Raw genomic sequence first — 139,520 nt, forward strand, 5'->3', positions numbered from 1 at the left:
AAAGAATCCTCATGGAATCACCTCGGAGGAGAAGAATAGAGGCCTCAGCCAGAGTAACTTTCTTGGGATCGCTGCCCGAAGAAGAATGGGAAGTACATCACCGAGACCACGAGAGTAGGACGGGAAGCAAACTGGACAGAGTGACGTTTATGGAAGAAGTCTGGACCGTGGTTCAAAGCTATGGGACCCAGTCCATTCTGACAACGGGTCTCAACCAACCCTTGATGAGAGAAGTACTTGACAAGCTTGATGATTGTGAAGGGAGACTGAGTGAGTTGTTGATCGACTCGGCCACTGATGAAAGTGAAGCGAATTCTCCCATCAAGATGACACCGCAGTATGATAAAGGAGAGGTGGTGTATCTGTCAAGAACCAGGAGAGGGACGATGCGATCAAAGTTAGTGATTGATAAAATCAATGCAATGAAAATGAAGTTAGGCAGCAGAGTGATGCCAAGGAGAGTCGGAAAGACGAAGGTGGATTCAGAAATATCGATGAAATCTGGTAATTCAGCGAAAAGGAAACGAGTTGAGGAGGTCATGGATTTGGGGCAAGGTGATTATCAACTGTCTGGCACAGATAAAATGTTAACTGATATAGCGATGGTGCCACCCATTCTCATGGCGGGAATAAAGTTAACAGGTTATAAATCCAAAAGGAGTGACCGCACTCTGACTGGAGCAACCTTAGAAATGAAAATACTCAGCCAATGTGGAGAGAGCACAATGAAAGACTTCAAGCCATCTCCCATGAATCATGGAAAGGGAAGTGTCGCAGAACAACTAATACCAGTGGAATATAACCGACTAAAAGTGTCGGAGACTGTGTCGATAGATGAACCCATCGGTGGATACATGGAGATGTTAGAATACCGAAACTCGGCTAGAGGGTATGTGATGGCCCTGGAAGACGGAAAAGCCATGGAGGGTTATCTGGAAACGATGTTGCAAGGCACCACCCTCAAGCAGAAGGCGTAAGGGACTTTAGCGTCGTCCGACATACAAGCAGAAACGATAGAGCAGTTGGTGAGCCTTCCATGGAAAGCAGTAGTATTAAGGTATTTCGAAGAAGAAATGAGGACTACGCCAAGAATACATGCTCTCGTGGCAGTACCTTACGTAAGAACAGAGTTGCAACTCAGGTTCGCCTGGTGCATGATGGGACTGACTCGCGAAGAATATGATTCAGAAGAAAGGAAGAGATCAAAAGAGGAGAAGGTTTTCCTTATGACGAACCTGAGGGATCTGATAGTCCAGGAGGGAGCAGCAGTAGCGTGTGCGAAGCGGAGAGACGCTCTCTGTTTCATTCGATTCCTGATAGAGCAGATTTCAGTACCTGCATTAAACACCTGTGTTAAAATGTTGAAGGAAGGCGATGAGCGAACGAAAGCCTTATTCTTGCTAGCACTGCTGGATATGCAGCAAAGTAAACCGATGATGGTGAACATGAAAGAACCTGAGGAATTGGAACCCATGAAAAAGATAGACGAAATCAGGAGATTCTCAAACAAGGAGCTGAGACTCACTAAAGAATCTATGGGAGCATTGCCGAAATCCAGTGAATACTGTGGACCGATCAAGAGGAAATCGTATGGCTATGTAACCGGGATCATAGGGATCGCGTACAACCCTTTCCTGAGTGAAGACATACGCGATTGCTTCTTCGATTATGAGCAGGCGGTGTTGCTAAGATTCTGGACGTCCAGAATTGTAACGATTAAAAGCGTTAACAATCCACAGGCCAAATTGGGACTGGTCTTGGAAGAAGAGGTGACTGCACCTTCAGTACCAAAATCTGATAAAAGAGTGGAGTTTGGGTTGGGATTCTCAGATGAATTACTGAGGACGAGCTTGATGGCAGTGTGGGAATTGATGAGGCCATCATGGTGTCCTAGTCCCAACGCTGACTCGATATTGCGAGCGACACAAGACGTGCAGAGGGAACTGAATGCAGACTGTAACCTGCGTGATCTCAATATCATATATAATGTGATGATAACGGCCTCTAAAAGCAACGGAGAAGATAAAGTGGAGTTGCCTGGCTGGGGACCAGAAGACTGGGTCAAACCTGGTAGCTGTCTGGCGGAAGTCTGTGGACTGGAGGGTCACGTTTGTGGAGGTGTGGACTGTGTGAAGACCCTGGAAAAACAACACAAGCAATTGACGGTATTGTTTGGAAATGTAGTGATGAAGGCAAGAACAGAAACGGAACTGATAGCAGATTGCCATGGAGGAACCGATGTGAATCTAGTGACTGCACTAGGATTCTACAGCATGTTTGGTTCTTTAGAGTCAGTATTGAATCTAGAACAGAAACATGAGATGGTCACAGCCATCAGTGTAGAAGTATTCCCAGGACTTCTGCAGACTGAGCAGAAATACATAGGATAATGGAGGGAAGCAATCGAGACGGAAATGAACATCAGACACAGTGAGACTTATTGTAGATCATCAGGAGCACGATATTTGGTGGGTTCAACATTGGCTCCAATGTGCAAGAGCAGATACCCTGTACATTTCGTAGCTGTGGACGTGAAGAGTACGAGAACGATTGTGGATCAAGCCTTCTCAGTGCCGAAGTGTGTGAGACTGGCGAGAATGTCCGAGAAGTCATACGAGTTGCTATGTAAGATGTTCTCAGCAGTTCCAGAGAGAACCAAAGAAGAATTGGAGTCAATACTAGGAAAGAAGTTCATGGGATATGTGAGCGGGAACTTCAGTGACTTTGAGAAGCAGAAACAGAGAGGATCAACTGTCACAGATTACAATGCAGTAGATGAGAATGATGAAGTCCACCGAGTGATGATGGAAGTGGAACCATTGCTGGAAGCTTCGGAAAAACGTAATTGGAGGAGCATCATGTTGACGCATGACGAGTTTCCTTGCCACTGCTTGCTGCAGACCTGGTGGTATCCCAAGCGTAGTAATCTGATGTTGATCTGGGACTCTGGAGAGCTGCTCTCCATGGGTTTACCAGATTCATCACAGCCCGTAACAATAGTGATAGTGGGAGTTATGATGGCGATACGATGGCTGGAAGCTCATGTGAGAGAAAATAACAGACAGGAGGCACCGACGAGAGAACAGTTGCAGAAGTTAGATTGTCTGAAAGATTTAGATCTTTTTGAGACAATGTGCAAAGTTCTAAACATTCCGATGGAAGTGAAGAAGATATGGGCAAGAAAACGATTGATGCCATGGTTCAGAGCTAACATGACTGCATCGTTGTACGAATATGCGAAAAAGAGTGTACAGTGAATATCAGCTGGACATTGGAGCAGGAGCTTTTAAGCGAGCTCTCGTGACTCATCGGAATGCAGTGACCACCGCTGTGAAAAGAATTTCCAGGACGAGTGAACGTAGTGGAAAGGAGAAGGCAGAGATGTTAATGGAAGATTTGGAGAGAAACGTGACGTTGTGTCTCCACAACAGCTTCTGCAGGAACAAAGAATCTAACGTGGATCCCCTACCTTGTTGTAAACAGAGGGTAGAAGAGCAGAAGTGTTGGAGGACGGCTTCCAGCAGCGTCAGGATAGCTAACGACGTGTTACAAGATACGGAGACTGAGAGTGCAGAGTCAGTATCACAGGAGGAAAAAATGGAGTATTGACGGCTGACCGAAAAGCAAGATGGAAAAAGAGACAAAAATTAGAAGAATTTAGAAGTTTTAGAACTTCTAAACGACGAAAGAAGAAGAGAACAAACGAGTAATGAAGAAAAAGCTTAAACTCAGAATTGTTTTATGTGTGTGAAAAAACTCAAGTGAGAAACCAAGCAACCAAGTTGTAATTGAAAACTTGAAATATTTAGTTGAGTTTTGTAAATGTTGCATTTATAAATTTGCATTTTGATTTTAGTCGAGTGGCTTTAGAGACACTCACTTACTATTTATTTAGAAAGGCTCAAGTGAAGGAGTATATTTAAATATTCCAGCCTGCATGACTGTTTTTAATCAGCTAGGAGAACTGATCACTTTGTGGTGACATGGAAGGCTTGAGTAATCTCTCGAAGAGGGAGATTGTTTCATTGTTCTTGCTAACCACCGAGTTTCTTAGTTTTAGTATTCAGGGCAATAACAAGCAAGATTTCCGAAGGGAGAAGCATAGTAGGATAATTTTAGTGTAACAATCGCCCAAATACTACACAGCGACGGAGCGTAGAAAAAGTACCTATTAACGACTGGCAGGCGTCAGTTACCTTAATCCTACTCGTTTTTCACCGTCTCGACCTTGCCAGTTGATTTTCTGGTCTGTTTCGGGCTAAGTAAAAAGTTACTATTTTTAGGCCATCAGTCAAACGACTTTTGATCAGCTTTCGTTTACATGCGAACACAACCACATAGCTGAGTCTCGGATCCTCAGACTACGTGATTGCCATTAAAAACACGGCTCGAACAATCTATTTTCATATGTTTTTGTGTGACAGTTCTATATTAAATCCATTGGAGATGGATTGACCCTTTCCTTTTCTAGCTACTCATATTCTAAAATATCAAATTATACCGGTGTTAATTTAAAGTTTCACGACATCCAAGTAGCTAAACAGTCATTTTTATATAGTCCCTTCACATAAAACAATCTCTGGGGGACCAAGCCTCCGCTCCCGTAATATTCCTGCGATAACGCTCTTATCTCTTCCAATTTGTGTCCCGGGAGGGTTCCGTGGTATATTCCTTCCCCACTGAAGCTTCCTTCTCCACTAATATCCGCTGATAAGGGTCTTATCGTGCTTTGTTGCCACGATAAGAGGCTTCGTGTTTTTCGTCTCTTGTGCGGTTGTTTTTCACACTATTTGGCGTTGTTCTGATTTTTTGTCGTTTTTCGTCAAAATGGCCGTCTTTTTTGTATTTCTCAGAAATATTCACTTTTCAATCGAAATTTTGAAAATAAAAATTCCAGAATATTCCTACCCTCCTTCGCAATACTTTTTCGTTAATAAGGCCTTTATTCGTTTTTTCTCGTGTCGCCGGAAGGTTGCGCTGTGTCATCTGGCAGAATGGCACATACTCCCCGGACAAGTCCCCATCAATGTCCCTATTGATCGCATAACACCGGGTTATCGTCAAGTAGTGTTCCAGTTTTCTGTAATCAATCTTACAAATCGCATAAGAAAATGAAATTTATCTACTCCACCTCAACTCACTACGTGTTCACAAATGGCATCGTACTACATCTCACTGCCTTTCAACATTTTCACAAAATTTGCACCATGAGGAGTGTCCTAGATAAAATTTCTTTTCTGACTACTTACGTCGTCTTGCCATAAAATTTCTTTTCGCTCTTTGTGATTAAAAAGTGGGACGTGGCACGGCCACGCACCCGTTAAAATTAACTTAACTTCACTCACCAAGTATAATCAGTTATTTATGCAGTCCTTTCAATATTAAAACTAAGAAACTCTGTGGCTAGGAAAGTTATTGAGTTACCCACCCTTCTCGAGCGAGTTTACTCAAACGTACCATGTCGCCACACAGTGAAATTGTATCTTACACAGGTTAAAAACTTCAATCGTGTTTAAATAGGTAAACATACTCACCTATGTTCTATATATACATACATAAATCGTCATAACTAAAATTTCTTTTTCAACAATTTAACAATTGTAACACACCAAAATCAAACTAAATCAAAACAAAAAGTTTAACAAGTTCAATTATCAAAACTTGGTTGATTGGTTCAAGTTTTAGCACACAAAGACAATCAAGTTTTTTCTTTTCTCCTTCTCTTCTCTTCTTTGTTCGTCTTCACTCCATCGCTTCTCCATCCTGATCTTCAGCTTCGCTGTCTTCCAATACTTTTTCCAGCATGTCCATGGAGTTGCGGGCCGTGCCCCAACTCTCCTGTTCCAACAGCCTCGGTTTGCAACAAGGTAGCAAGTCAACATTAACCTTTTGATCCCGGTTCCTGCAAAAGCTGTTGTGAAGACATAGGCTCACATTTCGTTCTAGGTCAGCTCTTAAGACCTCTTTCTTCTCATCTTCAGTTACACAAGGCGCCCCAGCTACCCGCTTCACCGCCGTGGTGACCGCGTTTCTGTGCGTCAGGGATGCTCTCTTATAGGCTCCTGGTCCTATATCTAGCTGGAAAGATTGATAGGCTTCCGTGTTCCTCGACATGTGACGCTTCGCGCGTTCATACATCCACGATGTCATCACTGCACGGAACCAAGGCATCAATCTTTGCCTTGACCATATTCTTTCAATGGCTTTAGGTATTCTCAGAACCTTGCAGGTGGTCCTGAAAAGATCCAATTCACGACTCATCTTCACGTTGCTCAGCTGCTCAGGAGTCGGCACGGCCGTCTCCTGTTCACTTGTGTCCGCGTTAGCCTCCAGCCATCTCACTGCCAGCATGGCACTAACCACCACGATTGACACCTGTTGATTCTGATCGGGCAACCCCGTAGAGTACAAATCTTCCACGTCCCATACTAGCATCAGATTCCCGCGTTTGGGGTACCACAACGTCTGCGCCAGGCAGTGGCAAGGATACTCCCCATGGGTTCTCACTATGTTCCTTCGGGTCCGATACCCTGAGGCTCCCAGCAACGGTTCCACCCCCATCAGAATTCTGTGTAAGTCGTCTTTCTCTTCTATGGTGGGGAATTCAGTGGGTAACGCTCCACTCGCTTTCTGTTTCTGGAACTCACTCACATTGCCTTCGTTTAATCTCAGAAACTCTTCACCCACTACGTCTTGCAACTCGCCTTCAGATCTCTTCGGGACTGCCCGAAAGATCTTTGCCAACAAATCATATGACCTCTCCGACATTCTGGCCAACCTCACGCACTTTGGCACAGAGAAAAGTTGGTCAATCAACACCTGCTGTGTTCTCGCATCCATCACCACCATGTGTGTAGGATATCTACTACTGCAATATGGTGGGGAGCTTGAACCCACCAGATACTTTGAACCAGTAGGTTTATGATAGGCTTCACTATCTTTCAGATTCATTTCGTTATCCAGAGCTTCTCGCCAGCCTCCGATCTTCTGTTCTGTCTGCAATGCTCCAGGGAATACTTCCACGCTGAGGGATGTCACTAGCTCATGGGCACGCTCCAGTCGCTCAAGGGATTCAATCGAACTCATGCTACAAAATCCCAAGGCTGTGATCAAATTTACATCCGTCACCCCATGACAGTCCGCGACCAACTCCATACCACTCTCATCCGACATGCTCAATCTTCCATACAATCGTGCCAGTTGCCGATGCTGCTCGCTCAGCGTAACCAGGCAGTGTCCCAGGTTACAAACATGTCCTTCCATCCCACTATGTTGAGCCAAGCATGTGCCTTGCTTTAACCAATTGCTCGATGGACCTTCCTCGGACAGCTCCGTGGATGGGTTGCTCTTCCGCTTCGTCAACCTCATGGCCAGCAGATGATGTATCATGGCCAGATCATGCAAACTCGCGTCATCATCCAGGTCTAACGTGATATCCGCCGTCATGTCCCAGATTAAACCGGCGTTAGGATGAGGACACCAAGAAGGCTTCATGAGTTCCCACATCGTCACTAGACTGGTTTTTAAGGGACCGTCCCAAGAACCTTAATCAAAACTCACTTGCCCCTTTAGCTCGGGAACCGAGGGTTCGACCACTCGTTCTTCCAAGATAATTCCCAGCTTGGGTTGTTCCACCATCAGCATTCCAGTTTCTTTAATACGTTCAACCCAGAAATTGAGTACTATGACTTGCTCATAGTCGAAGTACGCTTCCCTGGCTTCTTCATTCACGAAGGGATTATACTCCATCCCCGGTATGCCAGACACATATTGGAACGACTTCAGTTTCCCTAGTGTTGCAAACTCTTTTTGTCCTTTGACTGCTTCAATCAACTTCCGGCTCACTTTCAATTCTTTGTTGGAATATCTTCTCACTTCTTCCAACTTGCGATAGCTCTCCATGTCATCCGACTCCTTATTTGGTACAGTCAACGGCATACCCTGATATAATTCCAGGAGTGCCCTAAGGAAGTTCCTTTCGCAATCAACTCCCTTTTGCCGAATGTTCTTTATACATTCTCCCAAAACAGGAGTGGGGATACGATCCACCACGAACCTGACAAAGCAATGGGCATCCTTACGCTTAGCCCACGCTATCGCAGAATCGTCTTTTGAAATCTACGCTCGCAGAGCTTCCATCAACTCCAGCTCCTGTTCCCGTGATTTCGAATCATTACTGGCTTCATATTCCGCCTTCTTGATGCCCATCAAGCACCAAGCCAACCGTACTTGCAGATCGGTTCTCATGCAAGGATGAGCCAGGTATGCTGCCACCGTAGCAGGTGCATGCATCGACTCGTCGAAGTATCTCTGGAGGGCCGCCCTCCAAGAAATTTCTAGTAGTTTTTCCAGTCCGATTTCGTTCGCTTCAGAGGACATTACCGTGCCGTATTCTTTCCGATTTAAGTTTGAATTCTCCGTAAGCTCTTTCAGATATTCCTGCATGGCTCGCTTCTCGCTCCAAGCCATCAGGTGCCCTCTTGCGGAGTTTCTCGCTTTCAACATCTCCACATAACCTCCTGCTGGATCTCCCATGTGGACCGATTCCGGCACAGTGACTCGACTGTACTCGACCACGTCGAGTTGTCCTTCCAGTTTCAATTTGGCCATGTTGGTCCGCGAGGGCCTGTAATCTGCAAGTCCTCCAGATCCACATTGACTGATGATCTCCATCTCTAATTTAGTGTCTGCCAGGTTTCGTGCTGTTTTCTTTGATCTCACGGCTGTCGTGGTCAGACCTGCCAAGAGCATAGGGGTATCAGATTCTCTTTTTCTCCCCCTGTCAGCGTTGCACCATCTCCTTGCCCGCTCTCGCCTGAACGACCTGCGCTCGTTAGAGAGGTCACCACTGCGCTGGCTCTCGACTTCACCACTCTCGGGTTCATGGCTCGACTTCCTGTTTTCCCTTTTAGTCGCTTCAGCCCCTTCCTGGCTCGTCTGATAGGTAATTTCTTTGCAACCTGCTGATCATCGGCACTGTCTTCTGTTACTGACTCGGTCAGAACATCCGACTCCATGGAGTTCACTATTTTCTCCAGGACCTCACGCATGATGGGTTGGTTCAATCCCACCTTCATTATGGACTGCGTCCCATATCGCTTTATCACGTCCCATGATCTTTCCATGAAATTCACTCGGCTCCAGGTTGACCCTGTCTTGCCTTCTAATTCACTTTGATATCTCTCCCATTCCTCTTCCGGCAGCGTGCTCAGGAAGGATACCCTCATTGATTCTTCGATTTTTCTCCTCCTCGGTGACTCATGGAGCAATCTCTGCGGATCCCTGCCTCGGCATTCTCTCGCCTGGCTTATTGGGTCCATCGGTGATAAGTCGGCCGACGCCTCGTTTGTAGGGGACATGAAAGACGATGGCGTCATTAGCAACAGACTCCCATCGACTTCCCCATCGTCGTCTTCACTAAACCGGTATTCTAACAAGTCTCTCTCCAACGCTCCCAGATCTGTCTCACCCGGTTTTCCCGTCTTTCCCTCGATGTCGTCGTCGTCATCGTCCTGATCCATCAATTCATCATCACCTGCATCAGGTTTCGGCCTGGGTCCTGAAAGTCCTTGTCGTGAGTCTATGCCCGAGTCCGGCCGAGCCGGTACGGTCATGTCTCCTGCGTGATAAAACAATTCATCGTTCACCAGGAATTCTACGGACTCCTCGCCATGTGGTGCCAGATCCTCTATTGTTGTGTATGAGCCTCCTCTGCTCTCCTTTGCCACTTCCAGCATGACTCTTTTCACTTCTCCTGGCCACTTCAGTCTTGATAAATCATCTGTGGGAGAATAAACTTCGTTCCACATTTTGGCCGAGACCTCTGGTCTCCTGGAAGGTAGTGCCTTGATCTTTTTCCTACTCCAAGCATCAGGAAATGAGAAGTCAAACGTGTGCGCGGCTGCAACATTCCAGCCGATGAAGCGCGGCTCCATCCCTTCACTCCACTTCAACATTCTCTTCTCTGCGTCGCGAGCTTCTCCGATGCGAGGGGCAATGATGGGAGATGTGACTCCCAACAACGTCCTCCTTATCGGTGGATATCGAGGGCATTGGTCCGGCAGCGGCCTGGACCCAGAAAGCCACGCTTGCTGGTTCTCTTTAGCGTGTGCATAGGCCTCTGGTAAGAGTGGGACTCCCATAGCCGCTCCTGTGTCCTTCACTACTGGTCTCAAATTCCAAAGCTTCGGGTTAAACTGGATGTGAGAAAGTTCCTCACGGCCCATTCGGCACTTGAAGTGGTTGTTGAAATCCATCAACACCCAACCTGGCTCCGCAATTCTTCCGAACAGCCTATCGTCACTGGCCAGCCCCCTCAACTCCCTCTGCTCTACCCAGTTCAGCACGGAACAGTCCACGACTGAGACCAGGTTGACATACAACACAGAATTCCTGTATGCCTTGACTTGCACGTCCGGGAACGCGAAAGACATCACCGGTCCATACACCACCGTGACGAATTCCCGCAGTCCGTGAATCAGAGCCAACGGATCGATCCGCATCATGACAGCCAAGTCTGTCAGCAAGGGCATGCCACAATACTGCTTACATTCACTCGCATCCGTCGCCACCGTATCTTCTCCCGTGACGCTCCGGTTTTGTTGCAAGAGATATTGGAGCAGGAGAGTCATCCAGTTTTTCCTCTTCTTGAGCGAGGCGGTTTCCAACTGTGCATTGAACTCACGACTCGGTCCCTGTAGTTGTTCAGGGTAACGCAACAGCACAAGCAAATCACCCAGTCGACCGTAGGTCATGGCAATCAGAGTCAGGAGTCCATCCAATCTCAAATCTGTCAACGCTTGGGTGAAGAGATTCAACGGCCCCTTCACGAAATTTTCATGACCAAATGTCACGTATAAGGCTAATACCAGGCCAATCGACAACTTCCTGATGTCCTTGACAAAACTCGCGATCAAGTTCCGGGATGCCCTAGGATAGCACGTCGACAGGAAGGATGGCGTCCATCCCACTCCCATTCCACCCAAGATAGCATCCGATCGTTCGTACTGTGCCCTCGTGGCTAGCACGTCAGCTTGGAACTTGTCCAGCGACATCGTGTTTACGTCCTGCATCAATTTCAACATCATGCCCCCAGCTAACTCCCGGGCATCAAACAAGTTTTTCAGATACACGTGTATCTCTTTTATCACTGCCGGCGCATGCTCGAACGCGTCCTCACCCAAGGTGCACAGCCTTGGTGACAAATACAACCATACGTTATTGTGCGGCCTCGTGCGCAAAGCCATTGCCATGAGGTCTTCTTCCGCTGATGTCAAGTTCTTCCTGACTGTCCTGCCCTGCTCATTCTTGGCATGATCCATCTGTCTGAACCAGAGATCATCAGCCACCTGTTGTACCAACAGATGATCGTCATCCACCCCTGGTCTTAACTTCAGCAATCTGGCAAAGTTGGACAGCTCCAACCCCAGAACCTCATCCAGCACCAACCGAGTTGTGCTACAATCTTTGAGCCCCTGTATGGCATTGGAAACGTCAGCCCAAACGGCGGGAAGCTCAGATCGGGACGGGTAGTAATTGTCTGGGTCTACTACCCTGTTCGGGGCAGGAATTATCACGTTGAACCTCCCCTCTGCTATCGTTGTGACCATTGTGTACACGAACTGAAGGGGTTCTGGCAATGCAGCGTACCCTGGTGACAACACAAAGACCACCTTCACCACATTTTGGGTGAAACGTTGTCTTGCTGCTGCTTCTACCTCAGCCATCGCCGAGAGCAATGTCATTATCGCCTCCCCTATGACCTCGTTGCTCGGGATCGACCCATCCGTCAGACGTGACAACAAGCAGATGATCATTTGAGCCTGCAACCACTATCACCTGCGGCTCCATGCTGACCACTCTTCGTACACTTATCATCATGCCTATTGCCTGTCCCCAGTCCAATTTAGGCGCCGTCAAGAAAATCACGTCGGGCCAAAAGAGAGAACGGGGCGTATAGAGATAATCGGAACTGGCCACGATCAGATACTTTGCAGCTTTCATCTCTAAGGGATCGTAAGCTGCGAACAGGCCGTCGCCTATTGGGGCCTCCAGTTTCCCATATCTCCTGTCATCTCCATCCACCGTGGTCGTTCGGGGGTAGTCCCTTGAATACTCGCCAGGCGTCTGACCGGGTGGTTTAGCAAACTGCCTGTACATCTTGTGATGCTTGTTATTGGGCTTGTTCTCTGCCTGAAACTTGCCCTTGCGAGCAGGTGGCGTCAGTTCCCGGGCTCTCTGTCGGACATCCGTAAGAGACCGGGTGTTCAAAGGTCCAAAGGTATTGTCCTGAGGCAACCCATTCAAGTCTGCATGCCGGAGTGTAGTTGTAGAGCTAAACTGCTCCTGCTCTGCTAGCAGCCAATCCACGCCCGGTATCCGATATAGTCGCGACACTGTGGGACTTTCTCCGCCAATCATTCTCATCGCGTCCTCCCGACACGTCAGGGTATTCATGTTCAACTTCGTGGACATGTCCGTCTTGTACTGTCCCCAATGACTCGGGTCTGATTGGTTCCAAAGCAGCAGGCTGCCTGGTTCAACTCCCTCCGCAGGCACGGCGCTCGTAGACGGTCCTGCTGCTGAAGCAGGGTTTGCCGTGGCGGGCGGATCGTTCCTCCTAGACACGGTCTGGGAGTTATTCCTGTTCTGAACCACTGATCTGCCGAGTCGACTTTCAAGCGGTTGTGTTCTGGGAGGGGGAGCAGTCCCCAGCCTCTCTCTCACGTTTGAGCTCGGAGCGATGGGTGCGGCTACAGCCGTCTCCATTTCCAAGGCGGTTGACGAGGGATTCGGGCACGCGTGCCCTTATTCTATTTCCTCCGGTCGAACTGGTCCGAGCCAGAGAATTGGTCGCCCTCGACTCCTGCTCCATTTCCCTCAACTGCGTCTGAAATACATCATTCATCCAGTGTCTCCCTCGTTGGGTGTTGAAATGTATTCCATCTCTGGTAAGCGCGATGTGATCAATCATGCGCAGCGTGTTTTCAAGATCCAGAAGTCGCAACTCGCCAGGGTTGTTTCTCATCAGGTCACGGATCATTTCGTTCCACCGTGTCACGTTGCCATTCATGAAATCTGCCACTGTGGTGCCCACCAGCGGGTTTTGTGGTATCGTGCACAGCACCACAAACCTGGGCCTGTACTTCTCCTTCAGTTCATTCAGGAGGCATACCAGCAGAGGCTCCCACTTGCTCTCGGGAGTCACTGGGGCTCTCGAGACGTCGTTGGTTCCCAGCATTATCACCAGCGTATCCAGGTGATCCTCGCTCTGGAATTCCATCATCTTGATGACCTGAGCCACTGAGGCTCCTCCAAAGGACAAAGTGGTAGTCTGACCATAGACGAAGATATCATTCAGATCCCTCACCAAACTGTCTCCTATGATTAAATGGCGACTCCCTGGGGGAATTACCTGGTCGCTCGTAGCGGGGTTCCAGCTCATGTCATTCAGGCAGGCTCGAGGATGCTCCGCAGCTACTTGCGTGAATTGGTGACGTGTCATCAGATTCTTCCTAATATCTACCACGCGGGACTTTTGATAGGTTCTGACATGCGCAGTCCCCGAGGGCACTATCGTGTGGGGTGCTCGCTCCGAGCTATTAGATGACTGATCACGACGTTCGGTTGATCAGTGGTTCGGTTGATCTCATCCATTGTTGCTCTGGCCATTTGGTTGAACGATTCTTGCAACTGAGGAGCGAGGTAAGTGTCAGAAGGGTCTGGTATCGTGAACCTTTGACTAGAAGCAGACGTTCGTGTCTGCTGAGGAGTCTCGGGCCCTCTCAATGCACGTAAATCCAGAACCTCGGGCCCTCTCGATACACACAGCTCCTGGGCTGTTGTCCAGGGGCGTGTGTCGTTAGATCCCTCCGAGGATTTCATGCTCGCCAGAACTTCCGGTGACACTTGGCTCACCTTCGCCATATACAGCTCCTTCAGGTGCTTTATTTCATCCTCCTTATAAGCCACCTGCAGATCTTCATATTTCTTCTTCCATTCGTCTCTTTCTCGAGCTATTGCCCTATACTCCTGGAGTTTGGCACACAGCTCGCTCTGATCTTTCTCCTTCTTCTCCAGCGTCTCGATCGTCTCCGACGTCTGGATCTCTATTTCACTCACCCTCACTTTCTTCGACGGAGGGGCAGCTGTAGGAGAGTCGACCGAATGTGACGGGCCTGGCCCATCACGTTGTCTCTTCGCTCCGATGAGTGGCTGCGCCGGTTGGACTGGTAAGGGCATCTCACCTAGCCGGTGGTCCCTCTGTTCACCTAGTCCTGGCTCACGCCTCCATCTCATCAGTCGATTTCGACCTCTCTCGGCGGTCCCGGACTCACCGAAGGCCAACATTAAGACGACTTCCGTAGGGCGATTCCCTCGACCCTCTCGTCTTAATGCATTAAGGAGCGCAACCACAAACATCGCCAGCCCCGGGTCTTCTCGTGTAAAATCACAATCGATCAGCCGCTGATAGATCTCGTCCAGAGTCGCTCCTAGACTCGCTGAGAGGAATTCCATTTGTGTCTTTTGTGTCACCCTAGACAAAGTTCGTTTGTGTCACCCATTTCTTATCGTGTTGATTCTTACTGCCGTGTAATGTCTTCCTGTCTCGTTTCGATTCAATGGATTCACTAAACAATTTCTGATCAATCAAGATCTAAAAAACAAGACTTAAAACCATCATTTTTGGATCCAACATCATTCAACTCTTTAAAACTCTTCATTGAAATTCTCTTCTCAATTCTGATTTAAAAACTTAGCACCAAGGTGGATCGTCCACCTGCATCTACGTCAGGGTAGCACGAATGAGCGCTGTCACCTTGATGCCTGGAGTAGTCCAGGTCTTTTATGACACAAAACATAAAACATATCATAACAATAACATAACACATAAACACATAAACATCACACAACTACATTATCACATAAAAACATAATCCCCAATATTGTACCTAAAACCTAACCTAATCTAAAACCTGAAACTAATTCTCATCGAGTAACTTAATAAAAATCACTTATCGCCAAACGCAATTCCTAGCATATGCTCAGATAGTATTTTTTATGTAAGTAAACCTCTATGTCAGTTTCTGAAAATATCACATGTACAAGTGCGTACAACTCTCTCGGATGTAGCTTTCCCCTATTAGGATCATATACTGGTAACGAGAGAGAGGTCACTCCTCTCTCAACCAAAAAATCCCTAAATAGAGTCAAGGCCAATACCAAGCTCTTTGGATCTACGTGTTGCCTATCAGTGGCCTTGGTAACCAGGAAACACAAATATTTCCCTGGTATCTGTGATGCACCAGGGGGCAGCGCTATCATCCCTCCCACACCAGGCCTCTGTTTCCATAAAAACTCGATGTTCTTATACTCTCTTTTGAAATCAGCCGCTAGTGCTGTTTTGAAGCTTACGTCCGCGGTTATCGCTATAGCGCACGTGCGTTCCGTGAGTATGAAATCGCTGTCCGTTATGACGATCTTATTTGAATATTGGTTCGGTAGATCAAAATACGAATCAAAGATTCGTCCAAAAGGTGGTTGTTTAGCATTCTCGCCCTCTGTCTCTAGTTCGCCGGTTTCTCTTGCCGATTTCAATTTTTTTATTATCAGATTTTCGGTGTGGGTGAGTCCTACCCCCACTCCCCGGACAAAAATATCCATGGACGTCCCCGTCGATCGCCCAAAGTCTAGGAGATCGATGTTGGATTTTGGAACACGTAGAGGACCATCTGGGGCGACCCAGTTGGACTCGGTATTGTCATGACTGATGTATTTGATGCCGTCTTTATCGACGTCCTGAATCGTCAGGATCGTCTCTTTTGGATCTGTCGGCATCCAAAAGAGTTAGTTCTTGCTCATGAGTCTGTTCCGCTTCTGGTTCGAACTCCACTTCAGGTTCTGATCGATCGTCGATCCAATCCTGATCCATATCATTCACCAAGTCGATTTCTTCTAGCATCGCCACTTCGTCCAGTCCCACTAGCGAGTCCATGACATCACTTACAACTATCCTGTCTACAACGAAACCGTCGCCGTACGGATTTTATTTCTTCTTGTTTTTTCCTCTCTTGCTCTGGCGTGTTTTCATAGTGAGAGGAAAGTCAGGCTGTATTCCTTTGTCAATTTCGATTTGTTCCGGGCAGTCCCAGTCTTCTTCGGCATAAGGTAGAGTTTCATCGTCCACCTCTACTCGCTCGGTCAACTCGAGGTCCAGTGGTAGGTCGCAATCGTCCACCACCTCATTCCCGTCGTTTTTGTCGCGAGTACCCCTTTCATTCACTTCACAAGCAGGATCCACTATCAAGTAGTCTCCTTCTTGCATGTCCGCTGGGATGCACCAGTCCTCTGACGAGGCATTGTATGGTTTGATATTTTCGTAATGAGCTGCTCTTCCAGTGCTCAATCGATAAAAACGACCTCCTTGGTGCACCTCTGTTATCTGAAATGGACCACGCCATTTCTTTAGTAATTTCTTGGTTCCTTTTGGTGGAACCACTTCCTGGAACACCCAGACCCAGAGTAGGCTTTCGCATCGGCTGTCCTTTTGTCAAGCCTCCTTTTTTGTCTAATTTGCGCCTGTTGCGTGTTCCTCCTGCAAAAGTCATTGAGGTCCTGCTGTCTTCTAATAACATCCCGCACGTACGTTTGCGGTGCTGTCCTCTTCCCCTCATATTCAGGGTAGAAAAACGTCAACGGGAGCGCTTTTTCATGACCCGTTAACATCATGTGTGGACTTATTCCCGTGGTGGAATGCTCCGTGCTGTTGTAAGCACCCATCACTTGCGGCAAGTGCTTGTCCCAGTCATCCATGTAACGCGAGCAATAGACTCTCAGCATGGATACCAGTGTGCGATTTTGCCTCTCGACTAGGCCATTTGTTTGTGGGTGATAAGTGGTCGAGTGGGCCTGCGCTACTTGCGACCTTTTCATTAACTCCTTCGTGAGATCACCCACGAATGCTTTGCCATTGCCCGATTGGAACGTGATAGGGCAGCCATGCCTCGCTATCCACACATTTATCAAATGATCACATGTTTCTTCCGCCGATGCTATCATGCAGGGTGCTGCTTCCGCATGCTTCGTAAAATGGTCGATCATTACCAGCACCTGATTATAGCCCGTTGCTGTCATGCAGATTTTCTGATGATCAATTTGCACCACTTCGTTGAAACCTGAAGACTCTATTGACTGTAGGGGGAACCTTAGTTTCCTGAGATCCTTCGCCTGCTGACATGACAGGCATGCGGCGATCCACTTCTCACAAGCCTTCTTCAATCCCGGCCATTCGAATCGTTTCTGTATCCTGTTATACACTTTGTCCACGCCTTGATGGCCCATCTGATCATGTGAGCGAAAGAGCAATTCGGTCTGGTACAACTGTGGTAACACTATTGAATTGTATTTATAGAGGACCTTGTCCTCCTCTTTTCGTTTGCAGGCTACGATTCCGTCCTTGTTCAGGCACAACAAGTCGTTTCGCTTCAGGTAGAATTGCTTCAAGATCTTGTAGCTGTCTTCTTCCAAGTCTCCCTTGTCAGGTGCTCCATTCTCGATCCATCTCTTCAGACTGCTCGTCATTCTATCATTTCGTTGAGCCCTTAGGAGATCCGACAGCCTGTACCTGGCTTTCAAATACGTCTTTACCACGTTCATTTGCCCACTCATTATCTCCGGAGCATGGGCATCGTCCATCAACTTGACACACCATATCTTTTTCAAAGGCGTCGCTTCCTGCACAGATGGTTCCAGATTGGTACGGACGACCGTACCATGTGGCAGCAATATGGTTGGGCGTTTCGAAACTGCTATCAGCTCGAGCTCGTCTGCGGCATTATCTAACACAGTGCCCTCTTCATCTGAGGTGTATCTGTCCCTGTCTGGATCCTGATGCGTTTCTCGGTCCAGCCCACGCTGCTTCCAGTCTACCAATAAGGAGTGGATTGCGATCTCTGACATATCGGAATTGGAAGTTGTTTCAGATGTGTTGTCCCAGGACTGGGGCCTCGAGTCAACACTTGAGTCGACTGATTCCCCAACATCATATTCCAAGTTGTCTGAGATGTTTCTCGACTCCCCGGACAAAACTCTGTCCATCGGTCGCTTCGAACCCGACTCCCCGAACAAAATTCTGCCCCTAGGTTGTCTAGTCAACCTCTCCCCGGACAAAACGTCCTGCACGGGCTGAAAGGTGTCTGACTCCTCAGACGAGTCGTCTTTGACTGGCTCGAAGGTATCAGACTCCCCGGACATTGTCTCGTCCACGGACGAACAATCTGGGCTCGGCTCATATTCTTCTTTTGCTTCCGTGAAGTGCACTCTCCTCGTGAAGCTAGATTTCGACTTAATCCTGACTTCCTCAGTGGTTTGGTTCTGATTCAGTGTTCCATATTCAGTGAACAAAGTTCTCAATAAGACCTCCTTAGGCATCGAGCTCACCAGTTGGTTGACTATCGACCTGCAATCCCGTTCAACGCCTCGGCTGCGAATGGACAATGGCCTCTTCTCTGTTCTCTCGGTGACAGTCAACCGCTGCATGGTCTCCATCCACTCACGATCATGCCTATCCACTTCCCTATCCAACAAGTCACGGAGCTTTCCCATGACGTCCGGCGCCACGTTCACCGTCCTGTTCAATAGAGCCATACTGTTTATACCTAGTCTGGTAAGTTCCTGCTTTACCAAGTTGGATCGGACTAGCAGATCCAGCGTAACGGGCTCGCCTCTGGCTAAAAGCTTTATCTCCGCGACCGTCTCCACTGGAAGGTCAGGGTGTCCGGGTATAGGATGCCCTGATCTGTCTAACCACCTAGTAAGTGGCAGTTTGTCGTAGGTTTCTTTGTCCAGAAAGGAAAACCCGTCTTTGATTTCTGATTGGTTAGCCTGTTTCTCCTCGAGGCGCTCATAAAATTCTGTCTTTTTACTGAGGCTATCTGCGTTCTGGTGCTTGTCAAGGTTACGGTGCTCTATGATCATGTGGTATCCATCTAGGCGCACGATCCAACGACCAATATAACTTTGGTCCATCGAATAGGTTTTCAGCCAGGCAAGAGCACGATTATCCACACGTAACTTGAAGGGAGCACTCCCCAAGTAGGCTCTGTATTTTTCCACGAAAGTGATCACCGCAAACATCTCCGCTTTTGGTGCGCCGTACTTCATTTCAGTATCACTCAGGATTTTACTCCCGTAGGCTATCGGACGAAGAACCGTTCTCCCGTTCCACTCCTGCTCCTAGTGAAGTATGCCCGATATCGCAACCACTGATGCATCCGTGTCCAGCACGAACATCCCCTTCTCTGTTGGCATGCCGAGGACCGGTGCCTCACAAAGTTCACGTTTGATGTTTTCAAATGAAACTTGTGCCTCATCAGTCCAAGTGAACTTTTTGCCCTTGTTTCTCATCAACCTCTGCATGGGGTATATTTAGTCAGCATACCCCTTGATGAACTCTCGATAATAATTAGCGAATCCCAAAAAACTCATCAGCTGTGTATCTGTTTTAGGTGCCTTCCAGGTCAGCACCGCTTCAACCGCTTCGGGATCTGGTCTCACTCCATGTTTGTCAACAAGGCGGCCCAGATACTTTATGAAATCCCTGAGAATTTCACACTTAGAGGGTTTACATTTCAGACCCGCCTGCTTCATGCAAGAAAACACCTCCTCCAACCTCTCTATGTGGTCTTCTAAGGTTGGTGTTGCAATCACGACATCATCGACATAACACATGATGAGATTCCCGTATTTCTTAGTGACGCTCGTGAGTGCCTGGGCCATCAGTCGCTGGAATGTGGCCGTCGCGTTGCACAATCCGAATGGCATCCTCTTCCAATGGAACAATCCCAGCTCACACGCGAAGCCTGTTTTCTCTCGATCCTGCTTTCTGAGTGGCACTTGCCAGAACGCAGAGCCCAAATCCAACGTCGTGAAGAACTTCGCGTCTCCCAGCTTGGATAGGCGCTCATCGATGCGGGGAATCGGGTATGCGTCCTTTATAGTCACTGCGCTCAGATAACGGAAATTACAACAAAATCTGAGTTGTCCCCCTTTCTTTTTCGCCATGACCACGCCACAAGCCCATGGGGACTTCGACGGCTCGATCATGTCGTATTCGATTAACATCTCGATTTCCTTCCTACACGCTTCTGACTTGTTTGGGTTCATTCTTCTCGCCCCTTCCCTATGAGGTACCGAGCCCTCTTCTATCTCAATCTCGTGTTCTACAAAATTACAACAGCCTATGTCGGCCTTATGTTTCGAAAAAACGTCTGCGTTCCGATTTAGCACCGCTCTGAGCGAATCTAGTTCCTTGTCTGATATTTTTCCCTTCAGATGTTCTATCTCAGGTAGGACAGGTTTATTCGCTGCAAACTCTGCTTCTGTCGGCCTCTCAGGAATGTTGAAACAACTAGACAGCCCATCATCTGTTTCCGACTTCATTGAAAACAATTTCCTAGAAGATTTCAATTCATTCACTCTCTTCATTATACATTCTTGGTTCGCATGTAATGGACATTTAGTTACATCAAACTTTTTCAAGTTCTCCACACTCTGAAAGTCTGTGTTCAGAGGCAAAGCGTAGCCAAGTTTCTTTCCCCTCTGTATTGTCACTGTTGTTGCTTCTGTGTTCAATAACACACTCACACACAGTCCGCTCTGAGTGAGTGAGAAGCTTCTTCCTAAAATAGCCGAGCTTTTACTGTTTGGATTTGGTACCAGACACACCTGTCTTTCATTGCTGAGTTCATTCAAGTTCCTCATCCTAAACGTCGCTACTACGGCTTGGTTTGGTTTTAATCTAACTTTTGGATCCAGAAAAATCGGCACCTTGGTCTGGTTAATTAAGATCTTATTAAGGGGTCTCTTTTCATACTTTCTCTCAGGATCCTTGATCCTAATCAACCCGTCATTGAGATCGATCGTGACATCAAAGTTGCGAACGAAATCCCTTCCTAAGATAAACTGATCGGATTCGTCCAAATTCTCCACTACTAGGAAGCTCATCCAAAGATGTCTTCCTCCGAGCTGCAGTGAAATGATCGGGGTTCGTCCAGTCACATAGATTGCTCCCTGATTGGCCGCTGCCAACCTGATGTTTGTCGGTATGAGATCCGACCTCTCGAAAACCATGTCGGTCCAAGTTTTGAATGGCATGACACTGACCACTGCTCCCGTGTCTAGCAGTCCCTTTACTGAAAGTTGTCTGCCTTGCACGTCCAGCACGTGCGCAGCCAGATCGGCCTCGCAACCTATGTGCACCGCATCCTGTTCGAGCATCGCGTTGTGTCCGATTCGTCTAACCTTCAGCTCCTCTTGACCAATGTATATCCGGCCAATTTGATCGTTCGCGTCAGTTATGTGAGCTTTCGTGTAGATATTGATGCCATCCACATTCATTAGGATCGGGTAAGGGCCATGGACATCGATATAATGCCCATCCACTTTCATCAGCCTCGGTCCTCCCGTTGTGAGCAGCGCTCGCACTGCCCTAGAGTCCAGTTTGGGATATTTCTCCTTCAGGTAGTCGGCATAGATGTCCAGGTGGACTAGTGTAATTTCGGATGGTTCACTCAAGTTCTTGACCACCTGGTGCCCTGCGACTGAGATGATGGACATTATTTTGGTCCCCTCCCTCGTCATGCCAAAAGTCTTACCAGATATAACGTTCAGTTTTAGTCCCTGTTTCCTGGGTTCCTCTTTGTCTTCTACTTTCGTCGTTTTATCCAGAATATTGAAACTTTCCCGTAACTTTCATAATTGCTGTAACGGTTTTGCGCCCTCGGTTTTATGAGTAAATACTCGCGTGACTTCATGCGCAAATCGTCGGGCGTGGGTACCTGGTCAAGCGACAGGGTGAAGTGTGTGGCCAACATCGTCTTCAACTCCTCACTCCTTACTCCGTCCATGAACCTCGAAGCAATCGCCAAGTTTCGCTCGGATATTCTCTCATCTGGGTTGCTTCTCCTCCTAAGCCATTCAAGGTCGTCCAAAAATTTATCTATGGATTCGTCATCTCTTTGACGCCTCTTCTCGAACTTCACCATAGCCTGGTGCCCTTGTACTCCAGAGCCGAAACGATTCAGCAGGATGTCGAATATCTTGCGAGCGCTGTCTCTCTCATTGGCTCTTTTCGCCATTACACAACTTAATGCAGTGCCCTCCAGGTTGCTCGTCAGCGCGCTGCACTCTTGTTTCTTGGAGAGATTCTCTTCCTCAAAGTGTAACTTCATCACCTCTATCCAAGTATCAATGCAGCCGTCTGACTCGTCTTTATATGACTTCGGCTTTTTCAGTGTCCTTCTTGACCTCTCTCCTCTCTCGGTTGACTTCGAGAGCTTGGTGATGAATGTTTCGAGAGATCTATTCAGAGGCTCAAACATCGAGGCATACATCGTTGTGTCCTGTGAGACTGTAGTCAGATCTGGTACTGAACTGACTTGTGGCACGGTTGGCAACCTTGTCTCCGGGATAGCATCTGCCTCTGGCGGGACTGGATTCGTCCAGCCAGGCCTAGACGGGGCTGCCCTTGGCCGCTCCTTGTTTCTAGGTTCGTAGCTCGTTCTCGAGCCTTGCTGAACCATTGCTGCCTGTACCATCTCCATCATTCGCATGGCGTGAGCGCTCCCTTGGGTTGGAACGCTCCTGCCAATTACTCCCAGTCAGGATCGCGTCAAGCTTCCGCATCATTAAGTCAGACTTTGCATCTAACCTTTTCTCCAGGCTAGTCATTGTGTGGGCGTAGGTACTATCATGATCGTTCAACAATCGTTCGATCTCCCTGGTCATCCTAGCCTCTCTTTCGTATGACTCCTTGTTTGCCTGTGCCAGGCTCTCCGCCAGGCATTGATCGGTGTTGCGAATCAACTGAGCCTGATCAACCCTCGCCTGCGACTTCACGTGCGTTAGTTCGTCTCTCAGATTCTCTTGACCTTTGTGAGCTCTCTCATCAACCTGATCTATTCTTTTAGTCATGTCCCGTCTCAGTTCATCTAGACCATTCATCACGCCAGCGAACATGTCACTTATGTCGCCAGTGGCCCCAAATGACGGGGTTAGTCCCAGAGAAGATGAGGTCAACTGCGGCTGCAGCCTGGTGCTTGATGACGCACCGCCTTTTTGCTTGCTCATCGACTTCATTAACCTGTCGAAGGTTGATGACGCTCCCATCGTTATCCCATCTGACATGGACCTGGTCGACGAGGCTGACGACGCCTTCTTGCTCATATCGTTCCTTGGGCACAGTGTGAAGTTCACATCCGGATGGGCTATCTCCGGGTAGTCATAACTGGAAGTTAAACCTCCAGTTGGTAGTGACGCCATGCGCTCGTCGTACAAAGACTTCCAACTCTTCTTGGCCTTCGAACCCGGTTGTTCTTCACTCGGGCTTATACTCGACATCATCGCGTTGTTGCTCTGCTTGGCCAGAGATGAGTAGGTACTAGCCGAATGTGAATATTCTCCCCTCCACCTATGACTCTTGGTCTCCGATTTGGACATACCCTTGAATAACACTTCCTCTCGCGGCTCGACCTCGGAACGCTCCGAGGTCTCCTCCGTCCTCTCGACTTCCTCCCGCTCGAGGTCCTCGCTCGGCTCAAAGTCGGGTCGAATGAGCGTCTGTTCTACCTCGTCAAAGGGGTCCACAAGCGTTTCGCTCGCGGTTCCGGCTTCGGCACTCCGCCTTTGATCGCCATCGAGGTTTTTCTCGCTCCTTAATCTCATTTCGCTCACTGAAAGATCAGGTTGACCTTTAGTCGATTCGGTTTCGGCAAACACGTCGGAGGCGCTGCTAAACGAAGACTGGCTACGCCTAGTGTTAAATTTTTGCGTGCTGCCCTTGCTCAGCCTGGGAATCTTAGTAGTCGATCCTAACGAGTCCCTGCGCTGCATGCTTTGTGACAAAAAACAATATTCGTATGTCGAAAAGTCAGTATCAATCTCTTAGGTTTCTCAATGACAATCTTAGTGACTCAGCTAGAGTTTCACACACACAGGGCCTGCTCAGTATTGATATAATGCTAACTCAACCCTGTCGTATAGTATAACAGTATCACAAAATTTTCACAAGATATAATCAACACACAAAACACAATAGATAATCAGATAAGAATATCCTACAGGCGACCGCGACCTTTTGTCAGTATCAATTTATTGCCACACAATTTATCAAGTCACTGCTTTGTTAAAATTAAACAATCTTTGATAAAAGGCAGTGATGATTCAGAAACAGATCAATAAAACTTAGTCTTAAAGAAAAAGACTTCCCCCAATCGGAACGATCCGAAAGAACAAAGCCCAGGACACAGTCTTCTCAAGTGGGTGTGTATTTGCCTAATACACCCACCGAGGTCTTCTTTTAGGTGCCCTGCGATTGCCCGAGCTGTCCTATTAAGTGGCTCAAGGCAACCTCTGATCGAAAATTTCTAAAGTCTATGAAAAAGCTCTCCCACACCCGGACTGCTCCAAGTGCACGAGAGTAGGGAATAACTTTTCTTCTCAAGTGAGTGTGTATTTGCCTAATACACTCACCGAGGTCCTCTTTTATTTGTTCCCGTATTGCCCGAACTTTCCTATTAATTAGCTCAAGGCAACCACACAACCAAAATCACAATCAAAAAAAATTTTGTTCGGGTACTTCTGATACACCCGATCTAGAATCCAAAGTTGATCAAAAGTTTCCGGGTCAAAGTGGGCTCCTATGATCCGAATAAGCACGCCTAATATCCTAATACGATTTTAATTAAATGGATATTTTCCGTTTCCCAAATTGCCGCAGAAGGTTTCCTCAAGTTTCTAACAAGGAAGGTTGTTTAGAAAGTTTAAGACACTCCGGAGGGTTACTTCGGAGGGTTGTTAAGACACTTAGCCTACTTCGGAGGGTACCTTAATCACCCAAGTTACTTGGGAGGGTCCCCTTAAATTTACTAAGGAGGGTCAATAAGATGCTTAATGTGCTCCGGAGGGTTGCTTCGGAGGGTTACCTTCAAAATGTTCAAATTTCTGAACCTCACTTAGAAGGGCCTTCAATTAACTTCAGGAAGCGTCAAAACAAGCTAAATTCTCTAGGGGAGGCTGTTTTAACTTCTTTGGATGATCTCGTGGAAATTTTCCACTAAGGAGGGTTGCTAAGGGGTTTAGCTGACTCCGGAGGGTTACTTCGGAGGGTTCCCCAAAAATCAAAAAAAAAAATAAGCTATGTTACCGCAATAAAGTCTCTAAAAGCGGTCCACCTGGCTTAAAATTAGGTTGGCTGACACGGTCAACCTTCCCAGTTGGATAAAAAGGTGTTTTGATAAAATTTTCTGCCGCTCGGAGGGTTACCTGTGATTTGGACCCTCCGAACCAACAAATTCTAAAAAAATTTTCTTTTCCGAGATTTTCAACCCAAAAACGGTTGCGGTCCGGAGAAGTGGTCTAAAACGTCGACTTATGGTACCAAAATTATCCCGATCGGTTGGCTAGTCTTTGAGAAATTGCCAAAAACGTGTTTGTCCAAATGGCCTTTTTTTTACCACCTATATAGGTTCTGAGAAACTTTTTCCGCAATTTCTATTGAAAGTGCCTAAAAATAATTGAAACGAGCGTAGTAGCCCTGTACGGCACTGGAATAATGCAAAAAACCGGACCAAAATTGGTTTGGAGACAAAAATTTGGCCAATAACTATCAAATTTGGACCCTCCGATTCCTTCCTTTTCCAATCCTTAAGTCGTTAGCTCTGTCCACGGAGCTAATCGGAGGGTTACTCAAAAATTTTTCTGGCAGCCGAGCACATTATGCTAGCACGCTCCTAATACAAAAAATTTTATTGCTCTAACTCTAAAAACTCAAAAACTCGATCCCCAAAACAGATTGACAAAATTCAGAAAATTATCAAAATTTTGACCGAAAAATTTTGGTTTTTTCCAACTTTTACTGAGTCTTTCCTCACGCGGTTTCTTTACTTAGGGGGATTGAACTAGGTAGCTACTCCCTATATAAAAGCTTTTTGCTGTTCGGAAAAGCTCGGATATCCAAAAATTTGAGGGTCTATAGTTTGTCAAAAATCAGTAAATTTCGACAAAATTTGGGTGTTTCTTGGGTCTAAATAGGAGATAAGTAATATATAGTAAGGACAATAATCTATTAGTAGTCGTTAATGAATAGTACTATACCCTCCTTTGCACCAAAATACCCGAATTAAGACCCTTAACTCGGAAATTTGTAATCGATGGAGGGTACAATCGGACCGCGCCAATCGTGCCCCCCACCACTTAAGTTTTAATGAAATAGTACCCGAACGATACTAAAATTGCTTCAACGATACCCAACAGTCGTTGTGGATGTTGTCCCTATGTCCCTGTTGAGTGTGGAACACGTCGGTCAGCTTGCCACTCTACCCTCCGGTCACCGGCAAAATCGCCATTAACGTGCTTAAACACTCAAATTACACTCGAGGGAGGGTATCCAACCCTTCACCAAAACACACGATCTTTCTATCAGAAACGATATAAATCAATCTGAAACAACAACAAATAGGAAGGTCAGATCACTTCTCGTCCGGAAATAACATATAAACTGTCACTTTACGTTTTTTTCTGTTTTTGGTCTTTTTTGGATTTTTTACTGTTTTTTGTACTTTTTTGTTTTCAAATAAATTTATATTTGGCTTTTTCTTGGTTATACACTATTTTTGTTTGGTTTTACGCTTTCTATTTAATTGTTTTTGGTCCTGGGACCTCAGGACAAGCGGGCTCTAGATTTCCCACTCAACCCTCCGGCCCCCGGAATTTTCGGTGTTAACTAAGTTAAAAAGCTAAATAGTACTGGACGGAGGGTACGCACCTTCCCCCCAGTACAATAACGGTCATTAAGGCCTCTAACTCGGGCATGCGCCCGGAGCGGAGGGTTCGTCACTGAAACGCTTGCTGATCATGATGGTCTTATGCCTTTGACAGGCCCACCCAGGAGCGCCATCACTATTTCTCACTATTTGTTTTTCACACTATTTGGCGTTGTTCTGATTTTTCGTCGTTTTTCGTCAAAATGGCCGTCTTTTTTGTATTTCTCAGAAATATTCACTTTTCAATCGAAATTTTGAAAATTAAAATTCCAGAATATTCCTACCCTCCTTCGCAATACTTTTTCGTTAATAAGGCCTTTATTCGTTTTTTCTCGTGTCGCCGGAAGGTTGCGCTGTGTCATCTGGCAGAATGGCACATAGCTTGTTGGTTGGCAGGACTGTCCTGCAAGCCAACACCTTTTAAATCTAAGAGAAAAAGTTTTAATCAGGACATTGAAATTGGAGGTCAGAAAATATGTTTTATCTTAAGTCATATCCTCAATGTGCAGATTAATGAAAGAATTTGAAGGCTATAGTGATGTAGTATGATGCCATTTGTATTCTGCAGTGAGTCGATGTGACGTGGATAAACGTAATTTCGTGCATTTCGTAAATTCTGTTCGATGACACTGTATCTATTTTACGAACATTGCGTGATTCAATGAGGACATTGACCGGACTGTCCGGGGAGTATGTGACATTCGACCAGAATGGCCAAAATGCAATCTCTGCAGAATTCGAATTTTAGCAGCGAGCCTTCCGGATTGGTGATTATTAAGAATTAAGAACGTTATTTGAACGATTGAACAAAACGTGAAGGTTAAAGGATTCGGGAATTGCTAATTTTTAAATTTTCGAACTGATTATGTAACATTTCTGAGAAACGTCAGAAACGGCCATTTTAGCAAAAAGAACTAAGAAAAACAGAACAACATTAGTTGCGCGGACGATAAGTACGAAAATTGTGAGAAAAAACAATAGCAGATTGCAGGAATAGCAGTGAACACTCCGAGTTGCAACTATTGTGTCGCTACAATAGTTGCAAGGCTGTTGCAGACAACGCTGAAGGGTGGAGGACAGCCTTCCGGATTAAGAAGAAATCAAGATTAACGAGCTTGATTCAGTGGATTCAAGAATCCAGAAGAGTTTCGGAACTGAGACTTTTATTCTTTCATATAGACTTTTAGCTTCTTGTCATGTCCTGATTTGAATTTAATTAACAACTGCATTCATTTTGATAAGGATGAGAAGCTAGGAGTTGGGGGAAAGGGTTGATCCATCTTCGATGGAGATGATGATTTTTATCTACTGAACAAAAACAATAGTAATATAATAAGTAGTAGCCCTGTTTTTAGGAGTGACCTCGTGGTCTGGGGATACTGAGACCCAGCCATGAGCTCACTATTTCTGCATGTAATTAAGTTAATTTGAGTGGATGTTGTCCCTATGTCCCTGTTGAGTGTGGAACACGTCGGTCAGCTTGCCACTCTACCCTCCGGTCACCGGCAAAATCGCCATTAACGTGCTTAAACACTCAAATTACACTCGAGGGAGGGTATCCAACCCTTCACCAAAACACACGATCTTTCTATCAGAAAAGATATAAATCAATCTGAAACAACAACAAATAGGAAGGTCAGATCACTTCTCGTCCGGAAATAACATATAAACTGTCACTTTACGTTTTTTTCTGTTTTTGGTCTTTTTTGGATTTTTTTATTGTTTTTTGTACTTTTTTGTTTTCAAATAAATTTATATTTGGCTTTTTCTTGGTTATACACTATTTTTGTTTGGTTTTACGCTTTCTATTTAATTGTTTTTGGTCCTGGGACCTCAGGACAAGCGGGCTCTAGATTTCCCACTCAACCCTCCGGCCCCCGGAATTTTCGGTGTTAACTAAGTTAAAAAGCTAAATAGTACTGGACGGAGGGTACGCACCTTCCCCCCAGTACAATAACGGTCATTAAGGCCTCTAACTCGGGCATGCGCCCGGAGCGGAGGGTTCGTCACTGAAACGCTTGCTGATCATGATGGTCTTATGCCTTTGACAGGCCCACCCAGGAGCGCCATAAAAACGTCTATGTAACATTCGCCCAAATACTAAACAGCGACGGAGCGTAGAAAAAGTACCTATTAACGACTGGCAGGCGTCAGTTACCTTAATCCTACTCGTTTTTCAACGTCTCGACCTTGCCAGTTGATTTTCTGGTCTGTTTAGGGCTAAGTAAAAAGTTACTATTTTTAGGCCATCAGTCAAACGACTTTTGATCAGCTTTCGTTTACATGCGAACACAACTACATAGCTGAGTCTCGGATCCTCAGACTACGTGATTGCCATTAAAAACACGGCTCGAACAATCTATTTTCATATGTTTTTGTGTGACAGTTCTATATTAAATCCATTGGAGATGGATTGACCCTTTCCTTTTCTAGCTACTCATATTCTAAAATATCAAATTATACCGGTGTTAATTTAAAGTTTCACGAAATTCAAGTAGCTATACAGTCATTTTTATATAGTCCCTTCACATAAAACAATCTCTGGGGGACCAAGCCTCCGCTCCCGTAATATTCCTGCGATAACGCTCTTATCTCTTCCAATTTGTGTCCCGGGAGGGTTCCGTGGTATATTCCTTCCCCACTGAAGCTTCCTTCTCCACTAATATCCGCTGATAAGGGTCTTATCGTGCTTTGTTGCCACGATAAGAGGCTTCGTGTTTTTCGTCTCTTGTGCGACTGTTTTTCACACTATTTGGCGTTGTTCTGATTTTTCGTCGTTTTTCGTCAAAATGGCCGTCTTTTTTGTATTTCTCAGAAATATTCACTTTTCAATCGAAATTTTGAAAATTAAAATTCCAGAATATTCCTACCCTCCTTCGCAATACTTTTTCGTTAATAAGGCCTTTATTCGTTTTTTCTCGTGTCGCCGGAAGGTTGCGCTGTGTCATCTGGCAGAATGGCACATAGCTTGTTGGTTGGCAGGACTGTCCTGCAAGCCAACACCTTTTAAATCTAAGAGAAAAAGTTTTAATCAGGACATTGACATTGGAGGTCAGAAAATATGTTTTATCTTAAGTCATATCCTCAATGTGCAGATTAATGAAAGAATTTGAAGGCTATAGTGATGTAGTATGATGCCATTTGTATTCTGCAGTGAGTCGATGTGACGTGGATAAACGTAATTTCGTGCATTTCGTAAATTCTGTTCGATGACACTGTATCTATTTTACGAACATTGCGTGATTCAATGAGGACATTGACCGGACTGTCCGGGGAGTATGTGACATTCGACCAGAATGGCCAAAATGCAATCTCTGCAGAATTCGAATTTTAGCAGCGAGCCTTCCGGATTGGTGATTATTAAGAATTAAGAACGTTATTTGAACGATTGAACAAAACGTGAAGGTTAAAGGATTCGGGAATTGCTAATTTTTAAATTTTCGAACTGATTATGTAACATTTCTGAGAAACGTCAGAAACGGCCATTTTAGCAAAAAGAACTAAGAAAAACAGAACAACATTAGTTGCGCGGACGATAAGTACGAAAATTGTGAGAAAAAACAATAGCAGATTGCAGGAATAGCAGTGAACACTCCGAGTTGCAACTATTGTGTCGCTACAATAGTTGCAAGGCTGTTGCAGACAACGCTGAAGGGTGGAGGACAGCCTTCCGGATTAAGAAGAAATCAAGATTAACGAGCTTGATTCAGTGGATTCAAGAATCCAGAAGAGTTTCGGAACTGAGACTTTTATTCTTTCATATAGACTTTTAGCTTCTTGTCATGTCCTGATTTGAATTTAATTAACAACTGCATTCATTTTGATAAGGATGAGAAGCTAGGAGTTGGGGGAAAGGGTTGATCCATCTTCGATGGAGATGATGATTTTTATCTACTGAACAAAAACAATAGTAATATAATAAGTAGTAGCCCTGTTTTTAGGAGTGACCTCGTGGTCTGGGGATACTGAGACCCAGCCATGAGCTCACTATTTCTGCATGTAATTAAGTTAATTTGAGTGTTTTGACCGAAGCCGAAAGCAGTAACGTTTTGTCGACCCGATGTTAGAAAAGACCACCAAAAAGTACTGGCTTGGTAGAGACGGTGAAAAGCATGCAAAGCTCTGTTTAGACGTTAGCCAGTCGTCTTAAGACTTAGTTTTGTTTTCCGTCGATATGTATCTTCCGGGCGAATGTTACACGAGAAACCTGAGCATGGCATGCTCAATTCGAATTTGAAAAATTCCATTTCACGCCAAAATCACGTCCTTTGCGTTGCTCAAGGTCGAACTTCCAAATATGACCGACTGGCTCAAAATGAAAGATAAGGTTTCTTGTATTTAGAACCATTTAATTGTCTTTTGGGATGTTTTAACGTCTAAATCAATTTCTTAACGAATTTGTTCTTACCTGACAATGGATATAATTCCGAAAACGTTCGATTTCACAATTTAATTTTTTTCATCGACGAGTTCAGAATTTAATTTTGAATTTAAGATGCTAATTGTCACCCTTTAAGTTGTGTTGCTCTTCATATCTCAGTTAAATGCATATGAAAAGCTATAGCACTTAAACTAAGGTTTTTCTTGAAGTGGGAAAAATTTTCTGGTTGACTACAATGAGAAAACTAAAGTATCTCTCAGTTGGTCGGTTAGCTAGTTTTTGGCTGTCTCTTCCAGATGAATGATAAAGTTTGCCAGAGTAGAGGCAGAAGTATTATTGGGCGTTCGACGTGAGGGTCCTGTGCTCAGTTGTCTGTGGCAAGCAAAAAGAGCCAGAAACTATTTGAGCACAAAAGAGGGACAAAATCTAGAAAAAGTTCCCGAAAAGTCGCAATCGTGGGATGTATTCAGGTAATTTTTTTAATCATCTTTCAGGTAGATGGGTTCAGATTGCAAATCTTGTCACCAACTGCCCTTAAACAATTACACTTCAATCCCTCAGTACTTGCGCGGAAACCGTTGGGTGTTAACTGGATATCGTGTCAATTATTCAGTAACACAGTGCTTATTTAGCATTTTTCAATGCAGCAACGAGTTTTTCAACATTTGGACGCATTTAGCCGGCTTTTTCGTCTTTGCAGTTTTATTCCTCAGTGATGTATTGGTGAAATTGCCTTATGAGGGTGCTGATTGGAGTGATTATGCAATAGTTACTGCTACATTATCTACATTTGCTTTTTGCATGCTTTGCTCCACAGGATTTCATGTCTTTAACAGTCATTCTCGAAACTGCTACTCAGTTTGGCTAGCTGTCGATGTATCAGGAGTAGCAATAGGAGCTTTAGGATGTTACCTTCTTGGCGTATATTACGGATTCTACTGCTACCCTTTCTGGAGATCAGTATACGCTGTTATGGTTGGACTCATGTGCCTGATAGTTTTGGCAGCGCAAGTTTACGATGCTTTGAGTCAAACTCATAATACTCTCAGATCAGTCTTTCTATTTTGCTCTTTAGGAGCAGTTTCCGTCATACCAACAACTCATTGGATTTGTCTTGAAAATGGATTGGAATCCAGCCTTGTCCGACTGCTTCTCCCCAAAGTTTTCATTATGTACTTTCTTCTTCTCTTGGCCGTGGTGATCTATTTGTCGAAATTCCCCGAAAGATTTTTCCCCGGAAAATTTGATTTTTTTGGCCATAGTCACAATCTGTGGCATCTTATGGTCGTTATAGCGCTCTGTTATTGGCACAGGGTGGGACTAGAAATCGTACATATTATGCTGCATTCTAAATGCAATCATGTCAAGCTTCAATAAGCAAAAATTTAAGCAGAAAAACTTGACCTAACTGCTAGCAGCTACGCTCTACAAACTTCTGCTAAATGAAAAATCGTTTGAATTTTTAGAGTTGAAATCAACTATCCATTGTTGCTCAATCAAAGGATTAATTAAATTTATAATAATACTGAACTACTTTCAGAATTTTAAAATCGTTATGTCAAGTTTGCTTTTATTTTAAATCATGCAAATCATCATTTGTAGCCAAACTCCAATTCTGCCGAAGTGTCAAATTGGATGGTATTAGATATTGTTTCGAAATCCAGCTTATTTGCTGTTTCACCGGAGTTGGAAGCTTTTCTTTTTTCCACAAAAACTGGTCAACAATGCGCACAAAAATCAATTTCAATGGCCATTATGAAGATCAATGAAAGCTTATTTTGAAACAACTTCCATCTCTCATTATTATGTCATTTTTAAGAGCTCTTCAAATAAATGTTATTGCTATGTAAATATTTCAAATACCAAGTAATTTAGTCTTAATTTGTTAACTTGTTTTTTAAATTGTCATGCAGAGCTGGGCATTTCATGGGGGGTTTGAAGAAAAGCCTCATTGTCAGGGCTTGACTTTTTGCTTTGACAGCTGGTCTTCACTTATACTGTTTTGTTATTTTTGCAGACTTGTTTCTTTAATTAGTTGATTTTCTATTTGGGTATGTTAAATAAAACCAGATGGCCCATTCCAGCTAAAGCTGCTTTTGCGCAATGAGTCAACATAGACGACTATTATGAAAATATAAAATAAGCAAGGATAGCCGGTTTTTGTGCAAGTAGCACAGAACATTCCGACCATTTTCACAAAAAAAAAATTAACTTAAAAAAGTTCTTTAAATTACTGTCGTTGTTTGGCGTGGTATGAAGAGAGAACTACACAAACCCGTAGAAAGTTAATGAGTAAGGCTCATTTTGATTATAATTTGTGATACCTGATTTTGCGTGGAAAACAAAAAATATAAAACACACCTGAAGACTTTTTTCCTCCCCATTTTCACTGCCTGGAGCAATAACTGTCAAAAACTAAAATGGTAGTATTGTTTAATGTGTTAATAGACGAGGTGATTTATCCTCTTGTTTTTTGTTCCAATTCATAGAGTCTTAACGTGAAAGGTTTTTCTTACCTCTCAGAGTTTTGAAAACTGAAACACGAACATTTTTTTTTTTGGTTTTCTTGTTCAAGGTGATAAAAAGATGCTATTAAATTAGAATTTGAACAGTCTACAGATATTATGATATAGAATACACGTTCTGAAATTTCTTTAGAAAAAACATCTCACCAAAAAATATTATTGCTTCGGCATTATGAAACGTTTCGATTAGTAGAGATGGTTTTTGGTAGACCTAGTTTTTGATATTTTTTCCCAACAGTGTTTAACGTTTCAGTCTAGTTTTTCTGCTGGCTAGCTTGTCATGCTATTTTTCTAATTTTTTGTGTGTAATTTTTTTGTTTTGTTTTGTTTTTGTTATTTATCTATTGTAATTGTTGAATACCTCCCAACTAACAAGACAAATAGTAAATCTTCATCGAAAATTTATTATTTTTTGCCTTCTATGGATATTGTTCTCGTCAGCGCAATCTTATAGAACAAATCAACAATAGATGTGAAGTATCGAAAGGAATGATTTCTATTAGTTTTAACTGTTAATTACCCTTGCAATAAGCTAGGGTAGTGCAATCGGGTACTAGACTTTTATCCCGTAAAGAACTTTGTTCACAGAATATGCGAAATTACCATGGTTCAATGACACCCAAATGGTAAAAAAAAATGGTTCAGCGTGTTTTTTTTTTTCAATTTTCTCTTTCTATTAACTTTTGTCTGATCGGAGTTTTTTAGGAATTAAAATGGGCGTTTGCTTTCGGCGTCAGAGCTTTTAAAGTTTTTTTGATTTTTTTAGCTGTTGCTCTGTGAGCTCTTTCTGTCGAAGTGTGTTTGTTGTTTTACTTAATTTTATTTGTTTACGTTCTTGTAAATAGAAAGAAAACTTTTCAGTATTTGTTTATCTTTGTCTTATCAGAAGTCGTTTTTTTATCAACGCTTTTTACAAATGGTTTCTTAGCATGCCTTCTGCAAAGCAGACAAGTTTAAAGCGTCAGTTGGAGCCAAAATGATTTGGTTGCTTATTTAATTTTCAAAAATGTTGTGCAACAATTTTCCAATCTGAATTTTTTCTCAACATACTTTTTTCCATTGCAATTGGTGAGAAGCTCTGCTTTCAAGTTTAAATAAAAATGGGTCTCCTACATTTGATGAAGATTTTAAGTTCTTGTCTGTTTTTTTTTTCTGAATTAAAACAGTTATGATTTGGTTCAAATCTGTATTTTCTGTTGAAGTTGCGAACTTATTCTGCTATAAGTTCACAAAAGGAGTTCTTTTTGCAATAAGGTTGTAGGTATTTACTAAATTTGTTCAACTGTTCGCACTTGAGATTAGCCTTCAAAATTGCAATACTTCGCTGACTCTATCCATCTCCACTACTCCATTTAAAAAGAATTTTTTTCGCCATTTCTTCTTCTTTGCCCTGAATTAGTTTCTCATTTGAGTCCTCACGAGCCATTGGCATGTTGGAAATTGATCTTCGATCCGCTTGAATGTCGTTTCAATTGATATATTAAAATAATTTCATATTCTTGAAAGTTTTCACAGTATTTTTCTTTTGAGCGTTTGCATATTTTTGTTCCGCGACGAAGTTTTCATTCAAATAACGGCTTAAAAATTTTAAACGCAGTAATTTTCTTGACGTTGCTCTACCGAAAGCTTCTGGGAACAACAACCGAATTGTAGGCTCCATCCAGCTCATATTGTGAGCGGTTGAATTGATACATCTTCCCAGCTTCTTGTAGAAGAGAATTTCAGAAAGCTGAAGAATGCGGATGTTTTGTAAACACTTGCCAGTTTCAGCCTAGGGCTAGGATCAAAATGAGAAAACTTTTGTTTTGTAGTATACCCTGAATAGGCTCAACTAGTACTCCTTCCTTGACGACATTAGTTTTAAAGCCATCTTTACCCGTGCGATACTAACTTTCTCCCCGTAAAAACTTCACAGAATGGACGAAATGGTATTCAGTATATTATACAACTGCTGAAGTAAAATCATGCCTAGTATATTTATTGAGTGCATGTAATTCGGCTGAACGTTGAAAGCTGCAGAGAATTTTTTTTTGGTGCCGAAATTTTTTTAGTGCCAGGACGGACAGTCGGCATTAACTGTCGGCTTAATTTCAGATTGTTAATCTTTGCTTTCCTATTTTTCGCTGTTAATCTTTTATCAGAAACTCCGTATGAAAAAAAAAGAAAATAAAACATTAAAAGTCAATTTTTCCAGCTTTTTCAGTTGGTTTAACATATTCGGTTGTGGAACCGGCTGGATCAAATTCTTTTTCCGGCAAGTAATTCAGTTTTTGAGTTTTTTCTTTTTTTGTATAACTTTCTTGAGAATGATTTTTTAAAGTTTTGTTTTCATTGCTTTCTATCTCATTTTTTGGAATTTATCCTTTTTTGAAGTGTCTGCGATTAAGCGAGCTTACAATACTATATCAAGTTCGAAAATCATTAAATCAGAATTTTTGGCTCCAATTTTTATGACAAATAAAATAGTGTGAATCAGTCATCTCTACAGATTTCATTAATTTTTGTTAAACTGTGTTCGGTTTTTTGTTTTTGCTCAATTTGTTTTTGCTCATTTTTTTTAAAATTTGTTATTTTTGCTATTTCTGTCTTTAGAAAGGAGATACTGCTATTGTTTTCCGCATCATAACTTAACAAAATCATTTGATTTTAGTTCCAATTTTTCATTGTTGTTTTTTTTGCTGCTTTGGTCAACTCGATTTTTGTGGGCGTTCTTTATTAGCTAGTTTTGTTATCTAGTTTCCAGATTTTGAACGGTTCCAGATTTTGATTGTTTCTGGGAAGTTTAAACATTTTCAATTCAAGACTCGAATTATTTTTTAAATTGAAGTGTCTTTTTTCCGCTAATTTGTTTTGCTCCTGTAAATTAATTGAAATTCTTTGTTAACCATAAAAATTTAAAAATAAATCACGAAATGTATTTTTATGCAGTGCATCCGAGTGTAAATTGGCAGTTGAAGTTGTTGCTTGTGTAATTTTCAACTTTTTTGCTGATGGTTAAAAACAAATTGCGATGCATTTTTTTTTCATTTTTCTCTTTTTCATGGTCTTTCAATTTTCTGCATTGCAATTTGTGCGTAGCTGTACTTCGTCTCTGTGTAAACTTGAAAATGCATTCTATTTTTATTTTAAAACTGAGAATTATGTTTTAGAAATATATCGAGTAGTCTGAAGTGGTCTCAAGAATCGACACCTGGATCGAAAGAAAAGAAGTCCTTGACCCAGGTAAGCGTAGTGGTTATTTCTATAAAGTTCAAGTAGATATAATAACTTTGCAGGATTATTCAAGTTACGAAATCACCAGACGGAAATATGGCACTTATCGAGCTCTCTAGAATTAGCTCTATATAAAAAGTCTATCTTTTGCTAGTTTTTTTTAAAGAAACCGAATAAATTTTAATTCATCTTTTTACTAAGGAAACTGCTTTCGCCAATTTTGAAATTTCAAGTCTTGCTCTTAAAATTTGGACGTTTTCGCCTACTTTTTTGTTCATAACTGATCTATTTCTCTGTCAACGCTATCAGACAACGGTTTTCTTTGTTTGAAGGATGAAAAAAGCACGGAGACCCTGTTACCAGAGCCCATTGATGATAAGATAAGAGTTCCCTCCACCGTAGTGAAAAGTGGTGTGGCGAAGAAACCTGATGCGAAAAATGGTGCGGATTCAAAACCTGAAGTATTCAAGTTGCATCCATTGTCGTCAACTGGAGATTCGGCTAACGATGACCCGGAGAGGGTAATGTAGAGACTATTTCAATATTTGAATGCTTGAGGGCATACATACGAAGTAACATTTTTGTACAATTTGCGAATTATTTTGATATTATGGAGGCTTGCCGATGCGTCATTCTTATGATTTGAAGCATATTAAAGGATCATAAAGAAGTCCGATTTTTTTTACTCATTATGAATATGAGAGTTGAGCTCGTGTACTTGAAGCGGATCTAGTATTTTTTAAAGCAAAGGGAAATTTAAAAGCCCCAAAAAATTGGATTTTTTGTAAGTCTATTACATAGCTTGTCTGAGCATTGCTGAAACACCACAAAAGCGCAATTTTTTCATATTTTTCGTAAATTTTAAAAGTGAATACGTAGCACTGTTAGTAGGGGCGGAAAATTGCTTTTCTACGAGAATTGTTATTCTGCAGGTGCTGAGCAAACTGTTGGAAGCATCCTCTATTATTTCGAAAGTGGCCCAGCTTAATATTCTAAATGAACACCTGGCTAGAGACAACAGCTTCCTAACCAACAAACAGAAGGCAAGTTTTTTTCATTTTCCAATGAAATTATCCAAAGTGTGAGAAAGCGGTAAAAAGAACAACCAAAGTCGTAATGAATGTGATATCAATGAATGTAGTGAAGACACTTAGCTCGTGATGATATTTTTGTCTTGTTTTTTTTTTCCAGGAAAGTCTGTTTTGGAACCAGATATAAACTATATTTATTCTTTGGTTATACATTGGATATTTTATCACTATAAAATATTTAATATTAACCAATCACGATCCATCTAACTAACAAACCACTTATTTGTAAGTGCTGAAATTACTTGTAATTTCAGCACCAGAGAGATTTGAATTTAACTTAGAAATTAGTTACCTCTCCCAGAGAACTTTAGCAATCGCAATAAGCCAGAATACTCTAGATCTATTGAGCCTAGCAGAGACTAGTTAAACACCCTGAGACTAATAGATATAAGAGTAAGATTAAGATCGGTATTAGACCAAGAAGTTGCACGAATCTATCCGGCCGAAAATAAGACAGCGTGACGAGCAGACGGTGTACCCTATCCGAAATTACTCTATGAGTTAGACCTTCGAATGTAACTCATCTGGTGCGACCAAAAGTCTCGAGCAAGACCTTAAAAACAAATTAGCTTAGAACTAACAGATAGATTAGAATTAGACAAAAACATTCTCAAAAATGTTACACGATAATAATCTTATTGAAATGTCTCTACGACTCAATAGATCAGAACCACTATTCCGCACAATAATAGAACTACCAGGCATTGGAAGAAGACCTCGGAAAAGACACGATTTACGACTACGAAGAAACTTACCATTAAGTTTCATGGTCGTACAGCGAAAGCCCGCAATCCAAATATCGATTTACAATCGATAGGTATATATTCTAAATCCGATATACAACATCACATTTGAACACAACATTTTCAAGAACTACTAACACAAATGGACACTATACAACGACAATCAATAGACCAAAATTTAAGAAAACTTGTAGAAACAGCAGGATTTTCAGATATTTACGCACAAGATTACAGCGGATATTTTAAAGACATCAAAGATTACATATATTTAAACGGTGAAAAATATCGACCTTAAGATATATCACCAATCAATATTTTTAGTTTTGTAAATTTGAAAAACGAAGTTTTAGCCTTTCTAGGATGGCCATATTACATCTTAGAAAGATTGACTATCTTATATGCAATGTTTATTTTTATTGGATTTCTTTTCTCATTACTAAAAGAAATCTATAACACATGCGCAATACATACACAAGTAAACAGACAAGCCAGCGTAGCACGCATATTATTTGCAGGATGTTTTGGAATGTTTTCATCATCAATAAATAAAATCCTCCTAGATGCACAAATTAAAGAATACAATACAAAACTATCAACAAATCCCAACACATACGATGACTCAAATAATAATACAAACTTATTACCTACGGCACCCCATTTGCCAAATAATCATCCATTATCTTTAGTCTCACGAAATTTTCGAAACTTAGCAATCACAAACCCCCTCCAGGTCAAAAATAAGCAACTCGCTAAAACTTGACAACTAAAGTAAACACTACTTCAATATTATAACCCTCCCCTATCAGATTATACAAAAATCAACAATATTTTCCAATTCAGACCTCAAAGGTCCTCCAACCAAAAAATGGCAAATTAGTCTAAAGTAAAAAAGACCCATGATCATTTGGCCTTAAGTACAATTATTCAAAGATACTCCCATTTGTTCAACAAATGAAAACAATACTATGAAGACCTCCCGAACACCAATAAAATAGCCCTCAACAATCTCAACCCACTGTCAAAAAATCAATAAATAATCCGACCACACTTGAATTTCGCCTCAAAACTTTAAAAAATATTAGACGAACGAATCTTTTCTTAAATGCTTCTTTCCATAACAGTTGATCACATAAAACAAAAACTTCTAAACCTCTTCACAAAATTTTTCAATCTATTTAAATTTTTGATATACTTTTTCATTGAAACTTTTGAATTTCTAATAATAATTTCTATAATTTTTTGCAATCTTTTTAAAATTTCCTATTCCCTATTTGAAATATATCTCCAACTCTCCCAAATCCTTGACCACATCTACAGGCACAAATACATATAATCTATCTAAATGATACGAACTATTTTCAGTCGAACAGATATTTTTCTTTTATTCATAATTTTCCTCACATTTTTAGTCTCCCTCATCATGACAATATGCAGATGTATCAAAAAAGCAATAGTCACCTTTGCCCAAGCAACCATCCTCTTAATACTCTTTATTGAAGCATATTATAATAAACACAAATTTTAAGAAAAAATTGAAATTCAGATAATTTTCCAAAATTGCTAATCAACAACCACCAAACCAGCCCCCACCAACCACATCCCAAGAAAGTCCAATAACACCCACAACTACAAACCATCCTCAAACATCAACACGCATTTCTTTTCAAGACAATCCATACACCTTTGAAGAACGACACGCACGCTTATCAGAACCACTAGAACCAGTTCATCGACTAGCATCTTTAAGTGAACCAACATATAACTTATACCCCACCCTGCAACAAGACCTCAATCGAGTTAGACATATTAGCCAAAATCAAAATACACCTGATATACATAGACAAATTATACACCCGCGAAGAAATAGAAATTTTCAAAGCCCCAGAGTTAATTTTAATATACCTCAATCACCAACGCCAACTACCTCAGAACTTTCAAGCAGTACACTACCAGAAACTCCCACACTTCTTTCACAACCAAGCATCTCGAATATACCCTCGAACTACCTAGGTTCAACCCCCACATCACAACAAATCCGAGAAAACCCTTTTAATCCCCCAGACACCAGAAAGACCACCATATTGGACAACACACTCATTTACTTAAGGTGAACCGAACATAGTAAATGAACCAATAGATATTTCTTCTGATACAACACTATCATCATTACCAGAAACACTCTCACTTCCGTCAACACCATCAAAAAGTCAAGTCTCACCAACTTTTTTCCCCTTAAATTTTCCAAACAATCTCGACGTTAGATACAGAGAACAATCATCGTCAAATATCCCTTTACGATTAGATTGGACTACTTTCGTAGCACCTCCCCCACTATTTGGACAACATCAAGAAAGTAACCGACTCCATAGTTGGGCACTTAATAGATTACAATATAGACAAGATATCCACGAAGATATCCGAGAGCATAACATTCAAATACTTCAACAAAACAGTCTTCAATTAAAGTTCGAAATCACATTCAAACTTAATAATTTTGTTCAACATCCTTTTCCCCTTAGTCCACCAAACATAACAGCTCAATCACTACCTCCTCCATTTATAACAACTGAAGTAATATATAAATACGATAGATATACCAAAAACACAATTGGATATATCACATTTTATAACCCATACTCCGAATTAGCATACACATGTATATTTTAAAGATATTTACGTTTCATTACATTCTTTTTCTAATTTTTTCCGAACAACATACAAATCCATCCCCTCGTACAGGACCTCAGGATTTATTAGTAACACACTATGATTGTGAAGAAAATGAACAAAAAACACTACACAAATACGCTATAAATCAAGTCACACAATGCGAATCCGAACCACAAACCATAGAAACAACAAATGTAGTAGCCACACTATACTCAAAAGCCCGATCAACAACATTAACAGGATACAAACTTACAGCAACATTTTCCAAAAAGAAAGTAAATTGCTCACAAGTTTCAAACGGAAATAAAAACCGACTAGACCACGAATCTTTCTATCAAAGTAATATAGAAAGATTACTACATCTTTGCCCTCAAGATTGTAAGAATGAACTTAGACGATTAAACTTAACACAAAACGATGGAACAAATAGAAAACTTGTAAATTTTCAAGTTTTCCCGGACTTAGCACATCAAGCAGAACTCGAAAAACACCAAGGTCACATTAGACTAGACAAAAATTTTCCATTTCATGGAACACATGGAAGACTGACATGCGATCTCCATGATAAACAATGGATACCACACATAGGTATCAATGATCCCTCAAATTGCAAAGCAGATACAAAAATAAAGGATATCAAGAACTAATGTTTTTTGATTGGAAAATACAACTTGAAAAAGTACAACTAACACGAGATTTAAAAGGCGACACAATTCTTTACCAAGGCATTCGACTTCCTTGCAAAAATGACCAAGGATATTGCGATCCTACAACACGCACACAAGCAACCATTGTATGGTTTCCTGAAGAAACATGCACAGTTTTTTAAGTCGCAAAAATACACGCTAGAATGATTAAATTTCACCAAAAATATTTTATTGAATCAATCCCATTTGAAGAAGTCAATCCTGATCAAATCAGAAGCAATAACGCCAAATTTAGAAACCTCCACGACATAGAGAATAAACTAACACGATTTCAAATATACCCGGAAACTGAACTAGCATGTAAATATAAAAAACCGATTTACAAAACACAATACTCAGAAATCCTTGTTGAATACGAACATGGTTTCGACATGAATACAGGACATCTAAATGTAGACCCCTTGGCCACATCTCATTCACTTACCGACGGAAACCCTTATACTTCCGTAAAATTTCAGAAAAACATAGGAATAGGTGGAAAATTAAAACCACAAGACGCCGATAGTACACGATTACAAGAACTATCACTCATGAACCGCACATATTTTGGCGCAATTCACTATGAATTACATTTAGACATGAAACTAGATTACACAATAAGCAGAATTTTTCAAGAAATGTCACTCTCAGAATTAGAAACACTACACCAATTATGTGAACTTGAAAGAACACAAACTCTACAGTCACCAGCACTAGCAGTTCTCAAAATACCATATGCAGGATATTTGTTATCCCGAAATAGATCAAATTTTATTGATTATGAAGGAAATATTTTATGATATTACACTTGTACCGAAAAAATATCACCCTTATACGTTTTTGAAGATAAAAGATGTTACAAAAGAATCCCCATATTCTACAAAATAAAGTGTATTTTGTTGATACACTCTCAAGACGAACATATTTTTGGGACACACCAGTACCATGTGGATCAAAAAATAACCACAACGTTGTACAATTAAGCCCCGACAAAGATAAATACTATCTACTAACACCATACCCGACATTAATGCCACCATTAAAAAAGTTTTCACCTGAAAGCATTCGAGCTATAGCCCGCAATCCAAATATCGATTTACAATCGATAGGTATATATTCTAAACCCGATATACAACATCACATTAGAACACAACATTTTCAAGAACTACTAACACAAATGGACACTATACAACGACAATAAATAGACCAAAATTTAAGAAAACTTGCAGAAACAGCAGGATTTTCAGATACTTACGCACAAGATTACAGCGGATATTTTAAAGACATCAAAGGTTATATATATTTAAACGGTGAAAAATATCGACCTTAAGATATATCACCAATCAATATTTTTAGTTTTGTAAATTTGAAAAACGAAGTTGTAGCCTTTCTAGGATGGCCATATTACATCTTAGAAAGATTGACTATCTCATACGCAATGTTTAATTTTATTGGATTTCTTTTCTCATTACTAAAAGGAATCTATAACACATGCGCATTACATACACAAGTAAACAGACAAGCCAGCGTAGCACGCATATTATTTGCAGGATGTTTTGGAATATTTTCATCATCATTTAATAAAATCCTCCGAGATGCACAAATTAAAGAATACATTACAAAACTATCAACAAATCCTAACACATACGATGACTCAAATAATAATACAAAGACATTACCTGCGGCACCCCATTTGCCAAATAATCATCCATTATCTTTAGTCTCGAAATTTTCGAAACTTAGCAATCACAAACCCCCCAAACGTAAGACCCAGCCACATACAAAGCCCCATCCAACATATCGTGACACAACACCCGCCAATTGATGACACATACGAAGAAATCATTGAACAGCCCCATACAACCACTTTTCAATCTCTAAATAATCATTTTTTTAGCCAACGATGAGCAGACAAATTCGATCACTCCACCGATCAAACTCCCACCCTGCCAACCTCCAAAATCCACTCCCTATTATCCCACTTTTTGCTTTTCCGCCACTTGATTCACCACAAGCTAACACATCATCAGGCATGAATTCTGACACTAACTCAGACATCGCAATTTATACAACAATTTCACAATTCAATAATTCTGATATTGAAACCCTCGACGAATTCGCCAATTCAGAACTATCCCCTTCTACACATACCCCGACCAGCTCAACAACCTTTTCCAAACCCCCCTTCAAACCTATACAATCGCATAGCCAACATACATCCCCCTACACTCCTTCTCAAGTAACCCCAACCTACTCCACATTTAATAATGACCGCTCCACAAACAACTCCCCAGATAATATCCAAATTTCCAAAGAACTAGATAATTTTATAACACTCCAACAACAATTGCGATCTCTCCACACCCTAACTATTCACCAATTATCATCAACAATAACATCATCAAATCCACCAACACCCACACCAATTTCAGACTATACTCCATCATAAGCTCACTCATCCATTTCCACAGAATCATCCAACAGTACTAACCGTGCTTATAAACTTTTAAACGAAAATTACCAAATCCCCAAGTGAAAAAAACTTCAGTGTAGTTCCGATTACTTGTAATTTCAGCAGCAGAGAGATACAGCAGCAATCGCAATAAGTCAGTATACTCTAGATCTATTGAGCCTAGCAGAGACTAATTAAACACCCTGAGACTAGTAGATATAAGAGTAAGATTAGGATCGGTATTAGACTAAGAAGTTGCACGAATCTATCCGGCCGAAAATAAGATAGCGTGACGAGCAGACGGTGTACCCTATCCGAAATTACTCTATGAGTTAGACCTTCGAATCTAACTCAGTTTGATCACGCCAAATTTGATCGTATGCGGTTTGATTTTTGATTTCTTTTTTAAGTTCAATTGAAAGTCATTTGTTAAAGGAAGGAAAATTATGCTCCGAAAGTGGATTTTGATTTTTAGATTTTCCAGCGGATAAAAAAAGCTTTTGATCTAGTTTTTATGAAAAAAAGTTTGTTCATAAATTTTCTTGAAAAGGAGTTTCAACTTGATATATTTTTTTCCCGAATTTCCAAAGTTTAAAAAAGCACTTGAAATTTGTCCAAGTATTCGTGCGCTATGTTTTATTTTGGGGTAATTGAAATGTTGCTGCGAATTTTAGTCCAGGCGTTGCGAGTGTGAACGCACGCCTGAATTCGTTCTTTTTGCTCGCAACCATCAGCAGCTCAAAAATTTAATTACAAAACAATCATGAATGCCAGAATACCGAAATGCGTTAAGTTTGGGACCATAGATGGCTTGAGAAGCTAGATAACTGAAACGCTTCGTAACTTTGCTTCGAATAGATAATCAGTGTTACTTAGGAAGTGGTTCAATCAGAGAAAAAAAGGTTCTATGAAGGCAACCAGTTGTAGTTCCGATACTTTTTTTCGACAAGACGTTTGAGTTCTCCCCTGTGATTTAGACTACACTGGTGGGTCAGCTGATGGCTTCAAAGGACAAGTTGAATTCTAAGAAGAGATATCAAGAGGCAGTGAAATGCACATTCAATCTGATCGGACTGCCTCCCAAGCCAAAGGGAGCCGGGATCAAGATACTCTGCATTGATGGGGGAGGAACAAGGCAAGTTACACTTCACAATTCTGTACCAAAAAATTATCATACATAACTAGACTGAAAATATCAGATGCAATTGTTTAAAAGTAACTGCACTGTGACATTGATTGTTGTGATTACAACTCCCAGCACATGATAAAGCTTGATTTAAAGGCTCTTAAATTCAAATTCTTCAGTCGTGTGGTAATTTCTACCAAAAGGTTTTGGTCAGGGTGCTTTTTAAGACAAAGAGGAGTTAGTTTCTGGCTCTTTTAGAGAGATATGACAAGTTTCTGAGTTTCAGTTTTTTTATTGGCACCAATATCTCTTCAGAAAAATTTTGGAAATGATCTGTTAGTACACTAGCGTACTTCAGTGAAGGTTAGTGTTATACTACAACTATTCTGTTTGTCTAACCTAAGTCGCAAATATTGGTGCCACTTATGAGGCACCTTTACAGGAGGAACGATATCTTAGATCATCCGAAATGAGTTAGTTTAAGCCTCTCATGTTCCTTATTTTTACTTCGTGTTTTATGTTGTTATTTGTCCATGAATGAAATTTTGGTCGTGTGGTTTTTTCCGTTCAATTTTGTGGCTTGACTCTTGTTTGTTTATAAAGTTTAATTGAGGTTCATTTACTAAACGAAAAGCCAATTTCGCTCTTTAATAACGAAAGTTCAAAGTTTTTAAAAAACGTGAATGTTCTCTAGTTTGAATATGGAGTTAATCATAAGGTTTCGTTGTTGAAAATTTACCTTCAACTATTTTTCTCAATTATATTAGATTTCTAATGCAAGCGAGCGCAGTGTTATATAAACATTCTTCTTTGATTCTTTTTTTTGCGAATGTTTTATTTGAATAAAATTAGAAATAAACAATTAGCACAGAATGTTCCGACCATATTCTTAAAAAATACAACAAGGTTTTTTCAAATGACTCGTATTTTTTGGCGTTGAGTGATGAAAGAAGCTAAACAAAAAACTAGGGATTGTGTATGTTCGATGATTTTTTGTGGTAGCTGATTTTGCATGGAAAACAAAAATGTGAAAAAAAAACTAAAACACATCCGAATACAAAGTTCCTCGCAATTTTCAATGGTCGGAACATTAAATTGGCCCTTTATCAGCATCGTTTTCATCTGCTTTATCGAAGATTTTTTTTGCATCGTATCAACTGTCTACGGCTCAGATGTTAGGACAAAAGACTCATAAACTGCAGTTGGCGGGTTGATTGCGGCTCATATGAGAAGTTTTTTAAACGGCTGATTTTTACAGTTTTCCTATGTCATTTTAGACATAAGCTCTAGTGTATGAGTAAGAATATACTTTTTTCTAACCTTACTCCCAAATAAAATTTTTCGTTATTTGGTGGCAAAGTGTTCATTATTTTTTGGCGTTTTTGCTTTTGACACGATCTGTAGCATTGGAATTTTTATATCATCTGTTTTCTGCTTTATTTGAGGCTAGTGTTTGTGATTAATTATGTATCCGTGGCTGAGTTGTGGTTAGTGCCTGAGTATCAAAACCACTAGTTCGCCGTAATTCCCTGATCGAATCCAAGACTTAGCGGAATTTTTACTAATTCGAGGCTTATTTCTACTTTTTTATTGCACTTTGTAGAGCTGATTCTTGTGTTATGGCTTGTGTTTGCGAAGCGCAGTTTCGCCTCTGTGTTTTAGAGCTGCTAGTTAGCATTTTCTCAAGGACGCTAATTGTTTTTTCGATGAGTTTTTTTGCGAGTAGTAAGAATTTTGCAACCGGACTTTTTCCCGTTAAAACGTTCGTTCACAGAATGGTGGAAATTAGAAATTATAAATTTACGAATGTGCGCTTGTGGATGCCACGAATATGGTTTAAAAAACGATTAATTTATTCCAAGCTGTGCAATAAGCCAATATTATAGAAGCCTTATTACTGGAAGAGAGCAAGCGCACATGTAATTAAAGCTGCTGAAGCTCCATGTTTTTCTCTTAGGTACTAGACCTCTTGGTGAAACTGATGTACTATTCATCCAGAAAAAAATCAAAGATTGTGAATGGAAGAAAAATATAGTTTTTGAACTGTTATACTTCAATTCTCTTGCAATATATTAACGTGCTTTTAAGGAATTAGTTTTTTCTAAATGCATCGATCCACTATTACCAAAATAATTTGAAAAAGTAGTGTGTCTTATGCCTTAGGTTGACCAAAGACTGTTGAAGTTCAATTCAGGATCTGATAATGATCTTCAGATTGAAATTTAAGAGAGAATTATGTGTCCGTATTCGCGCTGAGATTAGTTTTTTTTATCATTTCGTGTTACTTTTTTTGAATATTAATAACTTTAAAAAAAAGATATCAAACCAGAAAATATTGAGTTAAAAATTTTTTGAGATTTTTCGTTTTGAAATGTCCGTGTTTATTTTTTCGCTATTTTTCACGATATACTCATTTTATTGCTCATTTTATAGCACCCATTAAGATTCAGTGAAACAATTTATAAGTAACTGCACTGCGACATTGATTGTTGGGATTACAACTCCCAGCACATGATAAAGCTTGATTTAAAGGCTCTTAATAAATTCAAATTCTTCAGTCGTGTGGTAATTTCTACCGAAAGGTTTTGGTCAGGGTGCTTTTTAAGACAAAGAGAAGAGTTAGTTTCTGGCTCTTTTAGAGAGATATGACAAGTTTCTGGGTTTAAGTTTTTTTATTGGCACCAATATCTCTTCAGAAAAATTTTGGAAATGATCTGTTAGTACACTAGCGTACTTCAGTGAAGGTTAGTGTTATACTACAACTATTCTGTTTGTCTAACCTAAGTCGCAAATATTGGTGCCACTTATGAGGCACCTTTACAGGAGGAACGATATCTTAGATAATCCGAAATGAGTTAGTTTAAGCCTCTCATGTTCCTTATTTTTACTTCGTGTTTTATGTTGTTATTTGTCCATGAATGAAATTTTGGTCGTGTGGTTTTTTCCGTTCAATTTTGTGGCTTGACTCTTGTTTGTTTATAAAGTTTAATTGAGGTTCATTTACTAAACGAAAAGCCAATTTCGCTCTTTAATAACGAAAGTTCAAAGTTTTTAAAAAACGTGAATGTTCTCTAGTTTGAATATGGAGTTAATCATAAGGTTTCGTTGTTGAAAATTTACCTTCAACTATTTTTCTCAATTATATTAGATTTCTAATGCAAGCGAGCGCAGTGTTATATAAACATTCTTCTTTGATTCTTTTTTTTGCGAATGTTTTATTTGAATAAAATTAGAAATAAACAATTAGCACAGAATGTTCCGACCATATTCTTAAAAAATACAACAAGGTTTTTTCAAATGACTCGTATTTTTTGGCGTTGAGTGATGAAAGAAGCTAAACAAAAAACTAGGGATTGTGTATGTTCGACAGCCAAACTAAAATTACCAATTGAAAAACAAATTTTCCAGAGAAATTACTAGAAAAACGGAAAAAAAGTTGAAAATGCAGTTTTTTTGAGTTTTTGAAAAATTTGACTCCAAAAAAGCGGTAAATTTTTCAGTTGAAATAAGGTTGTTCGCTCATTTATTCGCGCGAAATAAGACGAAAAATCAAAAATTTCAAACCGGTTTTTCTCGACACTATGAAATTTTTTTTGAAATTTTTAATATTCGAATCAAGACTGAAAGGCCTTTAATATGGTATATCTCTCATCCGTGTTCGATGATTTTTTGTGGTAGCTGATTTTGCATGGAAAACAAAAAGTTGAAAAAAAAACTAAAACACATCCGAATACAAAGTTCCTCGCAATTTTCAATGGTCGGAACATTAAATTGGCCCTTTATCAGCATCGTTTTCATCTGCTTTATCGAAGATTTTTTTGCATCGTATCAACTGTCTACGGCTCAGATGTTAGGACAAAAGACTCATAAACTGCAGTTGGCGGGTTGATTGCGGCTCATATGAGAAGTTTTTTAAACGGCTGATTTTTTCAGTTTTCCGTTGTTACTTTAGACATAAGCTCTAGTGTATGAGTAAGAATATACTTTTTTTCTAACCTTACTCCCAAATAAAATTTTTCGTTATTTGGTGGCAAAGTGTTCATTATTTTTTGGCGTTTTTGCTTTTGACACGATCTGTAGCATTGGAATTTTTATATCATCTGTTTTCTGCTTTATTTGAGGCTAGTGTTTGTGATTAATTATGTATCCGTGGCTGAGTTGTGGTTATTGCCTGAGGCTCAAAACCACTAGTTCGCCGTAATTCCCTGATCGAATCCAAGACTTAGCGGAATTTTTACTAATTCGAGGCTTATTTTACTTTTTTATTGCACTTTGTAGAGCTGATTCTTGTGTTATGGCTTGTGTTTGCGAAGCGCAGTTTCGCCTCTGTGTTTTAGAGCTGCTAGTTAGCATTTTCTCAATGACGCTAATTGTTTTTTCGATGAGTTTTTTGCGAGTAGTAAGAATTTTGCAACCGGACTTTTTCCCGTTAAAACGTTCGTTCACAGAAAGGTGGAAATTAAAAATTATAAATTTACGAATATGCGCTTGTGGATGCCACGAGTATGGTTTAAAAAATGATTAATTTATTCCAAGCTGTGCAATAAGCCAATATTATAGAAGCCTTATTATTGGAAGAGAGCAAGCGCACATGTAATTAAAGCTGGTGAAGCTCCATGTTTTTCTCTTAGGTACTAGACCTCTTTGGTGAAACTGATGTACTATTTATCCAGAAAAAAATCAAAGATTGTGAATGGAAGAAAAATATAGTTTTTGAACTGTTATACTTCAATTCTCTTGCAATATATTAACGTGCTTTTAAGGAATCAGTTTTTTCTAAATGCATCGATCCACTGTTACCAAAATAATTTGAAAAAGTAGTGTGTCTTATGCCGTAGGTTGACCAAAGACTGTTGAAGTTCAATTCAGGATCTTATAATGATCTTCAGATTGAAATTTAAGAGAGAATTTTGTGTCCGTATTCGCGCTGAGATTAGTTTTTTTATCATTTCGTGTTACTTTTTTTTGAATATTAACAACTTTATTCTTCGAGTGTCATCGGTTGATTTTTAAATTATTTTGAAAGAAAGAGTTTTGCAGCTATTTCGATGTAACTGTTCGCTATGCGTGTTCGTAATTTCACTTGCGAGAGCATGTGACTTGTAATCGGTAGCAAGAATTTTCTTCCGTCATTTAACTTTTCTTATAATTTCTGCTGCTGCTCAGACAAGCGCAGTTTCTTGAAAATTCAAATAAAACTACTTAGTTCATTCATGTGAGGTAGTAATCCATTTTTTCAAATATATTGGTTGAAAAATGTTTGGTTTAATTGTACTTTTGGTTTCCTTATTTTACTTTTTAAGTTTTTTTCAAATGCAGATTGAATGTTTATATTTAAAGTTGATTAAAGTGTCAATGAAAACAGTAAATACACTTTTATTTTTCATTTGTTTTTTTTTCTACTTAATATGATTTCCGAAATATGTTTATTTATTTATTTCAATTCAGGTCAAAATCTTTTGCTCAAAGGAAGAAAAACATATGGTCTCGAATAACTAATGTTCAATTGGCGCGAAAAAACGTCAATAGCTCCGAGTTTCAAAAGTGAAGTTTGGTTTTCAGAATACCCTGCGGAACAAATAAAGTATTTTTTGGTTCTGCTTTTTCAAATGGGTTTTGATTGATAAAACAATTTCATTTACAAATATTTCTTAAAAAAATCTAAGAACTTTGCGGTGATATATTGTTTTCTTCAGTTGAATTCCTATCAAAACTACTACTACCAAGGCGTGTATTGTCCTTTTTCCCATTGTGGCGGGTTTGGACATTCGGAAAGTGCGTAAGCAATGGTTCAGTTGAGTGCATTCAGATTAGCATTCAAGCTAATTAATGGAGGGTAACGCGTTTTTCCATGCCATTCGATCAAGGCAGTCTGTAGATTTGAGGCCTAAAGTATTCAGGTCTCTTTGAACACAATCGATCCAGCATTTTTTAGGCCTTCCTGCTGGTGTTTTCCTTGGGACTGAAACATGGCTTGTTGGTGTGAGCGCATTGTCATTTTCTCCAAATCATTGTAGCCCCGACCGCACTTGTAACTTGTCCAGATCAAAAGTGTATTGACTTTTTTCAACTGCCTGTTGCTGTGTTGTTGTTTTTTGTTGTTCTTTTTGGCTTTTTCACAATGGCTGCGTTCGAAATTTTCTTTGCTACCTTTTGACTACAGGCCTAAATTATTATATGTTTGGTGCAGGTATTGAAGTTTTTTTCATACAATTTTTTAATCAACTGATTTTTAAATATTGATCTCGTTACTTTCTACTGGACTATATTGTTTGGAAAGTTAACTATTTGAAAGAAAAGACTAAACACTTACAAGCCTGAAAAAGCTATCAAACCAGAAAATATTGAGTTTAAAATTTTTTGAGATTTTTCATTTTGAAATGTCCGTGTTTATTTTTTCGCTATTTTTCACGATATACTCATTTTATTGCTCATTTTATAGCACCCATTAAGATTCAGTGAAACAATTTATAAGTTTCATTTAAATTGTTTTTTTTTCAAGTCTTTGTAATGTTCATTTCTTTTTTTTTTCTGGCTCTTTTTAGGTTAGAAGTATGCTTTTTTATTTAATTCATTGGTTTTTGCTCAACTTTTTTTTCTAAAAATCTACTTTTCTGTCTCAGCAGTTTTCTAAAATTCAAATAAAAAATGCCTCTTACTCGGCTGCATAATGGTTGAAAATGGTTTCATTTTTGTTGTCTAGTTTTTCTTTCATTTTTGTCTTTGATTGATTCGATTTTTTTTTGATTTTTTTAAAATATGAATAATTTGTTTTCGATATTTTAATTTATTTTGAAAGTTTTTCAAAGGTTTTTAACCTTCATAAATTATGGACCTGTTTTTTTCCCTTTTTTTATTTAAGTGTCTTTCTCTGCTTTAAATTGTCTTCGCGCCAGTAAAATAAAACATGATTGCCCGTTTTTAGATATCTCGGTCTGTTTTTTTTAAACCAGGAAACGGTGACTTTGGGATTTTTCATTATTCTGTGCGTTTTAAAAATGAGTTCATTGCTCCTCTGAGCAATTTATTCCTCGCAGCCTTTTAATTTGTTGTTTGGATTCAGGCTAAACATTTTGCTTTCATAATTTTCTTGTAATTTAAAAAAATTTGATAATTTTGAAAATGTAAAGAGCCCATAATTGTGAAAAAAAAGAATTGCATTTTGGGATTTTTTTCTGAACAATGCTCTAGATCTGATTTGGTTTGAAGCTCTGCTTCGCCTCTATGTCAAAAAGTATCTATATAAAGTACGCTTTAAAGTTACAAGATCTTAAACGTAATTTTTTCATGGCTTCATTTTTGTGGTTCATTGACACTTTTCAGCTGTCTCTTGGCTATGTTTTTCATGCTTAAACTGATGCTAATCATAACTCATTTAAGTCCAATCTAATGTTTTTTTTTCTTGTTTCAGAGGTCTGGCGCCACTGGAGATGCTGGCTGTATTAGAGAAGAAGTGCATTGAAAAGAAGATCATTCAGCCGAATAAAATTCAACACTCATCCTCCGCGTCATCTTCTTCAACTGATTCGTCTTCACTGGCATTTTTGTCCCAGTTTGACCTCATCTGTGGTGTGAGCACTGGTTCTATAGTGGCCTTCATGACTGCGGTTGCTGGAGTGAGTGACATCTACTTTTCCAATTAAGGCCTTTGAGTTATAAATCACACTAGCTTATTTTTTTTTAAAGGCAAATCGAAGGTTTTGGTTGAAAGTACGCAAGTTTAACAAAATTTATATCAAATTTTGATATTGTGTGATTTTATTAAATTTCAAGGATATATAGTTTCTTGTCTGATTGCATAAGCATAATAAATTTAAAAGTGACTGCTGTGTTATTTTTGGGATGCCTAATTGTGAATTCGAAGACGGCCTTCTACTTAAAACTAACTTCGTGCTTGGCTGATTCAACTTCACGTTATTAAAAATAAAGGACGGTCTTCATAGAATTTAATTGGCTGATCTTATATAGGCTCTGCGTAAAATATTATTTTCATGCTTTTTAGCTCAGTTTTGACACCTCTATCAGTATGTACCGCAAAATGGCCTCTGAGATCTTTCAACGGAGCAGCTTCATGAGTGTAGGTTCGACTCTGACCGGAAACTCGTGGTACGATACTGAAAAGTGGCTGCGACACCTCCAGAGCTACGAGAAGTCCTTCGACCCCGTCTACATGGCATCCAAAGAACCAAACACACCTTTGGTAAGAAAACGAGTTTGGTAGTATATACACCAGCAGAAAATGACGTCATTTGCGTTGAATTCAACGTATTTTTCTACTTAAATGTTAAAAGTTCTGTAGAATTGTTGCATAACTTCTTCAAATTTTAGACTGAGCTATAAATTAGCTGGTTGATACTTTGGCTAGCTTATGTGCCACATAATTACCAATGATGCTGTTGGTTTTTGAATTTCAGTTAATCTCAAACAATGATTGAGTTTCATCGCTGGCGGAGTAAATCCCCCTGGATAAAATCCCCCAGGACAATATCCCACCGGATAAAAACACCCATGGCACCAAATCCCTCTGGGACAAAATCCCCTAGTTTTAAGTTAAAAATCTCCCACATTCGAGCTGATCAAATTAGATGATGAAAGATTATGAACAGAAAAGAATTAGATAAACTAAAGACTAAAAATTAAAAGGACAAGTTAACAGCTATGGCTTTAAGATAATTCAACTCGGCTCTTTTTCCTTCCCCCCCCCACCTGCAGTTTTTTACATGTAAATTTGTTGACCACATTGTCCGATTGTTATGAAAATTTACATACAGACGAATAAGGCCACGACAAACATATTTGGTTTTCATACTCAACCTCGTAAAACCACTCGTTACACAACTATATTGAAGCTTGTGTGAGGTGGGGGGGGGGAAGGAAAAAGAGCCTCCAACTCTGTAGCTAGCGGGCGAGCATACAGTTTCTTTATCCTCCCGAAATTATTCTCTTTCCTTGTGCGATTTTTTTGCCGAACTGCATTTGAGAGAAACTAAACGTTTGCAGTGACTGCTGCCTCTTAATGGCGTCAATGAGCTTCCATATATGAGGGTTCGACGTTTAGAGCGTGCATTTAAAGCCGCGATTAAATCTTTCAAAGGCATTGTTTGTCCTGGGGAGGTCGTCAATGGTCCTGAAATAAAGCTTTCACATATCCATATGGAATCGAGACTTCCGTCTGGTCGAGTTTCGCGTTTCTTTGCGTGCAAATGTGTCCTTGATGGCGTCAGGAATTTTGCAGTTTTCGAGTATTTGCTTGTAGCATGCTTCTAGCTGTAGAGGTTGGGCAAATTCAAGTGCAGCTAAAAGACGGTTATCGTATAGCAAGGTTGAAATCCTTGTCATCTCGGTACTCTACAGCATAACCAAATACAGCATAAAAATGGCTTGCGAGAAAGGAAGGAAACAACCTTCTATTGCTGTGTCGGGAAGGTTGTCACCCACAGAATTGATGTGAGCCATTTCATAGTCCATCGTTATTGTATTGGGGCACGATATTTGCTTTCAAATTCGACCAGAAAGTATTCAATATTTCCTGTCGTTTATCGGGGGAGAAGGCCTGGATACATGGAAAAGTTGTTCCGTCTACGAAACAGTGGACAGTGTATGCTTGATAGAAGTTTTCAGGAGCGCTTTGAAGATTCAGTCGATAAACCAGTTCCCATAAGAATTAAAGACTTGATAATTTTCTTGGTTGCGAACACCAAGTATCGCTTAACGCTTTTCTGAACCGTCGAATCTTCCAAAAGAAAAACCTCTTCATTCATGGTTTGCATTTATTTAACAGCAGTTCAAATGCGAATCCTGTTAGAATAGCTGGCTGACTTCGGTTTTTGTGTCGGATTTTTCGGATCCTTTGTTTGATTTGAGGCAATAATGGTATCTTTTAGGAGCATCCTGGTGTGGCTTTTGCCAGGCATTTAACAGCGCCTTTTGCGTGGAAGAGTCCATGCAGGATGTTGCGTCCACTCTGATCTGTTCACTCATGGCATATGTTTCCAGTTTCCATTGAAGCATAATCTGGCATAATGTGGCGAAGACCGGAGGAATTCGCCCTTTGAAATCCGTATACTTGCTTTACACTGTGGCTTTGATCGCCGAAACTGTCAGTCTTATGAATAGAATTGACTAACTCTCTTTTTTAAAATGTTAAACGTAGTTATTTTTAAGCGCTCTCTGGCCCCCTTGTTACTCATTACAAATTTGGTTTTGTTATTTTCCCTAGTAATTATTTTGAATGAGTTGGTAGTTAATAAAAATGCACGTGGGCATTGTAATGGGAGATTAAAATGCGAACGCGCAAACTGGCATATCGCCTGTTAAGCTAATCGATTTTCTGGGATTAAATAGGGCGTTCTATTTTTACTACAATTTGATCTATTTTTTTCTTTGAAATTCAAAAAACTTTCAATCTACTTTTTTTTCGGTTTCTTTGTTCTGTTACATAATAGCACCATTCTGTTGGCCATGTTTTAAGATATGCGCAGTGTCTGCGATCACCAATCGGCAGATCCTGAGACCCTACGTATTCCGTTCCTACGGATTCCGATCCACCTCCAGGTCCAGGTATCTGGGAGGAGCTGCAATTGAGAACTGGGAAGTGTTGCGAGCCACAACTGCAGCCCCATTCTACTTCGACCCCTTCGCCTATGAAGATATGATTTTGCAGGCTAGTCCAATTAATATGAAATTATAAGATTTGAACGAAAAATTTGTAAAAAAAAATAAGCTGTTCTTTTTTATCATCTCCCAAAAGCTGGAAAAACTTTACCTTTTTTCCCGAAAGTTGACATAAATTTTTATCTATTCGATTTGTTCTTGTACGTTGTCATTTGTTCATGAGATAAAGTTTTGTTCACAGATCACAGGAGGCGGAATGCAGGCATTGAATGTCATGGTCTATGTTCTAATTGTTGCATTTATTTATAGCTGCTGCAAATGATTTGAACTGTCAGAAATTGACGCGATTATGTCTTTTTTTTTCGACTAGCCCTTCTACGGACAATTTGATTTCAAATTATGAACAATTTTTATCCCCTGTGTAAAAGGCTATAGGTGTTTTACAGGACGGTGGAATCCTAGTGAATAACCCGACCGCACTCGCAATCCACGAGGCACGTGCGCTTTGGCCAGATGAAGAGCTACAATTGGTGCTTTCAATGGGAACTGGGCTACAGAACAGCATCCCGAAGGAAGACCTGACTAGACCTGCATCGAAACAACAGCAGCAGAAGCAGAAAGCGAAAGCAGTTAGAACTGAGTACCTGAAGACATTTAACCATTTCATAGACAGTGTCACAAATACAGAAGGTAAATCACAAGAGTGAACTATTTTTGATTGTTGGATCTTTAGAAAAATAACAAGAACAAATACAAAAGCTGTTTTGGCTTAAAAGTTAGGGCACATAATTTTTTCTTCAGCGACCAATCTGTATTTACGGGACCGATATCTCATGTCAACTTAAGGCCGTTTTAGTAGTTAACTAATTAGCCAATGCTACATTATAAACTTTGTAAGATATATGTTGAATGTTCTAAATCCGAGGTATATTTCAGTTTTTGATCCGATTGGGAAGGAACTATTGCGAGAGTCCGTTTTGTTTTTATTTTTTTCTCGATTCATAAAAAGTTTTATTTTTGAGTTTCTTTTCTTAAATCAATGTGGTCGGAATAATCTGTACTACATGAACCGAAACCGAATATCATTAATTAATTTTTCTTCAGTTGTTCACACGACCTTGAAGGATCTGCTTCCGCGTGGCACTTACTTTCGCTTTAACCCGCGCCTGAACGACAACTTCGTGTTGGACGAATTCAGAGCAGAGAAGCTGGATGATCTACGGCAGCAGACACTGAAATATATGGACGGCCAGCAGGTATGAAGGAAAGAACTCTGTTCCGACGATAAGACATTTGGTTGTTGCTTTTGGTGATTGTTTAGAATTGCCAAATTTATTGCAATGGTTGTTATCAAGTGATATGCAAGCACGTCTATGATTAATTAAAACGGGTTCCAGTCCTTTCTTTCATACGGACCAAAATAACCGTATTGTTAATTAAGCTTATCAAAATCCAGATAGGTGAATGAAAATCCAAATTATATTTGCGGGAAATTATTCAGATTCTAGAGTTTTGATCAAATTTCCAAAACAACAAAACGAGCAGTTTTGGGTCGGTCCTATAACACGAAAGGCGCCACCCAAGTTTCGTAGAAAAATAGTAAAAACAAAAAATGGCCTAAATTTTGCAACCTATGAAATCTGCCCAGAGTAGATAATCATTTATATCTGAAGTTTTATATTTGAAGTTTTAACCGCAGTTTTACAGGATGATGTATTAAATTTAAATGGGCTTGAAGTTGTGAAATGTGTCATCATGACACTGGGTGTTCAGAGTGTTGAATCCCGGGGAAACAGACCCTTCCGCCCCTGAAAACTAACATGCACTGGTTTTTAGAACATGAATTTCAAAAGTTTTGAACCTCCTAGGTGCGTCAGAGCTTTTGCAAGTACTTGGGAATTGAAATGAAGAGCAGGTTTGCAACAGGTTTTCAAACATCAGCGATGTGTTGGTTCTATTTAGGACAGAGTGGATAGGTTTGCGGCCTGTTTTGCCAAGCAGAGGTCAACCAAGTCCAAACTGAGAGACATGTGGAAGCAAAGGCTGGATCACATTTTCCCCAATTGAGAAATAGAATGTCTGAATAAGCAAACCCCAAACACTAATTGAAAAGAGTTCAGGGCATCTTATGATCTCGTTTATTTGAATTGATTGCTTCAATTGCCCTGCGGGTTATCTCGAAATTTGATATTATTTTTTTGATCTGATTTCAAATACGATGTAAGTTTGTTACCCCTCCCCGCATGCGATGTGTGCCTTGACCTTGAGCTGAAGTGAAATGAAATATTGATTTGTTGTATTTAAACTGCTTTAACATATGGTCAAATAATTAATTTACTGAAAGTAGATGGAAATTGTAAATAAAATTTCCCTTTCTGATGTTATGTCCGATTGTCCTGGACTTTGACATGATTTAATTTTTAGCAAAAAGTTTTTTTCTTTACCGGTCATAATGATGCGCACAAAATGTTTTTACTATATAGCTTATATAACGCTTGGAAAATCTGATATTTTTTTACAATCAAACTTTTTACAAACAAAAAATTTTTAATGCCATGATGCGTACATTATTTTTGTCTGGTTATTTGCTAGAGGCAATTCAAATCATTTTTTTGAAAAATTATAGCTAATGCCTCTCCTGATATGTTCGACTAGCTCTTTATTGTCGAATGACCTAATGAAATTTTTGACTTACCGAAGACTTCAATTTTCAGATAACTATGATTTAACGCAATTAGTAGAATGACTGAGCTTTCAGTTCTGAGTTTAAGCAGTGATTTGTCCGATTTGATACTCCAGAATGTTTCGCTAGACCGAGAACATATTGGGACTGAACTAAATGAACTGTTCAAAACCAGGTAAAATTTCACCCTCAATAATCGTAATTTGGAAATTTGTTTCCGCTTTCAAGTAAATTCGCTGTTTTGCGTCCCGTGTATTACAGAGCTTTTGTATATTCGTTAATTTACACCAGCAAATGCTCGTGTAGCAGAACGAGTTCATTTTTTTCCATCTCAATTCGCATAAGTAAGTGCTCAACAAATTGGTGCAACTTTTGCTGCATAGCTTTTTAGCCGTGAAGCTACAACTCGTCTAAAGCGACATGTAACAACTCGCGTTAGGTGATACTTCGGACCAGGCGAGTATGCGTAGCAGTATATTGAGCGGCAAACACTGATTCACGAACACAAATCTTTTCGCACTGAATGTAAGCGCAGCGGAGCAATTGGTCGCTACTTTCCGAAGTTTGTTAGGAATCGTTGATCTTTGTAAATACTACCAGTTGTCGCTTTCGACGAATGGTCGCCTTATGCATTAGCTTTTCATAGCATGTGTTGTTCGAAATTGGCGATTTGGTGTTTTTTTTGTGAATACATTTGTTTCTATTTGATTCAAAAAATCAGAATGCTTTTTTCTCAAAATTTGATTTTTTCTCAGGAGCGATGAAAGGATGCTATAATCCAGAATCCTGATGCGTTATTTTTGGGCATAAAATTTTTCGTGACCAAATTCAAATATGTTCAAAAATTTTCTGGTTATTATGAAGCATGCGAATTAACGATTATTTGCAATCTTGTTAGTATCCAATTTTAGATTGAAGAAGAAAAGTTTTGAGAAGTTACTGAAGTTCAAACGGAGGCAGAAGAAAGTGGTCACGGCCAGTGAGATTGTCTTTGAATGTGTGATGCGATGTGAGAAACCAGAGCGGCAGTTGTTTTCGTCCCTTTTGGTAGATTATTTGAGCCAGCTGAATAAGATCTCAGGTCAGATTCTAAAGAAATAGTTGATGAACAAAGAAAGTTTTCTAGGGTCTTATGCACGAAACGGCACAAAATAAGTGTTTTTATCTTGATCTGAAGTCAATATGGTTTAATCCGATTGTTTAATTAGCCAACCAAATGCCATTATGGTCCGGCATTTCAATTAAATTTTGGAGCAGATAGTTATTGGCCAAAGCAAAAGATAAAACTTTTTTTCCGTTGAAGCCAGTTTCGTGAATTTTTCTGGTTTGGGCAAAGTTTCATAAAAAACAAGAAAATATTTTGCGGTTGCGGTAAACTTGGCATTTTTTCTGCTGCCGTAAAAGTTGATTGAAATGCATGAACAGGTTGCTTCAATATGATTGGCTAGTATTAGCCAATAAAATTCTACCGCATAAATTTCAGCTAATTATTTAAAGATTTTGATTTTGTGCATAAGACCCGTTTTCTATGATTTAGATCTTGTGGTTTTCAGGATAGTTTCGAAATTTGTTCACATTCATTTAAGTATTTCGACGGTTCTCTTCAACTTGACTCAAGCTATTCTAAAATGGAATGCATTTTTTCCATCTCCGATTTTTAAAAATGTGATTTAAATCGATTTTTGGACTTATATTTATGCCATTTATTGCACCAGCGAAGCGTAGTGTTAAACTGCAAAGCAGCTTTTTTTCCCGCTGAAGCCGAAAATTTTAGTGCTATTTGGTGACATTTTTGCAGCATTGGAAAATAATAGCATGTGATTTGATATTTGATTGCTAATAAGTTAACATACTTGATGCTTTTTACACTAGCAAGCAGCGAAATGTATTAGTGCGAATCCTCTTTTTTTCTAACCTTACTCGCAAATAACGCGTATTTTTCTGCTAATTCGAGGCTTATTTTACTTTTTAAGAGTAATGAACCTAGTGAATACTCTTATATAGGTCTTGCTGATTTTTTTTTCCGGAAAAGTCTTAAAAGTCTCTAATAACTACAGATGTGCATTCATATATATTGCTGCATTTCTGAATGCACTGAGGTTTATATGCACTTTTTGAGTTCAATTGAAATTTATCTGCTGAAAGGGACGTAAATGGCGCTCTCCAAATACGAACGTGGAAATGGCGCGAAAAAACGTGAACTATTTGTAGTTTCGAAAGTGGAATTTAATTTTAAGATTTCCAGCGTAATAAAAACTTTATCTGTTGATCCAGTTTTCTCAATTTGGGTTAATGTTATCAAAAAATGTGTACATTGCGTTCATTACTCTTTTCAAGTCTTCGGTTGTCTCTATTTCTAATTGCATAATATAGGGCTGCTTGTTGTCGTTTTCTCGCTAGTATTTGCGAAGCGAAGCTTCGACAATGTGTTAAATCATTAAATGAACCAAAAATGTGATTTGATCCATAGAACAGTATAATAATAATAATGATTTTATTTCAAACATTTGCTAAATCTATGTTTTTAGCGAGATGTTTCAAAAACATAATTTATACGCAATTTGGTTTTTTACAATCCAATTTATTCAAGCAAACTTTGTGAAAGCGACGGAATGTGTGTTAAGCGACAATATTTGGGCTCTTGCGCATTTTGAAGCTCCCTTTTGCCACTTTCCCGCTTGTGTTTGTGACTTTGCAGCTTCGCATCTGTGTTATATTCACCCTCCCATTCGTATCTACGCAGGTGTTTGATGTTTTGTTTATTCGTCTCGAAGAAAAACAGTGAACGGGTGCGTGATGATGATCACAGTTGTCGAATCTAAGGCATGTTCACCTGGCTTAAGTCAGACTCTGAAAGCTTTTCGTTTACATATCTTTCAGACTTTTGGTGGTTGAAAATTCATGCTGTAGTTTTGCGAGCAGATCCTTCGGACACCGAATCTTAGTCTTTTGCTTGTTTGTAATACCGTCGAAAACATTCTTTCAAGTAACCCAGTAGAACTAAAGTTACAGCCAATAAGTAAGTTAAAACAGTTTTTCAAGTTTAATTGCGAATCCAATCAAATGCCGCAAAATCAGTCTTTGATATGTCCGATATCTGCAGTAGCTGAAGCAAGAATGACTTCGTCTACATATGCCATGAATCAAATCAGCGCGTCGTTGACAGTTTTCGAACTATACTTAACACAAGTATCCGATTTCATTTTCAACTCGATAATATTAAATCATCGATTATCGAATGTTATGTCTGTCCAGCTTCAGAGATGTTCTCATTCAGCTCCATGCTTTCAGATCTGTGGTATCCATGACATTTTTACACTAGCATCAGCTTAGTGTAATATTTAGAACCTTTTTTCTAACCTAAGTCGGAAGTATTGGTGCCACTTTTGGGGCATCTTTACAGCTTTTTGATAGCATGTGCTTTGCCATTCTAATAGTAATAAGTTAACACCGTTGATGCATTTTTAATTCATCAAATGAACCGAAAAAAGCTTTTTGTTTCAAGCAACATAACAATCATAAAAACTCGATTTCAGAAGTTTTCTAACTCAATATATCTGGCAATTTTTTGAAATGCATAATTTATACATAATGTGGCTTTATGCTCTCCGATATGTTACATGCAAAATTAGTGTGGATGCCTGCAGTTTTTTATGTTCCAAAATAATACTAGCAAAATTGTGTCATTTTGTAATTGGTGCCACTTTTGCTGAATGGCATTGGCAATTTATTAGCATATGTAGCTGCTTTATTCGTGACTAGTGCTTGTCTGTTCTTAAGATTGCGTGGCTGAGTGGATAGTGCGTGAGACTCAAATTCCCTTGACTGCAGTAGGCCGCAGATCGATTCCTTGACCTAGCCGAGTTTTTGCTAATTTGAGGCTTATTTCTATTTTTTCTTATTGCACTTTCTAGAGCGTCTCTGTCGTGCTATGGCTAGTGTTGGCGAAGCAAAGCTTCGACTTTATGTTAGAAAATTGCGTTTAATTGAGAGCTCGAGCCATTTAGTTCAATTTCAAAGACATCAGGGATTTGAACTCTGCTCGTCTGGTTGGGTAGCCAAAACGTGCAACGAGGTAGAAATACTCAAGTAACTTTTTTGATCTCAGGTCCTCTTAGCGGTGTTTTTAGTCGTGAATCTTGCCGAGATCGATCAGCGCTCGAAGAAGTTTGCAGTTGTCCTCGTAGTTACGGTTTCATCGGCAAACTAATTTCAGCAGAAGACTCGGAATCTTTTTTCTTTCGGTCCGAGTCTTCTGCTGAGTCCAAGCCTTTTTCTTCCGTTGACGGCAACTACAAACGCGTTCATAATCATTGGATTCTCACTTTAATTTCCAATCAATCGGAGAATTTCATCAAGAACGTTCCCATAGCTTTAAGATAATTCCGTTAAGAATTTTGTCATACCTGGTAATTCCTGAGTCCGAATTGCTGGAGAAATTTTCTGCATTTTATCTTTAAACCGACAAAGCGTAGAAACTCGAAAAAGGAAGTGAAAGTCTTCTCTTCACATTTTTTACAAAGCCAGGCAAGTGATGCAGTGGCAAATTCGTTGCCTATAAATTTACAGGTGGTAGGGTCGATCTCGCCTTGTGCCAAGTTCTTTTCAGATATAGTTTCGTTTTTTGAGTTTTCAAAGCTCCTTTTTGACGTTTGTCGGTCGTTTCTGAAGTTTTATGTATAAAGTAAAATTAAACACCGCAGATTTACTTCACAATCATTTCAACTGCTACTGAAGGGGACTATTCTCATGCGCGTAGGACCGAATGCGCGAAAAGTTTCAAACCTTTCGAACTGTCCAAAACTGACTGAATTTATATCTAATTTCTTTCGAATTTTTTAATACTGAGCTCTGATTGGCTGAAAAAAAAATCGCGCATTCGGTCCTTCTGGCATGAGGGAACCCCCTTTCCCATTAAATGAGCCTTCTAAAGAATCCCCTCTTTATATTGCGGCTAATTATTTACAAATACTTATTATATTTCCATCAATCTCCTTGTAATGCAGGGATCGAAATAAGTTGAAAGAGAAATTTGAAAGTTCAATTGAACTGAAATAAGGCGATCACCGATACTTTAAAACGTTTTTTTTTTTAAAACTGAATTGTAGGAGGGTCGTGATGAGTAAACGGCCACAGTTTGTATCATTCCTAAGGTCAGTTGTTCGAGACCCACTGTGTTTCTGCGAAGGTACATTTCCTAGCCCTGAAAAATAACCAAAAGAAACATTCAGATCTAAATAAGGGACAATGCAGCGTTCAATGAGCCGAACAGCTCGAATTTTTTGCTCCTTTTGCGCGTAGATAAATAGGGTCTTATTTTGAAGTATCGAAAAACAATACAGGCAAGGTGTTGATATCCATGTTTTAGGTTTGGACGCGGATACGATTCGATCATACATGATGTTTCTCAGTTGTCTCCAGAACAGCTCAGGAAAAATGGGAAGATTTGATCCGCAACATTGCCTTGCCCTCTCAATTGTATCCAAATCGGCCAAATCTGACATGCAGTTGGAGAGATTCTTCAGTTATAGTCGAGGATGGGAAAGAAATATCACAAAAATTGAAACGTAAGCAGTTTTTTTTTCGGCGAAGTAGTTTGTCAGGTTTTTCGATAATTTCAAAACTGTAATTTTTAGTGGACTTGACTCTTTTAATTAGTTTGCTTGTAAAGTACGTACAGAGAGTCATTTTTGTTTAGGCTCGTGGAATGCAGCGTAAGTTATCAGAACTTCTGCCGTCTCTCATATTCGAGTCCACTGTTTATTTTTTTCTTACTTTATTGCGTTGATGCAGAAATCGAGCAGCTCACTTGAAAGATTCTTCATAGAAGCTGACAAGACGAAGCGGTGTGACATTTACACTAGAACTAGAGCACCTCTGCAGTCGGAGTCTATGAACCCGGGGATAGACCTTCAAGAGGTAAGGTCAAGCCTCTAGGAATGGATTCACTTCGTTGGTCCTTGGTGTGTTTCCGAACATCAATTGAGAATGCTGTTGGTTGATGGTTGAAAGTAATATTGGTTGATAGTCTCTTATCAAGCATCACCCAAAAGATTCCTCCTTCGATTCAATTGAACAACCGATTTCGGATTGAATAACCTAAAAGCCTATTTGGTTCCAATAGTATAGTTTGAGCACAACGTGCTCCGTAAGCCGCGAGTTTGTGATCAAAGCCTGTCAAAAACTACATGAAAAAGGGAAATGACCTGTTTTCACAAAAATTGGTATTAACTGTCAAACTTTTCCGGTAAAATGATTTTGTTTTGTTAGCCAAACTCGAATCCCCCCCCCCCCCCTGATGAACAATTTTTACATTTAGGAAAATCCGCTCCGCTTCCGTCGATAAAATCTAAGATCTGCATATGATGCAAAATTATTTTATGATAAGAGACTATCATCCAATATTACTTCCAACTATCAACCAATAGCATTCTCAATTGATGTTCGGTAATTTATTGAGCGCTTTAAGATTAAACAGCCAAAAATATAGTTTTTCTAAGTTTAAAAAATCTAATTATATCCTATTATTTTAAGTACTCATTATAAGTTATTTTGTTAAAAATAAATTAAATTATTGCTTTTAGTTTAAACCCAATAGATATAGTTACACAATGCAACACTGCTACGAAATTAAAATGTTGTAGATTTTCTAAATTAAAAACGGTGAATGAACTTAAGAAGACAATTGTACTCTGCGATGCTGTGTTTCAGTTGGATGAGGGTTTTTGTGGTGACAAAGATGATCTTCAATTAGTTTCTTCTGATGCTGATTGTACTTCTGATGGTTCTCATTGGGTTAGTCAGTGGCACGGAGTTGACTTCGGAGCCCCCAAACTAAGATCTACTTGGGATCAATTTGGACAGTTAGTTCGGCTCTTTTTCTTTTCCCCCACCTAACATAAGCATCAATATTAGTTCTTGTACTAAGTAGCCCTTAGTTCTTGCTCAATGTTGAATCAATGTCTGCTAGAAAGGTTTCGTAACATTCAGTTATTTTGCATACTTTTTCAAATAAGTTTTTCAAAGCCTTTTTTGAACGCTTTTTGTAAGCACTTCGAATCGCCTTTTTGTCGAAAACGACGTACGGAATTTCACGCGCTAGGTATCGGAATATAATCATGTAAATGTTTACAATCTAGTTTCTGGAAATAACGACCATTTGCAAGTGTCTGCTTTGTTCTAGGTTGGAACCGACTTCCGAGTTGAGTTTTGCCTCGGACAACTCATGTTTATTGAAGTGTCTGGACGGAGTGAGATTCAGGAGTGTAGACTACGTGTCAGTGCCTGAAGACATTCTCATTGTGCACTGTCTGAACGTGCTAGTGGCAGTGCCATCATCCACCTTCTTATTCCACATAGTGAGTGAAACTAAATGGGAACTTGAAATTCTTTCTCATTGTACACTGTCTGAACGTGCTAGTGGCAGTGCCATCATCCACCTTCTTATTCCACATAGTGAGTGAAACTAAATGGGAACTTGAAATTCTTTCTCATTGTACACTGTCTGAACGTGCTAGTGGCAGTGCCATCATCCACCTTCTTATTCCACATAGTGAGTGAAACTAAATGGGAACTTGAAATTCTTTCTCATTGTACACTGTCTGAACGTGCTAGTGGCAGTGCCATCATCCACCTTCTTATTCCACATAGTGAGTGAAACTAAATGGGAACTTGAAATTCTTTCTCATTGTACACTGTCTGAACGTGCTAGTGGCAGTGCTATCATCCACCTTCTTATTCCACATAGTGAGTGAAACTAAATGGGAACTTGAAATTCTTTCTCATTGTACACTGTCTGAACGTGCTAGTGGCAGTGCCATCATCCACCTTCTTATTCCACATAGTGAGTGAAACTAAATGGGAACTTGAAATTCTTTCTCATTGTACACTGTCTGAACGTGCTAGTGGCAGTGCCATCATCCACCTTCTTATTCCACATAGTGAGTGAAACTAAATGGGAACTTGAAATTCTTTCTCATTGTACACTGTCTGAACGTGCTAGTGGCAGTGCTATCATCCACCTTCTTATTCCACATAGTGAGTGAAACTAAATGGGAACTTGATATTCTTTTTTGTAGTCAGAACCCTTGCGAAAAAAATTTTTTCTTAAGATTTTTAAAGATTCTTTGTATGAGAGGGAAAAAAGAAGTAGCATTTTTAAACAAATTTTCGTAGAGTGCATCATCAGTATCCTAACTGTTTGCCTGTGGGTAGGAACCCGCTGCTGAGGTTATGGAAAAAATTAAGGATGGCCGGGTGCTGTGCCAGCAGAACAGAATGTTCTGACTACTAAGACGGAAGTGAAGAAACCTAAAAAAATCCCATTTCTTAAATTTCAGTTAATTTTTTCCCTGTAAAGTGAAATTTAATGGTGTAAAAATCTGCGAAATGAGAGATTCTAATATGTTAATCATGGTAATATTGCAGAAGAATCAAATGAAGAGTTCAAAATTGAGTTTCGATCATTGTTGAAAGGGCTTCAATATGATACCACCCAAATCCTACGAGCTTTCTTCGAAGTAGTAGAAACTGGGGGAAAAATACAAGCTACTCCATAGTTCTTTCTCACTTCCTGAACTGGTCAGAACAGCTAGTTTTGTTTCGTTGCTTTAGTCAGACATGGAGTATTCAGTGAGGAGCAATGTGAAGGTGTCCACTCTAACCCCAGCCACTCTCCAGGAAGTGCTGAGAGAATTCGCCACCTGTGGCACCTGCTTCGAGAGACTATCTTTCTTCTGTCAACACTCAAAAGGTATGCTTTTTTCCGATCATTTGAGTGTTGTTGAGGCACTTTGTTTTCGGGTGTGTTTTGGTGTTGTCCACGCAAAATCAGCTACCACAAATAATCATAAGAGAGTTGAGTGATATATCATATTGAAGCCCTTTTAGTCGTGATTCGAACGACGTTTAGAAAATTTCCCAGTATCGAGAAAAACAGCTTCAATTTTTTTGATTTTTATTCTTATTTCGAGCAAATAAAGCGAGCGTACAGGCTTAGAATAGCTTAGTTTAAAGCGTAAAAATTTAATTTTAATCGAGACAAGTTAGTCTTTTGAGTTTTTTAGCGCTTTTTTGGCATCAAAAACTTCACAAGTTCGGAAAAGAGCAAAATAGATCAAATTTGTTGTCCAGTTGCTTATTTTATTATGACTGTCGAATATGCCTAAGCTTTAATTTTTCATTCAGATCCGTTTCCGATAGCAAAAGTGTAAAGGTGACTGATTTCTTGTTTCAGTAATAGATATGGATATTTACACTAGCGTCAGCTTAGTGTATTATTAAGAACTTTGTTTTTGTTTTTTAAACCTAAGTCGCAAATATTGGTGCCACTTTTGGGGCACCTTGCAGCTTTTTGATAGCATGTGCTTTGAAATTTGAATAGTTATAAGTCAATACCGTTGATGCATTTTATTTCATCAAATGAACGGAAAAAAAGCTATTTGTTCAAACAACATAGCTCAATAAAAACTTGATTTCCGAAATTTTCTAACTCAATGTATCTCGCAATTTTTTGAAATGCATAATTTATACTCAAGGTGCATTTATGCTTTGCGATTTGTTGCATGCAAAGTTAGTGTGGATGCATTCAGTTTTTTATATTCCAAATTATCACATGCCAAATTGTGTCTATTTGTACTTGGTTCCAATTTTGCTGAATCGCATTGGCAGTTTATCAGCGTATTTACCTGCTTTTTTCGTGACTTATGTTTGTCGGTGGTTAAGCGTGCGTAGCTGAGCGGTTAACGTGAATCTCAATATCTCTTGATTGCAGTATTTCGCAGATCGAATCCTAGACCTTGCCGATTTTTTCCTAATTCCAGGCATATTTCTATATTTTCTCATTGGTTTTTCTAGAGCTGCCTTTTATCGTGTTCCCGCTAGTGTTTGCGAAGCAATGCTTCGCCTGTGTCAATTTTTCTATCGGAATAAAAAATAACTTTGGATTCAGTTTTCTCAAATACGGTTAATTTAGTCACAAAAAGTATCTGTTATGAGCTTCGAAGAGCTTCAAGGGTATGTTTTTTTTCGGAAATTAGAAAGCCGAAGTTTTTTTTTGCAAAAACCAGCCAGTTTTTTTTTGCTATGCCCTTGTGTTCAAAAGCACTTTTCCAGCTGTATGTTGGCTGTGTTCGGGTTTTTGAAAATTCAATGGCGACATATTGAAGAAAGCTTTAAGGTCTTAGCTCTAGCTAAATTTGAGAATAATTCTGAGGATTCCACCAATGATTTACAGGTCTCTTCATTTCTTGTCTTGCTTCCCAAATACAGAAGCTGCTCAGGATAATACATGGTCTAGTAGTTGAATTGTTCGATCGGAGAGGCTCCCTAAATATGCTCAAGTTGGACTCGTGTACGAAAAGTATTCGGCGACTGGCGACCTTTCTAATGGGCATTATATCGGGCTGCTCTCAAGGTAAGGTTGTTACCGCTAAAAAATCATTTTAATATCAATAATTCACATTTTACACGCTGGCTGTTTTTCAACACGAGAAAGTATTTCAGTTAGATGAGGCTAAATGCTTTCACGATTTATAGTAATTTAAATTCTGTTGAGAAAGCTTCACGATTTTCAAAACTTATGGCTTTGCTTTGACTGTTGGAACGACACGCTTAAAAGTGTAATTCTCGTGACAGTCATAAGTTACTGATTGCTTAATCATTCGTGTAAACGATTTCGAGTCCCCTGATTTTTGTTACAGGTGACCAAGTGCTCTCGTATCTCTACCAGAAATGTTTGGAATCGACTGGCTCGCCGTTTTATAAATTGATGACTCACCTTTTCAAGGCATGCTCTCAGCCTTATATGGACCTTATTCAGCACTGGATTTATCATGGCTTACCGCAAGACCATTCAACTATCGAGGAGTTTTTCATCACAGGAAATGTCGAGTTTTTGTCATGCAGGAATCGCAGTTTTTGGACGAAGGCCATAACATTGAACACTGACGAGAGAAGATCAAACGTGCCAATGTTTTTAAGAGGTCACATTGACGACGTTTTCACATGTGGAAAGACGATTATGATGATTAAAGCTTGTCAGCCTTACGTACGTTAGCAATGCTAATAAACGAAGTGATTTTGAACTATTCAAGTCCTGCTGTTTTTTTAAGGAAAAGTTTGAATTTGGTTCATACTATTATTTCTATTTCCGTTAAGTTTGATGTCTTTGAAGCTTGCATATCGAATTATCAAGGAGGTTATATCCAGTTGTTGATTAGTTGAAGCGATTATGGCGTAAGATTTAATAATAATGTTTCTTAAATATGGATGGTTCAATTGCCAAAGACATGTAAGCTGTTATCAAAAGTTTGCGAAAACTTTTTTGCTTGATAGTTTTATATACTGCTATAAGATATTGGTAATACGCTGCATTTCATTTTTTTAGTAACTAATTAGAACAAACAGGTAACCAAATGGCCAAAAAGAATCAAACAGTTTCCATGTTTTAGCACTACATGGTGTCCAACTATCTTTCATCACCCCGATTGACCGTGACCTTTGACCCGAGTGAGGTTGGGAGTTTAGAACGAGAGGCAGAAATGTACTGCTCGCAGCTGGACTCACTAGTTGAAGCAGAGACACTAACCAGAGAAGAACAGGCGAGTTCAAGATTTTTCTCCCACCTCCGTATAATATTGCGTGATAAATCTTATTCAGGAAATGAAAATTGTCACGTGGTCGTATACCTAACTCTGCATCTATTGTTCCCCATTAATAATATGGTTCATCACAAGCGAAACATAGTGTGATACTACACGGCTACTAATATTGGTGCTACTTTGACAGAAAATCTGACAGCTGAATTGACAGAAAATCTAAGAATGAGAAGTCATACAAATGAAATTTATAGTTTTTTCTTGGATCTTAGGAAAGCCTTTGATACTCTCGATCATCAAATACTACTAAATAAACTGGAATCTTATGGTATAAGAGGAAATTGTAACCGGTGGTTTCAGACCTACTTATTTGAACGGACTCAACGAGTTTTAGTAAATGGACAATTCTCTGATTGGAAGAAAATAACATGCGGTGTTCCTCAAGGCTCGATACTGGGACCTTTGCTTTTCCTAATTTACGTAAATGACCTTCCATCAGCATGCAAATCAGTTGAAGTAACACTGTTTGCAGATGACACCAACCTGACGGCAATTGGTTGCCAAATAACTCAAATTAGAGAAGATATTGGCAAGCTGGATCGTTGGCTTCTCGCCAACAAGTTAATAGTTAATAGTGATAAAACAAATCAAATGAATATAAAAAGTGCTTCCAATTATCGCTTCAAGCTTAATTCTTCTAACATTATACTAAAACCCGTATGCAAATATCTAGGAATTTATATAGATTGTAAGTTATCTTATCAAACTCATATTAATAATGTTAAAATGAGACTCGGTAAACAATGTGGTATTATATCAAAACTGAGGCATTACGTGCCGCTTTCACAATTACTAGAATACTACAGAAGTAATGTTGTTCCTATAATACAATACGGAATTCTGATTTACGGTTGCTGCAGTCGAAGTTCACTGGAGTGTTTATTTCTTTTACAAAAGAAAATAATTAAATTTATGTTCTTTCGAAAGAAAATGTACTCCTGTAATGACATTTTTCTTAAATACAATTTTCTATCGGTTTTCGAATTGCATGTATACGAATTGCTCAAATTTGTTCTGCGCTCAATTAATTCCTTTCATTCAGAGAGTTTCCTTAACAATTTGTTTGTTTTTAATAATCGGCAGAGACAAACAAGAAACTCAAAATACAATTTACTATTAGAACCTCTTTGCAAGAAAAGATTTGAACGTTTTTCTATCCGATATCGTGCTTGCAAGCTTTTTAACTTATTGAGACTGCAAAATATAATTCCTGAAAATATTAAAAGTTTTTCTGAGACAAAAGTAAAAGTGTTTTACCATAATTTCAAAAATACATTTTTGTTGCAAAACGACGAACTAACAAAACTTATCTACGATTTGTAGTACTTTTTCCCTTTTTCCTTTTTTCTTTAAAATGATTATCGTTGGTTAAATGCTACCAGGCAACTGCTCTAGCTTCCGATTCTCGTGCTAAAATATGAAGCTCTAAATCCTTGTAGTTCAGGAGATATGGCCATTTTTACGATTTTTCGAAAAATATTAAACACTTAGTAAAAAAAAAAAAAAAAGAAGAAAAGGAAAGGAGAAGGGGAAAAGAAGAGAAAAAAGAAAAAAATTATTTTTCTTAAAAATTATTTTAAAACTCACCTGCGACCGTGAACCTGGTTGTCTTAAGTTAAAGTTGATGGGCTCTTTCAGTAACGCCAACAAAAAATCTTAACTTACGGAAGAAAACCTACTTCAAAACTTTTTTTTTTTTTTTTTTTTTTTTCAAATTTCGTTTTTTTTTTTTTTTTTTTTTCATTAAATATTAGTGTTAAATCTTTATGTTTGAACAACTTAAGGGTAGACCCTGGAGGACCTTTAGGTCCCGTTGTCTATCCTCTCTAAGTCGCATCATTTAACTTAAATTATAAATATATTCAATGTTGTATTTAATGCTGACTAGAGAAATAAATTCTTTCTTTCTTTCTTTACTATTGGTGGCACTTCTTAGCAGAAGGCTGAATTGGTTATATAATAGCATTTGACTATTAAAAAGTTAACACAATCATCAAATAAACCGAAGAAGCTAATTATTCGATACTTTTTGATACAACAGTACAAAAATAAAAACAGTTCTATGACAACAAGCTGAAGGGATTTTAAGTCGAAGGGAATTCACGCCGACGGGACTTCAAGCCGAAAAACTAACAAAAAATAGTTTATACAAAAGTTAATTGCTAAAATTACAACAAACAGTCGACACACACTCAATAGTTTTTCAAAGAGTAAATTCCATCTAAACATGAACTTTTGAAACGGGAAGTTTTCTCATTGAGGTACCGATATTTCTCTTTTTTTTGCATATTGGCTTCTCATCGTCAAATACGTCCTATAATGAGTCGAGAGTGTTGTTATTGTTCTTCCAATTTTTGGACAACCGTTCAAAAAACTGGATTTTTTGTCACCACTGACGCCTGTCTTCCCAATTCCAGCTTTCAAATTTGTTGGTTGTCCTCAAATTCAGAGGTCGATCAAACTCATTACATAAAGTCAAAGGAATTGGGTTGTAACAAAAGCTTTAGCTTGTTTGCTTTTGCACCAGGTACTTGCACTTTTCACGTTGCAGTTATTTTTGGAACGTTTGGTTAGATTAAGCATCTTCGACTCATGCTTTCCCTTATTTTCTTGTCCTTTGGAGGCATAAAAATTTCAGAACTCCCCTTCATGCTATTTCTTCAAACTTCTAATTCTTCCTTCAACTCTGAATTATTGTTTGCCGACAATTTTTAACCGAATTTTTGTCTGGAGGTAGGTGATTATATTCTTCAGATTTTTAGCAACCGACTGTAAGTCATTGTAACATGTGATGGATTTTTTATTTCACGCTTAATATAAATCAATGTTTTTTCTTTTGAACATGAATCAGTTTAGTTTTAAAGTTGGATCCGTTTTTTTTTGACAAAGAAAAAGTCCATACTTATTTTGGAAATTATTACACAACAAAGCTTGTGTGATAGTATGAACTCCCTTTTTTCCAACCTGAGTTGCAATTATTGTTGCGACAAATTGTGTTCATTTTGAGAGTGTTCATTTTGATCAATAACCAGCTATTAAGTAGTCAATGCTAAGTGTCATAACACAGACTATTATATTACAAATAGCACTTTAGCTTCAGCATATCATGGATATCTACCGTAGAGGTAGGGAAGGAGACCCGCAACAAAATAAGAGGGTTCTAAACTGGACAGGGTCGGATGTTTTAATTAACTTTTTGGTATACTAGTTAAAATGCGTCCGCTCTATAAATTGAGGCATGTTAGTTGGTAATTTTTTTCAAATTGACTGGTACTGCTAATGCGTCATAATTTCCTTGCGCCAATTAGCAATTATTTAGACTCATAATTGGCGTGCATCACTTAAGAAATTTCGTTGACTCAAAGTTTTACTCATTCAGCTTTTCCCAGTAGCGTTATTGGTCATATTTTTGCTTGTATGCGAAGTGCGATTTCGCCTCTGTGTATATGAAGTTGTTTGAAACATGTTGTGTTTAGTTGGAAAAGCTCAATTGGAACGAAAAATTTTCGTCTTCTTGTAATTTTTCGCGAAGTTGTGGAAAGGCATAATTTATACACAATTTGGATTTATTTTTTTCCCAGTTTATTACATGCAAAGCTAGTATGGCTATTTTTGTTCATTTTATTCAATTTATTCCATTCTAAATTTTGTTTTGATGCTTAAGCTCCTTTATGTCGATTTCTTACTTGTCTGTGGTTTCGATAAGCATGAGTAGTACAATTGTGTAGTGCGGTCAACTGGAAAATGAGGACTGAGGTTGAAATTCCGTAGGGGGCGCATATTTTTCAAAACTTATCACTTTCTCAAACGTTTTACCCTTAAAAAGCTATTTCTTGGCGTTTTTTGCTTGTTGGCGAAATGCAGCCTCGCCTTTGTGTCTCGCCATTAAAGTGATTATTGTTTTAAGATGTGGGAAGAGTATAAAAAAATTAACTGCTGGATGAGCTATATACAAGATAAAGTTAAAGTAAATAAAGTAATCAATTTCTTCGGACTGAAAGTAGAATAATTAAGAAAATGAACACCAGGCAGCACAGCGAACACGCAACATGTACTTTGTTTTTTTTCAACGTTAGAGATTGCCCTTAAACGGTAAACTAAAATGATTGTTTTTAAATGAACGCAGTCAAGACACTTATTTATTCAGTCTGTTTTTTTAGTAGATTAGGACGACCAAGCTCATAAAACTCAGGCAGGAAAAAAACGTGAATGTTTTTTAGATCCTGAAGGAAGGGGATTTCAAATAACATATTTCCCGGCTGAATCAAATAATTTTTTGATTCAGTTTTTGAATAAATTTTTGACAGTTTCATTTTTTAAGAATCGAAAGAGCTTCGAAGAGATATATTTATATTTAAAGTTTTTTTGGTTTCTTTGTTAATTGATGTTTTTTTTTCAAATTTCCGTTTGCTAGGTTTGTTGTAGATCATGTATGTATAAATCAAAAGATAAACAAAGGTTCAGTCTGATATAGGGACCAGTTTTGAGTTTATGTAAGTGCTATCAATTCTTCTAGATAGACACCAGTTTGAGTTTATGTAAGTGCTATCAATTCTTCTTTCTGTCTGGGGACCTGCTGTCTTGACCTTGCGATCTCTAATGTCCGATGGGATCTGAAATAAAAGAGTGCAGTAAGATTTCGATTTGATGCCTAACAGTTTGCCTATAATAAAACTTATTAACAACCTTTTGAATTTCCAAACTTACGACTTTAACATGGCGCAGCCAGCAGAGAAAAAAGGAGGGGGGAAAAATCCATTAAATATAGTAGCATTTTGGGAAACACGAACGCCGGAACCTCCAGTATATTGGGAGGAGTGGATAATTAAATTTCACTGGGGGATGATAGCAAAATACGACATTGATCCCGATGATTTCTATTTTGCGAGTACTCTAAATGCGGCGGCTATCACGGCGTTGCCTGAAGAAGTCAATGGAAAAAACCGTATCGATTCGGAAAAGAAGTTAAAGTCTAACTTGTATCTTTGTATCGGGGATGAGGCGCAACGCATATTTAAAGCACGGAAACCGACGGTTAACATTAAAACGGAACGGTACCCACGGGTCCTGGATGAGATGCAAAATGTTTTCCAACGTGAGAGGAATGTAACTCATGAGCGGGGACTATTCTACGGACGAAAACAACGTGAGAACGAAACTTTCGAAAAATTTCATGCGGAGCTAAGTGCCCTAGCAGGAAGATGTGATTTTGCAAACGCGGCCGAAAACGTTCGTGATATTTTCATTATGAATATGCGGGAATCGGACTGCCAACGAGAATTGTCACGATCAACTAAGTTACCGGAGGAAGTTTACCGGATCGCCTTATCATATGAACGTGGTGAGCGCGCATACAAATCATATACGGGAAAACCAGCTTCATCAGCTCCGGCAATTTCAATAAAACAGGAACCAGTAAATAATATAAGAAGGGGACAAAGATTTTTTTCGAGGCCGAGGATGTGCGGGACGTGGAGGATATACCCAAGGATCAAGTAGTAGTGGGGGAGGCGGAAATAACCGTAGGTGCTACAATTGAGACGCGCCAAACTTTACCCTGGATCACATCGCGAGCTGTCCTGCAAAAGGAGCAACATGTAACTCATGCCGAAAACTGGGACATTTTGAACGAACATGCTGAGGAATTAGAAGGGGTACTAACCAATGGAGAGGACTTGGACGAGTTGGATTGGTCAGGGAGGAAAATGAGCATCATCAAAGTACGCAGAACGTAAACGAATTGAATGAAGACCCAGTATCGTGGGTGAATCAGCAGGGGTGTGAGGAAAACGAGTCCATGACGTCGGGATCGGATGACTACATGGTAATGTCGATAAAAAGGAAGAAAAATGAGACTGAATTAAAGATCCCTGGGGCCCGCGTTCAAGTAGAGGTGTCAGGTAAGAAGATGTGGTTGTGGATAGATAGTGGATCTCCAGTGACTATCTTCAGCATAAACGACCTAAAATCAACGTTAGGAAAAGCAAGTATTCAACTACAACCGTCAAAGGAGGAATTTCTGGATTACAACAACAACTGAATAAACATACTAGGGAAGGTAACAGTGATGATGTCGCTAAATGGCTGGACAGCACCAGCGTGGGTGTCAGTAATATCCGGAAATCATCAATCAATCCTTGGGCGCGACATGATGGGCACCCTGGGTCTCGAGGTAGTTCAAAGGAAGAAAGTGATGGGAATCACAGGGGAAGGGACCAGTCAAGAGGAGGAGGAATACGACGAATTGCAAACATACTTCTGTAAGTTGTACCCAAATTTATTTACTAGGATAGGGAAGATCCGGAATGCGAAAGTAAGAGCTGAATTTTTTGAAAATTTGAAGGCCATACAACAAAAAAGGCGTAGGGTGCCAATCACTCTACAAGAAAAGGTGGATAAAGAGATTCATCGGCTGATAAATGAAGGACATATCATAAAATTACAAGAGTGCTCAGATAAGTATTTCGTCTCTCTTATCGTCATTACAGTAAAAAAGGACGGAAGCATAAAATTAGCACTAGAATCAAGAGAATTGAATAAACAGGTACACAAAAATAAGTACCAAATGTCGAATATTGACGAATTAATTGACGGAGTAAGTCAGATTATTGCGGAGAAAAAATCGGGGAATGTATACTTTACAACATTGGATTTCACATATGCGTACGGACAAGTCGCATTAGAACAAAAAACAAGCGAGCAATGCAATTTCTCACTAGTCGGCGGAAAATCCACGGGGAGTTATCGTTTTAAAAACGGACTTACGTCAATGCCGGCGGAATTCCAGAAGGTAATAGATAATTTACTTAAGGAGTTCCCCCAGGCTAACGCGTTTATTGATGATATCTTAATTGCTTCAAAAGGAACTAAAATCGAACACATTGCGTTAGTGGAAAAGATATTGAAAAAGCTGGACGTCTCCAATGTCGCGTTAAAATTGCGAATTTGCGAAAACTGAGTGCGAATGGATTGGATTTCGAATTGGGGAAAGTGGTATAACGCCCTTAGTAAGAAAAACACAAGCTATAGAAGACTTGAAAACCCCAAAATCTCGAAAGCAGTTGAAATCCTTGATGGGTTCGTTACATAGCTTACACAAATTTTTACCCAAACTTGCCGAGTTAAGCGCACCGTTAAGGCCACTACTGAGCCAAAATAATGATTTTGTCTGGACACCCGTGTGCGAAAATGCGTTCCAACAATTAAAATCGCTTGTGAAAAATATCGTCGAATTACGACATTTCGACATTCACCGTGAAACTAGAATCATTTGTGACGCTAGCCACGATGGCCTAGGGGCCGTTTTAGAACAGTATGGCGCATCCGGATGGCATCCGATTTCGTTTGCATCTCGTTACCTTAATCCGGCTGAGAAAAAATACTCCACAAACGAATTGGAATTACTCGCGGTAGTGTGGGCCACGGAACATTTTCGGAATTATATATACGGTCGGTATTTCACAGTGATATCTGATCATAAAGCGCTACTTACATTGTTGAATTCGTCACCAAAAGGAAATAAAACATTTTTCAGTCGGTTAACTCGTTGGTATGATCGCCTGGTGCCATACGACTTTAAGGTTGAACATCGACAAGGGTCAAAAATGGGGATGGCTGACTATCTGTCTCGGTTTCCGTCCGCAGAGGCACCCGAGACAAGCCATTACGATGAAAATTTTACAGTAGCAAAGATAAGAATGATAAACGCGGCGTTGAAGCCCAAGGATAAAATGAAGCCTAGGGGTCAAGAAGTGAACAACATTCAGCGAAAACCGACGGTAGGGGGCGTAAAGTCATTTTTCGACACAACGAAAGCAGTTTCATCCAATGAGAATGTAAGAAAAGACGATTATGCAAATATTCACCGTGAGCACAAACGCTCAATAGAGGGCGTGTTTACATGCAACCGACGGTTAACCAATCAGCGTCGAGATATTTGCATACCGGAGGAAATATGCAAATACCGAAGAACGAGATTCAGACTTTGTTCTCATTGCTTAAATTACAGTTGCAAACACCCTCGAAACCCTTGCAAACACCCCCGATTCAATACCCTCGAAACCCTTCCATTTCAACAAATTACACGTACAAACCTTCGGTGTCGGAAAATTATAAGTGCGAACCATCCATCTTACAAGATTACAGTGAAAAGACACCTACTTTGAAAATTTACAGTAGTAAAGATTATAGTGAAAAGCCAGTTACTTTGAAAAAATACAGTAGCAAATCCGAGAGAAATAACATGAGTAATTCGCCAGAAAAGAATGATCCTCCAACTTCGGCAATAGTCAACACATCAACTAATTCGGGAAATGTTAATCTAAATGTTGTGTTAAACCGCCTAAGTCAACCTCCCAGCGTTAGCTCGGTTTCCGATATTGAAATGATACCACCTGAAAAACTTGATACCAAACAAACTAATTCTAAAAACTGAATACAATTATATCTTTTCCACATCAATTCCCCGGTTTATCGTACCCACTTGTACAAAATGAAAAATGGATCTATTCCATAGTGCCGTCGGATAGTAAAATCGTGAAGAAAATTGAACACCCGGAAGTTATGAATTTAAAATTAATCGAAGCAAACATTGAAAAAGACCCAATTATGAAGACCATCCGAGACAACATCAGAGACAGGAACCCACGAGCAAAGGAGAATTTTACAAGATTAGGACAATACTACGCCCAGCATTACAACGATTTCGCAGGAAGGGAGAATTGCCTGTGGATGGACGGCCGGTTAGCAATACCGAAGGACCTATCATCGGCAATTCTAAATCGTCTCCATTATAACCATCATGGGAGGGATAAGATGTTCGCGGCGGCAAAGGACGTGTGGATTCCCCTTATGCACCGAAATATCGCGGCCACAGCCAAATACTGCTAAAGTTGTTTAGAAGCAGGTAAAAACCTTAAACCAGACATTCCCAAAAATGACATGGGGGAAACGTATAATCCTAAGGAACCAAATGATTTGGTCCAATTAGACTTCTGGGGTCCAGTAAACTATGTTAGGGGTCGAAAAAAATATGTACTTGTAGCAGTAGATACTTTCTCGCATTGGCCGTCGGCGTATGTTTGTTCAAGCAACAAATCAAAAAGTGTATTGAAATTCCTAAGGAAGTACATAAATACTCATGGACACCCAAGGAAATTGCACATGGATCAAGCCACGGGGTTTTTCTCTAACGAAATTCAAAACTTCTGTAACTACGAAGGTATTGAACTTATTAAATCTCCGGTTAGGGACCATCGCGCAACAGGAATGGTTGAACGGACTATTGGGTCGATAAAAAATTACGTGTTGACTTATCTCCAGGAAAATAAAAACTACAAGTTTGGGGAGATGATCTCCCGTGCGCTTAGTGCATTACGTTTCGTGCCACATTCTAAAACTAAACTAACGCCGTTCGAAGCATACCATGGTCGAGAAGCTAATACGGCACTGCGAAACTTAACGAAAAAGCCGTCATTAAAAAACCTAAATTGGAACATTGTCGTTAATCAAAAGTTATCTTGTTTAGACAAGGCGGGAAACCTCCCAGAAGTTGAACTTACCCTAGATTGGGAGAAGAGAAGTGACTTAGTGTTCGCCCCTCAAAATAGGAAAGCTCCAATCATTTTGGACGATGACGAGGTAGCGGATCCTAAGGCTCCGGAAGTTGTGGACCCCAAGGAACTAGGCCCACCCAAGACCGCAACATGGCTGAAAAGGCATAAAGCAAGTTCAACGACGGTGTATCAGAGGACCGGGAAGACGGATCCAAAGGACCCAAGGAGGTATAAACGTTTGCCATTAAAAATTGACAAAATGACTAAACATACGGTGCAAATGAAAAAAGGGTCGTTACTAAGGCGGAGTGGTGTGTCTTTTAGATCGGCGGCTGAAGAAAGCCTAATTGGGAATAAAAGCGAGGAGTGCACCCCTGGACCGAGTAGAAACGTGACCAGTACACCGGCCCCAAGCGATTCGAATAAATATAAACGAAAAGCGGAGAAGGACCGAGCAACAAAACAGCGTATAGTGGAATACTCGGCGGACGAGAGCGAAGACGACGAATACGATAGTGAGTGGGAAATCGGACGAAGGGAACCAACCCTAGGTGCGGCGAACGAAGGACAGGATGTACCGTCGGTTAGTGTGAACTCACCACGACCCGTCGGTGGAAAACGCAATAAAAATCAGCACGAAACGGCGACGCGAAAATCAACACGGCAGAGACGCGGAGTTGACAAAATGGGGGGGGGGGGGGGGGGGTTATGAACATAAATGATGGAATCGACAAGACGAGAAAAGGAGAAAGGTAGAACATAAATGATGGAATCGACAAGACGAGAAAAGGAGAAAGGTAACCTTAAGAGAGGTTTGGCGGGTGAGAAAACTCAACAAAAACTAAAAACTTAACTAGTACATTTATACAATACAATACAGTAACATAAAGTTGATAAATTTTATCTACGCTAAAATTTATTTGTGGTTGCCCGAATGATATAGGGACCAGTTTTGAGTTTATGTAAGTGCTATCAATTCTTCTAGATAGACACCAGTTTGAGTTTATGTAAGTGCTATCAATTCTTCTTTCTGTTTGGGGACCTGCTGTCTTGACCTTGCGATCTCTTATGTCCGATGGGATCTGAAATAAAAGAGTGCTGTAAGATTTCGATTTGATGCCTAACAGTTTGCCTATAATAAAACTTATTAACAACCTTTTGAATTTCCAAACTTACGACTTTAACAAGTCTAAGGGCTATTACAATTAATAATGATAATTTTGTTCTGTATTTTCCCTTTTTGCATTTAACTTGAGGTTGACACACATTTACAAAAACCAAAAGTTATTTACTGGTGTGTGTAGTTCGGTAAAGGGCCCTAGCAGTGCTGGCGGCAGAATGTTTTTGTTGTGACTTAAAGTAACATTATGTTTTGCTTCGTTTTGGCAATATAATGTGATTTGACATTCGAATAGTTAAAGTTCACACATTTGGTGCTTTTTAAAATCATCAAGTGAACCGAAGAAAGCTATTTGTTTCAAACAACATCACAATAATAAAATCTCGATTTCGGAAATTTTCTAACTCAATAAATCTCGCAATTTTTTGAAATGCATATTTTATACATTATGTGGCTTTATGATTTGAGATTTATTACATGCAAAATTGTATCTTTTTGTATTTGGTGCTACTTTTGCTGCATCGAATTGGCAATTTATTAGCATTTGTAGCTGCGTTATTGGTGGCTAGTTTTTGGGGATTTTAAGATTTCGAGGATTATTTCTCTTTTTTCTTATGTCACTTAATAGAGCTGATTTTTGATCGTGTTCTTGCAAGTGTCTGCGAAGCGCAGCTTCGCCTTTGTGTTACACTTGCGACAGGAAGTATCTTTCATAAAGATGTTTCGCGTTTCAGGAGGCAGAAGAAACGGAAGCCAAACAGAGGATCCAAGCTGAATTGAGAAGAGCAGCTACTAAAGAGTTCGAGGACCTCGCCAGTAAGCATTCCTCACCTCGTCTCTTGAATAGAAAACCCAAAGGACATTGGAAGAGAATTTTGAAAATCAGCTTGTTATTTCTATTTAGATTGGTTTTTTTTATCAAAGTACTTTGATATCATTCTGTAATTAGTTACTGTAATATGTGTTCAATGAATAAGTTGAAGCAAACAGTGGGCATCTATATCTGACTGCTTCAGTATTGGAAAACATCTTTGAAAATAATGGGATCATAACATATTCAAAACTATAAAAGATTTGATTCATTTGGTAGTTCTATTTCCTGAAAAGAAAATTTTAAAAGATTTTTTAAATAAGTTTTGAAAAGATGTTTTTGAAAAGAAAATTTTAAAAAGAAAAACCTGTCTTATTGTCTTTAGAACGTCTATTAGAGCAGTCTGAATCTACTCGGATTAGAAGAGCGACTGAGTTGTTGCAACTACGGGATGAGATGGAGGCTAGTCTGGCTCGGAAGACAGAACTGGAGCGAGAGGAGAGGGAGAGAGACAGAGAGAGGATGCGACTGGGAGTCGCGAGGGACGAGGAGGAGTTGCAACGCATGCAGCAGATTGAACAGCAGGCTAGGTTAGTTTTTTTCGCTTGTTATTGTTTGTTCTGTGTTGTATGCACTTCTCTAATAAACTAACACTTAAATTCGAAATCAATTGCCCGAAGTTGTCACGAGACAAGTCTAGCGATCTATGACGTCTCTCAAGCGGCTGCTGGATGACCGAATGAATTATTGATATTAACATCAATAGTTATTTCGAAATTAAGTTTATTATGATTGATTATTTAAGTAAAATTTGCTGCTGTGTTGATTGTATGAGCGAGTGTGCGAGCTTTTCCTACAACTAAACATGTTGAAGTTTTTTTGGTTGCCAAAAAGAAAACATATAATGATGCTAAAACAATTCGGTATTTATTTTCTGTTTGCTTGCGTTCATTGAATCTTTTTCAACTGTATGTTGGCGTTGTTTCTTGTTTTAGAGCAGAACTGATAGCATACTACGAAGAGTTGTCGGCGGAAGCTACCAAGCGAGAACAGAGGGCCCTCTGGAGAATAAAAAGACACCAACTGGATGAAAAACGACGAGAATCATGGGAATTGATGAAGCACGATCCTCTGGAAGGAGTTACCGATCTACACTCAACTTTTCAAGTACAGGTGTTAAAACTTGTATTTACACTTGTTGATATGTATGGTTGATATATAGACAAACCGTTTTAAATGGACATAGTTCGAATTTCTAAATAGCCGCGAAGATTTTATTTTTATGTCTGTTCAGTACGAAGGTGTTGCCGCGCGAACCTTTATTGCCTAGATTGCTCAAGCTATATATAGGAATTTATAGGATATAAACTTCTGCGCAGTGGAGAAAGCGCAACTGAAAATTTTTGTTTCCCAGGAGCCCATTGAAATCAATTTCGTCGTCCTTTTAAATTAGGTTGATTTTACTGCATTCTCTTACCAAAACTCCAGATCCGCATTTAGCAAATAAACTAATAGCTGTGATATAGGAAGAAGAAGAATAAGGGTTGTTCGTCTTTTTAGTTTTTGAAAACAAAACCGACTTGTTAAACTAAATACGTCTCATGCATATTTCTTGTTGCCGTTACGTTTCATGCAAAAGTTGTTTTGTCGCAAGCATTTTTTCGTACATGTTATCCGTCCTTCGTATATATTATATTTCAAACGAATTTCTTCCATTTTCGAAGGACGATTGGGCAAATACGTCAAAGACGGAAAAAGTTTCGACCAATGACCTGCAAGACGTGAGCTCGATTGGAAACAAGACTGAAGACAAGTTAGTCACTCTTCAAAATGAAGACAAGAATCAAGGAAAAAATGATGAAATTAAACCAGCAATGAGAGAAGCGATCGAAAAAGAGATTGAACAATTAAGTGATAACGGTGTCCAGAGCTCATCCTTTTCTGGAAGACATACAAGTGAGGATTCACAAATATCTACGGAAATTTCATCGCGGAAGCAAATGACAGGGGAGAGAACTGAAGAACAAAATAGCCCACAAAATCAAGAAAGCCAAGCATTAGACATATTGTCATCCAAAAATGGGGCTCAATTGACTCAAGACAATGAAAGCGAAATGAAATCAGACAGTGATCAAGAATTAAATGAATCCGTACTGGACCCAAAGACACTTTCTGAAGTCACTTCACCGTCTCTTTGGACTCAAAAACAGTCAAATGTACACGACGCTGAGGAAAATAGAAAAAAAGTTATTGGCGTGACAAGTGATGAAGGAACGTATAAGCCTTTAATACGTGTGGGCATTGCACAAAATGCGGATTCGAAAGATATGTTGTCGTGGCCTGAAGATGAACGAAGTGCATTGACGAAATCGATTAAAAATCAAATGAAAGGTAAGGAACCTTTATTACCGTTAATTTTTTGTTACAATTTGCAAGTTAAAGAATGTTGCGAGCTGCTATATTTTATCTAAATTTCTTGTATGTTTGAACTTTAAAGTTGCCAAGAATATTAAGTTTTGCCAAAAATTTTGTTAAGTTTGACATGTTGATTTGCATTTCAGCAGATGAAAATGCAATTCCTGAAAAAGTATTTGAGCTCTCTCTGCTGCCGACGCTAGAATGGGAACCTTCTCAGTCATACATCAAGGAGTACCCGGAGTTATCTGATGAACCCCTCTCGGACATCGCTCATCGGGTGGTCACCGCACACATGCATTCTGAACTGACTTCAGAAGAGAAAGAAATAGACCATCTGAAAATGATTGTGGGTCTAAACGTGAATTCTCATATTGACCATGGGAAGAGTAGTGAACAAATGTTGATTCCGCTTCCAGTTCTGATGCAGAGACTCTTAGTGCAGCCCCTTCGCCGACAGTAAGATTAAAAACTTCTCCGTGATTAAAAATATCTCAAGTGTTTTGCGGATGAACTGTCTAACCGCAATTTTGGCCTATTTTGATCTGTTAAATTCAATAAATATGAACTCTAAAATCTGAGAACACAATTTCTTGGTCCGCCAGAGATTTCATTTGATGAGCAACTGATTTAACTTCGATAGATTATTTCATCGAGCATTGGTATATTTTTGTTAATTAGGTTATCCCTCGCAAATAAGTGTGCTCGACGTTTGTTTCTCGAGGACTACAAATTGAAGCTACACTTCGAGGCACTGAGGAGGTCTCTGCTTCTGGCTGACCCGGAGTTCGCTCACGCCCTGTGTTCAAAGTTGTTCCCACTTGTCGATTCTTCATCCGATAATTGGTTTCACAAACCAGTGGGGGAGGATGTAGCTATCAGTTTGACTCCCTTCCTGCGCTCTGTTAACTTCGCAGTGGAGAGATGCCTGTGGGACAAGAAGGATTTGCTGTTTGAGCGTTTGGGGGTTCGTCTGAGGCCATCCACTGAGTTTTTAGATCCATATCGTGAGTTAATTGATCGATTCGCCTATTAATGTTCCGAAAAAAATCAACCCCTCTGTCTCTGACTTCTTTTCAATTCTCTCCCCCTCCCCCGCACATATAAATTAATCATATTTTCAATTTTCAGTATTGCTGTTAATTTTTTGTTTGTTGCCAGATTTGTCAGTATGAGCAATTTAAGCATTGTGAACAAATGTGCTCCTCCTTGTTTTTCTGATGCTTTTATGCACAATTTTTTCATAAAATAGACAAATGATCAAGGATTGCTGGTTTCTGTGCCAGTAGCGCAGAAATTTCCGATCGTATTAAAAAATATATATTTTTTTGAATTTGCGTCGTTTTCTTTTCATGGTGTGAAAACGAATCTGAATGAAAGTCTAGAATTTAGATGGGTATAGTAAATTTGGTACATTTGACAACAAATCAAAATTATCAATTTATTCGTACCAGGACTGAAATGTCTTTAAATGATATATCACTCGACTCATTCCAATGGTTATATGTGGTAGGTGATTTTGCGTGGAAAACAAAAAAAAATAAAAAAATTTAAAACACCCGAAGACAAAGTTCCTCCCCCTTGTCAACGGTCGGAACAAAAACATTATTTACGTGATATGCTGTGTGAATTTTTTTAGAGGCCGACTGTTTCTCGATTTTGACACTCTCTTATTGCGTGGATTGGCCTGTGAACGTCATCATATCAGACTCGTGTCTCCACAAATACCTCAAGTTATTCCACTTCCTCCTTACTCTCCGAAGACTAAGTCACGTGCTCACTTCGCTCTATTTTCAACTCAAACACACACAGCAGCTCTTCGACATCACGGGATCCAAACAGTTCTCGAAGCTGCAGTACTCGAGACACCTAATGCAGCACCTGGTGAATGTCATGTCAGATTACGTGCAGGACCAGCTGTTGAATGTGTCCCACTTGGAGTTCGAAAAGAGTTTCGAGAAAGCGAATAGTGTAGATGACATGAGCAATGCACACGCGGAGTATTTGAATAATATGCTATCAAGGCAAGTCGATACTCTCGAAATAACATTTTGGTGCTTTGTGGTTTTATCGTCATAAGCTGCTGTTTGCTCCCTTAAGATGTGGAAAAAGTTGAATTGGGATTACCTTTGAGGGAAGTATTCTAAAAATACAGAAAGAAAGAAAGAAAGAAAGAATAAATTAATCCAAGGAAAATATTTAATCACATTTTAAGAATTATAAATCAAAATTTATCGGAAAGAAATTCGGAAAGAAAAGGCAACGGGATCCTCAGAACCTCGAAACGCTTGCCCTTAACTTTTATTTGATCATAAAATGAATTTAATCAACAAAATTAATGTGAATAATAAACATTTTAAATGCCATCAATTCAAATAGACGTGATGATTTGATTTTAATCAATTTTTTCGCAGCTCGTTTTGATTGTATTAAAATTCAGGACTTATCTTCTGAACTTCTCAAATTAATGTATTTTATTCAATCAGTTATTAAGTCGATGTTTGTTAAGATTAATTGGTTTAAATGACAGCTGAATTCTACCTTCAGGGCTCTTCTGACTGGCAAGAGTGCAAAAGTGATGAAGATGCTGATGTCGATGCTGGCCCAAGTGATCCAGTTCCAGAGACAACTCACCAACGGAGCCTGGTCTGTCTCGGGACTCACTGGACTAGTGGAGCACTCAAACTTCACCCAATTGATGGCCACCTACCACAAGTTCCATTCACATCTCAGTTTTACAATAAAAGGTTGCTCAACCTTGTATTGAAGGTCGAACTTAATCAAATATGCTCTCATTTAAAGTTGACACATGCTTTTTGAAAACAGAAGCCGAAGATTAATTCAGTGAAAAATAGACCACTTGTCAGGAAAAAGTCTAAAAATTTGATCTCGCTCATTTTTTCCATAACAGTGAAATTTACTAAATGTAAAGCAAATTACGCTCTATAATAATAAGAGTCTGAATAGTTCGATACGAGTTTTAGTTTCAAAAGTCAATTTTGAGTTTTAGAGTTCTCAGCGCAATAGAAATATATCTATTGGGTGTATAGAGCTTTACGATGATGTAATTTCCTCCATGAAACTCAAATAATTTTAAAAAATTGCAATTCTATTTGGCTTCTTTGTTCCAAAACGTGTTTCCAAGTGTCTCTTGGTGACAAATCCTAGATTTATTCTAGACTTCTAAAGACTGTCTGTTTTTGTTGTTCCAGTTGTGACTGCATTGGCCCAAAATGGATATCAGCCTCATTTGGACCATTTCCTGCTAAAACTCAATTTCAACGCATTCTTCTCAGCCAAATCAGCTTGATTTAGCTCAATCTGTTTCTGATGTACTTCGCTTATGTGATTTTTGTTATAATTTGTCAATTTGTAATTATTTTGCAACAAAGTGTATTATTTTTGTCAATTAGAAAGCGATAATCTTTGGGTATTCTGTGTGAACTAAAAAACGGGTAAATTAAGTCATATCAAAGTTGTCAAAATTTTCAGCTTAATTCGACATTAAACTGAAGGTTATTAATCAATAATTAACTCAATTACCATGAACTGGGTCGGCGGCTCAAGAGCCCGCAATCAAGTATACAAAAAATCCTATCAATTAAGCCGCCACAGTATTGCTGACCCACAGTCTATTTCAAACAGAGAAAATCCCTATTCACGAAGTTTCATCAGACCGAAATCTCCCAGAGGAAAACAGCCCAAAACGGGAGGCGATATTTTTAGCATGCTACTGGCGGATATATCGATTGAAAAACAGAAGACCTCAAAGCCGTTCCTATCGGGGTCAAAGGTCATCTCTTTGTTCTTTTAACAATCATTGGTTTTTAGTCGTATAAAAAGTTGAGCTTTTTGGTCAAAACTGAATGAAGTTCAATCAATTTGAATGCAGCGCTTATTACACTTGCGATCAGCGTAGTGTTTAGTGCGAACGTTCTTTTTTTCTAATTTAACTCGCAATTAAAAATGTTCATTGAAAGTGGAAAGTTTTGACGGATCTTGTTAACTATTTCCCCCTATTTCGATTTTCAGAAATTCAACTTTGGCGGCCACATTTTCAATAGTTTGAAACAATTTTCAGAAAATATATGTTCGTGGGTATTATACAAATAGTAAGTAATACAAATACGAACGCGCGAAAATGAAAACCCACTTGATTGTTGACATTTTTGAAAAGCATATTTTTTACAGAAATGGTTGTAAAAAAATAATACATGCATAGGGGGAAAATAGTTAACACGATCCGTTTTGACTTATTTGGTTACACTTATGCTATAATCACGATCTAGCATTGGAAATTTCATAGCATCTGTTCTCTGCTTTATTTGTGGCTGGTGCTTGTGATGTATTAGACTCTTTGTCTCTAAGTCGCAGATAGAAACGAGACCTGGCCGAATTTTAACCCATTCGAGGTTTATTTCTACTTTTTGTTATTGCACTTTATAGAGCTGCTTTTTGTCGTGTTCACGGTAGTGTCTGCGAAAGAAAGCTTCGCCTCTGTGCTAATAAGTGTTATTGAGCGGTAAAAGTGAGTTTTTGCTGATTTAGGTCTTCATTAATTTAACTTATTTTTTAACGAACTGCAAATTGCGCTCACAATTAAAAAAGTGCGTATTCAAAAGCTTATTTAATTTTTTTCTTCAAATTCCTGGTAATGTTACCTATAGACACATGTTTCGTAGATTAGGTTGATGGGGGTAATTTAAATGAAATGGCAGTCATACAACAGTTCTAAAAGAAGGAGCTTCTGAGTAGCGAAGTAATTGAATTTCAGAGGAATCCTTCTTCGATCGCTGCTTCTGGAGTTCATTTCCTGCGTCTTTTGGCATTGATGTATGACTGCCATTTTTTGTTGACTGACCCCTCAAAGTTTATTTTAAAGCCCCGAAAATACAAATTTTTGAATTAAACAACCAAAGTAAACTTTTCATGTTTTTGATGCGATGTTTTAGTTGTGATGAGTTTTAATTGATCAAATGAAATGCAAATATTACCCGCGTGTTTTTTTTTACTTCCATGTAAAGAGCAGAGTTGAAAATTGTGAGCCTTAAGGTTACGCGGAGTCCAGAAGAAAGACGAGAAGTTGCAGTCAATCGGAAAAGGAAGTCGCAATCTGCTAAATCTGACTGGGACTGCGATGGGCGAATGGGAAGAGGTGATCAATTCAGAACACCAATTCCTAAAGCAGTGAGCTCTTTAAAATTGTAGAAAAATCCGAATAATTATTTCTACATCCCAGTTTTTTAAGAAAAACTGAATATTTGTTCTCCGTTTTCTCGAAATATGGGTTAGTACCCTTTCGATAAGCAAGGGTGTTGCAACAGCGTCCCAGACTGTTTTTCCCGTAACTAACTTTGTTCACAGAATTAGCTCGTGAAAATGTTGCTCGTGTTTTCTTGCTTTTTTATTAATTCAAATTCAAGAAGCGAAAGGCTGGGAGTCGATTCCAGCCGGGATCTGTTTTATTTTTCCAAACTGAACATTTTTGTTATTTTAGACTACCGTCTGTCTGCTTAGTTTCCATACAAAGGAATTTTAAAAGGTTCGGCTTTTTGTAGCCTTCCGAATGCTCCTGGTATAATTTCTAATGGTGCAATTAATTTCGTGCCAAGATTTTCAGCTTGGCAATTTTATTTTAATACTTTTTTGACAAAAAAAAACTGTTTTTTCGAAAGGTTTTTTTTCAGTTTTGTTTCACCAGTGGTGCGAAGCTCAGCTTCCCCTCTGAGTCAGAATTGCAATTTTGAGATAATTGATGTATGCGAAATTCTAAGTTTTCGCGGGATCAGAAATCATTCCAAGATCAAATGAGCCAAAGCTAATTGATATAAGTTTTTCGTTGTTTGACACAAAATTACTTTTCTTGACATTAAGTGTGAGGCGAATTTCAACAATTTAAACATTTTCAAAACCAAACACTATTTTGAACACGCTGGAAGCCAGTCGTAGCATTCAGTGCTTCGCACTAATATGCGCAGTCTTGTTGAATTCATATTGTTTTGGTTATTTTAGAGAGACGCTGAAGATGACATTGCGTTTCAGCTGAAGACTCCAATAGAAGCAAGTGGTCCGATTGCTCGCTTGAGATCATGTAAGTCGGCGTACATCAGGAATACAATGAGCGTTCAATTGAAATCGGTGTTCTGCGAAATGAGCACAGAATCTTGCAAGCGTTTGTTTCTCAATTCCATTCAGTCTTTGGTTAATTAGTGCAATTTTCTGCACGTCCGTGTGAAATTCTTTTTCGGGTTTCATTCATTCCTTTCAATTGCGAGAGCAAGTGACTTGCAATCGGGAACTAGACTTTTTTCCCCCGTAAACAATTTTGCTTACACTTTCTGGCGACATACTCAAAGGCTGAATTGCTCAATTTCTTGAAAGTTCAAATAAAACTAATTTTTAATTCATGCGTGGTAGTAATTAAGTTTTTCAAATATTAACATTGAAAAGTGTTGTTGATTTCTTTTGGGTTTGTGGTTTTTGTCCTTATTTCTGTTGGTCGATTTTTTTTAAATGCAATTTATAAAATCTGGTAAGTTTTTCAAGTGGTTCTTTTTCAAAGCTGAGGTTTTTCTTGCATTTTTGATTTAGACTGTTTTTAGTACAATCAAACTGTTTTGAGTCAAAATTGCACTCTAGTTTGTAAACTTATCGACTCTGATTTTTGAATTTGTTTTCGGTTGAACGGGTTGGGCGTATGTTATATCGGCTTAGAAATTCATGTTGCGCAGTTTCAACGTTGATTTTTTTTCAATGCTTTTGTCTGTTTCAGGAGAGATGGATCAAAAAATTTTACTTCTAATATTTTTTTAGCTTGAATATGTTTTGTCTATAGTTTCGTTTTCTGTTTAACGCGCGGTGACCCAAGTTTTTTTGGTTGTCGCTAGGTCATTGATTCTCGATGCTTGCTTAGGCTCTTTATGAACATCGTCGTCTTAGATAAAGGTATGAAATTTTTGTAGATAGAATTTTCAGACTTTTTAAAATATTTTTTGCAGCTTAATTTTTTGGAGAAAGATTTCCTTCTTTTATTCTTTTCAATATTTTGTAATGCAATAATTTAATTGTATCGCAAGTGTTGCGAAGCTCCGCTCCGCATCCGTTTTACGCTTGCGAGAGCCAGTGTCTTGCAGTCGGGAACTAGAGTTTTCCTGTATAAGTTTTGAATATGTTCTATTTTAAAGGTTTCGCGTTATACATCATCGGTGTCTTTGAATGGCAAAAATTATTTATGATTTTTAAAAAAAATCAGGGCGGTTATTTTGTTCGTGACAATAAGTTCTTATGGCATTTTTTCGTTTCTGGCTTCAAATATTGCCTGCTTAGCGGTTGCTCGGTAATTGTAACTAAACGATTGTGTACTGCTGGTGGTTGTGTTTCTCGACTGTTTTTCCAGAATTGAAGTTTTCAATTGCCGAAAAAAAATCTTATTATCGGCTCAGTGATTTGTTTCTTTTTTTGATAGCATGCAACGTTGAAATTTTTCTCTGCATCAGTGGATTTTATTTCAAAATCAGTAAGGAATCATAAAATTTTATCTTTGGTTGAAACTGAAATCGTTTTGAAGCTTAACTTTGATGTTTTTTTTTTGATGATTTTAGACCCAGTTTCCGATCAATCGTTTAGTTCAGATGACGGTAGTCCAGGTGGGAACAGAACTGGGAGTCGCGGAAAGAGTGAGTCATCAGGCAGACTAATTAAAGCGCAGCAGACCCATTGTCCGAAGATAAATAACCAGTCCAATAACAGCAGACGTAATATTTATTCTATTTTTTTTCATTTTTTCAGCGATTAAATAAAATAATGCCTTTATATAACATGCATATAACATATATAATGCGAATATATAGCATGATAAATAATATATAACATAATATATATAAACGTATATAACATTTTCAACGAATATGTAACATTTAAAAAACCTTTTGACGACACCAGTTTTCTGGTCGGGGGTCAAAATAACCTGTTTCCAGCTATTTTTTTTTCTTAAAAAAATAACATCTTAATGCTTCAAAAACACAAGCGCTGGTCAGGAATTTTTTTTTCAGTTCTGGGGCGATACGGATTATTCAAAAGCTCAATTGGCGCTGAGAAGATCGAAAAAATTGCCCGTTTTCTTCATTCCACTAAACAAATAGCTGATTTCAATTCAAAATTGAAATGTGTTCCAAACGATTTTAAACAACATTTTATACTTCTTCAGAGCAGAATGGCTGCTAGTTTTGAAGTACCTTTACCTAGTGATTGCAGTACAAGTCTAAGATATACAATATAGCGGGGGGGGGGGGGCTTATTCTAATGTTCTTGCGGTGACTTTGGCCACTTCACCACAGCTCCCCTAAGGTCCTTGAAACGGGTCTTTCAGCGACTGAAAGTCATTGCAATAATCAATTCATGTTTGTAGGTAGTGAAAGTGATTTCGAAAGCTACTCCCAGAGGAACCGAGAAAATCTGCAAAATCGGCTAAATGAGACAGTCGGTTTGCGCAATATAGATCTTGACGCTGATTCTATTTTCGATCAGACAAGTAGAAATATCGCTGACTCATCGTGAGTTTAACTTCGTTTTGTGCTAATAATGATTGCTTGAGAAATTGCTGCTATAATGACGAATAGGTTTTGGGAATTTTAGCATGAATTGAATGTTTAGCTTGGCGAATAGAACATTATATAGCATGAAAGGCAATTACGAGACTTCGTTCTTATTTTCAGGATATTTTGTTTTCTTTTTCAACAAAAAATCTGTCAATGATTTCTCCGAATAATTTTTTGTTCAACATTTAATCATGGAGTTGCTGCAATGAATATTTGATTTCAATTTTATTGTTTAGCAGTTTCTACTTTCGAGACGATGCACGGAAACCAAAATCTGTGCCTTCGAAATGGGACACATTAGACTTGGGTTCTGATTCGAGTCAAGAGAAGTGTAATTCAAAGAGCAAGAAAGTGCTCCAAGATTTTGATCAAGATTTGAGTTTTAACGCTAGTCCTCGTTTTGAACAAAACAGTCCTCTACTCAAAAATTCAAAGCACACACCTACTAAGCGATTTTTCAACGAGGGGCCAAATTTCAAAGAAGCAAGTCCTCGGCATACGAAAAATCCGAAACAAACACCTTACCCTAAAATAGCTCGGAAAGAACTCGGAATTAACAAAAATAGAAATGACTCATGTAATTGTTGTTCAAGAGCCGAATCTGCCTCGCGAGAAAACGTTTTGCAGTTGACCAATGATATGGTCGACTTTATAGGAGAAGAGAGAGCTTTTAATATTTTGTTTCCAATTTTAGAATCGCTGAAGAGATAAATAGATGTTCGTCGGTGAGAAATGAATTTACTCCGCTAGATAATGCAGTGAACGAAGACACTTAAGTGACAGTGAACGAAGACACTTATGTAGGGCGCGTGGTTTTTTGTCAGTAAAAGTCTTTAAGTTGATCACGCTCAATTAGTTTTTTTGAGGTTTGATTAAGTTCGAGTGAACCTAGTGAAGACGCTTATCTAGGTCCTCTTGTTTTTTAAGGAAATTTTCAAAAAGCTTCACTGACAATTTTGAATTATTCGCGGTCTGATTTCTTGATTTAATTCAAATAAATTCATCTGTTAAAAGGAAGGCAAATAACGTTCTCCGATTAGGAAATTGCAAATAACGTGTAATAAGTTAAGTTTTGATAAGGATTTTTCACTTGCGAAAGCAAGTGACTTGTAATTGGGAACAAGACTTCGTTTTTCCATGTATATAACTTTTCTTACCAGCGGCAGGTTTGGAGCTCGATTCCTGGCCGGACCTTGTTTTCTTTTTCACTATGTATGTATGAGTCCTCTGCTTCATCAGTCATCCTCGGCACTTTTCAAGGCCCTTCTGACTTGTGTAGTGGTAAAAAAAACGTAACTTCGGAGCATAAGGTCTGGGATTCGATCCCCAGCGGGACAGTTTTTTTGAGATGTGTAAGAAGTTGACCTTGCGTTTTTATGGAAGCTCAAAAAGCGTTCAAGCCACTCTCGTTCCATCCAGAAGTAAAGCACGCGAATTGGGAACAGAAAGTGTTGGGTTCTAATCCCGGCACTTTTTTTGCAAGTTGATTTTTCGGACTATCGTTTGTCTACTCATTTTGTGTCAGCACACTGTCCAAAGCCTGGACTTTTTTCTTCAAAGCATCAATATCTTTTTTATTTTAGCAGTTTTAACTATGATTGGAAATTGTTCTTTAGTCCGTAATTTAACCAATTTTGACGATTTTTGTATAATGTGTTTTTTTCTCCCTCAAATGGGTTCGGTTTTTGCTATACTGACTTGATGAGCTCATTTTGCGTCGGCCAGAATGCATATATTAGATTGCTCCGCTTTTATTTTTTCGAGAATAGAGCGTAAAACGTCAAATTTCAAAGTTTTACGTTTTTAAAGCTTTTTCGTCTGCTACCCAAGTGTTTTCGGCTTATTCGCCGCTCGAGAAACGATATAAAATGCGTATATAACGACATTGATTGTTTTCTTTGGCCTGTTTTCATCAAATTGAAGATCATTTGAGCAAATTTATGGAATTTTTGTAGATGTAGTTTTTTCCGAATTTTCAAATATAATTTCTCTGACTTAGTTGCTTCCGTCTTTTTTTTCTGTCTGCTAATTTACAATGCTATGTTCAAGTTGTCTCACAAGTGTTGTGAAGCTCCGCTTCGCGTCTGTGTTAAATTTTGGGTTTATAAGCTAAATAGAAGAAGTTGATCTTCGTGGTATACTTTTTCATTAAATCGAAAGTTGGGCATGTTTCACAATGTGTCAATCATTTTCAGATTTTGATGTACAGAGAACAAATTTTCAGAAACTGGTCAATTTGATTGTGTCCATAGATTGTGATTTGTCAAATATCTTGACAACATCTGTACAAAAGATCAAAAATCCTGTGCAATCGAGGCAACGATCCACGAAGATTCTATATTCACAGGGTCCAGATATCTGTATTGATTGCAGAAGAGAATAGAACGCAGGTTAGACCAATCGTGCTTGAAAGTTTTTTTCAATCAGGCGAAAAAATCAATAGGGTGTTCATGGTTAAGATCAAATGCATGCCTTAATTACAGACACCAATTGTTCCCATGTTAAGTTGTTTCCGCAAAGTGACAGAAAGCAGGCCTTAAGAGGGTTTTGAGAGTACTTGAAAGCAAAATGCTGGTTCTTAGAAGAAGAGAATACATTTTTAAAAAAGCATTTCTTGGCTAGCTTCATTCCTTATTGCCAACATAAAAATCTATGAATATATGTAAATTATTTGGCGACGCGACAATTTTTTTGCTTTTTAAAGTAGAGATGCCCTCCTCTGCGGCGAGTGTGTCTTCTAAATCATCAGGTTCAAGGATGACTGTGAGCTCAGTAGGGGCCAACGTGAACCTATTCGAGGTGACTGCCCAAGAGAGATCTCCAAAGAAGGACTTCTGTCAACTGGTTGTGAACAAAGAACAGGTACATATTCAGTTCAGTTCATTTCTTATTAATGTATTTGCACCCTCTTTTTTGTGTTACTCTTAAGTGAGCCCCATTAGAATTTGACCGTACATCGCAATTCGCATTTTCGTTAATCTTGAGAACCTAGAAGCCTGAAAACGGCCTTCAACGACATTGAATAGCGTTTCTTACTGTATTAAGTGAGTTTTCAATTTCGGTGTGATATTTTTTCGTTATCGAGTTTTCAGTTTTGAGTTTCCTCGTGGTTTATATTTTTTGACGGTTTGATTTTTGATTTTGTGCGGAAAATGTAGTTTCAAAGTGGATTTCATTTTTCAGACTTCTCAGAGAAATTGAAAAATATCTATTGATCACTAAGTTTTCTCAGAGTGGGTCAATCGCAAAAGTTTGTTTATTTAAAGAGGCTTTTTAATTTAAATCTTTTGGTGAAGTTAGTAATGTGAACAAATATGTTTCATGTGTTTTCATTTTCCTTTAGCCCATAACACCTTGAAGCTTACGAGCGTGTTATAAGTTCAGGTTTTTTTTTCAAACAATTTTGAACATTTTGGCGCAAAGTGAGCCTTAAATAAACCTAATATTCTAATTATGTTCGCTTTATTAAACCTCATGCTTTGCCGCATGATCACCATGAGTATCGTGGAAGTAGATTTATGCAAGGCGATATGGCTAAGTGCATCTGGAAATTGAGAGTTGGTTGGGGTTCTGGGCTCAATTCTCCTCGTTTTCGAATACTTTTTTTTACATAAGCGATGAGTCAGCGTAGTGTATTATTACGAACCTTCTTTTTTTGTAGCCTAACTCGCAAATAAAAACGTTCACTTTTAGAAATTTCACTGTAGGATTGGAAATTGCATAGCATCTGTTTCCTGGTTTATTTGTGGCTAGTGTTTGTTACCTATTAAGCATATGTGGCTGAGTGATTAGTGTGTGAGACTCATAACATCTAGGTTGCAGTTTCGAATCCGACACATAGCCGAATTTTTACTAATCCGAGGCTTATTTCTAATTTTTTTTTGCTTTTCATAAAGCTGCATTTTGTCGTGTTCTCGCTGATGTTTGCAAAGCGAAGCTTCGCCTCTGTGTTTGAAAGTCGCTTTGTTCAAGGTATGTATTTTGCTGATTTTTTCGTCTCTAAATTACATTAGCTAAACTGAATTGCTGAAGATACAGTACTGATTTAAACTATCCGGACAAAACGCCTCTTAAAGTTTTTTTTAATTTTGTTGGGCCACGTAAGAGGCTCACTTTGATATAATTTGAAAGTAATTGAACCAGTTATCTTGGCGCAATTTTTGATTGTCTAAACAAAGTCGAAAATGGTCGTTTTTGGGCTTACATTTTGGACCCCAATTGAGCTAAATAAATTGCATCATGTTGAATGTGCTGAATTTCCATGCAACATTTGTCTTCAACATTTTTTGTCTAAAGTCAACCCAATTTTAAGAAAAAGCATTTCCAAGTTTCAAGTTGTTTTCGTTTTGTCTGGATAATTTAAATCAGCACCCTAATATCAATAGTATCCAAAATTTGTGTGGTGAAAATTAATGCTTTAATTCTATCAAATTCGAACATCCTTTTTGCATATCGTCTTAGTCGCTTGTTGTTGCGTCGGCCGATAATAGTTCATTCGTTTTTGGGCTGCTTGTAAGAATTATTTTGATTGGCTCAACGGTTGTATACCCAAGTTTTGTCAGCTTAGTTAACTGCTCATAACTTTCATTTGAATGCCAATTTACTGCTGGCAATTGTCTCTTTGTCATAATTTTTCCAAACCTTTTTTCAGACTTTCGTCTTCTTATTTTGTCAGCAAGCTTGCTATGCTTGTGGTGTATCGCAAGTGATTCGAGAAGCTTCGCTTCATCTCTGGGCAATTTTCTAATTTTGGTCGGTTTCTCTTGTGAATGTTGATTTCCTCTTTACTAACTAATCAAGAAAGTAAAGCTTTATGAACACATCTCGCGCATTGTATCCATAGACAGGGTAGACTCAGATTTGTTGTTTTTTGAAAATGTAACTCTATCTGCGTCGGAAAGTTCTGCTCTTCAGTTTTGACTTGAAATAGCTCAATATATATTTGTTTTGTTTTGTTTTACCAACGGGTATCAGGCTTTTCGTGTGTACATGGCTTTTCCTGTTTACATTTTTCTCAGATTTCATTAATGTTCTACCTTATTTTTCTCCTTTCTTTAAGGGTTGGCGCACATGCTTGAGACATCAAAGCAATTGTTATGGTTCTAACCAGGAGCTGAATTTTTTTAAATGAATTTTTTTGCTTTAAAAAATGAATTGTCAGACTATTGTGCGCCTGCGTATTTTTTGTCGGGTTAGTTTCCAAAGAATTGTTTCTGATTAATGTAGTTTTTGCTATAACTGAAAGTCATTTTGTTACGTTTATTTCATGTTCAGTTTGATTTTTTATCTACGATTTTTTTATTTACTTTTAAGTGTTAATGAAGGGAGTGAAGACACTTCTTTAGGTCAGAATGATGTTTTTTTAAATAGGTTTTTTTTGCTGTTTGAATTTTGAGTTATTTGTTAATTCAATTAAAATTCATTTGTTGACATGAAGTCATATTACGCCCTCCAATTCTCTGCGTCATTTGCAACCTTGTAAGGTTTGATTTATTTGTAAGTTCAATTTGTTTCTTTCGCTAAAAGGAACGCAAAGCGAACTCCATTATCTACTTTTAGTTTCGAAAGTGTAATTTAATTATCGAATTTCTCAGAGAAATAAAAATTTTACTGTTTGATCCAGTTTTTCAAATTGGGTTATTTTTTTTTCTGTTCACTTGCGTTCATAGACTCTTTTTCTAACTGTCTATTGACTATGTTACGTGGATCAGCAAATGTTTCTTTCATAGTACAATTGCACGGGCTCTTCGTCAAACGAGTTCTTAATGTTGGTCGTCAAATGTTGTCAGAAATGATTCCATCACCTGGATTGACTGTAGATGTCTTTAGGTTTTGGACAAAAGGTAATATGCAGCGACTTTTGAAAAAAAGTCTTTGGTCGGTTTTTTCTTTTTAATACAAGATGGCATTAAACACATGCTATTTTTGAGAGTGTCTGAGAATAAGTTTTTATTGACAAAATTTTGCCTTCGAGCATTTTGCCATCGCACTAAAATTTTCATTCAACGTTTAAAGCGAAATGTAAACGTGCAATACGGCGTTCTGTGATAGAACAACCATGCGACTTCCAATGATAAATCGCGGGGACTTAAGTTAGTCCTAGTAACCTGAGAACTTGACAATAGCTTACAAGACTTACTCTGGTTACTGAAGCTAGAATGAGTCTGAAGCGCAACTGTTTATTGTTTGTTAGGTGATCTTCAGACGTTGGATCATCTCGCTTCGGGTGGAGGCCACCAGTCTGAGGCCGATCGAAAACAAGTACAGTCACGAGGACTTCCTCGAAGACGAACAACTACAAGGTATGTGTTGTTTTTATATTACACGCTTGAATTAAATGAATCCAACCGAATAGGGAACAACTATTTTACTAGTTTTTCTTCGGCATTACAGCTTTTTTGTTTTGTTAATGGTAAATTTACCACCTAATGCTTGATTTTGTATTTGTTTTAAGTTTTAACGAAACAAAAAATGTTATAATATGCATGATTTTTAGTAGATGGTTAAGTTATTGGAAAAAATTGATTGAAACTGACGTTGATATATTTTCGAGAACTCAAATACTTAATTTTTTTGTTTGCTTTTAGTTTTAATCGAGTGAGTTTTCTATCTTCTCTGTTAATTTCTGTCATATCACTCATCGTAATTTACTAAATCATTTCCAGAAAATATTGGAAAAATCAGAGAATCAATCTGAGGATTTACTTTTTTTAACCTAAAAAATGGGGGAAAATGTGAGCATATTAGACGTAGAATATTCCAAAAAAATAGTTATTTATTGTTTGTATTGTCGAAATCATGTTTCAGTCTATCTTACATATTTAGTTAAAAGTTTGAGTGTATTCTCTGTAACAAGACGTACCATAGCTGAAAAGCAAGATGAAAAATCGGAAGAATATAGTTTTGGCTGAACTTGATGGGAATAATATCAAAAGTCAAGTTGCTGCTTCTGTTCCAAACATACCGTAGTGGTTTTGTTCACATTTTCAAGCAAAACAAATTAGGCTGCTAGATGTAGTTTTAAAGCGCGTTCAGTTCTTAATTGGATTCCAAAACGATATATCAAAAAAAAATTGTCGAGAAGTTTAACATATACTAATTTACGGCGAGCGAATGCTAGGGTGAAAACCGCTAGAAAACCTTGAGTGCATGGTTTCAAACTATTTTGCAACATTTCATAATTAATTTGCCAACTACCACCACTCCATCATCCCTTAAAACCTCTCATTAAAAGCTTAGCGAAAAAATGAAGTTTGAAAAGGCTTTTTCATGACAAAAATTGAAAATCTAATTTTTGCCATGAAATCCGTAGTTGGAATAATTGTGCTACTTACACAATAATCAGTTTACAATTATATATATTTTTTTCATTTTCGTTGTTAGATTAAATTGTGATCAAGTATATTTGTGTTGATTGCACAAGGTCCTTTTAGATTCAGATTAGTGAGAGTAGTAGTTTTGTTCCGCTTCAGAAACGACAGTCGGTAAGTTGATGCATCTAATTTTTAGTGATAGATTACTATAGCTGGCCCTCTAAAAGCTGGTGACTTTCTCCGCATAAAGTAAACAAGACTGCTCTTATATCAGGGCAAAGACTTAAATGTTCCGACTGCGCTTCATGGCCAATTGCAGATATTTAAATTGAAAAATTTATGAAATAATCGAGGAAAAAAGAAATGTTTTTGAAAAATTATTTTTTCTTCGGTTTATACCCACGCTATGTGAAGCCTAAAGAGTTGTATTTAGTGTCTCGTCTTCTAATGAAGCTATGGTTCTTGGTTCTGGTGCTGAATGAGTAAAGCGATTGATATTGAGTGGCCTTACAAAAATGTTCCAAATTGAATTGAGGTTCGTTCAGGGCTTTGCCTCGATATACGAGCAGGTCTCGTTTATTATTTTTATCATGCAAGAAAGGGTATGGCGAAGGTTTGCCACAAATAGAAAACCGACCAGTTTGTCGCAAAACAATATAATCAGAATTCATTGCCTTATAGTTCTACATTCTATATAGAATTCCACGCCTAAGTCAAAGGGGCTTGGTTGCTACGCATTAGTAAATTATTTTAGCTCTGTTTTATTTACTTTTTTATGGTAAATTGCTCGGCGACAAATTTTTGCGTTTTGAAATGCTGCCAATGGTTGTGTGCGACGATAGTCGCCTCACGAAATAAGTTCTATATATCCAGAATCTGTTCGCTTTGGAAATATTTTCCCCTTTATGATATGTAAGCGGTGCGCTGAGCGGAGTGCGATCCGCGGGCAAGTTTTTGTATAGGTCCACTATTGTTATCTGTTTTTCTTGCTTCAAACTGCTGTTAGAGTTTCTAGCTTTCAAATAAAAAAATCTTCCCTTTTGAACAAAATTTTCTGTTCAGTTGATTTTGAGGGTCCTTAAAATAATAAGGTGTCCCTTAAATATTTTCATCTTGATTGTTCAATATATAAAGACAGTTTTTCATTATTTCGAGAAACCTCAAATTCAGCTGATCCGTTAGTTTGCTGTGATACATGTCACTATGTTTTGCTTGTCAAAACAACTGACTAAGCCAACTGCAATGTTATCTATTGGTACTGCAAATGATTGACGGCTGACTGCATGCTTCCAAAGAAGTGTTTTCTTTTTAAAGTGTTTTCTTTTCCTTGAAGAATTCCTGGCAAACATATCTTTCACTGAATATTCTGAAAATTTGAATCACGGGTTACCTTTAAAGTACTAGAACTGAATTTTTTTTGTAGATGAGTGTTCGTCTATTGTGTTCCAATAAATTATGCATTCCTGGAGAGCTTTGCAAATACAGAATTCGTTCTTTGATCAGAGCTGCTCTTGATCTAATCACTAGCCAATCCTAGCCGATGCTTGAAAATATTTTTGTCTATTTACCGCATGTGCTTTCTGTCGACTTTTATTGGCTTGAATAGCTCCAATGTTTTTGCAGATGAGACCTAATTAAAAGATGTTTTGAACTCTAAAAATGCTTGGATCTCATACCATAACCTAGTTATCTATTATTTAGTACCATAACCTAGTATCACATAATATCTCGGATGATTGAAATGTTCAGTTTCATGTTCAAGCTTATTGTGGTTTGTCTTACATTCTGTTCATTTGCAGCTGACGTGAGGCGTATCTTTGGCCCGGAGGCTCTGAACAAGGCTCGCTGTCTGTGCGAGGGGAGGGTGGACTGGGTGGCACACATGCCTCTCCCGATTCTGCTCTACGTCATTTCGTTTCTCGACTTAGTCGATGTCGCCAATCTCTCACAGGTGAAAAAGTAACCTTTTTTTAAATTTCGGCAGTTAATGAACGATTTTAATCGATTTTTCAGTTGCTTAGTCAATTTCTTTCCCTTAACCTCTTACAAACTTGTTCAAATTGATGAGTGTTAATGAAGGAACAAAATTTAAAATAATTATCTTGATAGTTTATTTTCAAGCCTATGTATCCATTTGACGTTTGGTTTCTATAGAAGCTTACAATTTTCCAAATGAAAGGAGCCAGGGTTGCTCATCTTCAATAATAAAGTCAAATTAAGTCTTGTTATTAAAGTGCGTATTTGATCAGGGGCGGATCTAGGATTTTCTTGAGGGGGGAGGGGATTTTCAAAAATTTTGTTGACTTTTTCTTAAGGTCGTCCAAATAGATTTTCCGAGCTCTCCCAATGAACTAACAAGACCGTTTTGGCCAAATTTTCTGCGCAGCAGGGTATTTAGATATCGAGTTTATTTGTAAAATGGAAGGCAAGTTATGCTCTTCAAAACAAAGTGCTCATGGCGAGAATAAACGTGAATGGCTTTTAATTTAATGAGGGGTTTCCAATTTGTACAGTTTCCTACGAAATAGAAAAATTAACTGATGATACATTTTTATCATATTGGGTTATTCTCGTCAAAAAATGGTTAGTCTTTAAAGATTCGGGAGTTTCTAGAGATGTAAGATGGTACATTTTTTGTGAAGTCTGAGTTTTCTTTTTTCTGTCTGAGTTTCAAAGCTGTCTCTTGGGTGGTTAAATTTTGCTAGCTCTTTTTTGTGCTCAGTGTTGTTACAGTATATGCATATAATCCAGCCGTTTTTCATAATAAATGCTGTGAGCTCGAATGAAAAGATATTTTACTGCGATCATTTTCTTAAATTACAGTGGTTTGAAAATTGCTGTTTGACCAATTAGGGTAATCATAGCCGAAGTAAATTGTGCGCTTTTTCCTTTTTTTTATATAGGTTGCTGCACATGTAAACGAGCGCGAAAAAATAATCCAATTTTCAACGCGTTCGATTACTCATTCCAATTTGAATTGCGGAAAGTTATATGGTCCCATTAATTAAGAGTCAATGAACGTAGCGAAGACTCTTAAATAGGTCGTGATTTTTTCTGCAAGAAAAAGTCCTAAATTTTGTTCACGCTCAAATTTGATTTTTCGCAGGTTCCCTATTTTTTTTATTTTGGGACATTGCGTGTGAACACGCGAGACAACGTGTGAACGTAGCAGAAACCATTTGCATTTTTGCCAATGGTGAGTGTTTGTTTGTCAATCAACGAAATGAAAACACTTATTTAGGTCGTGTAATGTTTTTCTGAGGTTGATCCGCATGTTATATTGCGTACAAGCATCGAACGTCAAGTAAGTTTCAGGTGAACTCGTTTTTCCGGGAGACGTGCAGCTCGGATCTGATCTGGGAGGAGCTGTTCTTCAGACACAATGACGACGTCAGTGAGGAGCTGATAGACTTGGCAATGGAAAGGGGCTGGAAGGAGGTGTTCTTTGCAAACAAACTTCACCTTAGGGTAAGCAATGGGGGGTCGGTTCTTAACCTTTTAAATACTAACCAGTGGGTTGTCCGATGTCAGATCCGGAAGCTTTAAAATGAGTTTACAGATTAAAACATCATTTTTATTGAGTTAGTTTTTATAAACATATAAATCAATAATATAAAGAGTCCTATGCAGACAATTTGGCGTTGCAATCTAAATAGGCCAATCGTTTTATTTGCTCATCTATAGAAACTCAGTAAAATTTTGTCACATAGCCACATAAATTGCACATAACAGTCCTGATTAGATATTAAGTTTATAATAAGTCAGATCTGAAACATTCTAACTTAGTTTAATGGCATCGCATTGCTAAATCGGTGGCTCCTTCAGATTTCGATTTCATTCGATTTTTTCTAATTTGTTTTCGACTCTAGTTGTATAGTTGTAACCCTTGACGAATTGTTGGCTCACATCTTTCCGTTATCTGTAACAGGTTCTACTGAATAGACGGCAACGAGAGAAATTGCATGAAAATGGAGATGAGAATTCGAGTAAAGCCAGATCATCCGCTGTTTTCACTCGAAGAGCGCACAAGTTTTCGCCTCGACGCAGCAGCACGCCTCGGGTAAACAGGGAAACAAGAGTCAATGAGGTGGTACGAGAGCCCCTGGGACCGAATGAGTCAGCTATAAACGAGAATTCATCTCTGAGTTTCATCGACGAGCAGAACGACGCAATGGGAAACTGACGACAGAATTGTGTGCCCCGAAAGGGTGACTGGGTAAATTGAGTCAGCAATATTTTGTTCAATCCTCCCCCCCCCCCTTTACAATCCGTCAATCCGCTTAATGTAATAGAGCAAACTACTCAAAAGCAACAGTGTTAGTGGCTCTCTGTGTAACAATATTCAAGATTTTCAAACAATTTTTTGGATATAGTTTCATGTGAGTGGGAGCTTAATAAGCTCATAAATTTATTTTTGGTTTTCAAACGGCATATCTCGAAGTATCTGTTTAATGTGCGATGAAACTGTAAGGTAATAGATTCAAATTTGCAGACTCAATTTCCCCCTCTATGAGAGTATCTTCACCACTTGCACAACTAACGCGGTAATATATCAATTAGAAATTTAGAAAGCAATAATTTGCAATTGTCAATATGTAAATAATATAGATAGAATGAATGAAGACTTTGTAAGTTTGTAAATTATTTAAATTGTTCTAAAGCTGTTATCCAGTAAATGGATATAAAATTGACTCGTGGTGAACTTATTTTAATAATGCAGTTAGACACTTTCGCACCAATGTTTTTGAAGGAAAGATGAAGTAGCGTCCAGGTGTGCGTTCTAAAGTACTGGTTATCGCAGCGATTTTGTAAAGAAAAAATATGGAATTATGAATCAATTGGGTTTTTTCCGGCAAAATTAGTTTGCCGAAAAAATGGTTTTTGGTTTTTAAACCTTTAAAATGGAGATGTTGAAAGTTCGCCTGGAAAAATATTTTGCCTAAATAAGGCCGTTATTGTGTTTTGATAGAGCTCGTAAAGTCACAGGGGAGCATAGGTAAATTAGTTATGTCTCCGCTTGTCCATCGAACGGTGGGTTGTGCGAGTCTCGCTAGCGTCCATGTTCGTTGCTTGAGCGTGAGGAAATCTTACCCGGCCCAGAAAAAGAAACAAACAGTTTGCTTGTAACTTGTATTGTGGTCCATTCTCACGTGGATATGTCGCCTTTTCTTATTCCAATTTGAAACTACTTCCTTCCCCTGTATTTTTCTACAGGGGTGGATCTGGGATTTTCAAAAGCTTATATTCTGAGTTATATAAAAGTTATATTCCGAGCTCTCGCAAAACACCTGTGAGGGATTGGGAGCATCAAAAATTGGGTTTTTACATTTGAATGTTTTCAAGAGTGTTAATGAGCTCAGCGAAATTTACTTCTCTAATTGTGTTGGTCATGTTCTTTCTTTATTGGCTAAATTTACTATATTTTTAATTAATTTTCAGAAATTATGGATAGCTGTGCGTCCGTGGAACGGGAAGTTGATAAGTTCATGTCAAAAATGAATACCTATTCTCAATCTATGAGCAGAAACAGAATCGAGTGTGAACATCTTTTAGACTCGACTAGGAAAAAAATTGATGCTGACGAAACAGCTGAAGTTGGCCAGAATCTTACTAAGTTGAAATCAGTTGCGCAGTCAATTGCAAACGACCACAAAGAACTTCATTCTACAATTTGTAAAGTGGGTAAATCAATTGACAAAAACTTCGTACCACAGGACGGCAATTTGCTAAATGTAGGGTTCCTGCAAGACCAAAACAAAAAGAAAATGGTCCACCAAGTCATGTGTGACTATTTCATCAGACAGGGAAGTTTGGAAGTGGCAAAAAGTTTAATAGAAGAAGCGCAAATACCCCTAACCGAAGAGCAAAAAAATCTATTCTCGCGCGTTTCATATGCTGTACAGGAACTGAAAAATCAAAACATTGAGCCTTGTGTGATGTTTGTCGAGGATTATGAAGAGCAATTAATAGCAATATCGAGCAGCTTGGAATTCTACCTTCTGAAAATTCGATTTTTAGAACTAGTTTCGTCTGGAAAAAGAATGGAAGCTCTAGCTATGTCTTCCAAGTTATCGAAATTTTCAGCTAAACACTCAGTGGAAATTCAACAACTGATGGGCAATCTAATTTTTGCATCTACTTCAAACAGTTCAGGATCCCATATTTCTTCCGGGAGTTTAAATGAAAACAAATTGGGCCATTCCGATTCTGAAACTTACAACCAGTTAGTTGAAATTTTGACGTCCGATCTCAGTTTGCTCCTCGAGTTTGGAACCCGTGGGTCCTCGAAGTCTCATTTGACTACGTGCATGGAGGCTGGTTGCCAACTTCTGCCTAGTTTGGTGAATCTTAAGCAAGCAATGACACAGGGCAAAATTGGCAGTCTTTGGAACCCTAGAGATGAATTACCCCTGGAAATAAATTTAAAGTTGTGTCAGTATCATTCGCTAGTTGCATGTCCCATTTTGAGGCAACCGACTAATGAAGACAACCCTGCGATGAGATTATTCTGTGGTCATATCATTTCCAAGGAAGCCCTTTCGAAGATATCTTCATCACATGGGAAACTTAAGTGTCCATATTGTCCAGTTGAACAAAGTGCAAAAAATGCGCTCATGGTCAAATTTTAGAAAATTAATGATTATATTAAACTTCAGCTCTTACCTTTTAAGATTTTGGAAAGCGTATTTCATACGCTAGCTTAAGCTCATACCTTGTCACATATACAGATATTGTTCGTCCTGATTTCAAGTTCGTTTTCTCAAAAAAAATATGTGTCAGATCTAATCTTTGAGCTTGAGGCATGATCAGTCATTTTGGCTTCTTAAGTTTTTTTTAAACCCGCTGAGACACGCGAGTTAATAACAAACAAATATTGTCTACATTTTTGGTTCACGGTATCATTGGAAAAATTTTCGATGCATTTTGTAAATGTTGTTTTTCAGTTACAAAAAGGTAGTGCCCTTTTGCGGAGTGTACTTAAATTATTCAAAAATGAATTTGCTCGTGCATATTGGTATTTCTAAGAGGAACTTCAGTGCTTCGATTTGATTCAAAAATAATGGTACTTTCGTCAGTGTGGCCATGAAGAGTGCTAAATTCTTGAAAAAAGCCACTCAAATAAACTTGCTACCTGTCTCCAAAAAAGTTGAAACATATTTTTTTTATCGTAATTAATTGCTTTCATTAACTTGTCCAAAATTTTTGACGAGTTTTGATCGCTTGTTTCAGTTTTTGTTAAATTTGTTTTTCATTTAAAGCGTACTAAAGAAGTTCTTGTGTTATCTGTTGTTATCAATAAGGCTAAAGAATTGGTGTTTTAAAAACATTTTTAGTTGATTTAGTAAGGTTAGACTTGTTGGGATCAGAAAACTGAACTATACACAATCACAAGACGTAAACTAATTTATGTCTCTATTGTTGCAGACAACTTACAGTTAAAATACGAGTGCGAGAGGTACATACGACTCGACTGCAAAAGTGCTGGATGCATCACTTAGTCTAGTCAAATCACTAGAAGAGGCTCTCTGATGTTGAAGAAATCCTTGAAAAGCTTATAGCAAGTTTGAAAAAACAAGGAATCTACAAGGTCGAGTTATAATCAAAGTGACAATAAGTTACAAAGGAGAACCTTGATGCGTTTCACCAGACAAGCCGTGAATGCAGTCAAATATCAAGATCAAGCAGAGCTCTTTAATGACCTGCACCTAAGAAATGAGCCACCCAACAGGACGCAGAAATCAAAACGGTGAAAAATTGGATGCGGAGAGGAGAAATATCAGATCTTACATATGCAAACAGCCGCTTGAAAACTTATGCAAAACAGTTGAATCGACTTGTATGCGAAGACGATGTCCTGTTCCGCTAAATTTACGACCACATCGGACAAATAAAACAAGCTTAATTGCTTGCCAACGCGCCTCTGGAATGAAGCAACCTCCCTACAGGGTCCACAATTCACTGACAGCAGTACATATCGGAGTGACGAGAACTATTGAAGATTTCAGCAAGGGACTTTACTTCCCAGGTTTCTGTAAGTTTCTGCTGAATACCGTCAAATTTTTCTTGACATGTGTTTAGCTCAAGAATGCTTCAAACAAACACCAAACTCCGCCACATCAGCCAATCTCCTCATTACAATCGTTCCCAGGGGAAATGATGCAGATAGATATCTTCGGACCTTCCAAATAGCCGGTGTACAAGTTCGTGCTAACTTGAATCGATGCTTTCTCTTATTATCAGTTCGTTACACATCTAACAAGCGCAAGTGCCGATACAGTCGCGAGAGAACTTACGAAGATGTTCTTTGCACATATCTATATCCCAAAGGAAATCGCAACGGATCTTGGAAGTACGTTCACATCTAAGTTCATGCATGATTATACGACACTACTCAAGATCCAAACCAGTCACAAAAACTTGAAGCATCTTCAAACTATCGGATTAGTTTAGAATTTAGAGAGCAGAGGGATCACTGAAGAGAATTCTTAAGCTCAATACTGACGCGCAATGGTCAGATTGTCATCGCTATGTGCCATTGGCGACGTTCATCCACAACACATCGTACTACTCGTCGATCGGGAGTAAACACATTAAGCCCCTACATCTATGCTTTTCCACGAAAGCATTAGAAGTAGCAACGGCTGCAGCTGACTTTGTCAGCACTACAAGGCTCAATGCTAGAGAAGTTCAAGGAAGCTAAAGACAACCTTGTCGCATCGTACCGCCGGTATCAAGGATACTATGACCAAAAAGCATTGGCGAAACCACAAACATTTCATTCTTTCTGCCTGCTTTTTAATCTTCTGCTAACAAAACAGTCGGATAACAGAAACAAGTTTCTGCAAGTCCCTACATCTATACAGAGTGGAAAAGGTGCTTACAAACATTAGCTACATCATTCGAAAAGTAGGAACGAACCATACGCAGTGTGTGCATCGAATCCGTCTGCGGCCAATCCAACCGCAGCATCCACCTGAAGATTGAAAATCGATCGACCCGACAAGATACGTGGTTGATCCTTCGCCAGGGCAAAAACCGGAGTAAGCCAGGACTGTTTGACGACTATCTGCCAGAGCTGCTTGAAGACACAACCGCAGGATATTGTCGAAGAAACGACGCACAGTGCACCGGCTTTAATCGCGCTATCCGTCCCGATAGGTGGCCCTCCATTAGGAGCACTGCCAGCAGCAGTAGCACGTGCACCCGCAGCAATAGTCGTGCCACCGCCGCCAGGACCAATAATAGTACTACCACCACTGCCACACCCACATGACCCGGAGCCGTTCGTTCCACCGCCACTAAAGCAGAACGATAGATCCAACGAAAATGGTCCGATTGAAGAAGCATTTCCTGTTGATAACGAACTCGGACGCGACAAAAGTATTGTGGATCACTACGAACAAGAACCACCCCGAACTTAACGCAAAGCAGCCACCAAAGCGCGAGACAAAATCCAAACCCGATTCAGTAATTACGTGCGATACCGCCACGCGAGCTGCAACCACGAAAATACGAACCGAGGAGCAGACGGACACGAATTTGGCCCCGTTACGTTCAATCCAAAGTCAACACAGAAAGAAAATCAAAAGAAAATACGGATAAAAGCTGCAGAGGCGAATCAATCTTTCCTTACGAGAAAAAAAACTGTAATTTAGGTATACAAGAATCAGAACAACTGCCTTGAAATATAAACCGCCGGTACACGGAACATCTAGTTTTTACTCCTAACCACTTTTTTTGAGTGCTTATAAATTTCTTGCATTTTTTTTGGCTGAGAATAGCATAAATTACTTGTGCAGTTTGCTTAGGCGAGTTTGTCTGTTTGCCGGAGGTTGGTTGTGCCTGTTGTCCCGGTTTTTCTCTAAGCTAAATTACGTGGTTTAGCCTTTGGTAAATGTTTACCTGCGGGTCGGTTATGCATAAGTACGTCGTGCCTAATAACCCTTGGTTGTTTTCCAACCTCACACATCCATGCGGAGTGTGGTGAGTAATTAAAGATTTATCCGATGATTTTGAGCTTTACATGATTTTGAACTGTGCCCCCAGTTTTCCTGGGTGTTCTGTTTTTCTAGCTATGGTTGCAAATTTTTTAGCGACCTGTTCCATTTTCTGTCCCGATTTGGCGTTAATTGTGCGCTCCGTGCATTTAAAACGGTGTTTAAGGAAAACTAGTAGTGTCCTTGCCAATTTTTGTTTTTCTTGATTAATTAGAAAGCGAATTGGTTTTCTTTTTCAAGTTTTCGATATCAGTTCTCGGGTTTTAATTTGGGAAGGAACGACTAACTCAAATCATGTCATACGGCTTATTTCATAAAGGTAGATGTGAACCCATTGCGAATTTGTCCATTTCTGTTCAACTGCTAAAATGTTTGATTACTTGATTCGGCAAGTTTAGGGAGGTGTCCCCGGATCCACAAATCCCGGGGCTTTTGTAAAGCCCATTCTTTTGGCTTCCACTGCTGGTGTGGTGGAGGCCAGTTAGGTATGTCTCGATTACTTTCCTGGCTGAAAAATCAGTACATCCTCAGGTATTTTCAATCTTGGCGGTAACGGTAATGCTGCCTTTCCGAATGACAAACGTACAGCTTTCATCGATTTTGGGTTGATGAAAGTCTGATCATCTGCTTGGTCCTTGTTTGAAGCTAGGGCCATCTCCTCTGTTTCACTTTTAGCTGCAAGTTGTGGCATTAAGTTTGGTTATTTATTAACGCTAACTGATAATGTTCAGATTTGGTTAAACTTTTGAATTCGATAATCCTGATTTTTTTAACGGTAATCGAAAATTGCGGGAAAAAAGTCGCTAAGTTCATCAATTTAGAATATGGCGTGGCAATGAGCTCAAAAATCACAAATGATGCCAAAACTCAGGAAAATGAAGCAAATTCACCTGACAAAATTGTTGGTTGTAATTGATTATAATGCATTATTTTTCAACCAAAAAATGTTCCGAATTTTTTCAAAAATAATCAATTATAATCATTCAAAAATAGATTTTCTTGGCTCGAAAAACATTAAAATTGTAATCCATTTTGAATCAAATTTTTTTTATTGTAGGTAAGACTGACTAGAAAATTCCAAAATTGTCCGTGAAGCTGCAGTGCGGGTAACAAACGGAGATTTGGAACAGTTGGTTTTTTTTAGAATCAATGAGGCAGTTCGGCCTAGTACTGGTGAATGTGTAAGGCCATCTATTTGCAAGTTTCTCGAGTTAATTGAACTTGATTTGATCTTAAATGTCTACAATCGTATGAGCTTAACTTGCTTGAACTATCACTGAAGATTTCTTGTAAAATTATCGTTAGCTTAGAAGTTAAGTGCGGCATACTCAGCAAAAGACTGCAAACATGGTAACTTAAGAGTTTGCCGTTCATAGAAGAAATATCTTCAACAAGTTGTGAATTGATGCACCGTTGTTTAATCATATTTGACTTCGATTTAATTAAATTTTAGTCTTAGTGTTAGGTTCTGTTAATTTTAGCTGTTCTATTACGTTGATATGTAGATCATTATAACTGTCAATCTAATCTCCATAGAAACTATAATTGAAAGTTGGCTTTAAAAGTGTTTTTGTTTCTCATAATACATTGAGTCGATAAGCTGAATAGAGCCCACCAACTCCCCCATCCGCGTCAACGCTATCGTTTAGGTGAAGCAGCTTTAAGGTGGGATTTCGTTTCGGATTCGTAAGAGTCAATGAACGAAGTGAAGACTCTTATATAAGTTGTGATGTTTTTTTTAGGAAAAGCCTTAAAGTTTGTATTTGTTCTGTTCACGGTTAAGTTATATTTTTCGCGGTTTGATTTTTGATTCATTTTTTGTTCAATTCAATTAAATTTATCAATGTATTGAAGGAAGGCAAATTACGCTCTCCAAAAAAGAAAGCTGAAATTTTAAAGTTCGAAAGTGCATTTTGATTTTTAGGTTTCCAGAGGATTAGAAAAATTACCCATTGATCCGGTTTTCTCAAGCTGGGATGATTTAATCGAAAACATTTCATCAATCAAAAATTGCTCTTTACATTAGAAGATTTTTAATTTCATATATATATTTTCAAAATTTTGTGGTTTTTCAAAAATTAAGTCTGATTTTTTTCTGTTTTCTTTTGTTCAGTTAGTCTTTTCTAACTGTCTTTTTAAGACTCAATGAACTGAGTGAAAATTCTTTTTATGGAAAAAGTCTAAAACTATAGTCGCGTTCAATTTAGATTTGTCGCGGTGGGCCCTATGATTTGGTTTTGAGTTCTGTCCATTTCTTTTTTTAAAAGAAGACAAATTTCATCATCGAACATTCCTTTTGATTCAGTTTTCTCAAATTGGTTTGAGTTTATCATAGTAGTGTCAAAGTAATAAAGGTCATATATTTTCTTGGAAATTCAGAGTATTTTTTTTCGGTGTTCCTGCTTCAAATGACTCTTTTCCAACTTTCTGTTGACTATGTTTGTAAATTTTGGTTTAATCAAGATGAGAAAATGATCACTTGTACGCACCCTTTCCTATATTTGTTGTGATTTTTTCAGTTGGAATTGAGATCTCCGTTTCCAGCCAAAACATCCGTCATAATCTTCATAAAATTGGGCAAACTCATTTTAAGCCTAGATATATGCGTGCTAAGAATATTACAAGTGTGATTAGGCAGAACAGATAAATGAGAATAGCATAAAATGTTTGGACTACAATTATTCGAATTTGAGCAACTAAAAGATAAGGAAAAAATCAATAGTTTCTCAATTGCGTTTTTCAATAGTCTTTCTTTTCATCCTGATTTTTGAGGTTTTTGACGCAACTTTGACGTGCTTAACGCTGTAAAGACTTCAAATGCAAAAGCATTCAATGGAAATTTGTTTTTCTCATTCATTACTAAAAGCAGTTTAGTCTGAACACAAAAAAGTGCAAGCTACATTTTTTGACACCTAGATTTTTACGCTTGCGCTTAGTCCCTTACATGAGATTTTGGGTTCAATTCAAAGAAAGGGTTGTGGGAAGCTCATTTGCTTATGCGACTACGCCCAAATTTTTCTGAGACTCAATTATTATGGCCCTCAAGAGAAGTCAAAATGTTGATGTTTTGACCGTTTTTTTTGTAATTTTTTGAATTTTCTCGATCACTACCTTTCACATCTCAGACTTTCGGTTTAATCGAAAGTACAGGTTGCGACAATCTCCTCTGCATAAGCAGCTACTCCCTATTTTTCACGCAAAAAAACTATCTTTTAAAATATCAAAATTTTGATTTGTTGACTGTTTTTTGGACTTTTCTCAATAAGTACCCTGCCGAATCTGATATCATAGGTTTAATCGAAACAACAGTTTATTGAAAGCTTATCTTTTTAATTTGCTACGCCTAGTTTGTTGGAGAAAAAGATGTGGCCTTCAAACAAGTCAAAGTTTTGAAGTTTTGGCAGTTTTTTGGAAACTTTTTGATTTTACGTAAAAACTACCGTCCCAATTCTCAGGTCATGTTCAATCGAGAAACTCGGTTTTGGGAAATTTTTTGCTTAAGTGGTCACAACCTATTTTTTGCAGAGAAAAGTTATGGTTTTTGGAAAGTCTTTTGACCGTTTTTCTAGAACTTTTTTTGACCGTTTTTTAGAAACTTTTTGTATTGTCTTGGAATTTACACAATCAAATATGAGATGAAAATGCAAATGAAAGAACCGGTTGCGGTAGTTGTTCCACCAGAAAGGGCGACTGATTAAATTTGTGAAAGAGAAATTTATCTCCGAGGAAAAATTGATTATCTCAAATTTTTTTTTTACTCTCACTTATTTTTGTAGAGAAACAACTAAGGTTTCAGACAAAGTTCAATCGGCATCAATCCCTTTAATATCAAAAGTATGCATCACGCTCTAGCTGGGCTTCTGGTTGTTTTTTTTTCGATCCTAACGAAAATTTTGGTTAATCTAGTTTTTTTTTTCAACGTTTCAACATCAAGTTTTTTTTGTTTGTGTTATATCGCAATTGGTGCGAAATTCCGCTTCGCCTGTGTTTAAAATCCAATTATAATTAAAAGGTCTTCAATATGATACCACTTTTCAAAAGGTCCAATGACTTTTACTCTATTCTGTTTTAATCTATAGTATCTTACCCTATCTTGTACTTAACCTCATGCCAATTTACCCTCACTCAGTTACACCCTATAATCGAAGGAATTTTAACTTACCACAACTCTGAAGAATCCAAAACATAATAGATCCGAACAGATCAAATAACCATAATTTTGAGAACAAAGAACAATCGCCAAACGTGAAAGTTTTGCTTGTTCAAAAACGAAATGAGTTCAAAGCATGAACGAACAATAAAAATAACCTGATTGTATCATTTTGCGTTGTAACTATTTCTTACTCTAGCAGAAGTCAAGTATAACCAATTCACTGTAGCTTAGTAGATAATGCATGTGCGTTAATTTGAAATGTTCAAAAGATCTTATCAAAAATTTCAATAGTTTCAAATGTTCGAAGTCAAAATTTTAACTGAAACTCTAAGAAAAAGACTAACAGTTTTATTGATTTAACAAAAAGATAGTATAGACACCTTAGTGCCAGGCCACGGGGGTGAGGGAGGAGTTAAAATTTGATTGGTTTTTTCTGTATTTTGGTTATTGCAAATTGTCTGCCTTTCAGCATGCCGGGAACCTCAAAAAGTTAGTTTTTTTTAAATAAATTCAATCTCTTTTTTTAATTCACAAAAATTTGCAAAGTATACATATAGAAATGGCTCAATTGAGCCAGATCATTTACATAATTTAAAATTGAGTCTTCATTGAAGCTTTTTACTATGTTTGTGATTTCGTTGTTCTCGATATATTTTTCGACCACGATTGTTATTTCCTCCCACGGCTATCAAGATATTTAACTTTTGGTTTGCGGCATCGAGTTTCATTTCGTCGAGGAATGTATATAAGAAAGGAAGGCTACTCTGAAACAATGCAGTAACACCAAAATGCCATCCTTCTACAGCATTTGTTGTTCGGATCAAGCCTGAAGCTGCTTCCTTCGGCATAGGGTAGATTGGAACAGAGTAAACTACTGCTACCTTTCAAAAGGCGACATGAGCTGTAGTTCCTTCTAGATGCTTTTAGTCTTTCGGAGCAATAACCTCATGTGTAGTCAAGGAGATTTGGTTTTACAAGGTTTCAAACTAAATCCACTGGACTAAGTGAACACTGTAAAATTCCATTTGCACTATCTTTTGCTTAATTGTTAGGTATTAGAGGTCGATCAAAACACCAAATTGTACTTTTATTATCATTTTGTTCAAATTTTTTACCAAAACAAAACAATGAATAATTAGTTTTAAAGGCTAGTTTTATATAAAATTTCGTGATTTTCCGAGCTGAATTTTTTTAAGGATATTTTTTTTCTATAATTGAGTGATTTGTCTGGATTTTGGTCTGAAATGATGCTAGTCTCATGCACACTTATCATAAACACCTTAATTGCAGCAAATTATTTTGTACATTACCAAATTATCTTCCGGGAACAGTAAATGAGACTGCTCACCGGTAGTGGATTTGAGGGGAGGAGGAGGTGCTCCGTTACGGTAAAATCAAAATAACTGCGTAAATTTCAAACTTCAGGTAAATTTCAAACTTCCAGATAAAGATAGATTTCAAACTTCAAGGTTTTGAATTGTAAACAAACTAATTGAATGAGCACAGAATGTTGCGACCACGATAATAGGTAAAAATATGTAACTCTATAGTCTTTCTTAAAGTTACGGTAAATTCAAAATAATCGTTAATCTTTTTGTATTCTTACGAAAATGTTATCAGTTGTAGGATATCAGCTTTCCTCATACCGATCAAGTCAGCTGTAAATGATTTCTTGCAGTTGTTTGGTACAAATATACAGATTTGTGAGTTATCATTACGTTGTCTCAGTGGTCTTGTAACTTCAAGTATTTTGCTAGTTTTTCTTTATCCTAACGAATTTTTGGATGAAACTGTCTATCAATTAAGGACGTTTTATTAGTTTGAAGTTATTGTAGTTTAATAATCATAATAATTATAAATTGTTTCCAACATAATGTTACGATTATAATGACAAGGTTCTTTATTTACTCGCTTACAAAAATGTAGATTGGTAGGACGCCATTAGGTTGCAAGAGCCTATTTTTGCACTTGCAATTTCTCAGTTTTTATGCTTCTATAGTATAGATAATGATCTTTTAAAATATAAGTTTTTGTATTCAAAGCTCGATTCGTTAAGCAAGTCATGCAAGAAATTCAGGCCGTACTGATTAATTTAGCGGATGTTTTGAGCGATTTGCTTAGTTCCAAGCTGGGGTGCGTTATTTAAAAAATAGTTGATGTAAGAGCTTTTATACGTCAAGTTAACCCTTTTCCGAGTTCACCAAAAACTGAAACTCATTTTTTTGTCCCAATCTCTTGTGAGTACGTGCAAATTTTTTTTTTTTGGGAATTTGGAGAGTTTTGATAGAAAAAAGGTTTTTTTTTCTGGCTCTTTCTTTCTCAATTACGTGTAAAGGAACGACGTGGTGTCACTTATATCGGAACTTAAATTCAGTTCATTTCCTCCCGAAAAGGAAGGCAAACTCCTCTATCGAACAGCGAAATGGTTAAGGTGTATAATTTTCCAACTGTTTGTTAACTATGTTTTTGAATTGTCTCAAAAACACAGAAACAAATTGGGTTCTCAAGCAAAATTTGAAGGTATTTTTTGCTTTTAAGTTATTATGCACACTTCCTCCTTCGTAGCTGCATACACATGTCTTAGCGAGTACAACTGCAATGTTCTCTAAGGCGTGGCAGTTTGCATCTCGTAAAAATGCCCTCGGATGTTCCTGGAGCCCCTCAACTAGAGCCGCTCTAGGTCCGCCCGGAAACAATGACCCAAACTCAAGCCCCCTTTCGTCAAGCACCAACGGTCATAAAGCCGACAGCTGCGATTTACAACATGATGATGTAGTGTCGCTTAATAGAAAGCCCCCGTGCGCATTAGGTTTTCCGCGCATTGTGTCAGTTGATCATAATGGGGGAATAATTGCTTACAAACTGATCAAGAATGTATGCAATGATCTATCCCAAAACGAGTATCTGGCACGAAATGCTCTCAGGGTCGGGTGCGAAGCGAATGAATCAAAAGACGCCTTAAACTCAGAATCATTTCTCAAATTGTTTTCTGAAAAAGCTCTTAAAAAAGCTAGCCAACTTAACATAAATGAAGGCAAAGATTACAGCCAAAACAAGGTGCTATCGGAGATCACCATCACCTCAGATGGAGATCACCGAGAGATTGCAGCTAAAAGTCTCTCTAGAAGAAAAACATCATCACGTTCAGGAGATCCCAGCAGTTCGAGAAACTCCAAAGATGATTTTGAACGTCGGCGCAGCTCCTCGTTATCGAGTGTGAATCAATGTAAATCGAACAATGGTGGAATTGGAAATGCCAACAATGACCAGAAACGTCCTATTGGATTTCAAAATGTAGAGAACCTTAAAGATGGAGTGCGTTTAGTGGACTCTATTTTGGCAGACGCATTAAACGATGAAGCGATCGAGATTTTGTCCAAACCAGACGTGACTATGTTTCAAAAAATGACTGCTCAAAGACATCTTGAAGACTCGGTTCGTCTTGACAGTTGCAAAGCCATGTTTAATCTAGCTGTTTGTTATGAGACGGGAAAATTGGGAAGAATCGACAAACTTCGAGCTGCTGAGTTGTATGAAAGGGCGGCGCGTAAAGGAAACCTACAGGCTAAAATTAACTTGAAAAGTCTTATTTCCGAAGAAACTTTTGTCGGAGAGTCTAGAAAGGCGAGATGCGAACGCGTGATGAATATAAAACAAACTTTGGGCCGTAAAAGTCCACTAGATATTATTAGTTAGCGGTGCTTATTATGATTACTTAACTAGCTAAATAACAAACTTTTAGACATGTAATGTGTTGATGCCATTGAGGTGGGTTCCATTTCCTTATATTTACACAAATATGTTGAAGTTATTCAGTAATTTGATATCTGCGCTCTTTTGTAATATATCAGATGTATAGTTGAGCTTTTTATCGGAATCGGATTATTACCAGTTGTGCGATGAAAGAACGTGTCTGTAACCAATACATTACGGTTTCGGTTTCTCAATTCGCGTTGCATTGTGAGACCGAGCTCTCAATAATTTTAAATTGCGCTTCGCTGGCTGACTAAGGTGAAAGTTTTTTAAATTCGTTACCTTAGCTGTGTTACTAGTACTACTTCTAAAATTACTTAATTTCTCTATAATGGGTTTAAAAACTAAATAAACATAAATTTCAGTAAACAATAAATTTCTGTTTGTTAGGAGCGCATTTACAGTTTAGAAAGTAAGTATAGCTAGAAATCATGGAAAATTTGATATTCGAGAATGACATCCAGTAAGAAAGAAGATCCCGTTTAAAGTTGCTTGATCGAAAATTTTGATGTTCGTGTTGTAGTATTGAGAAATACTACACAGACAAAAGACCATTGTCTTAATTGTTTATTTAACGACCCAATTCTAAATTTGAGCGTGCCAATTAAATTAAAGCCTCTTTTCACTAAATCAGATATTGACTGATTTACTCTTATTAGGACTATAAAATCTTGTTTTGAAAATCCACTCCTTTTTAAATACTTGTCCAATTTTTCTCATTTTTTCGTGCTCAATATTTTAAAAAGGCGGCGATTATTTTTACGTCCCTTTTAACTTAACTTGAAACAAACTGGATAAACATTTCGCAGTCTTGCCGGCTGCACTGAAATTCTCCTTGCTTTGATTAAGCAGAGATGCACCTGCAATATGATGCATCAGAGAGAGTAATATGAATTTTTAATCAGACAAACTGAAGGCTGCGGTTTTTATCAAAGTGGACTAATAAGTTGAAGATATTTGATTTGAAAAAATCAAACAAAAATTAGTTGAAAATTCCCTTATTAAAAAGGGAGAACAAAGGAGCAGGTGAAACCTGAATAATTAAAGATTGAATCAGCCGCCGGTTTATGCTTACGAGCAAAAGGACTGGCCTGAAATCTTCAGTGTTTCATTTTGCTCAGTCAGCAGCAAGTCATTTCTCTTCAGTCAGTTCTTTTAAAAATAAATAATTTTTCTTCTCTGCCCTAACACTAAAATTAATCTAGCCCTTTTCATTTATAAAAAGAGAATAAATTCTCAGTTTAAGTTTGATTTGAAAAATTATAAATCGAGATACTCGAGATACACACCCCCGAGGAAGTCTGGACTACAAGTACCCAAAGGACTACGGCAAGACGATTCAGACGACCCAACCAGAAATGCTGAAGTGGACAAAATCAAGGGCAACCATACATACTAATCAGCCACCGACCTTAGTAAGAAGATAAAATATTGATGAACAAAATAAGATTAGCTCAACCTCCCCTCATAGGTATATTTCTTTAAGCTGTTCGATTCATTTATATAATCTAATAACCCAGTGCTTTGTATCTAACCAACTAATTAATTCATACCTTTTCTAACTATTGTTTCTACTCTACTTTTTGTCAAGACAATTTGACGATTTAAGGTGAGACTTATAACTTAGGATAAAATTACTAAGCATTCAACCAGCAATGACCGCTTAGTAAAACTGGTGCGACCGCAGCAGAGAACTACTCCTTAAGAAATTCTTTTTCCAACAAACTAGAAACAGCTTTTAAAATTCAAAAAATATATTATTATTAGGATCTGTGAGTATTTGTCAGATTAGTTTTCAACCTCAAAAAGCCAGAGACAATGGGTATCTTTCGATAGAAACACAATTTCATTGTCTTCTACTTGACAGATATTCCTGGTAGGGTTCTTGCGAAATGCATCCCCTGCGCTAGCAGTCGCCCACGATATCCCTCCATCTCGAGGTCTATTAGACGGCTTTCTAACTGACATTAGCTCATGAACTTAACTATTATCTATTATTATAATAATATATAAAATTTCTGAAAGAATCGTTCTCTGCCTAAGTCCGCTAGTAATATGTACCCGTTTTGTCCAGTAATCCACTAAACTTTTGCCGAAACTTCAGTTTGAAGTTATCATCACTAAAATTAACGAAATTCTGTATTAAACTAAAGTGCTCAAAAAAGTTATTAAATATCTTCAATTATTTTTTCGAGGGAGTTAAGTGGTCATATGTGCGATCTAAGAGTACCCTAAATTGTATGATAAATTGAATTCTTCATCACATTATCTCAAACCATCCACGCTTGTTGCTATTTATTCTAATCCTTCATCAATTCTCGAGGCTTATCCTCAACTTTTCTTAAACTCATTTTAATTCTATCCACCTTAACGTAACTTAAACCTAAATCATCCATCAGTAAAGCTACCAATTACTGAAACTAAGGAAGAAAGTAACAAAAACCAAAAAGGAAGGAACGGATTTGAGTGTTTTTTGATAAATCATTAGTTTTTTTTGACACATTTTAAATATACACCTAATAAATAATAAGATTACACACTAAAACCAATCTTAATTGTTAACCACATAACACCAAACACCAAGTCTTAGTTTCAGCACGAAATTATTAGGATTCACAACAAAAACTAAGTCTAAAACACTGACACATCCACTTTATATTGTTAAACTAAGTTTCATATGATAGCATAAGCACTAAAAAATTGATTTTTACCAGCCAAAATTTTTGGTTTACCAGCCAAAATTTTTGGTTTCAGTTATAGGGTCAAACGTTTCATTTAAAATAAGTATAGTTTCCGGTCAAATCTTTAAGTTTCTGTAAACGGATTCGGGTAAAACAGCAAAAATTGAACTAGTCAAACCAAAATTTGGATACCATAAGTCAAAAACCTGGTCTTAAATGGTACGTTTTTGTTAATTTCAGGTTTCAGAACACAAAAATTGAGTTTTTGGTCTCAAAATTGAGCTCAGAACGCCGAATTTTGACTTTCTAGAGAAAACTAACGGTGTTAAAACCCACCAAACCAATTTTAGAATTTAGTTCCTAAGGCTGAAACGTACGTTTCAGAATTGGTGTTTTTGGTTTCAGACCCAAAAATCTTGCTTCCGAAGTGAAATTTTTGTGAAATATTGAAAGATAATAGGAATCCTTAATGCACTAACAAATTTTTAAACTCAAAAAACTTCTAGAAGGTGTTAGTTTGAGCCCTCAAACTTATAGTTTCAGAAAACTAAAATCGTCGTTTTAGGCTAAAGTTTTCATCTTTTTGGCAATTTTATTGCTGGAATAGAAATATATTAGAGAGACAAATCTAAAAACTCTAAAACCAAGTGATCAAACCATAGTTTCAGTTCTAGAAATCATAGTTTCAGCCCCAAAAACTTAGGTTTCCGCAAACAAATTTTTGATTTTGAAGTTACAAACCTGTTCAAAATTCTAATTTACACTAGACCAGCTATCAAAAACCAACTTTTTATTTTCATGCACCGAGTTTGAGAGAGCTTAAGAGTTTTAGGTTTGAGTTTTCAAAAACTAAGTTTAAGATATCAAAAGATTCGGTTTTCTCGAATTTTTTTGCAAGATAAAGCGAAAACCAGATATAATAAAGCGTATAGAAAATTTTAAGATTAAAACAAACTCAACTTCAGCTACCATAGTTTCAGGTTTCAGATTATCGTTTCAGTCAAAAAATTTAACAAAAAAATAAAGTTTTGAACCAATAATAACCATTAAAGGCATATAGTTATATTGTTAACCATACCATAGCATCAATAAAACTTCACTTGAACAAAGTTTCAGGTTTCAGTTAAGGTTTCAGCGAATAAAAAACTTGAAAAACTTTTCCAAAGAAATTTTTTAAATTTCCTTATCTTATTATTAATAACCTTTGTTAATATTCAATAATTCCTAAGAGGTTTTCATTACTCTAAAACATACTAATCAAATAGTACAACTTAGCTCAAGAAAAAGAAAACAAACATCGTAAAAATTAATGTCAACACATTTTAAAATTGACGTCAGTACAATAAGTTTAAAACTCAAATTAGGAAATAAAGTCTCTAACATCATATGGTATATCACTAACACAGAAAAAGATCATATTAGTATACTAGCAAAACACCCTTACGACGATAAACACGAATTATACGTTTTTTTTCGACGATACACTCCAGAACTTGACACAATTCTTCAGCAAATAAAAATACCAAATAATATAATTTATATACCGCAAGAACGATTAATTGCTTCACTCCCGATTGCTTTTTGATATCATAATATACCTAAGCACAAAACTACTTGCATTTTAATCAAATTTAAAAAAAAAACACAAATTTTTTCTTAACAAAAATTAAAAACATAACAAGTTCATTCCAAATTGAATAGAAAAATTCAAATATTCTTTATATTGTTTATCATTCCCTAAATAAATATTTATGTCCCTAAAATAATGTAAAATGCTATGACTAACTTTTATCCAGTAAATACAACAGCATTTAATTTAAAACTAAATATAAAAAATAAATCCACAAAAATTATTTGGTATATCACCAATATCCAAAAAGATCAAATCACAATTTTGTCCAAACACCCACACAAAAATATTCACGAATTAACCATTCTCTCCAGCAGCAATACCCCAGAGATAACTTCCATCTTAAAAAAGCTTAATCAGCCCCATAGCAATATTGATCTATCTAACAAAAATTCGTATTCATTGAACCCAGCAAACTTCATTGTAACTTAAATACAATTATTTCAGTCCGAACAATTGATCAGTACACAACACATCCAAAACCCTTTATATATTGTTAACAAAACATTGAGTGAATTAAACAAAGATGGCAAACGTAGTAGCATACCCAGATTTAGCTCTCGAAAAGTTTACCGGCTTAGATCCGAATGAAGATGCAAGAGATTTTCTTGATATAGTAGAGAAAAAGATAGCATTTTCCCTAGGCACTAGACCAGGAGACGCAGGTGACGAACAAGACGCATATGATAACAGACAAAGAGCCTTATTTGGTTCAATATTAAGAGGTCCAGCCGCTCAATGGTATCAGGGATTAGCAGCAAACTTACCTTGGAATGATATAAGAGATCAATTCATAGATAGATTCACTGATGATAAAGATAAGTATAGGAGACGAATAGAAGCAGAAAACATAAAAAGACAACCTGATGAATTCATTAAAAGCTACATACATAGATTAAGCGCCGCAGTAGACCGTGGATGGCCTAATCCAACTTTTAATGATGATCAAAGAACAGCAAAGAAAATGGAATTCTTTGTACGCGGCTTAAGCCCGCCAGGCTTGAAACAAAAGGCTCATCAATTCCTAATTGAGAATCCACCCGCAACATGGCAACAATTAAAAGATCATATTGCAACAAAAGACTTAAGTTTTGCAGTAAGTAGTGAGTTTACTGGAACAGCCTCAAGTAGTGTTGATAATAAGTTGGAGATAGAAGGAATAAAGGATCAGCTTAAGGAGTTAACAGGACTAATGAAAGATCATAAAATAAACGCAGCTTATAATCCACATGAGCATAGAAACAAACAAAACAACCCAATGTTTTGCAACTGGTGTTGCATGTCAGGCCACACGATAAGCCATTGCTCTAAATATAACGATCAACAGGAGCAAAATTATAACTCGCTTCAATTAAGAGAGAATTCAAACAGAAGTCACCATAACTATAGCAAGAGTAGGTCAAGAGTAGACAACAATTTCAATGACATAAACTCTCAGCAAGAGTTCAGGCACTTGTCAAACTTCAATGAAAGTTCTCAATCGCGTGACAGGTCGAACAGTAAGAAACACTTCAACGAAAATAACGATTATCATTCACCTTACCAGATCCACAACTTTAGTGATGATGACATTCCAGGAGACTATACCGATAATGAGTGTGAACTTGTGAATTTAAACTAGATCAGTCTCCGTCCGAACCAAAAATACAATTATACATTAACTTATACCAACATCCCGTCGGAGACAAAAATAAAAATAACGGTCTGGAAACCCAATTTCTACTAGACACTGGAGCAACATGTTCACTTATTAATTTTGACAGTTATGAACAAAATTGTAAAATACAGCCTCTACAGCTGAATAAATCTAGATCAAACACAGTTGCTGTTAATGGAGAAAACCTTAAACTTATAGGTTATACCAATTTTGACTCAACTTTTGGTACAAACACTGATAATCCGGTAAAAATCAAAGCATGGATTTCAGCTGAGAACGGATGCGATCTAAATATATTAGGAATGGATTTCATTTCTCACAACATTAAATCAATAAACTTTCCAAATTTAAACTTAGAATTAAAAAAATACCCAGATATAACAGTTCCTATCAGTATTATAAGAAGCAAAATTTATCCATATCTAAGCTTTTATCAAAATGTATTTCTTGATAAAAATATAACTATTGCACCAAAATCATCCCGCGTAATTTCATTTTCTCCAGCAGGCATAGTTTTCACTTATTGTAGGAATGAAATTAAGTCAATGCCTATCGTACTAAAAAATTCCAGGGAATCAAAAGTAGACATAAACAAAGGTGTAATAGATCAAACATTTGAAAACATAGAAATAAAATAAACCCATTTCTTCCCTTTAAAATAATTATAAATATGAAGTTTCCATTAAAACTTTTATAACGCTTTAAGTTTGTGAAGTTTACCTAACATTTTGTATACTGAGCAGTAAATTTAATTTAATCCTACTAAAAAACAAGATTACGAGTTTTGTCCTACAAATATACTACAATGAAAAGCGGTTCTGTATGACACCAAAAGGATATGCCAAAATGCATGAACACGGATTTAATTCTTAATTGAGATTGAAAACAGTCAAGTACGCTAACAATTTTGGACCATCCTCAAAATCAAATAAAAATAGAGGGATCGGAATCCAATGGCTCAGACAGTTTTTCGACTTCAACATATTTGCAAAAAAAAAATTGCAAAAGGCCAGGAGTTTAAAATATTACAGTTTTACGAGTCTATAATAATTTCATTTTCAGGCGGTTTTATTAGCTGAAAAATCAGTATTACACTTCAGGGAATGTCAAATTACCCTACGTACAATAACGAGAATTAATAGAGTGAAACCTTTGATGAAAGAACTAGCCAATGCAAAATTGTAACAAACTCATTCTGCGGAGTTAAATTGCACCATCGGATTCCTCTTAGGGCCCAAGAAGGGACCGATGACATTATTTTTATCTTTGTAGTTTTCAAGTTACAAAATGCAAACTAGAAGAAATTCATCAAAAAGGGAAATATCACCTCCTTTCTTCTCAACACATTGAGTAAAATTTTCACCAATATTCTTTATCATAAAATGGGCGAACAATGTTTTTCGACCCGACCCGCCGCAGATTTATGCCAGCATTTGTTGGTGGCTTCATGTAGCCTTTTTAAAATTATGGTACCATATTCTTTCAACAACGCAAATGCTTGTTGGTGGCTGTTTGCAGCCCTTGAGACTCTTATGATTCGCTCCTCACAATTTGGCCAAAATATCAATTCGGTAGTTCAAAATCCACAACATGCAAGCATTTAAACCCTTAAAAACAACAAATTTTCAAAAGCAACACTTTGAAAATTGGACCGCATCATCCTTAAGATTGTTTACGTTAAATTTTTGCATCATAAAGTTCAGGATGACTTTCTGTACTAAAGATGTGAACATGGATTGATGCAGAGGGTTAAAACCAAAGAGGAACTAATAAACTTATCTTTTTGAACATTATACTGTTTGCAAATTGTCTGTTTAATTTTCCTTTTCTACGATATTTCATTTTGATTTGATGCTAATTCAAATCTTTTCTATTTTCTATCAAAAAATGTAACAAAAATTGCTGGTTATGACAACCAGGTGGACATACATTTAAGATTAGGGGTTAATTAATGCCCAAATTTCCATTTTTTGCTTTAAATACATAAATTTAATATCTGAGCTTAACTCAGTGTTGTAAAGTGCTTTATTCCTGTGGTTAATAAACACCATGATCGTTTTTCTTCATTTGTTTTCCGTGGTGGGTTTGTGTGAAACCACAAGATTATATTTTCCACCTTTTATATATAAAAAATTTTACACTTTGTCCTTAATTGTTCAAACATTTGATAATTAGCCTTAATATCCGAATGTAATTCGGGATTTTGAATATTTGGTCATTTTATATTGATGTTTAGCAAAATGGAATATGACCCAATTTTAAACTGGAACTGCAGAAATGCAGACCCAGCACCAGAGGAGTTTAAAAGAAAGCTGCCTCGCAGGAAGAAACAACGAAAACCTGTAGCAGTACAATCTTTGTCAATGGACGATGGGTTAAATAAGAATCCTCGCAGCTTTCCCAGTTTAACCCAAAGATTGGAGCTGCAGAAGTGCAGAGAAACCAAATTGGATACGGAAAACCCAAAATATATAACGAGTTTAAAGTACTCAATAAAAGAAAATTATAACAGATGGAAACTGCCATCGTTCATTGAAGTCGTCAACTCAACGACAATGGAAAAGGCGATGATGCCTATCGATTTCATAACCCAGCAAGAAGTGGTTATAAAGAACGAAACCAACTTCTGGAAATTAAAGAAGAGGGAGGAAAACGGCTACATCCTCAAGGCAGGAGGCACGCAAGTCACCATCCCGTTCGAGGGAATAACTGTTTTCCGAACCATGTAAAAAACAGACAGGAAGAACAGGACGACATTCAACAACTTACGGACGGAATGAGCAGACTACGAATCAAAAACAAAATTAAAAAGAAGAAAATCGTGAAGTTGCAACAAAAACTTGAGGCTTCACAGAGGAAGATAGCGATCCTCAGATCATACAACGTGGAGCTAGAAGACGGAAGGAAGCTCTAGATAAAACCTAACTTATCTTTATAACTTTTTCGTTTGATGTTCTTTTTAAATTTTATAACTATAGTATTTAACCATTAAAGTGTTTAAATTTTCACCATGGTAACTGTAAGAATCGAACAGCTTAATTTTCTAAAAAAGGGGTGAGTTGTAGTATTGAGAAATACTACACAGACAAAAGACCATTGTCTTAATTGTTTATTTAACGACCCAATTCTAAATTGGAGCGTGCCAATTAAATTAAAGCCTCTTTTCACTAAATCAGATATTGACTGATTTACTCTTATTAGGACTATAAAATCTTGTTTTGAAAATCCACTCCTTTTTAAATACTTGTCCAATTTTTCTCATTTTTTCGTGCTCAATATTTTAAAAGGGCGGCGATTATTTTTACGTCCCTTTTAACTTAACTTGAAACAAACTGGATAAACATTTCTCAGTCTTGCCGGCTGCACTGAAATTCTCCTTGCTTTGATTAAGCAGAGATGCACCTGCAATATGATGCATCAGAGAGAGTAATATGAATTTTTAATCAGACAAACTGAAGGCTGCGGTTTTTATCAAAGTGGACTAATAAGTTGAAGATATTTGATTTGAAAAAATCAAACAAAAACTAGTTGAAAATTCCCTTATTAAAAAGGGAGAACAAAGGAGCAGGTGAAACCTGAATAATTAAAGATTGAATCAGCCGCCGGTTTATGCTTACGAGCAAAAGGACTGGCCTGAAAATTTCAGTGTTTCATTTTGCTCAGTCAGCAGCAAGTCATTTCTCTTCAGTCAGTTCTTTTAAAAATAAATAATTTTTCTTTTCTGCCCTAACACTAAAATTAATCTAGCCCTTTTCATTTATAAAAAGAGAATAAATTCTCAGTTTAAGTTTGATTTGAAAAATTATAAATCGAGATACTCGAGATACGCACCCCCGAGGAAGTCTGGACTACAAGTACCCAAAGGACTACGGCAAGACGATTCAGACGACCCAACCAGAAATGCTGAAGTGGACAAAATCAAGGGCAACCATACATACTAATCAGCCACCGACCTTAGTAAGAAGATAAAATATTGATGAACAAAATAAGATTAGCTCAACCTCCCCTCATAGGTATATTTCTTTAAGCTGTTCGATTCATTTATATAATCTAATAACCCAGTGCTTTGTATCTAACCAACTAATTAATTCATACCTTTTCTAACTATTGTTTCTACTCTACTTTTTGTCAAGACAATTTGACGATTTAAGGTGAGACTTATAACTTAGGATAAAATTACTAAGCATTCAACCAGCAATGACCGCTTAGTAAAACTGGTGCGACCGCAGCAGAGAACTACTCCTTAAGAAATTCTTTTTCCAACAAACTAGAAACAGCTTTTAAAATTCAAAAAATATATTATTATTAGGATCTGTGAGTATTTGTCAGATTAGTTTTCAACCTCAAAAAGCCAGAGACAATGGGTATCTTTCGATAGAAACACAATTTCATTGTCTTCTACTTGACAGATATTCCTGGCAGGGTTCTTGCGAAATGCATCCCCTGCGCTAGCAGTCGCCCACGATATCCCTCCATCTCGAGGTCTATTAGACGGCTTTCTAACTGACATTAGCTCATGAACTTAACTATTATCTATTATTATAATAATATATAAAATTTCTGAAAGAATCGTTCTCTGCCTAAGTCCGCTAGTAATATGTACCCGTTTTGTCCAGTAATCCACTAAACTTTTGCCGAAACTTCAGTTTGAAGTTATCATCACTAAAATTAACGAAATTCTGTATTAAACTAAAGTGCTCAAAAAAGTTATTAAATATCTTCAATTATTTTTTCGAGGGAGTTAAGTGGTCATATGTGCGATCTAAGAGTACCCTAAATTGTATGATAAATTGAATTCTTCATCACATTATCTCAAACCATCCACGCTTGTTGCTATTTATTCTAATCCTTCATCAATTCTCGAGGCTTATCCTCAACTTTTCTTAAATTCATCTTAATTCTATCCACCTTAACGTAACTTAAACCTAAATCATCCATCAGTAAAGCTACCAATTACTGAAACGAAGGAAGAAAGTAACAAAAACCAAAAAGGAAGGAACGGATTTGAGTGTTTTTTGATAAATCATTAGTTTTTTTTGACACATTTTAAATATACACCTAATAAATAATAAGATTACACACTAAAACCAATCTTAATTATTAACCACATAACACCAAACACCAAGTCTTAGTTTCAGCACGAAATAATTAGGATTCACAACAAAAACTAAGTCTAAAACACTGACACATCCACTTTATATTGTTAAACTAAGTTTCATATGATAGCATAAGCACTAAAAAATTGATTTTTACCAGCCAAAATTTTTGGTTTCAGACTAGGTTTCAGTTATAGGGTCAAACGTTTCATTTAAAATAAGTATAGTTTCCGGTCAAATCTTTAAGTTTCTGTAAACGGATTCGGGTAAAACAGCAAAAATTGAACTAGTCAAACCAAAATTTGGATACCATAAGTCAAAAACCTGGTCTTAAATGGTACGTTTTTGTTAATTTCAGGTTTCAGAACACAAAAATTGAGTTTTTGGTCTCAAAATTGAGCTCAGAACGCCGAATTTTGACTTTCTAGAGAAAACTAACGGTGTTAAAACCCACCAAACCAATTTTAGAATTTAGTTCCTAAGGCTGAAACGTACGTGTCAGAATTGGTGTTTTTGGTTTCAGACCCAAAAATCTTGCTTCCCAAGTGAAATTTTTGTGAAATATTGAAAGATAATAGGAATCCTTAATGCACTAACAAATTTTTAAACTCAAAAAACTTCTAGAAGGTGTTAGTTTGAGCCCTCAAACTTATAGTTTCAGAAAACTAAAATCGTCGTTTTAGGCTAAAATTTTCATCTTTTTGGCAATTTTATTGCTGGAATAGAAATATATTAGAGAGACAAATCTAAAAACTCTAAAACCAAGTGATCAAACCATAGTTTCAGTTCTAGAAATCATAGTTTCAGCCCCAAAAACTTAGGTTTCCGCAAACAAATTTTTGATTTTGAAGTTACAAACCTGTTCAAAATTCTAATTTACACTAGACCAGCTATCAAAAACCAACTTTTTATTTTCATGCACCGAGTTTGAGAGAGCTTAAGAGTTTTAGGTTTGAGTTTTCAAAAACTAAGTTTAAGATATCAAAAGATTCGGTTTTCTCGAATTTTTTTGCAAGATAAAGCGAAAACCAGATATAATAAAGCGTATAGAAAATTTTAAGATTAAAACAAACTCAACTTCAGCTACCATAGTTTCAGGTTTCAGATTATCGTTTCAGTCAAAAAATTTAACAAAAAAATAAAGTTTTGAACCAATAATAACCATTAAAGGCATATAGTTATATTGTTAACCATACCATAGCATCAATAAAACTTCACTTGAACAAAGTTTCAGGTTTCAGTTAAGGTTTCAGCGAATAAAAAACTTGAAAAACTTAGAAAAAATTTTAAAAATTTTTTTCAAAGAAATTTTTTAAATTTCCTTATCTTATTATTAATAACCTTTGTTAATATTCAATAATTCCTAAGAGGTTTTCATTACTCTAAAACATACTAATCAAATAGTACAACTTAGCTCAAGAAAAAGAAAACAAACATCGTAAAAATTAATGTCAACACATTTTAAAATTGACGTCAGTACAATAAGTTTAAAACTCAAATTAGGAAATAAAGTCTCTAACATCATATGGTATATCACTAACACAGAAAAAGATCATATTAGTATACTAGCAAAACACCCTTACGACGATAAACACGAATTATACGTTTTTTTTCGACGATACACTCCAGAACTTGACACAATTCTTCAGCAAATAAAAATACCAAATAATATAATTTATATACCGCAAGAACGATTAATTGCTTCACTCCCGATTGCTTTTTGATATCATAATATACCTAAGCACAAAACTACTTGCATTTTAATCAAATTTTAAAAAAAAACACAAATTTTTCCTTAACAAAAATTAAAAACATAACAAGTTCATTCCAAATTGATTAGAAAAATTCAAATATTCTTTATATTGTTTATCATTCCCTAAATAAATATTTATGTCCCTAAAATAATGTAAAATGCTATGACTAACTTTTATCCAGTAAATACAACAGCATTTAATTTAAAACTAAATATAAAAAATAAATCCACAAAAATTATTTGGTATATCACCAATATCCAAAAAGATCAAATCATAATTTTGTCCAAAAACCCACACAAAAATATTCACGAATTAACCATTCTCTCCAGCAGCAATACCCCAGAGATAACTTCCATCTTAAAAAAGCTTAATCAGCCCCATAGCAATATTGATCTATCTAACAAAAATTCGTATTCATTGAACCCAGCAAACTTCATTGTAACTTAAATACAATTATTTCAGTCCGAACAATTGATCAGTACACAACACATCCAAAACCCTTTATATATTGTTAACAAAACATTGAGTGAATTAAACAAAGATGGCAAACGTAGTAGCATACCCAGATTTAGCTCTCGAAAAGTTTACCGGCTTAGATCCGAATGAAGATGCAAGAGATTTTCTTGATATAGTAGAGAAAAAGATAGCATTTTCCCTAGGCACTAGACCAGGAGACGCAGGTGACGAACAAGACGCATATGATAACAGACAAAGAGCCTTATTTGGTTCAATATTAAGAGGTCCAGCCGCTCAATGGTATCAGGGATTAGCAGCAAACTTACCTTGGAATGATATAAGAGATCAATTCATAGATAGATTCACTGATGATAAAGATAAGTATAGGAGACGAATAGAAGCAGAAAACATAAAAAGACAACCTGATGAATTCATTAAAAGCTACATACATAGATTAAGCACTGCAGTAGACCGTGGATGGCCTAATCCAACTTTTAATGATGATCAAAGAACAGCAAAGAAAATGGAATTCTTTGTACGCGGCTTAAGCCCGCCAGGCTTGAAACAAAAGGCTCATCAATTCCTAATTGAGAATCCACCCGCAACATGGCAACAATTAAAAGATCATATTGCAACAAAAGACTTAAGTAGTGATTTTACTGGAACAGCCTCAAGTAGTGTTGATAATAAGTTGGAGATAGAAGGAATAAAGGATCAGCTTAAGGAGTTAACAGGACTAATGAAAGATCATAAAATAAACGCAGCTTATAATCCACATGAGCATAGAAACAAACAAAACAACCCAATGTTTTGCAACTGGTGTTGCATGTCAGGCCACACGATAAGCCATTGCTCTAAATATAACGATCAACAGGAGCAAAATTATAACTCGCTTCAATTAAGAGAGAATTCAAACAGAAGTCACCATAACTATAGCAAGAGTAGGTCAAGAGTAGACAACAATTTCAATGACATAAACTCTCAGCAAGAGTTCAGGCACTTGTCAAACTTCAATGAAAGTTCTCAATCGCGTGACAGGTCGAACAGTAAGAAACACTTCAACGAAAATAACGATTATCATTCACCTTACCAGATCCACAACTTTAGTGATGATGACATTCCAGGAGACTATACCGATAATGAGTGTGAACTTGTGAATTTAAACTAGATCAGTCTCCGTCCGAACCAAAAATACAATTATACATTAACTTATACCAACATCCCGTCGGAGACAAAAATAAAAATAACGGTCTGGAAACCCAATTTCTACTAGACACTGGAGCAACATGTTCACTTATTAATTTTGACAGTTATGAACAAAATTGTAAAATACAGCCTCTACAGCTGAATAAATCTAGATCAAACACAGTTGCTGTTAATGGAGAAAACCTTAAACTTATAGGTTATACCAATTTTGACTCAACTTTTGGTACAAACACTGATAATCCGGTAAAAATCAAAGCATGGATTTCAGCTGAGAACGGATGCGATCTAAATATATTAGGAATGGATTTCATTTCTCACAACATTAAATCAATAAACTTTCCGAATTTAAACTTAGAATTAAAAAAATACCCAGATATAACAGTTCCTATCAGTATTATAAGAAGCAAAATTTATCCATATCTAAGCTTTTATCAAAATGTATTTCTTGATAAAAATATAACTATTGCACCAAAATCATCCCGCGTAATTTCATTTTCTCCAGCAGGCATAGTTTTCAAAGTAGGAACATTGTTTAGAATTGATAAGTCTTTAGAACAAAAAGGCATTAATGCAAAAAGCACTTATTGTAGGAATGAAATTAAGTCAATGCCTATCGTACTAAAAAATTCCAGGGAATCAAAAGTAGACATAAACAAAGGTGTAATAGGTCAAACATTTGAAAACATAGAAATAAAATAAACCCATTTCTTCCCTTTAAAATAATTATAAATATGAAGTTTCCATTAAAACTTTTATAACGCTTTAAGTTTGTTAAGTTTACCTAACATTTTGTATACTGAGCAGTAAATTTAATTTAATCCTACTAAAAAACAAGATTACGAGTTTTGTCCTACAAATATACTACAATGAAAAGCGGTTCTGTATGACACCAAAAGGATATGCCAAAATGCATGAACACGGATTTAATTCTTAATTGAGATTGAAAACAGTCAAGTACGCTAACAATTTTGGACCATCCTCAAAATCAAATAAAAATAGAGGGATCGGAATCCAATGGCTCAGACAGTTTTTCGACTTCAACATATTTGCAAAAAAAAATTGCAAAAGGCCAGGAGTTTAAAATATTACAGTTTTACGAGTCTATAATAATTTCATTTTCAGGCGGTTTTATTAGCTGAAAAATCAGTATTACACTTCAGGGAATGTCAAATTACCCTACGTACAATAACGAGAATTAATAGAGTGAAACCTTTGATGAAAGAACTAGCCAATGCAAAATTGTAACAAACTCATTCTGCGGAGTTAAATTGCACCATCGGATTCCTCTTAGGGCCCAAGAAGGGACCGATGACATTATTTTTATCTTTGTAGTTTTCAAGTTACAAAATGCAAACTAGAAGAAATTCATCAAAAAGGGAAATATCACCTCCTTTCTTCTCAACACATTGAGTAAAATTTTCACCAATATTCTTTATCATAAAATGGGCGAACAATGTTTTTCGACCCGACCCGCCGCAGATTTATGCCAGCATTTGTTGGTGGCTTCATGTAGCCTTTTTAAAATTATGGTACCATATTCTTTCAACAACGCAAATGCTTGTTGGTGGCTGTTTGCAGCCCTTGAGACTCTTATGATTCGCTCCTCACAATTTGGCCAAAATATCAATTCGGTAGTTCAAAATCCACAACATGCAAGCATTTAAACCCTTAAAAACAACAAATTTTCAAAAGCAACACTTTGAAAATTGGACCGCATCATCCTTAAGATTGTTTACGTTAAATTTTTGCATCATAAAGTTCAGGATGACTTTCTGTACTAAAGATGTGAACATGGATTGATGCAGAGGGTTAAAACCAAAGAGGAACTAATAAACTTATCTTTTTGAACATTATACTGTTTGCAAATTGTCTGTTTAATTTTCCTTTTCTACGATATTTCATTTTGATTTGATGCTAATTCAAATCTTTTCTATTTTCTATCAAAAAATGTAACAAAAATTGCTGGTTATGACAACCAGGTGGACATACATTTAAGATTAGGGGTTAATTAATGCCCAAATTACCATTTTTTGCTTTAAATACATAAATTTAATATCTGAGCTTAACTCAGTGTTGTAAAGTGCTTTATTCCTGTGGTTAATAAACACCATGATCGTTTTTCTTCATTTGTTTTCCGTGGTGGGTTTGTGTGAAACCACAAGATTATATTTTCCACCTTTTATATATAAAAATTTTTACACTTTGTCCTTAATTGTTCAAACATTTGATAATTAGCCTTAATATCCGAATGTAATTCGGGATTTTGAATATTTGGTCATTTTATATTGATGTTTAGCAAAATGGAATATGACCCAATTTTAAACTGGAACTGCAGAAATGCAGACCCAGCACCAGAGGAGTTTAAAAGAAAGCTGCCTCGCAGGAAGAAACAACGAAAACCTGTAGCAGTACAATCTTTGTCAATGGACGATGGGTTAAATAAGAATCCTCGCAGCTTTCCCAGTTTAACCCAAAGATTGGAGCTGCAGAAGTGCAGAGAAACCAAATTGGATACGGAAAACCCAAATTATATAACGAGTTTAAAGTACTCAATACAAGAAAATTATAACAGATGGAAACTGCCATCGTTCATTGAAGTCGTCAACTCAACGACAATGGAAAAGGCGATGATGCCTATCGATTTCATAACCCAGCAAGAAGTGGTTATAAAGAACGAAACCAACTTCTGGAAATTAAAGAAGAGGGAGGAAAACGGCTACATCCTCAAGGCAGGAGGCACGCAAGTCACCATCCCGTTCGAGGGAATAACTGTTTTCCGAACCATGTAAAAAACAGACAGGAAGAACAGGACGACATTCAACAACTTACGGACGGAATGAGCAGACTACGAATCAAAAACAAAATTAAAAAGAAGAAAATCGTGAAGTTGCAACAAAAACTTGAGGCTTCACAGAGGAAGATAGCGATCCTCAGATCATACAACGTGGAGCTAGAAGACGGAAGGAAGCTCTAGATAAAACCTAACTTATCTTTATAACTTTTTCGTTTGATGTTCTTTTTAAATTTTATAACTATAGTATTTAACCATTAAAGTGTTTAAATTTTCACCATGGTAACTGTAAGAATCGAACAGCTTAATTTTCTAAAAAAAGGGGTGAGTTGTAGTATTGAGAAATACTACACAGACAAAAGACCATTGTCTTAATTGTTTATTTAACGACCCAATTCTAAATTGGAGCGTGCCAATTAAATTAAAGCCTCTTTTCACTAAATCAGATATTGACTGATTTACTCTTATTAGGACTATAAAATCTTGTTTTGAAAATCCACTCCTTTTTAAATACTTGTCCAATTTTTCTCATTTTTTCGTGCTCAATATTTTAAAAGGGCGGCGATTATTTTTACGTCCCTTTTAACTTAACTTGAAACAAACTGGATAAACATTTCGCAGTCTTGCCGGCTGCACTGAAATTCTCCTTGCTTTGATTAAGCAGAGATGCACCTGCAATATGATGCATCAGAGAGAGTAATATGAATTTTTAATCAGACAAACTGAAGGCTGCGGTTTTTATCAAAGTGGACTAATAAGTTGAAGATATTTGATTTGAAAAAATCAAACAAAAACTAGTTGAAAATTCCCTTATTAAAAAGGGAGAACAAAGGAGCAGGTGAAACCTGAATAATTAAAGATTGAATCAGCCGCCGGTTTATGCTTACGAGCAAAAGGACTGGCCTGAAAACTTCAGTGTTTCATTTTGCTCAGTCAGCAGCAAGTCATTTCTCTTCAGTCAGTTCTTTTAAAAATAAATAATTTTTCTTTTCTGCCCTAACACTAAAATTAATCTAGCCCTTTTCATTTATAAAAAGAGAATAAATTCTCAGTTTAAGTTTGATTTGAAAAATTATAAATCGAGATACTCGAGATACACACCCCCGAGGAAGTCTGGACTACAAGTACCCAAAGGACTACGGCAAGACGATTCAGACGACCCAACCAGAAATGCTGAAGTGGACAAAATCAAGGGCAACCATACATACTAATCAGCCACCGACCTTAGTAAGAAGATAAAATATTGATGAACAAAATAAGATTAGCTCAACCTCCCCTCATAGGTATATTTCTTTAAGCTGTTCGATTCATTTATATAATCTAATAACCCAGTGCTTTGTATCTAACCAACTAATTAATTCATACCTTTTCTAACTATTGTTTCTACTCTACTTTTTGTCAAGACAATTTGACGATTTAAGGTGAGACTTATAACTTAGGATAAAATTACTAAGCATTCAACCAGCAATGAGCGCTTAGTAAAGTGTTTCTAGTGATACAATGTGCTTCGTCAGTGATGCTATAGAAATAGCCTCCTAGTGTAGAAAACTTACGGCTGGAACGACATTGAAAAAAAACTTGTTTTTGCTAAGGGTAAGTCCGCTTTACTGGGAAAAGCAAAGGCCATGAAGTTAAATGGACCGAGATCGTAAAAACCATGGAGTAGCTTGCAGAAATAAATGAGATCTAACACGAGTTGATAACATAGAGGAAGCTCAGAAAGATCTCCTAGACCAGATTGGTAATGAGAAAACCCAGAAGCCCCAATAAATAGGCTTGTTTTGGAAAGAGTGAAGCTTACGTAAATTAGTCCCCGTTGAAAACCACACTTGGGAACATAATAAAAAGAATACTCAAGACACGAGTAGAGTAATTTGTACTTCACATAAGGCGAAACAGAGAAAGGGATAGCGCGTTTGATATTATGAAACTCTTTTAGAGAGTTGTGCCAGTTTAATGGATATGTGTGCAGACCATTCAAGTGAAGAACAAATTGTGACGCCCAAATCTTCAACTCTTTTAACATGTTCAATATTGTGGCCATTCAAAGCAATAGCAAATGTGTAGATGTCATTGCGACAATTATCAGTTTGGTTTTTGATACATGGAATATCATGATGTTCCATTGGGACCACAAGTAAAAGCTATCAACATCTTGCTGCAGGCTGTAATTACAATTGCCACTGAGTTTGGCATCATCAGCAAATAGTAAACACAAAGAACTGACAGCGTCAACAAGAAAGTCGTTTATGTAATATGGACAATAGAACTGTATGGCAGCAAGAGGTAACGAAATAGGGAATATCGTCAAATGATTTATTAGCTGAATCATCGATATTTGAAAGAAGACAGTCAATCATGGAAGTTGAGATAGGAACATCAGAAAGTTTTATTAGGTTTTTTGAAGCAGTATTTTCAATCCGAAATTGGGATGATTGTGGAGATGTTGAATATACTGAAGAGAAAAACTCATTAAATAGAACTGCTTTAACGAAAGATTCGGTGGCAGCTAGAGTTGTCCAGTGTATAGTCGCAGTAATTAGCGAAGAGGAGCTTAATGACCTCAGGACTTTAAAACAGCCATGAATTGAATAACTTCTGATGTTGTTTTAAAGAATAACTCTGTCGAGCTCGACTGATTGCTGAAAAGATTGTTGAAGTTTGGACATTCGTATCTTTGAAATTGAGCCGGCTTTTTCGTGACGTCTCCTTTCGGTTTGAATTTGGTTTTTAAAATGAACAGAGTTTAAAGAATGGTAGAAATGTAAAACTCATCGCTTTGTACTGGACTATAGATAAATAATTTCTTTAAAGAAAGTAAAGAAATGCAATAGAACGCTGGCAGAATCAGCATCCGAATAGTCAATAACCTTTGATAGCTGATAAAGACCCTCGAGATTGCAGTGAAGACAAAGGAGTTAAATGATGATTGTGCGATAGAGGATTTTTTTTGTTTTGAAGCAGAGAATCGCAAGTCTAAGCAACGTCTATGAGACAAGGAAAGTGAGCAGACAGCCGCTCATCGAGAGTGCTGACATCTATATTGTCAGGTTTCGATACTAATACAGTAGTACAGTACTGATTACAATTGCGAGCGTAGTGTATTAGTACGAGCCTTCTTTTTTCTAGCCTAACTCGCAATTAAAAGTATTCATTAGAAGTGTAAAGTGTTCATTTTTGGTGGCACTTTTGCTATAATCACGATCTGCAACTCTGGAAATTTTATAGCATCTGTTCTGTGCTTTATTTGTGGCTAGTGTTTGTGATTTTTTTTTAGCGTCCGTGGCTGAGGGGTTAGTGCGTGAGACTCATAATCTGTAGGTCACAGATCGCATCCGAGAAGTAGCCGAGTTTTTACTAATTCGAGGCTAATTTTTTGTACTTTATAGAGCTGCTTTTTGTAGTGTTCTCGCTAGTGTTTGCGAAGCGAAACTTCGCCTCTGCGTTAAATTATCCGGGAAAAACGAGCAAAATATAAATCGCAATTTTTAAATTTTGGGTTGAATATATGCAAAAAATGATGCAGACAAAACTTGCTTAGAATTGAACTCAATTTTTTTGCGAAAATCGGACCCAAAATGTTTGCCCAAAAGCAATCGATTTTGACTTTTTCTAGTCAATTTAAAAATTTATGCCGAAACTACTGGATCAATTGGTGTCAAAGTGAGTCGGTTATGTTGCCAAACAACGATCAATAGGGGTATAAACTACACAAATTTGTTCATAATGTTTCGAGGATATACTTTTGTCAGCAATTGATCCGGTAGTTATAGCGTAATTGGCAATTTAGACCCTCTTGTTTAAACGAGAAAAACCTGAGGTGAAATGTTTTAACGTAAAGAGCATGAAGTGATTGTCAGTTTTTTAATAGGTCA

General features: G+C 37.9%; 5 protein-coding genes across 10 annotated transcripts; all 5 read left to right on the forward strand.

The window, feature by feature from the left end:
- The first annotated feature begins 31,500 nt into the window (after positions 1-31,500).
- LOC134853834 (calcium-independent phospholipase A2-gamma-like) lies at positions 31,501-58,748 on the forward strand. Its single transcript, XM_063869765.1, has 11 exons — positions 31,501-31,670; positions 36,875-36,947; positions 37,271-37,459; positions 37,871-37,981; positions 45,558-45,715; positions 53,118-53,322; positions 53,709-53,906; positions 56,178-56,369; positions 56,767-57,010; positions 57,425-57,576; positions 58,283-58,748. The coding sequence occupies exons 1-11, from the start codon at positions 31,501-31,503 to the stop codon at positions 58,385-58,387; spliced, it is 1,797 nt and encodes a 598-aa protein (XP_063725835.1). The 3' UTR covers positions 58,388-58,748.
- LOC134853835 (progestin and adipoQ receptor family member 3-like) lies at positions 31,679-36,195 on the forward strand. The gene has a single exon (XM_063869766.1). The coding sequence runs from the start codon at positions 31,699-31,701 to the stop codon at positions 32,575-32,577; it is 879 nt and encodes a 292-aa protein (XP_063725836.1). The 5' UTR covers positions 31,679-31,698; the 3' UTR covers positions 32,578-36,195.
- Positions 58,749-59,038: 290 nt separating the features above from the next.
- On the forward strand, positions 59,039-93,962 carry LOC134853867 (gamma-tubulin complex component 6-like). 5 transcript variants are annotated; one of them, XM_063869815.1, is made up of 25 exons: positions 59,039-59,178; positions 59,915-60,084; positions 64,372-64,570; positions 64,702-64,717; positions 64,797-64,922; positions 65,715-65,866; positions 66,187-66,361; positions 67,617-67,755; positions 69,238-69,417; positions 69,704-70,050; positions 70,454-70,603; positions 82,069-82,150; positions 82,531-82,735; positions 83,141-83,318; positions 83,870-84,536; positions 84,707-85,019; positions 85,242-85,567; positions 86,200-86,584; positions 87,108-87,307; positions 87,773-88,353; positions 89,613-89,715; positions 90,573-90,651; positions 92,162-92,314; positions 92,968-93,112; positions 93,394-93,962. In XM_063869815.1, exons 1-20 carry the CDS (start codon positions 59,063-59,065, stop codon positions 87,868-87,870), a joined length of 4,224 nt encoding a protein of 1,407 aa, XP_063725885.1. In that variant the 5' UTR covers positions 59,039-59,062; the 3' UTR covers positions 87,871-88,353; positions 89,613-89,715; positions 90,573-90,651; positions 92,162-92,314; positions 92,968-93,112; positions 93,394-93,962. The 5 variants fall into 5 exon arrangements, with proteins under 5 accessions (XP_063725885.1, XP_063725884.1, XP_063725886.1 ...); XM_063869814.1 differs by lacking the exons at positions 90,573-90,651; positions 92,162-92,314; positions 92,968-93,112; positions 93,394-93,962 and having other exon boundaries at positions 89,613-89,744; XM_063869816.1 differs by lacking the exons at positions 90,573-90,651; positions 92,162-92,314; positions 92,968-93,112; positions 93,394-93,962 and having other exon boundaries at positions 84,710-85,019; positions 89,613-89,744.
- Positions 93,963-95,356: 1,394 nt separating this feature from the next.
- On the forward strand, positions 95,357-104,795 carry LOC134854363 (F-box only protein 36-like). 2 transcript variants are annotated; one of them, XM_063870584.1, is made up of 6 exons: positions 95,357-95,547; positions 95,862-96,019; positions 99,351-99,459; positions 102,270-102,421; positions 103,786-103,938; positions 104,399-104,795. In XM_063870584.1, exons 2-6 carry the CDS (start codon positions 95,867-95,869, stop codon positions 104,651-104,653), a joined length of 822 nt encoding a protein of 273 aa, XP_063726654.1. In that variant the 5' UTR covers positions 95,357-95,547; positions 95,862-95,866; the 3' UTR covers positions 104,654-104,795. The 2 variants fall into 2 exon arrangements, with proteins under 2 accessions (XP_063726654.1, XP_063726655.1); XM_063870585.1 differs by having other exon boundaries at positions 95,865-96,019.
- A 1,118-nt stretch (positions 104,796-105,913) lies between these two features.
- Positions 105,914-107,416, forward strand: LOC134854058 (E3 ubiquitin-protein ligase RMND5A-like). The gene has a single exon (XM_063870129.1). The coding sequence runs from the start codon at positions 105,915-105,917 to the stop codon at positions 107,097-107,099; it is 1,185 nt and encodes a 394-aa protein (XP_063726199.1). The 5' UTR covers position 105,914; the 3' UTR covers positions 107,100-107,416.
- Positions 107,417-139,520: the final 32,104 nt, after the last annotated feature.

Source organism: Symsagittifera roscoffensis, chromosome 9 (genome assembly GCF_963678635.1).
Source record: "Symsagittifera roscoffensis chromosome 9, txSymRosc1.1, whole genome shotgun sequence".
Taxonomy (NCBI): domain Eukaryota; kingdom Metazoa; phylum Xenacoelomorpha; order Acoela; family Convolutidae; genus Symsagittifera; species Symsagittifera roscoffensis.

Coding starts and splice junctions, on each gene's coding strand:
- LOC134853834 (XM_063869765.1), top strand. CDS start 31,501: ATGATAAAGTTTGCCAGAGTAGAGGCAGAAGTATTATTGGGCGTTCGA. Junction 45,716..53,117: donor ATTGATGGGGGAGGAACAAG/GCAAGTTACACT, acceptor TTCTTGTTTCAG/AGGTCTGGCGCCACTGGAGA. Junction 57,577..58,282: donor AATATATGGACGGCCAGCAG/GTATGAAGGAAA, acceptor GGTTCTATTTAG/GACAGAGTGGATAGGTTTGC.
- LOC134853835 (XM_063869766.1), top strand. CDS start 31,699: ATGGGTTCAGATTGCAAATCTTGTCACCAACTGCCCTTAAACAATTAC.
- LOC134853867 (XM_063869815.1), top strand. CDS start 59,063: ATGACTGAGCTTTCAGTTCTGAGTTTAAGCAGTGATTTGTCCGATTTG. Junction 84,537..84,706: donor GATTAAAAATCAAATGAAAG/GTAAGGAACCTT, acceptor TTTGCATTTCAG/CAGATGAAAATGCAATTCCT. Junction 87,308..87,772: donor TCTCAGTTTTACAATAAAAG/GTTGCTCAACCT, acceptor TTGTTGTTCCAG/TTGTGACTGCATTGGCCCAA.
- LOC134854363 (XM_063870584.1), top strand. CDS start 95,867: ATGCCCTCCTCTGCGGCGAGTGTGTCTTCTAAATCATCAGGTTCAAGG. Junction 99,460..102,269: donor CGAAGACGAACAACTACAAG/GTATGTGTTGTT, acceptor GTTCATTTGCAG/CTGACGTGAGGCGTATCTTT. Junction 103,939..104,398: donor CAAACAAACTTCACCTTAGG/GTAAGCAATGGG, acceptor TATCTGTAACAG/GTTCTACTGAATAGACGGCA.
- LOC134854058 (XM_063870129.1), top strand. CDS start 105,915: ATGGATAGCTGTGCGTCCGTGGAACGGGAAGTTGATAAGTTCATGTCA.